This window comes from Synchiropus splendidus, chromosome 11 (genome assembly GCF_027744825.2).
Source record: "Synchiropus splendidus isolate RoL2022-P1 chromosome 11, RoL_Sspl_1.0, whole genome shotgun sequence".
Taxonomy (NCBI): Eukaryota; Metazoa; Chordata; class Actinopteri; order Syngnathiformes; family Callionymidae; genus Synchiropus; species Synchiropus splendidus.
In genome coordinates, this window is record NC_071344.1 from 24,558,178 (window position 1) to 24,702,356 (window position 144,179).

The following is a 144,179-nucleotide window of genomic DNA, read 5'->3' on the forward strand; positions in this document are numbered from 1 at the left end:
TTTCGGAACGCCAAACATAAAAGTGTTGATAACTTTCGAAAAACACTTCAGAGAGCTTAGATTTGATGTGCACCTACTAGAAAGACCCTTTCTGCTATAGTGGGAGGTTAAAATTTCATGTTCTGAAGCTTTCCTGAAAAGTTATGGCACAATGCACAAAAACGCTTTTCAGCCTGAGATAAGGTGGGTTTCGGAACGCCAAACATAAAAGTGTTGATAACTTTTGAAAAACACTTCAGACAGTTTAGATTTGATGTGCAACTACTAGAAAGACCCTTTCTGCTATAGTGGGAGGTTAAAATTTCATGTTCTGAAGCTTCCCTGAAAAGTTATGGCACAATGCACAAAAACGCTTTTCAGCCTGAGATAAGGTGGGTTTCGGAACGCCAAACATAAAAGTGTTAATAACTTTGGAAAAACACTTCAGACAGTTTAGATTTGATGTGCAACTACTAGAAAGACCCTTTCTGCTATAGTGGGAGGTTAAAATTTCATGTTCTGAAGCTTCCCTGAAGAGTTATGGCACAATGCACAAAAACGCTTTTCAGCCTGAGATAAGGTGGGTTTCCGAACGCCAAACATAAAAGTGTTGATAACTTTCGAAAAACACTTCAGAGAGCTTAGATTTGATGTCCACCTATTAGAAAGACCCTTTCTGCTATAGTGGGAGGTTAAAATTTCATGTTCTGAAGCTTCCCTGAAAAGTTATGGCACAATGCGTAAAAACGCTTTTCAGCCTGAGATAAGGTGGGTTTCGGAACGCCAAACATAAAAGTGTTGATAACTTTTGAAAAACACTTCAGACAGCTTAGATTTGATGTGCAACTACTAGAAAGACCCTTTCTGCTGTAGTGGGAGGTTAAAATTTCATGTTCTGAAGCTTCCCTGAAAAGTTATGGCACAATGCACAAAAACGCTTTTCAGCCTGAGATAAGGTGGGTTTCGGAACGCCAAACATAAAAGTGTTAATAACTTTGGAAAAACACTTCAGACAGTTTAGATTTGATGTGCAACTACTAGAAAGACCCTTTCTGCTATAGTGGGAGGTTAAAATTTCATGTTCTGAAGCTTCCCTGAAAAGTTATGGCACAATGCGTAAAAACGCTTTTCAGCCTGAGATAAGGTGGGTTTCGGAACGCCAAACATAAAAGTGTTGATAACTTTGGAAAAACACTTCAGACAGTTTAGATTTGATGTGCAACTACTAGAAAGACCCTTTCTGCTATAGTGGGAGGTTAAAATTTCATGTTCTGAAGCTTCCCTGAAAAGTTATGGCACAATGCACAAAAACGCTTTTCAGCCTGAGATAAGGTGGGTTTCGGAACGCCAAACATAAAAGTGTTAATAACTTTGGAAAAACACTTCAGACAGTTTAGATTTGATGTGCAACTACTAGAAAGACCCTTTCTGCTATAGTGGGAGGTTAAAATTTCATGTTCTGAAGCCTTCCTGAAAAGTTATGGCACAATGCACAAAAACGCTTTTCAGCCTGAGATAAGGTGGGTTTCGGAACGCCAAACATAAAAGTGTTGATAACTTTTGAAAAACACTTCAGAGAGCTTAGATTTGATGTGCACCTACTAGAAAGACCCTTTCTGCTATAGTGGGAGGTTAAAATTTCATGTTCTGAAGCTTCCCTGAAAAGTTATGGCACAATGCGTAAAAACGCTTTTCAGCCTGAGATAAGGTGGGTTTCGGAACGCCAAACATAAAAGTGTTGATAACTTTTGAAAAACACTTCAGACAGCTTAGATTTGATGTGCAACTACTAGAAAGACCCTTTCTGCTATAGTGGGAGCTTAAAATTTCATGTTCTGAAGCTTCCCTGAAAAGTTATGGCACAATGCACAAAAACGCTTTTCAGCCTGAGATAAGGTGGGTTTCGGAACGCCAAACATAAAAGTGTTGATAACTTTCGAAAAACACTTCAGACAGCTTAGATTTGATGTGCACCTACGAGAAAGACCCTTTCTGCTATAGTGGGAGGTTAAAATTTCATGTTCTGAAGCTTCCCTGAAAAGTTATGGCACAATGCGTAAAAACGCTTTTCAGCCTGAGATAAGGTGGGTTTCGGAACGCCAAACATAAAAGTGTAGATAACTTTGGAAAAACACTTCAGACAGTTTAGATTTGATGTGCAACTACTAGAAAGACCCTTTCTGCTATAGTGGGAGGTTAAAATTTCATGTTCTGAAGCTTCCCTGAAAAGTTATGGCACAATGCACAAAAACGCTTTTCAGCCTGAGATAAGGTGGGTTTCGGAACGCCAAACATAAAAGTGTTAATAACTTTGGAAAAACACTTCAGACAGTTTAGATTTGATGTGCAACTACTAGAAAGACCCTTTCTGCTATAGTGGGAGGTTAAAATTTCATGTTCTGAAGCTTCCCTGAAAAGTTATGGCACAATGCACAAAAACGCTTTTCAGCCTGAGATAAGGTGGGTTTCGGAACGCCAAACATAAAAGTGTTGATAACTTTCGAAAAACACTTCAGAGAGCTTAGATTTGATGTGCACCTACTAGAAAGACCCTTTCTGCTATAGTGGGAGGTTAAAATTTCATGTTCTGAAGCTTCCCTGAAAAGTTATGGCACAATGCGTAAAAACGCTTTTCAGCCTGAGATAAGGTGGGTTTCGGAACGCCAAACATAAAAGTGTTGATAACTTTGGAAAAACACTTCAGACAGTTTAGATTTGATGTGCAACTACTAGAAAGACCCTTTCTGCTATAGTGGGAGGTTAAAATTTCATGTTCTGAAGCTTTCCTGAAAAGTTATGGCACAATGCACAAAAACGCTTTTCAGCCTGAGATAAGGTGGGTTTCGGAACGCCAAACATAAAAGTGTTGATAACTTTTGAAAAACACTTCAGACAGCTTAGATTTGATGTGCAACTACTAGAAAGACCCTTTCTGCTATAGTGGGAGGTTAAAATTTCATGTTCTGAAGCTTCCCTGAAAAGTTATGGCACAATGCACAAAAACGCTTTTCAGCCTGAGATAAGGTGGGTTTCGGAACGCCAAACATAAAAGTGTTGATAACTTTCGAAAAACACTTCAGACAGCTTAGATTTGATGTGCACCTACTAGAAAGACCCTTTCTGCTATAGTGGGAGGTTAAAATTTCATGTTCTGAAGCTTCCCTGAAAAGTTATGGCACAATGCGTAAAAACGCTTTTCAGCCTGAGATAAGGTGGGTTTCGGAACGCCAAACATAAAAGTGTTGATAACTTTGGAAAAACACTTCAGACAGTTTAGATTTGATGTGCAACTACTAGAAAGACCCTTTCTGCTATAGTGGGAGGTTAAAATTTCATGTTCTGAAGCTTCCCTGAAAAGTTATGGCACAATGCTCAAAAACGCTTTTCAGCCTGAGATAAGGTGGGTTTCGGAACGCCAAACATAAAAGTGTTAATAACTTTGGAAAAACACTTCAGACAGTTTAGATTTGATGTGCAACTACTAGAAAGACCCTTTCTGCTATAGTGGGAGGTTAAAATTTCATGTTCTGAAGCTTCCCTGAAAAGTTATGGCACAATGCACAAAAACGCTTTTCAGCCTGAGATAAGGTGGGTTTCGGAACGCCAAACATAAAAGTGTTAATAACTTTGGAAAAACACTTCAGACAGTTTAAATTTGATGTGCAACTACTAGAAAGACCCTTTCTGCTATAGTGGGACGTTAAAATTTCATGTTCTGAAGCTTCCCTGAAAAGTTATGGCACAATGCACAAAAACGCTTTTCAGCCTGAGATAAGGTGGGTTTCGGAACGCCAAACATAAAAGTGTTGATAACTTTGGAAAAACACTTCAGACAGTTTAGATTTGATGTGCACCTACTAGAAAGACCCTTTCTGCTATAGTGGGAGGTTAAAATTTCATGTTCTGAAGCTTCCCTGAAAAGTTATGGCACAATGCGTAAAAACGCTTTTCAGCCTGAGATAAGGTGGGTTTCGGAACGCCAAACATAAAAGTGTTGATAACTTTGGAAAAACACTTCAGACAGTTTAGATTTGATGTGCAACTACTAGAAAGACCTTTTCTGCTATAGTGGGAGGTTAAAATTTCATGTTCTGAAGCTTTCCTGAAAAGTTATGGCACAATGCACAAAAACGCCTTTCAGCCTGAGATAAGGTGGGTTTCGGAACGCCAAACATAAAAGTGTTGATAACTTTTGAAAAACACTTCAGACAGCTTAGATTTGATGTGCAACTACTAGAAAGACCCTTTCTGCTATAGTGGGAGATTAAAATTTCATGTTCTGAAGCTTCCCTGAAAAGTTATGGCACAATGCACAAAAAAGCTTTTCAGCCTGAGATAAGGTGGGTTTCGGAACGCCAAACATAAAAGTGTTGATAACTTTGGAAAAACACTTCAGACAATTTAGATTTGATGTGCAACTACTAGAAAGACCCTTTCTGCTATAGTGGGAGGTTAAAATTTCATGTTCTGAAGCTTCCCTGAAAAGTTATGGCACAATGCACAAAAACGCTTTTCAGCCTGAGATAAGGTGGGTTTCGGAACGCCAAACATACAAGTGTTAATAACTTTGGAAAAACACTTCAGACAGTTTAGATTTGATGTGCAACTACTAGAAAGACCCTTTCTGCTATAGTGGGAGGTTAAAATTTCATGTTCTGAAGCTTCCCTGAAAAGTTATGGCACAATGCACAAAAACGCTTTTCAGCCTGAGATAAGGTGGGTTTCGGAACGCCAAACATAAAAGTGTTGATAACTTTCGAAAAACACTTCAGAGAGCTTAGATTTGATGTGCACCTACTAGAAAGACCCTTTCTGCTATAGTGGGAGGTTAAAATTTCATGTTCTGAAGCTTCCCTGAAAAGTTATGGCACAACGCGTAAAAACGCTTTTCAGCCTGAGATAAGGTGGGTTTCGGAACGCCAAACATAAAAGTGTTGATAACTTTGGAAAAACACTTCAGACAGTTTAGATTTGATGAGCAACTACTAGAAAGACCCTTTCTGCTATAGTGGGAGGTTAAAATTTCATGTTCTGAAGCTTTCCTGAAAAGTTATGGCACAATGCACAAAAACGCTTTTCAGCCTGAGATAAGGTGGGTTTCGGAACGCCAAACATAAAAGTGTTGATAACTTTCGAAAAACACTTCAGACAGCTTAGATTTGATGTGCAACTACTAGAAAGACCCTTTCTGCTATAGTGGGAGGTTAAAATTTCATGTTCTGAAGCTTCCCTGAAAAGTTATGGCACAATGCGTAAAAACGCTTTTCAGCCTGAGATAAGGTGGGTTTCGGAACGCCAAACATAAAAGTGTTGATAACTTTCGAAAAACACTTCAGACAGCTTAGATTTGATGTGCACCTACTAGAAAGACCCTTTCTGCTATAGTGGGAGGTTAAAATTTCATGTTCTGAAGCTTCCCTGAAAAGTTATGGCACAATGCACAAAAACGCTTTTCAGCCTGAGATAAGGTGGGTTTCGGAACGCCAAACATAAAAGTGTTAATAACTTTGGAAAAACACTTCAGACAGCTTAGATTTGATGTGCAACTACTAGAAAGACCCTTTCTGCTATAGTGTGAGGTTAAAATTTCATGTTCTGAAGCTTCCCTGAAAAGTTATGGCACAATGCACAAAAACGCTTTTCAGCCGGAGATAAGGTGGGTTTCGGAACGTCAAACATAAAAGTGTTAATAACTTTGGAAAAACACTTCAGACAGTTTAGATTTGATGTGCAACTACTAGAAAGACCCTTTCTGCTATAGTGGGAGGTTAAAATTTCATGTTCTGAAGCTTTCCTGAAAAGTTATGGCACAATGCACAAAAACGCTTTTCAGCCTGAGATAAGGTGGGTTTCGGAACGCCAAACATAAAAGTGTTGATAACTTTCGAAAAACACTTCAGAGAGCTTAGATTTGATGTGCACCTACTAGAAAGACCCTTTCTGCTATAGTGGGAGGTTAAAATTTCATGTTCTGAAGGTTCGCTGAAAAGTTATGGCACAATGCGCAAAAACGCTTTTCAGCCTGAGATAAGGTGGGTTTCGGAACGCCAAACATAAAAGTGTTGATAACTTGGGAAAAACACTTCAGACAGTTTAGATTTGATGTGCAACTACTAGAAAGACCCTTTCTGCTATAGTGGGAGGTTAAAATTTCATGTTCTGAAGCTTTCCTGAAAAGTTATGGCACAATGCACAAAAACGCTTTTCAGCCTGAGATAAGGTGGTTTTCGGAACGCCAAACATAAAAGTGTTGATAACTTTTGAAAAACACTTCAGACAGTTTAGATTTGATGTGCAACTACTAGAAAGACCCTTTCTGCTATAGTGGGAGGTTAAAATTTCATGTTCTGAAGCTTCCCTGAAAAGTTATGGCACAATGCACAAAAACGCTTTTCAGCCTGAGATAAGGTGGGTTTCGGAACGCCAAACATAAAAGTGTTGATAACTTTGGAAAAACTCTTCAGACAGTTTAGATTTGATGTGCAACTACTAGAAAGACCCTTTCTGCTATAGTGGGAGGTTAAAATTTCATGTTCTGAAGCTTCCCTGAAAAGTTATGGCACAATGCACAAAAACGCTTTTCAGCCTGAGATAAGGTGGGTTTCGGAACGCCAAACATAAAAGTGTTAATAACTTTGGAAAAACACTTCAGACAGTTTAGATTTGATGTGCAACTACTAGAAAGACCCTTTCTGCTATAGTGGGAGGTTAAAATTTCATGTTCTGAAGCTTCCCTGAAAAGTTATGGCACAATGCACAAAAACGCTTTTCAGCCTGAGATAAGGTGGGTTTCGGAACGCCAAACATAAAAGTGTTGATAACTTTGGAAAAACACTTCAGACAGTTTAGATTTGATGAGCAACTACTAGAAAGACCCTTTCTGCTATAGTGGGAGGTTAAAATTTCATGTTCTGAAGCTTTCCTGAAAAGTTATGGCACAATGCACAAAAACGCTTTTCAGCCTGAGATAAGGTGGGTTTCGGAACGCCAAACATAAAAGTGTTGATAACTTTCGAAAAACACTTCAGACAGCTTAGATTTGATGTGCAACTACTAGAAAGACCCTTTCTGCTATAGTGGGAGGTTAAAATTTCATGTTCTGAAGCTTCCCTGAAAAGTTATGGCACAATGCGTAAAAACGCTTTTCAGCCTGAGATAAGGTGGGTTTCGGAACGCCAAACATAAAAGTGTTGATAACTTTCGAAAAACACTTCAGACAGCTTAGATTTGATGTGCACCTACTAGAAAGACCCTTTCTGCTATAGTGGGAGGTTAAAATTTCATGTTCTGAAGCTTCCCTGAAAAGTTATGGCACAATGCACAAAAACGCTTTTCAGCCTGAGATAAGGTGGGTTTCGGAACGCCAAACATAAAAGTGTTAATAACTTTGGAAAAACACTTCAGACAGTTTAGATTTGATGTGCAACTACTAGAAAGACCCTTTCTGCTATAGTGGGAGGTTAAAATTTCATGTTCTGAAGCTTCCCTGAAAAGTTATGGCACAATGCACAAAAACGCTTTTCAGCCGGAGATAAGGTGGGTTTCGGAACGTCAAACATAAAAGTGTTAATAACTTTGGAAAAACACTTCAGACAGTTTAGATTTGATGTGCAACTACTAGAAAGACCCTTTCTGCTATAGTGGGAGGTTAAAATTTCATGTTCTGAAGCTTTCCTGAAAAGTTATGGCACAATGCACAAAAACGCTTTTCAGCCTGAGATAAGGTGGGTTTCGGAACGCCAAACATAAAAGTGTTGATAACTTTCGAAAAACACTTCAGAGAGCTTAGATTTGATGTGCACCTACTAGAAAGACCCTTTCTGCTATAGTGGGAGGTTAAAATTTCATGTTCTGAAGGTTCGCTGAAAAGTTATGGCACAATGCGCAAAAACGCTTTTCAGCCTGAGATAAGGTGGGTTTCGGAACGCCAAACATAAAAGTGTTGATAACTTGGGAAAAACACTTCAGACAGTTTAGATTTGATGTGCAACTACTAGAAAGACCCTTTCTGCTATAGTGGGAGGTTAAAATTTCATGTTCTGAAGCTTTCCTGAAAAGTTATGGCACAATGCACAAAAACGCTTTTCAGCCTGAGATAAGGTGGTTTTCGGAACGCCAAACATAAAAGTGTTGATAACTTTTGAAAAACACTTCAGACAGTTTAGATTTGATGTGCAACTACTAGAAAGACCCTTTCTGCTATAGTGGGAGGTTAAAATTTCATGTTCTGAAGCTTCCCTGAAAAGTTATGGCACAATGCACAAAAACGCTTTTCAGCCTGAGATAAGGTGGGTTTCGGAACGCCAAACATAAAAGTGTTGATAACTTTGGAAAAACTCTTCAGACAGTTTAGATTTGATGTGCAACTACTAGAAAGACCCTTTCTGCTATAGTGGGAGGTTAAAATTTCATGTTCTGAAGCTTCCCTGAAAAGTTATGGCACAATGCACAAAAACGCTTTTCAGCCTGAGATAAGGTGGGTTTCGGAACGCCAAACATAAAAGTGTTAATAACTTTGGAAAAACACTTCAGACAGTTTAGATTTGATGTGCAACTACTAGAAAGACCCTTTCTGCTATAGTGGGAGGTTAAAATTTCATGTTCTGAAGCTTCCCTGAAAAGTTATGGCACAATGCACAAAAACGCTTTTCAGCCTGAGATAAGGTGGGTTTCGGAACGCCAAACATAAAAGTGTTGATAACTTTCGAAAAACACTTCAGAGAGCTTAGATTTGATGTGCACCTACTAGAAAGACCCTTTCTGCTATAGTGGGAGGTTAAAATTTCATGTTCTGAAGCTTCCCTGAAAAGTTATGGCACAATGCGTAAAAACGCTTTTCAGCCTGAGATAAGGTGGGTTTCGGAACGCCAAACATAAAAGTGTTGATAACTTTGGAAAAACACTTCAGACAGTTTAGATTTGATGTGCAACTACTAGAAAGACCCTTTCTGCTATAGTGGGAGGTTAAAATTTCATGTTCTGAAGCTTTCCTGAAAAGTTATGGCACAATGCACAAAAACGCTTTTCAGCCTGAGATAAGGCGGGTTTCGGAACGCCAAACATAAAAGTGTTGATAACTTTTGAAAAACACTTCAGACAGCTTAGATTTGATGTGCAACTACTAGAAAGACCCTTTCTGCTATAGTGGGAGGTTAAAATTTCATGTTCTGAAGCTTCCCTGAAAAGTTATGGCACAATGCACAAAAACGCTTTTCAGCCTGAGATAAGGTGGGTTTCGGAACGCCAAACATAAAAGTGTTGATAACTTTCGAAAAACACTTCAGACAGCTTAGATTTGATGTGCACCTACTAGAAAGACCCTTTCTGCTATAGTGGGAGGTTAAAATTTCATGTTCTGAAGCTTCCCTGAAAAGTTATGGCACAATGCGTAAAAACGCTTTTCAGCCTGAGATAAGGTGGGTTTCGGAACGCCAAACATAAAAGTGTTGATAACTTTGGAAAAACACTTCAGACAGTTTAGATTTGATGTGCAACTACTAGAAAGACCCTTTCTGCTATAGTGGGAGGTTAAAATTTCATGTTCTGAAGCTTCCCTGAAAAGTTATGGCACAATGCACAAAAACGCTTTTCAGCCTGAGATAAGGTGGGTTTCGGAACGCCAAACATAAAAGTGTTAATAACTTTGGAAAAACACTTCAGACAGTTTAGATTTGATGTGCAACTACTAGAAAGACCCTTTCTGCTATAGTGGGAGGTTAAAATTTCATGTTCTGAAGCTTCCCTGAAAAGTTATGGCACAATGCACAAAAACGCTTTTCAGCCTGAGATAAGGTGGGTTTCGGAACGCCAAACATAAAAGTGTTAATAACTTTGGAAAAACACTTCAGACAGTTTAGATTTGATGTGCAACTACTAGAAAGACCCTTTCTGCTATAGTGGGACGTTAAAATTTCATGTTCTGAAGCTTCCCTGAAAAGTTATGGCACAATGCACAAAAACGCTTTTCAGCCTGAGATAAGGCGGGTTTCGGAACGCCAAACACAAAAGTGTTAATAACTTTGGAAAAACACTTCAGACAGTTTAGATTTGATGTGCAACTACTAGAAAGACCCTTTCTGCTATAGTGGGAGGTTAAAATTTCATGTTCTGAAGCTTCCCTGAAAAGTTATGGCACAATGCACAAAAACGCTTTTCAGCCTGAGATAAGGTGGGTTTCGGAACGCCAAACATAAAAGTGTTAATAACTTTGGAAAAACACTTCAGACAGTTTAGATTTGATGTGCAACTACTAGAAAGACCCTTTCTGCTATAGTGGTAGGTTAAAATTTCATGTTCTGAAGCTTCCCTGAAAAGTTATGGCACAATGCACAAAAACGCTTTTCAGCCTGAGATAAGGTGGGTTTCGGAACGCCAAACATAAAAGTGTTAATAACTTTGGAAAAACACTTCAGACAGTTTAGATTTGATGTGCAACTACTAGAAAGACCCTTTCTGCTATAGTGGGAGGTTAAAATTTCATGTTCTGAAGCTTCCCTGAAAAGTTATGGCACAATGCACAAAAACGCTTTTCAGCCTGAGATAAGGTGGGTTTCGGAACGCCAAACATAAAAGTGTTGATAACTTTCGAAAAACACTTCAGAGAGCTTAGATTTGATGTGCACCTACTAGAAAGACCCTTTCTGCTATAGTGGGAGGTTAAAATTTCATGTTCTGAAGCTTTCCTAAAAAGTTATGGCACAATGCACAAAAACGCTTTTCAGCCTGAGATAAGGTGGGTTTCGGAACGTCAAACATAAAAGTGTTGATAACTTTTGAAAAACACTTCAGACAGCTTAGATTTGATGTGCAACTACTAGAAAGACCCTTTCTGCTATAGTGGGAGGTTAAAATTTCATGTTCTGAAGCTTCCCTGAAAAGTTATGGCACAATGCACAAAAACGCTTTTCAGCCTGAGATAAGGTGGGTTTCGGAACGCCAAACATAAAACTGTTGATAACTTTCGAAAAACACTTCAGACAGCTGAGATTTGATGTGCACCTACTAGAAAGACCCTTTCTGCTATAGTGGGAGGTTAAAATTTCATGTTCTGAAGCTTCCCTGAAAAGTTATGGCACAATGCGTAAAAACGCTTTTCAGCCTGAGATAAGGTGGGTTTCGGAACGCCAAACATAAAAGTGTAGATAACTTTGGAAAAACACTTCAGACAGTTTAGATTTGATGTGCAACTACTAGAAAGACCCTTTCTGCTATAGTGGGAGGTTAAAATTTCATGTTCTGAAGCTTCCCTGAAAAGTTATGGCACAATGCACAAAAACGCTTTTCAGCCTGAGATAAGGTGGGTTTCGGAACGCCAAACATAAAAGTGTTGATAACTTTGGAAAAACACTTCAGACAGTTTTGATGTGATGTGCAACTACTAGAAAGACCCTTTCTGCTATAGTGGGAGGTTAAAATGTCATGTTCTGAAGCGTCCCTGAAAAGTTATGGCACAATGCGTAAAAACGCTTTTCAGCCTGAGATAAGGTGGGTTTCGGAACGCCAAACATAAAAGTGTTGATAACTTTCGAAAAACACTTCAGACAGTTTAGATTTGATGTGCAACTACTAGAAAGACCCTTTCTGCTATAGTGGGAGGTTAAAATTTCATGTTCTGAAGCTTCCCTGAAAAGTTATGGCACAATGCACAAAAACGCTTTTCAGCCTGAGATAAGGTGGGTTTCGGAACGCCAAACATAAAAGTGTTAATAACTTTGGAAAAACACTTCAGACAGTTTAGATTTGATGTGCAACTACTAGAAAGACCCTTTCTGCTATAGTGGGAGGTTAAAATTTCATGTTCTGAAGCTTCCCTGAAAAGTTATGGCACAATGCACAAAAACGCTTTTCAGCCTGAGATAAGGTGGGTTTCGGAACGCCAAACATAAAAGTGTTGATAACTTTGGAAAAACACTTCAGACAGTTTAGATTTGATGTGCAACTACTAGAAAGACCCTTTCTGCTATAGTGGGAGGTTAAAATGTCATGTTCTGAAGCGTCCCTGAAAAGTTATGGCACAATGCGTAAAAACGCTTTTCAGCCTGAGATAAGGTGGGTTTCGGAACGCCAAACATAAAAGTGTTGATAACTTTCGAAAAACACTTCAGACAGTTTAGATTTGATGTGCAACTACTAGAAAGACCCTTTCTGCTATAGTGGGAGGTTAAAATTTCATGTTCTGAAGCTTCCCTGAAAAGTTATGGCACAATGCACAAAAACGCTTTTCAGCCTGAGATAAGGTGGGTTTCGGAACGCCAAACATAAAAGTGTTGATAACTTTGGAAAAACACTTCAGACAGCTTAGATTTGATGTGCAACTACTAGAAAGACCCTTTCTGCTATAGTGGGAGGTTAAAATTTCATGTTCTGAAGCTTCCCTGAAAAGTTATGGCACAATGCACAAAAACGCTTTTCAGCCTGAGATAAGGTGGGTTTCGGAACGCCAAACATAAAAGTGTTGATAACTTTCGAAAAACACTTCAGACAGCTTAGATTTGATGTGCACCTACTAGAAAGACCCTTTCTGCTATAGTGGGAGGTTAAAATTTCATGTTCTGAAGCTTCCCTGAAAAGTTATGGCACAATGCGTAAAAACGCTTTTCAGCCTGAGATAAGGTGGGTTTCGGAACGCCAAACATAAAAGTGTTGATAACTTTGGAAAAACACTTCAGACAGTTTAGATTTGATGTGCAACTACTAGAAAGACCCTTTCTGCTATAGTGGGAGGTTAAAATTTCATGTTCTGAAGCTTCCCTGAAAAGTTATGGCACAATGCACAAAAACGCTTTTCAGCCTGAGATAAGGTGGGTTTCGGAACGCCAAACATAAAAGTGTTAATAACTTTGGAAAAACACTTCAGACAGTTTAGATTTGATGTGCAACTACTAGAAAGACCCTTTCTGCTATAGTGGGAGGTTAAAATTTCATGTTCTGAAGCTTCCCTGAAAAGTTATGGCACAATGCACAAAAACGCTTTTCAGCCTGAGATAAGGTGGGTTTCGGAACGCCAAACATAAAAGTGTTAATAACTTTGGAAAAACACTTCAGACAGTTTAGATTTGATGTGCAACTACTAGAAAGACCCTTTCTGCTATAGTGGGACGTTAAAATTTCATGTTCTGAAGCTTCCCTGAAAAGTTATGGCACAATGCACAAAAACGCTTTTCAGCCTGAGATAAGGCGGGTTTCGGAACGCCAAACACAAAAGTGTTAATAACTTTGGAAAAACACTTCAGACAGTTTAGATTTGATGTGCAACTACTAGAAAGACCCTTTCTGCTATAGTGGGAGGTTAAAATTTCATGTTCTGAAGCTTCCCTGAAAAGTTATGGCACAATGCACAAAAACGCTTTTCAGCCTGAGATAAGGTGGGTTTCGGAACGCCAAACATAAAAGTGTTAATAACTTTGGAAAAACACTTCAGACAGTTTAGATTTGATGTGCAACTACTAGAAAGACCCTTTCTGCTATAGTGGGAGGTTAAAATTTCATGTTCTGAAGCTTCCCTGAAAAGTTATGGCACAATGCACAAAAACGCTTTTCAGCCTGAGATAAGGTGGGTTTCGGAACGCCAAACATAAAAGTGTTGATAACTTTCGAAAAACACTTCAGAGAGCTTAGATTTGATGTGCACCTACTAGAAAGACCCTTTCTGCTATAGTGGGAGGTTAAAATTTCATGTTCTGAAGCTTTCCTAAAAAGTTATGGCACAATGCACAAAAACGCTTTTCAGCCTGAGATAAGGTGGGTTTCGGAACGTCAAACATAAAAGTGTTGATAACTTTTGAAAAACACTTCAGACAGCTTAGATTTGATGTGCAACTACTAGAAAGACCCTTTCTGCTATAGTGGGAGGTTAAAATTTCATGTTCTGAAGCTTCCCTGAAAAGTTATGGCACAATGCACAAAAACGCTTTTCAGCCTGAGATAAGGTGGGTTTCGGAACGCCAAACATAAAACTGTTGATAACTTTCGAAAAACACTTCAGACAGCTTAGATTTGATGTGCACCTACTAGAAAGACCCTTTCTGCTATAGTGGGAGGTTAAAATTTCATGTTCTGAAGCTTCCCTGAAAAGTTATGGCACAATGCGTAAAAACGCTTTTCAGCCTGAGATAAGGTGGGTTTCGGAACGCCAAACATAAAAGTGTAGATAACTTTGGAAAAACACTTCAGACAGTTTAGATTTGATGTGCAACTACTAGAAAGACCCTTTCTGCTATAGTGGGAGGTTAAAATTTCATGTTCTGAAGCTTCCCTGAAAAGTTATGGCACAATGCACAAAAACGCTTTTCAGCCTGAGATAAGGTGGGTTTCGGAACGCCAAACATAAAAGTGTTGATAACTTTGGAAAAACACTTCAGACAGTTTTGATGTGATGTGCAACTACTAGAAAGACCCTTTCTGCTATAGTGGGAGGTTAAAATGTCATGTTCTGAAGCGTCCCTGAAAAGTTATGGCACAATGCGTAAAAACGCTTTTCAGCCTGAGATAAGGTGGGTTTCGGAACGCCAAACATAAAAGTGTTGATAACTTTCGAAAAACACTTCAGACAGTTTAGATTTGATGTGCAACTACTAGAAAGACCCTTTCTGCTATAGTGGGAGGTTAAAATTTCATGTTCTGAAGCTTCCCTGAAAAGTTATGGCACAATGCACAAAAACGCTTTTCAGCCTGAGATAAGGTGGGTTTCGGAACGCCAAACATAAAAGTGTTAATAACTTTGGAAAAACACTTCAGACAGTTTAGATTTGATGTGCAACTACTAGAAAGACCCTTTCTGCTATAGTGGGAGGTTAAAATTTCATGTTCTGAAGCTTCCCTGAAAAGTTATGGCACAATGCACAAAAACGCTTTTCAGCCTGAGATAAGGTGGGTTTCGGAACGCCAAACATAAAAGTGTTGATAACTTTGGAAAAACACTTCAGACAGTTTAGATTTGATGTGCAACTACTAGAAAGACCCTTTCTGCTATAGTGGGAGGTTAAAATGTCATGTTCTGAAGCGTCCCTGAAAAGTTATGGCACAATGCGTAAAAACGCTTTTCAGCCTGAGATAAGGTGGGTTTCGGAACGCCAAACATAAAAGTGTTGATAACTTTCGAAAAACACTTCAGACAGTTTAGATTTGATGTGCAACTACTAGAAAGACCCTTTCTGCTATAGTGGGAGGTTAAAATTTCATGTTCTGAAGCTTCCCTGAAAAGTTATGGCACAATGCACAAAAACGCTTTTCAGCCTGAGATAAGGTGGGTTTCGGAACGCCAAACATAAAAGTGTTGATAACTTTGGAAAAACACTTCAGACAGCTTAGATTTGATGTGCAACTACTAGAAAGACCCTTTCTGCTATAGTGGGAGGTTAAAATTTCATGTTCTGAAGCTTCCCTGAAAAGTTATGGCACAATGCACAAAAACGCTTTTCAGCCTGAGATAAGGTGGGTTTCGGAACGCCAAACATAAAAGTGTTAATAACTTTGGAAAAACACTTCAGACAGTTTAGATTTGATGTGCAACTACTAGAAAGACCTTTTCTGCTATAGTGGGAGGTTAAAATTTCATGTTCTGAAGCTTTCCTGAAAAGTTATGGCACAATGCACAAAAACGCTTTTCAGCCTGAGATAAGGTGGGTTTCGGAACGCCAAACATAAAAGTGTTGATAACTTTCGAAAAACACTTCAGAGAGCTTAGATTTGATGTGCACCTACTAGAAAGACCCTTTCTGCTATAGTGGGAGGTTAAAATTTCATGTTCTGAAGCTTCCCTGAAAAGTTATGGCACAATGCGTAAAAACGCTTTTCAGCCTGAGATAAGGTGGGTTTCGGAACGCCAAACATAAAAGTGTTGATAACTTTGGAAAAACACTTCAGACAGTTTAGATTTGATGTGCAACTACTAGAAAGACCCTTTCTGCTATAGTGGGAGGTTAAAATTTCATGTTCTGAAACTTTCCTGAAAAGTTATGGCACAATGCACAAAAACGCTTTTCAGCCTGAGATAAGGTGGGTTTCGGAACGCCAAACATTAAAGTGTTGATAACTTTTGAAAAACACTTCAGACAGCTTAGATTTGATGTGCAACTACTAGAAAGACCCTTTCTGCTATAGTGGGAGGTTAAAATTTCATGTTCTGAAGCTTCCCTGAAAAGTTATGGCACAATGCACAAAAACGCTTTTCAGCCTGAGATAAGGTGGGTTTCGGAACGCCAAACATAAAAGTGTTGATAACTTTCGAGAAACACTTCAGACAGCTTAGATTTGATGTGAACTACTAGAAAGACCCTTTCTGCTATAGTGGGAGGTTAAAATTTCATGTTCTGAAGCTTCCCTGAAAAGTTATGGCACAATGCACAAAAACGCTTTTCAGCCTGAGATAAGGTGGGTTTCGGAACGCCAAACATAAAAGTGTTGATAACTTTTGAAAAACACTTCAGACAGCTTAGATTTGATGTGCAACTACTAGAAAGACCCTTTCTGCTATAGTGGGAGGTTAAAATTTCATGTTCTGAAGCTTCCCTGAAAAGTTATGGCACAATGCACAAAAACGCTATTCAGCCTGAGATAAGGTGGGTTTCGGAACGCCAAACATAAAAGTGTTGATAACTTTCGAAAAACACTTCAGAGAGCTTAGATTTGATGTGCACCTACTAGAAAGACCCTTTCTGCTATAGTGGGAGGTTAAAATTTCATGTTCTGAAGCTTCCCTGAAAAGTTATGGCACAATGCGTAAAAACGCTTTTCAGCCTGAGATAAGGTGGGTTTCGGAACGCCAAACATAAAAGTGTTGATAACTTTGGAAAAACACTTCAGACAGTTTAGATTTGATGTGCAACTACTAGAAAGACCCTTTCTGCTATAGTGGGAGGTTAAAATTTCATGTTCTGAAGCTTTCCTGAAAAGTTATGGCACAATGCACAAAAACGCTTTTCAGCCTGAGATAAGGTGGGTTTCGGAACGCCAAACATAAAATTGTTGATAACTTTTGAAAAACACTTCAGACAGCTTAGATTTGATGTGCAACTACTAGAAAGACCCTTTCTGCTATAGTGGGAGGTTAAAATTTCATGTTCTGAAGCTTCCCTGAAAAGTTATGGCACAATGCACAAAAACGCTTTTCAGCCTGAGATAAGGTGGGTTTCGGAACGCCAAACATAAAAGTGTTGATAACTTTCGAAAAACACTTCAGACAGCTTAGATTTGATGTGCACCTACTAGAAAGACCCTTTCTGCTATAGTGGGAGGTTAAAATTTCATGTTCTGAAGCTTCCCTGAAAAGTTATGGCACAATGCGTAAAAACGCTTTTCAGCCTGAGATAAGGTGGGTTTCGGAACGCCAAACATAAAAGTGTTGATAACTTTCGAAAAACACTTCAGACAGTTTAGATTTGATGTGCAACTACTAGAAAGACCCTTTCTGCTATAGTGGGAGGTTAAAATTTCATGTTCTGAAGCTTCCCTGAAAAGTTATGGCACAATGCACAAAAACGCTTTTCAGCCTGAGATAAGGTGGGTTTCGGAACGCCAAACATAAAAGTGTTAATAACTTTGGAAAAACACTTCAGACAGTTTAGATTTGATGTGCAACTACTAGAAAGACCCTTTCTGCTATAGTGGGAGGTTAAAATTTCATGTTCTGAAGCTTCCCTGAAAAGTTATGGCACAATGCACAAAAACGCTTTTCAGCCTGAGATAAGGTGGGTTTCGGAACGCCAAACATAAAAGTGTTGATAACTTTCGAAAAACACTTCAGACAGTTTAGATTTGATGTGCAACTACTAGAAAGACCCTTTCTGCTATAGTGGGAGGTTAAAATTTCATGTTCTGAAGCTTCCCTGAAAAGTTATGGCACAATGCACAAAAACGCTTTTCAGCCTGAGATAAGGTGGGTTTCGGAACGCCAAACATAAAAGTGTTGATAACTTTGGAAAAACACTTCAGACAGCTTAGATTTGATGTGCAACTACTAGAAAGACCCTTTCTGCTATAGTGGGAGGTTAAAATTTCATGTTCTGAAGCTTCCCTGAAAAGTTATGGCACAATGCACAAAAACGCTTTTCAGCCTGAGATAAGGTGGGTTTCGGAACGCCAAACATAAAAGTGTTGATAACTTTCGAAAAACACTTCAGAGAGCTTAGATTTGATGTGCACCTACTAGAAAGACCCTTTCTGCTATAGTGGGAGGTTAAAATTTCATGTTCTGAAGCTTCCCTGAAAAGTTATGGCACAATGCGTAAAAACTCTTTTCAGCCTGAGATAAGGTGGGTTTCGGAACGCCAAACATAAAAGTGTTGATAACTTTGGAAAAACACTTCAGACCGTTTAGATTTGATGTGCAACTGCTAGAAAGACCCTTTCTGCTATAGTGGGAGGTTAAAATTTCATGTTCTGAAGCTTTCCTGAAAAGTTATGGCACAATGCACAAAAACGCCTTTCAGCCTGAGATAAGGTGGGTTTCGGAACGCCAAACATAAAAGTGTTGATAACTTTTGAAAAACACTTCAGACAGCTTAGATTTTATGTGCAACTACTAGAAAGACCCTTTCTGCTATAGTGGGAGGTTAAAATTTCATGTTCTGAAGCTTCCCTGAAAAGTTATGGCACAATGCACAAAAACGCTTTTCAGCCTGAGATAAGGTGGGTTTCGGAACGCCAAACATAAAAGTGTTGATAACTTTGGAAAAACACTTCAGACAATTTAGATTTGATGTGCAACTACTAGAAATACCCTTTCTGCTATAGTGGGAGGTTAAAATTTCATGTTCTGAAGCTTCCCTGAAAAGTTATGGCACAATGCACAAAAACGCTTTTCAGCCTGAGATAAGGTGGGTTTCGGAACGCCAAACATAAAAGTGTTAATAACTTTGGAAAAACACTTCAGACAGTTTAGATTTGATGTGCAACTACTAGAAAGACCCTTTCTGCTATAGTGGGAGGTTAAAATTTCATGTTCTGAAGCTTCCCTGAAAAGTTATGGCACAATGCACAAAAACGCTTTTCAGCCTGAGATAAGGTGGGTTTCGGAACGCCAAACATAAAAGTGTTGATAACTTTCGAAAAACACTTCAGACAGCTTAGATTTGATGTGCACCTACTAGAAAGACCCTTTCTGCTATAGTGGGAGGTTAAAATTTCATGTTCTGAAGCTTCCCTGAAAAGTTATGGCACAATGCGTAAAAACGCTTTTCAGCCTGAGATAAGGTGGGTTTCGGAACGCCAAACATAAAAGTGTTGATAACTTTGGAAAAACACTTCAGACAGTTTAGATTTGATGTGCAACTACTAGAAAGACCCTTTCTGCTATAGTGGGAGGTTAAAATTTCATGTTCTGAAGCTTCCCTGAAAAGTTATGGCACAATGCACAAAAACGCTTTTCAGCCTGAGATAAGGTGGGTTTCGGAACGCCAAACACAAAAGTGTTAATAACTTTGGAAAAACACTTCAGACAGTTTAGATTTGATGTGCAACTACTAGAAAGACCCTTTCTGCTATAGTGGGAGGTTAAAATTTCATGTTCTGAAGCTTCCCTGAAAAGTTATGGCACAATGCACAAAAACGCTTTTCAGCCTGAGATAAGGTGGGTTTCGGAACGCCAAACATAAAAGAGTTAATAACTTTGGAAAAACACTTCAGACAGTTTAGATTTGATGTGCAACTACTAGAAAGACCCTTTCTGCTATAGTGGGAGGTTAAAATTTCATGTTCTGAAGCTTCCCTGAAAAGTTATGGCACAATGCACAAAAACGCTTTTCAGCCTGAGATAAGGTGGGTTTCGGAACGCCAAACATGAAAGTGTTGATAACTTTGGAAAAACACTTCAGACAGCTTAGATTTGATGTGCAACTACTAGAAAGACCCTTTCTGCTATAGTGGGAGGTTAAAATTTCATGTTCTGAAGCTTCCCTGAAAAGTTATGGCACAATGCACAAAAACGCTTTTCAGCCTGAGATAAGGTGGGTTTCGGAACGCCAAACATAAAAGTGTTAATAACTTTGGAAAAACACTTCAGACAGTTTAGATTTGATGTGCAACTACTAGAAAGACCCTTTCTGCTATAGTGGGAGGTTAAAATTTCATGTTCTGAACCTTTCCTGAAAAGTTATGGCACAATGCACAAAAACGCTTTTCAGCCTGAGATAAGGTGGGTTTCGGAACGCCAAACATAAAAGTGTTGATAACTTTCGAAAAACACTTCAGAGAGCTTAGATTTGATGTGCACCTACTAGAAAGACCCTTTCTGCTATAGTGGGAGGTTAAAATTTCATGTTCTGAAGCTTCCCTGAAAAGTTATGGCACAATGCGTAAAAACGCTTTTCAGCCTGAGATAAGGTGGGTTTCGGAACGCCAAACATAAAAGTGTTGATAACTTTGGAAAAACACTTCAGACAGTTTAGATTTGATGTGCAACTACTAGAAAGACCCTTTCTGCTATAGTGGGAGGTTAAAATTTCATGTTCTGAAGCTTTCCTGAAAAGTTATGGCACAATGCACAAAAACGCTTTTCAGCCTGAGATAAGGTGGGTTTCGGAACGCCAAACATAAAAGTGTTGATAACTTTTGAAAAACACTTCAGACAGCTTAGATTTGATGTGCAACTACTAGAAAGACCCTTTCTGCTATAGTGGGAGGTTAAAATTTCATGTTCTGAAGCTTCCCTGAAAAGTTATGGCACAATGCACAAAAACGCTTTTCAGCCTGAGATAAGGTGGGTTTCGGAACGCCAAACATAAAAGTGTTGATAACTTTCGAAAAACACTTCAGAGAGCTTAGATTTGATGTGCACCTACTAGAAAGACCCTTTCTGCTATAGTGGGAGGTTAAAATTTCATGTTCTGAAGCTTCCCTGAAAAGTTATGGCACAATGCGTAAAAACGCTTTTCAGCCTGAGATAAGGTGGGTTTCGGAACGCCAAACATAAAAGTGTTGATAACTTTGGAAAAACACTTCAGACAGTTTAGATTTGATGTGCAACTACTAGAAAGACCCTTTCTGCTATAGTGGGAGGTTAAAATTTCATGTTCTGAAGCTTTCCTGAAAAGTTATGGCACAATGCACAAAAACGCTTTTCAGCCTGAGATAAGGTGGGTTTCGGAACGCCAAACATAAAATTGTTGATAACTTTTGAAAAACACTTCAGACAGCTTAGATTTGATGTGCAACTACAAGAAAGACCCTTTCTGCTATAGTGGGAGGTTAAAATTTCATGTTCTGAAGCTTCCCTGAAAAGTTATGGCACAATGCACAAAAACGCTTTTCAGCCTGAGATAAGGTGGGTTTCGGAACGCCAAACATAAAAGTGTTGATAACTTTCGAAAAACACTTCAGACAGTTTAGATTTGATGTGCAACTACTAGAAAGACCCTTTCTGCTATAGTGGGAGGTTAAAATTTCATGTTCTGAAGCTTCCCTGAAAAGTTATGGCACAATGCACAAAAACGCTTTTCAGCCTGAGATAAGGTGGGTTTCGGAACGCCAAACATAAAAGTGTTAATAACTTTGGAAAAACACTTCAGACAGTTTAGATTTGATGTGCAACTACTAGAAAGACCCTTTCTGCTATAGTGGGAGGTTAAAATTTCATGTTCTGAAGCTTCCCTGAAAAGTTATGGCACAATGCACAAAAACGCTTTTCAGCCTGAGATAAGGTGGGTTTCGGAACGCCAAACATAAAAGTGTTAATAACTTTGGAAAAACACTTCAGACAGTTTAGATTTGATGTGCAACTACTAGAAAGACCCTTTCTGCTATAGTGGGAGGTTAAAATATCATGTTCTGAAGCTTTCCTGAAAAGTTATGGCACAATGCACAAAAACGCTTTTCAGCCTGAGATAAGGTGGGTTTCGGAACGCCAAACATAAAAGTGTTGATAACTTTCGAAAAACACTTCAGAGAGCTTAGATTTGATGTGCACCTACTAGAAAGACCCTTTCTGCTATAGTGGGAGGTTAAAATTTCATGTTCTGAAGCTTCCCTGAAAAGTTATGGCACAATGCGTAAAAACGCTTTTCAGCCTGAGATAAGGTGGGTTTCGGAACGCCAAACATAAAAGTGTTGATAACTTTGGAAAAACACTTCAGACAGTTTAGATTTGATGTGCAACTACTAGAAAGACCCTTTCTGCTATAGTGGGAGGTTAAAATTTCATGTTCTGAAGCTTTCCTGAAAAGTTATGGCACAATGCACAAAAACGCTTTTCAGCCTGAGATAAGGTGGGTTTCGGAACGCCAAACATAAAAGTGTTGATAACTTTCGAAAAACACTTCAGAGAGCTTAGATTTGATGTGCACCTACTAGAAAGACCCTTTCTGCTATAGTGGGAGGTTAAAATTTCATGTTCTGAAGCTTCCCTGAAAAGTTATGGCACAATGCGTAAAAACGCTTTTCAGCCTGAGATAAGGTGGGTTTCGGAACGCCAAACATAAAAGTGTTGATAACTTTGGAAAAACACTTCAGACAGTTTAGATTTGATGTGCAACTACTAGAAAGACCCTTTCTGCTATAGTGGGAGGTTAAAATTTCATGTTCTGAAGCTTTCCTGAAAAGTTATGGCACAATGCACAAAAACGCTTTTCAGCCTGAGATAAGGTGGGTTTCGGAACGCCAAACATAAAATTGTTGATAACTTTTGAAAAACACTTCAGACAGCTTAGATTTGATGTGCAACTACTAGAAAGACCCTTTCTGCTATAGTGGGAGGTTAAAATTTCATGTTCTGAAGCTTCCCTGAAAAGTTATGGCACAATGCACAAAAACGCTTTTCAGCCTGAGATAAGGTGGGTTTCGGAACGCCAAACATAAAAGTGTTGATAACTTTCGAAAAACACTTCAGACAGCTTAGATTTGATGTGCACCTACTAGAAAGACCCTTTCTGCTATAGTGGGAGGTTAAAATTTCATGTTCTGAAGCTTCCCTGAAAAGTTATGGCACAATGCGTAAAAACGCTTTTCAGCCTGAGATAAGGTGGGTTTCGGAACGCCAAACATAAAAGTGTTGATAACTTTCGAAAAACACTTCAGACAGTTTAGATTTGATGTGCAACTACTAGAAAGACCCTTTCTGCTATAGTGGGAGGTTAAAATTTCATGTTCTGAAGCTTCCCTGAAAAGTTATGGCACAATGCACAAAAACGCTTTTCAGCCTGAGATAAGGTGGGTTTCGGAACGCCAAACATAAAAGTGTTAATAACTTTGGAAAAACACTTCAGACAGTTTAGATTTGATGTGCAACTACTAGAAAGACCCTTTCTGCTATAGTGGGAGGTTAAAATTTCATGTTCTGAAGCTTCCCTGAAAAGTTATGGCACAATGCACAAAAACGCTTTTCAGCCTGAGATAAGGTGGGTTTCGGAACGCCAAACATAAAAGTGTTGATAACTTTCGAAAAACACTTCAGACAGTTTAGATTTGATGTGCAACTACTAGAAAGACCCTTTCTGCTATAGTGGGAGGTTAAAATTTCATGTTCTGAAGCTTCCCTGAAAAGTTATGGCACAATGCACAAAAACGCTTTTCAGCCTGAGATAAGGTGGGTTTCGGAACGCCAAACATAAAAGTGTTGATAACTTTGGAAAAACACTTCAGACAGCTTAGATTTGATGTGCAACTACTAGAAAGACCCTTTCTGCTATAGTGGGAGGTTAAAATTTCATGTTCTGAAGCTTCCCTGAAAAGTTATGGCACAATGCACAAAAACGCTTTTCAGCCTGAGATAAGGTGGGTTTCGGAACGCCAAACATAAAAGTGTTAATAACTTTGGAAAAACACTTCAGACAGTTTAGATTTGATGTGCAACTACTAGAAAGACCTTTTCTGCTATAGTGGGAGGTTAAAATTTCATGTTCTGAAGCTTTCCTGAAAAGTTATGGCACAATGCACAAAAACGCTTTTCAGCCTGAGATAAGGTGGGTTTCGGAACGCCAAACATAAAAGTGTTGATAACTTTCGAAAAACACTTCAGAGAGCTTACATTTGATGTGCACCTACTAGAAAGACCCTTTCTGCTATAGTGGGAGGTTAAAATTTCATGTTCTGAAGCTTCCCTGAAAAGTTATGGCACAATGCGTAAAAACGCTTTTCAGCCTGAGATAAGGTGGGTTTCGGAACGCCAAACATAAAAGTGTTGATAACTTTGGAAAAACACTTCAGACAGTTTAGATTTGATGTGCAACTACTAGAAAGACCCTTTCTGCTATAGTGGGAGGTTAAAATTTCATGTTCTGAAGCTTTCCTGAAAAGTTATGGCACAATGCACAAAAACGCTTTTCAGCCTGAGATAAGGTGGGTTTCGGAACGCCAAACATTAAAGTGTTGATAACTTTTGAAAAACACTTCAGACAGCTTAGATTTGATGTGCAACTACTAGAAAGACCCTTTCTGCTATAGTGGGAGGTTAAAATTTCATGTTCTGAAGCTTCCCTGAAAAGTTATGGCACAATGCACAAAAACGCTTTTCAGCCTGAGATAAGGTGGGTTTCGGAACGCCAAACATAAAAGTGTTGATAACTTTCGAGAAACACTTCAGACAGCTTAGATTTGATGTGAACTACTAGAAAGACCCTTTCTGCTATAGTGGGAGGTTAAAATTTCATGTTCTGAAGCTTCCCTGAAAAGTTATGGCACAATGCACAAAAACGCTTTTCAGCCTGAGATAAGGTGGGTTTCGGAACGCCAAACATAAAAGTGTTGATAACTTTCGAAAAACACTTCAGACAGCTTAGATTTGATGTGCACCTACTAGAAAGACCCTTTCTGCTATAGTGGGAGGTTAAAATTTCATGTTCTGAAGCTTCCCTGAAAAGTTATGGCACAATGCGTAAAAACGCTTTTCAGCCTGAGATAAGGTGGGTTTCGGAACGCCAAACATAAAAGTGTTGATAACTTTGGAAAAACACTTCAGACAGTTTAGATTTGATGTGCAACTACTAGAAAGACCCTTTCTGCTATAGTGGGAGGTTAAAATTTCATGTTCTGAAGCTTCCCTGAAAAGTTATGGCACAATGCACAAAAACGCTTTTCAGCCTGAGATAAGGTGGGTTTCGGAACGCCAAACATAAAAGTGTTAATAACTTTGGAAAAACACTTCAGACAGTTTAGATTTGATGTGCAACTACTAGAAAGACCCTTTCTGCTATAGTGGGAGGTTAAAATTTCATGTTCTGAAGCTTCCCTGAAAAGTTATGGCACAATGCACAAAAACGCTTTTCAGCCTGAGATAAGGTGGGTTTCGGAACGCCAAACATAAAAGTGTTGATAACTTTCGAAAAACACTTCAGAGAGCTTAGATTTGATGTGCACCTACTAGAAAGACCCTTTCTGCTATAGTGGGAGGTTAAAATTTCATGTTCTGAAGCTTCCCTGAAAAGTTATGGCACAATGCGTAAAAACGCTTTTCAGCCTGAGATAAGGTGGGTTTCGGAACGCCAAACATAAAAGTGTTGATAACTTTGGAAAAACACTTCAGACAGTTTAGATTTGATGTGCAACTACTAGAAAGACCCTTTCTGCTATAGTGGGAGGTTAAAATTTCATGTTCTGAAGCTTTCCTGAAAAGTTATGGCACAATGCACAAAAACGCTTTTCAGCCTGAGATAAGGTGGGTTTCGGAACGCCAAACATAAAAGTGTTGATAACTTTCGAAAAACACTTCAGAGAGCTTAGATTTGATGTGCACCTACTAGAAAGACCCTTTCTGCTATAGTGGGAGGTTAAAATTTCATGTTCTGAAGCTTCCCTGAAAAGTTATGGCACAATGCGTAAAAACGCTTTTCAGCCTGAGATAAGGTGGGTTTCGGAACGCCAAACATAAAAGTGTTGATAACTTTGGAAAAACACTTCAGACAGTTTAGATTTGATGTGCAACTACTAGAAAGACCCTTTCTGCTATAGTGGGAGGTTAAAATTTCATGTTCTGAAGCTTCCCTGAAAAGTTATGGCACAATGCACAAAAACGCTTTTCAGCCTGAGATAAGGTGGGTTTCGGAACGCCAAACATAAAAGTGTTGATAACTTTGGAAAAACACTTCAGACAGCTTAGATTTGATGTGCAACTACTAGAAAGACCCTTTCTGCTATAGTGGGAGGTTAAAATTTCATGTTCTGAAGCTTCCCTGAAAAGTTATGGCACAATGCACAAAAACGCTTTTCAGCCTGAGATAAGGTGGGTTTCGGAACGCCAAACATAAAAGTGTTAATAACTTTGGAAAAACACTTCAGACAGTTTAGATTTGATGTGCAACTACTAGAAAGACCTTTTCTGCTATAGTGGGAGGTTAAAATTTCATGTTCTGAAGCTTTCCTGAAAAGTTATGGCACAATGCACAAAAACGCTTTTCAGCCTGAGATAAGGTGGGTTTCGGAACGCCAAACATAAAAGTGTTGATAACTTTCGAAAAACACTTCAGAGAGCTTACATTTGATGTGCACCTACTAGAAAGACCCTTTCTGCTATAGTGGGAGGTTAAAATTTCATGTTCTGAAGCTTCCCTGAAAAGTTATGGCACAATGCGTAAAAACGCTTTTCAGCCTGAGATAAGGTGGGTTTCGGAACGCCAAACATAAAAGTGTTGATAACTTTGGAAAAACACTTCAGACAGTTTAGATTTGATGTGCAACTACTAGAAAGACCCTTTCTGCTATAGTGGGAGGTTAAAATTTCATGTTCTGAAGCTTTCCTGAAAAGTTATGGCACAATGCACAAAAACGCTTTTCAGCCTGAGATAAGGTGGGTTTCGGAACGCCAAACATTAAATTGTTGATAACTTTTGAAAAACACTTCAGACAGCTTAGATTTGATGTGCAACTACTAGAAAGACCCTTTCTGCTATAGTGGGAGGTTAAAATTTCATGTTCTGAAGCTTCCCTGAAAAGTTATGGCACAATGCACAAAAACGCTTTTCAGCCTGAGATAAGGTGGGTTTCGGAACGCCAAACATAAAAGTGTTGATAACTTTCGAGAAACACTTCAGACAGCTTAGATTTGATGTGAACTACTAGAAAGACCCTTTCTGCTATAGTGGGAGGTTAAAATTTCATGTTCTGAAGCTTCCCTGAAAAGTTATGGCACAATGCACAAAAACGCTTTTCAGCCTGAGAGAAGGTGGGTTTCGGAACGCCAAACATAAAAGTGTTGATAACTTTCGAAAAACACTTCAGACAGCTTAGATTTGATGTGCACCTACTAGAAAGACCCTTTCTGCTATAGTGGGAGGTTAAAATTTCATGTTCTGAAGCTTCCCTGAAAAGTTATGGCACAATGCGTAAAAACGCTTTTCAGCCTGAGATAAGGTGGGTTTCGGAACGCCAAACATAAAAGTGTTGATAACTTTGGAAAAACACTTCAGACAGTTTAGATTTGATGTGCAACTACTAGAAAGACCCTTTCTGCTATAGTGGGAGGTTAAAATTTCATGTTCTGAAGCTTCCCTGAAAAGTTATGGCACAATGCACAAAAACGCTTTTCAGCCTGAGATAAGGTGGGTTTCGGAACGCCAAACATAAAAGTGTTAATAACTTTGGAAAAACACTTCAGACAGTTTAGATTTGATGTGCAACTACTAGAAAGACCCTTTCTGCTATAGTGGGAGGTTAAAATTTCATGTTCTGAAGCTTCCCTGAAAAGTTATGGCACAATGCACAAAAACGCTTTTCAGCCTGAGATAAGGTGGGTTTCGGAACGCCAAACATAAAAGTGTTGATAACTTTCGAAAAACACTTCAGAGAGCTTAGATTTGATGTGCACCTACTAGAAAGACCCTTTCTGCTATAGTGGGAGGTTAAAATTTCATGTTCTGAAGCTTCCCTGAAAAGTTATGGCACAATGCGTAAAAACGCTTTTCAGCCTGAGATAAGGTGGGTTTCGGAACGCCAAACATAAAAGTGTTGATAACTTTGGAAAAACACTTCAGACAGTTTAGATTTGATGTGCAACTACTAGAAAGACCCTTTCTGCTATAGTGGGAGGTTAAAATTTCATGTTCTGAAGCTTTCCTGAAAAGTTATGGCACAATGCACAAAAACGCTTTTCAGCCTGAGATAAGGTGGGTTTCGGAACGCCAAACATAAAAGTGTTGATAACTTTCGAAAAACACTTCAGAGAGCTTAGATTTGATGTGCACCTACTAGAAAGACCCTTTCTGCTATAGTGGGAGGTTAAAATTTCATGTTCTGAAGCTTCCCTGAAAAGTTATGGCACAATGCGTAAAAACGCTTTTCAGCCTGAGATAAGGTGGGTTTCGGAACGCCAAACATAAAAGTGTTGATAACTTTGGAAAAACACTTCAGACAGTTTAGATTTGATGTGCAACTACTAGAAAGACCCTTTCTGCTATAGTGGGAGGTTAAAATTTCATGTTCTGAAGCTTTCCTGAAAAGTTATGGCACAATGCACAAAAACGCTTTTCAGCCTGAGATAAGGTGGGTTTCGGAACGCCAAACATAAAATTGTTGATAACTTTTGAAAAACACTTCAGACAGCTTAGATTTGATGTGCAACTACTAGAAAGACCCTTTCTGCTATAGTGGGAGGTTAAAATTTCATGTTCTGAAGCTTCCCTGAAAAGTTATGGCACAATGCACAAAAACGCTTTTCAGCCTGAGATAAGGTGGGTTTCGGAACGCCAAACATAAAAGTGTTGATAACTTTCGAAAAACACTTCAGACAGCTTAGATTTGATGTGCACCTACTAGAAAGACCCTTTCTGCTATAGTGGGAGGTTAAAATTTCATGTTCTGAAGCTTCCCTGAAAAGTTATGGCACAATGCGTAAAAACGCTTTTCAGCCTGAGATAAGGTGGGTTTCGGAACGCCAAACATAAAAGTGTTGATAACTTTGGAAAAACACTTCAGACAGTTTAGATTTGATGTGCAACTACTAGAAAGACCCTTTCTGCTATAGTGGGAGGTTAAAATTTCATGTTCTGAAGCTTTCCTGAAAAGTTATGGCACAATGCACAAAAACGCTTTTCAGCCTGAGATAAGGTGGGTTTCGGAACGCCAAACATAAAAGTGTTGATAACTTTGGAAAAACACTTCAGACAGTTTAGATTTGATGTGCAACTACTAGAAAGACCCTTTCTGCTATAGTGGGAGGTTAAAATTTCATGTTCTGAAGCTTTCCTGAAAAGTTATGGCACAATGCACAAAAACGCTTTTCAGCCTGAGATAAGGTGGGTTTCGGAACGCCAAACATAAAAGTGTTGATAACTTTTGAAAAACACTTCAGACAGCTTAGATTTGATGTGCAACTACTAGAAAGACCCTTTCTGCTATAGTGGGAGGTTAAAATTTCATGTTCTGAAGCTTCCCTGAAAAGTTATGGCACAATGCACAAAAACGCTTTTCAGCCTGAGATAAGGTGGGTTTCGGAACGCCAAACATAAAAGTGTTGATAACTTTCGAAAAACACTTCAGAGAGCTTAGATTTGATGTGCACCTACTAGAAAGACCCTTTCTGCTATAGTGGGAGGTTAAAATTTCATGTTCTGAAGCTTCCCTGAAAAGTTATGGCACAATGCGTAAAAACGCTTTTCAGCCTGAGATAAGGTGGGTTTCGGAACGCCAAACATAAAAGTGTTGATAACTTTGGAAAAACACTTCAGACAGTTTAGATTTGATGTGCAACTACTAGAAAGACCCTTTCTGCTATAGTGGGAGGTTAAAATTTCATGTTCTGAAGCTTTCCTGAAAAGTTATGGCACAATGCACAAAAACGCTTTTCAGCCTGAGATAAGGTGGGTTTCGGAACGCCAAACATAAAATTGTTGATAACTTTTGAAAAACACTTCAGACAGCTTAGATTTGATGTGCAACTACTAGAAAGACCCTTTCTGCTATAGTGGGAGGTTAAAATTTCATGTTCTGAAGCTACCCTGAAAAGTTATGGCACAATGCACAAAAACGCTTTTCAGCCTGAGATAAGGTGGGTTTCGGAACGCCAAACATAAAAGTGTTGATAACTTTCGAAAAACACTTCAGACAGCTTAGATTTGATGTGCACCTACTAGAAAGACCCTTTCTGCTATAGTGGGAGGTTAAAATTTCATGTTCTGAAGCTTCCCTGAAAAGTTATGGCACAATGCGTAAAAACGCTTTTCAGCCTGAGATAAGGTGGGTTTCTGAACGCCAAACATAAAAGTGTTGATAACTTTCGAAAAACACTTCAGACAGTTTAGATTTGATGTGCAACTACTAGAAAGACCCTTTCTGCTATAGTGGGAGGTTAAAATTTCATGTTCTGAAGCTTCCCTGAAAAGTGATGGCACAATGCACAAAAACGCTTTTCAGCCTGAGATAAGGTGGGTTTCGGAACGCCAAACATAAAAGTGTTAATAACTTTGGAAAAACACTTCAGAGAGCTTAGATTTGATGTGCACCTACTAGAAAGACCCTTTCTGCTATAGTGGGAGGTTAAAATTTCATGTTCTGAAGCTTCCCTGAAAAGTTATGGCACAATGCGTAAAAACGCTTTTCAGCCTGAGATAAGGTGGGTTTCGGAACGCCAAACATAAAAGTGTTGATAACTTTGGAAAAACACTTCAGACAGTTTAGATTTGATGTGCAACTACTAGAAAGACCCTTTCTGCTATAGTGGGAGGTTAAAATTTCATGTTCTGAAGCTTTCCTGAAAAGTTATGGCACAATGCACAAAAACGCTTTTCAGCCTGAGATAAGGTGGGTTTCGGAACGCCAAACATAAAAGTGTTGATAACTTTTGAAAAACACTTCAGACAGCTTAGATTTGATGTGCAACGACTAGAAAGACCCTTTCTGCTATAGTGGGAGGTTAAAATTTCATGTTCTGAAGCTTCCCTGAAAAGTTATGGCACAATGCACAAAAACGCCTTTCAGCCTGAGATAAGGTGGGTTTCGGAACGCCAAACATAAAAGTGTTGATAACTTTCGAAAAACACTTCAGACAGTTTAGATTTGATGTGCAACTACTAGAAAGACCCTTTCTGCTATAGTGGGAGGTTAAAATTTCATGTTCTGAAGCTTTCCTGAAAAGTTATGGCACAATGCACAAAAACGCTTTTCAGCCTGAGATAAGGTGGGTTTCGGAACGCCAAACATAAAAGTGTTGATAACTTTGGAAAAACACTTCAGACAGCTTAGATTTGATGTGCAACTACTAGAAAGACCCTTTCTGCTATAGTGGGAGGTTAAAATTTCATGTTCTGAAGCTTCCCTGAAAAGTTATGGCACAATGCACAAAAACGCTTTTCAGCCTGAGATAAGGTGGGTTTCGGAACGCCAAACATAAAAGTGTTAATAACTTTGGAAAAACACTTCAGACAGTTTAGATTTGATGTGCAACTACTAGAAAGACCTTTTCTGCTATAGTGGGAGGTTAAAATTTCATGTTCTGAAGCTTTCCTGAAAAGTTATGGCACAATGCACAAAAACGCTTTTCAGCCTGAGATAAGGTGGGTTTCGGAACGCCAAACATAAAAGTGTTGATAACTTTCGAAAAACACTTCAGAGAGCTTAGATTTGATGTGCACCTACTAGAAAGACCCTTTCTGCTATAGTGGGAGGTTAAAATTTCATGTTCTGAAGCTTCCCTGAAAAGTTATGGCACAATGCGTAAAAACGCTTTTCAGCCTGAGATAAGGTGGGTTTCGGAACGCCAAACATAAAAGTGTTGATAACTTTGGAAAAACACTTCAGACAGTTTAGATTTGATGTGCAACTACTAGAAAGACCCTTTCTGCTATAGTGGGAGGTTAAAATTTCATGTTCTGAAGCTTTCCTGAAAAGTTATGGCACAATGCACAAAAACGCTTTTCAGCCTGAGATAAGGTGGGTTTCGGAACGCCAAACATTAAAGTGTTGATAACTTTTGAAAAACACTTCAGACAGCTTAGATTTGATGTGCAACTACTAGAAAGACCCTTTCTGCTATAGTGGGAGGTTAAAATTTCATGTTCTGAAGCTTCCCTGAAAAGTTATGGCACAATGCACAAAAACGCTTTTCAGCCTGAGATAAGGTGGGTTTCGGAACGCCAAACATAAAAGTGTTGATAACTTTCGAGAAACACTTCAGACAGCTTAGATTTGATGTGAACTACTAGAAAGACCCTTTCTGCTATAGTGGGAGGTTAAAATTTCATGTTCTGAAGCTTCCCTGAAAAGTTATGGCACAATGCACAAAAACGCTTTTCAGCCTGAGATAAGGTGGGTTTCGGAACGCCAAACATAAAAGTGTTGATAACTTTCGAAAAACACTTCAGACAGCCTAGATTTGATGTGCACCTACTAGAAAGACCGTTTCTGCTATAGTGGGAGGTTAAAATTTCATGTTCTGAAGCTTCCCTGAAAAGTTATGGCACAATGCGTAAAAACGCTTTTCAGCCTGAGATAAGGTGGGTTTCGGAACGCCAAACATAAAAGTGTTGATAACTTTGGAAAAACACTTCAGACAGTTTAGATTTGATGTGCAACTACTAGAAAGACCCTTTCTGCTATAGTGGGAGGTTAAAATTTCATGTTCTGAAGCTTCCCTGAAAAGTTATGGCACAATGCACAAAAACGCTTTTCAGCCTGAGATAAGGTGGGTTTCGGAACGCCAAACATAAAAGTGTTAATAACTTTGGAAAAACACTTCAGACAGTTTAGATTTGATGTGCAACTACTAGAAAGACCCTTTCTGCTATAGTGGGAGGTTAAAATTTCATGTTCTGAAGCTTCCCTGAAAAGTTATGGCACAATGCACAAAAACGCCTTTCAGCCTGAGATAAGGTGGGTTTCGGAACGCCAAACATAAAAGTGTTGATAACTTTCGAAAAACACTTCAGACAGCTTAGATTTGATGTGCAACTACTAGAAAGACCCTTTCTGCTATAGTGGGAGGTTAAAATTTCATGTTCTGAAGCTTCCCTGAAAAGTTATGGCACAATGCGTAAAAACGCTTTTCAGCCTGAGATAAGGTGGGTTTCGGAACGCCAAACATAAAAGTGTAGATAACTTTGGAAAAACACTTCAGACAGTTTAGATTTGATGTGCAACTACTAGAAAGACCCTTTCTGCTATAGTGGGAGGTTAAAATTTCATGTTCTGAAGCTTCCCTGAAAAGTTATGGCACAATGCACAAAAACGCTTTTCAGCCTGAGATAAGGTGGGTTTCGGAACGCCAAACATAAAAGTGTTGATAACTTTGGAAAAACACTTCAGACAGTTTAGATTTGATGTGCAACTACTAGAAAGACCCTTTCTGCTATAGTGGGAGGTTAAAATTTCATGTTCTGAAGCTTCCCTGAAAAGTTATGGCACAATGCGTAAAAACGCTTTTCAGCCTGAGATAAGGTGGGTTTCGGAACGCCAAACATAAAAGTGTTGATAACTTTGGAAAAACACTTCAGACAGTTTAGATTTGATGTGCAACTACTAGAAAGACCCTTTCTGCTATAGTGGGAGGTTAAAATTTCATGTTCTGAAGCTTTCCTGAAAAGTTATGGCACAATGCACAAAAACGCTTTTCAGCCTGAGATAAGGTGGGTTTCGGAACGCCAAACATAAAAGTGTTGATAACTTTGGAAAAACACTTCAGACAGCTTAGATTTGATGTGCAACTACTAGAAAGACCCTTTCTGCTATAGTGGGAGGTTAAAATTTCATGTTCTGAAGCTTCCCTGAAAAGTTATGGCACAATGCACAAAAACGCTTTTCAGCCTGAGATAAGGTGGGTTTCGGAACGCCAAACATAAAAGTGTTAATAACTTTGGAAAAACACTTCAGACAGTTTAGATTTGATGTGCAACTACTAGAAAGACCTTTTCTGCTATAGTGGGAGGTTAAAATTTCATGTTCTGAAGCTTTCCTGAAAAGTTATGGCACAATGCACAAAAACGCTTTTCAGCCTGAGATAAGGTGGGTTTCGGAACGCCAAACATAAAAGTGTTGATAACTTTCGAAAAACACTTCAGAGAGCTTAGATTTGATGTGCACCTACTAGAAAGACCCTTTCTGCTATAGTGGGAGGTTAAAATTTCATGTTCTGAAGCTTCCCTGAAAAGTTATGGCACAATGCGTAAAAACGCTTTTCAGCCTGAGATAAGGTGGGTTTCGGAACGCCAAACATAAAAGTGTTGATAACTTTGGAAAAACACTTCAGACAGTTTAGATTTGATGTGCAACTACTAGAAAGACCCTTTCTGCTATAGTGGGAGGTTAAAATTTCATGTTCTGAAGCTTTCCTGAAAAGTTATGGCACAATGCACAAAAACGCTTTTCAGCCTGAGATAAGGTGGGTTTCGGAACGCCAAACATTAAAGTGTTGATAACTTTTGAAAAACACTTCAGACAGCTTAGATTTGATGTGCAACTACTAGAAAGACCCTTTCTGCTATAGTGGGAGGTTAAAATTTCATGTTCTGAAGCTTCCCTGAAAAGTTATGGCACAATGCACAAAAACGCTTTTCAGCCTGAGATAAGGTGGGTTTCGGAACGCCAAACATAAAAGTGTTGATAACTTTCGAGAAACACTTCAGACAGCTTAGATTTGATGTGAACTACTAGAAAGACCCTTTCTGCTATAGTGGGAGGTTAAAATTTCATGTTCTGAAGCTTCCCTGAAAAGTTATGGCACAATGCACAAAAACGCTTTTCAGCCTGAGATAAGGTGGGTTTCGGAACGCCAAACATAAAAGTGTTGATAACTTTCGAAAAACACTTCAGACAGCCTAGATTTGATGTGCACCTACTAGAAAGACCGTTTCTGCTATAGTGGGAGGTTAAAATTTCATGTTCTGAAGCTTCCCTGAAAAGTTATGGCACAATGCGTAAAAACGCTTTTCAGCCTGAGATAAGGTGGGTTTCGGAACGCCAAACATAAAAGTGTTGATAACTTTGGAAAAACACTTCAGACAGTTTAGATTTGATGTGCAACTACTAGAAAGACCCTTTCTGCTATAGTGGGAGGTTAAAATTTCATGTTCTGAAGCTTCCCTGAAAAGTTATGGCACAATGCACAAAAACGCTTTTCAGCCTGAGATAAGGTGGGTTTCGGAACGCCAAACATAAAAGTGTTAATAACTTTGGAAAAACACTTCAGACAGTTTAGATTTGATGTGCAACTACTAGAAAGACCCTTTCTGCTATAGTGGGAGGTTAAAATTTCATGTTCTGAAGCTTCCCTGAAAAGTTATGGCACAATGCACAAAAACGCTTTTCAGCCTGAGATAAGGTGGGTTTCGGAACGCCAAACATAAAAGTGTTAATAACTTTGGAAAAACACTTCAGACAGTTTAGATTTGATGTGCAACTACTAGAAAGACCCTTTCTGCTATAGTGGGAGGTTAAAATTTCATGTTCTGAAGCTTCCCTGAAAAGTTATGGCACAATGCACAAAAACGCTTTTCAGCCTGAGATAAGGTGGGTTTCGGAACGCCAAACATGAAAGTGTTGATAACTTTGGAAAAACACTTCAGACAGCTTAGATTTGATGTGCAACTACTAGAAAGACCCTTTCTGCTATAGTGGGAGGTTAAAATTTCATGTTCTGAAGCTTCCCTGAAAAGTTATGGCACAATGAACAAAAACGCTTTTCAGCCTGAGATAAGGTGGGTTTCGGAACGCCAAACATAAAAGTGTTAATAACTTTGGAAAAACACTTCAGACAGTTTAGATTTGATGTGCAACTACTAGAAAGACCCTTTCTGCTATAGTGGGAGGTTAAAATTTCATGTTCTGAACCTTTCCTGAAAAGTTATGGCACAATGCACAAAAACGCTTTTCAGCCTGAGATAACGTGGGTTTCGGAACGCCAAACATAAAAGTGTTGATAACTTTCGAAAAACACTTCAGAGAGCTTAGATTTGATGTGCACCTACTAGAAAGACCCTTTCTGCTATAGTGGGAGGTTAAAATTTCATGTTCTGAAGCTTCCCTGAAAAGTTATGGCACAATGCGTAAAAACGCTTTTCAGCCTGAGATAAGGTGGGTTTCGGAACGCCAAACATAAAAGTGTTGATAACTTTGGAAAAACACTTCAGACAGTTTAGATTTGATGTGCAACTACTAGAAAGACCCTTTCTGCTATAGTGGGAGGTTAAAATTTCATGTTCTGAAGCTTTCCTGAAAAGTTATGGCACAATGCACAAAAACGCTTTTCAGCCTGAGATAAGGTGGGTTTCGGAACGCCAAACATAAAAGTGTTGATAACTTTTGAAAAACACTTCAGACAGCTTAGATTTGATGTGCAACTACTAGAAAGACCCTTTCTGCTATAGTGGGAGGTTAAAATTTCATGTTCTGAAGCTTTCCTGAAAAGTTATGGCACAATGCACAAAAACGCTTTTCAGCCTGAGATAAGGTGGGTTTCGGAACGCCAAACATAAAAGTGTTGATAACTTTCGAAAAACACTTCAGAGAGCTTAGATTTGATGTGCACCTACTAGAAAGACCCTTTCTGCTATAGTGGGAGGTTAAAATTTCATGTTCTGAAGCTTCCCTGAAAAGTTATGGCACAATGCGTAAAAACGCTTTTCAGCCTGAGATAAGGTGGGTTTCGGAACGCCAAACATAAAAGTGTTGATAACTTTGGAAAAACACTTCAGACAGTTTAGATTTGATGTGCAACTACTAGAAAGACCCTTTCTGCTATAGTGGGAGGTTAAAATTTCATGTTCTGAAGCTTTCCTGAAAAGTTATGGCACAATGCACAAAAACGCTTTTCAGCCTGAGATAAGGTGGGTTTCGGAACGCCAAACATAAAATTGTTGATAACTTTTGAAAAACACTTCAGACAGCTTAGATTTGATGTGCAACTACTAGAAAGACCCTTTCTGCTATAGTGGGAGGTTAAAATTTCATGTTCTGAAGCTTCCCTGAAAAGTTATGGCACAATGCACAAAAACGCTTTTCAGCCTGAGATAAGGTGGGTTTCGGAACGCCAAACATAAAAGTGTTGATAACTTTCGAAAAACACTTCAGACAGCTTAGATTTGATGTGCACCTACTAGAAAGACCCTTTCTGCTATAGTGGGAGGTTAAAATTTCATGTTCTGAAGCTTCCCTGAAAAGTTATGGCACAATGCGTAAAAACGCTTTTCAGCCTGAGATAAGGTGGGTTTCGGAACGCCAAACATAAAAGTGTTGATAACTTTCGAAAAACACTTCAGACAGTTTAGATTTGATGTGCAACTACTAGAAAGACCCTTTCTGCTATAGTGGGAGGTTAAAATTTCATGTTCTGAAGCTTCCCTGAAAAGTTATGGCACAATGCACAAAAACGCTTTTCAGCCTGAGATAAGGTGGGTTTCGGAACGCCAAACATAAAAGTGTTAATAACTTTGGAAAAACACTTCAGACAGTTTAGATTTGATGTGCAACTACTAGAAAGACCCTTTCTGCTATAGTGGGAGGTTAAAATTTCATGTTCTGAAGCTTCCCTGAAAAGTTATGGCACAATGCACAAAAACGCTTTTCAGCCTGAGATAAGGGGTTTCGGAACGCCAAACATAAAAGTGTTAATAACTTTGGAAAAACACTTCAGACAGTTTAGATTTGATGTGCAACTACTAGAAAGACCCTTTCTGCTATAGTGGGAGGTTAAAATTTCATGTTCTGAAGCTTTCCTGAAAAGTTATGGCACAATGCACAAAAACGCTTTTCAGCCTGAGATAAGGTGGGTTTCGGAACGCCAAACATAAAAGTGTTGATAACTTTCGAAAAACACTTCAGAGAGCTTAGATTTGATGTGCACCTACTAGAAGGACCCTTTCTGCTATAGTGGGAGGTTAAAATTTCATGTTCTGAAGCTTCCCTGAAAAGTTATGGCACAATGCGTAAAAACGCTTTTCAGCCTGAGATAAGGTGGGTTTCGGAACGCCAAACATAAAAGTGTTGATAACTTTGGAAAAACACTTCAGACAGTTTAGATTTGATGTGCAACTACTAGAAAGACCCTTTCTGCTATAGTGGGAGGTTAAAATTTCATGTTCTGAAGCTTTCCTGAAAAGTTATGGCACAATGCACAAAAACGCTTTTCAGCCTGAGATAAGGTGGGTTTCGGAACGCCAAACATAAAAGTGTTGATAACTTTTGAAAAACACTTCAGACAGCTTAGATTTGATGTGCAACTACTAGAAAGACCCTTTCTGCTATAGTGGGAGGTTAAAATTTCATGTTCTGAAGCTTCCCTGAAAAGTTATGGCACAATGCACAAAAACGCCTTTCAGCCTGAGATAAGGTGGGTTTCGGAACGCCAAACATAAAAGTGTTGATAACTTTCGAAAAACACTTCAGACAGCTTAGATTTGATGTGCACCTACTAGAAAGACCCTTTCTGCTATAGTGGGAGGTTAAAATTTCATGTTCTGAAGCTTCCCTGAAAAGTTATGGCACAATGCGTAAAAACGCTTTTCAGCCTGAGATAAGGTGGGTTTCGGAACGCCAAACATAAAAGTGTAGATAACTTTGGAAAAACACTTCAGACAGTTTAGATTTGATGTGCAACTACTAGAAAGACCCTTTCTGCTATAGTGGGAGGTTAAAATTTCATGTTCTGAAGCTTCCCTGAAAAGTTATGGCACAATGCGTAAAAACGCTTTTCAGCCTGAGATAAGGTGGGTTTCGGAACGCCAAACATAAAAGTGTTGATAACTTTGGAAAAACACTTCAGACAGTTTAGATTTGATGTGCAACTACTAGAAAGACCCTTTCTGCTATAGTGGGAGGTTAAAATTTCATGTTCTGAAGCTTTCCTGAAAAGTTATGGCACAATGCACAAAAACGCTTTTCAGCCTGAGATAAGGTGGGTTTCGGAACGCCAAACATAAAAGTGTTGATAACTTTGGAAAAACACTTCAGACAGCTTAGATTTGATGTGCAACTACTAGAAAGACCCTTTCTGCTATAGTGGGAGGTTAAAATTTCATGTTCTGAAGCTTCCCTGAAAAGTTATGGCACAATGCACAAAAACGCTTTTCAGCCTGAGATAAGGTGGGTTTCGGAACGCCAAACATAAAAGTGTTAATAACTTCGGAAAAACACTTCAGACAGTTTAGATTTGATGTGCAACTACTAGAAAGACCTTTTCTGCTATAGTGGGAGGTTAAAATTTCATGTTCTGAAGCTTTCCTGAAAAGTTATGGCACAATGCACAAAAACGCTTTTCAGCCTGAGATAAGGTGGGTTTCGGAACGCCAAACATTAAAGTGTTGATAACTTTTGAAAAACACTTCAGACAGCTTAGATTTGATGTGCAACTACTAGAAAGACCCTTTCTGCTATAGTGGGAGGTTAAAATTTCATGTTCTGAAGCTTCCCTGAAAAGTTATGGCACAATGCACAAAAACGCTTTTCAGCCTGAGATAAGGTGGGTTTCGGAACGCCAAACATAAAAGTGTTGATAACTTTCGAAAAACACTTCAGACAGCTTAGATTTGATGTGAACTACTAGAAAGACCCTTTCTGCTATAGTGGGAGGTTAAAATTTCATGTTCTGAAGCTTCCCTGAAAAGTTATGGCACAATGCACAAAAACGCTTTTCAGCCTGAGATAAGGTGGGTTTCGGAACGCCAAACATAAAAGTGTTAATAACTTTGGAAAAACACTTCAGACAGTTTAGATTTGATGTGCAACTACTAGAAAGACCCTTTCTGCTATAGTGGGAGGTTAAAATTTCATGTTCTGAAGCTTCCCTGAAAAGTTATGGCACAATGCACAAAAACGCTTTTCAGCCTGAGATAAGGTGGGTTTCGGAACGCCAAACATAAAAGTGTTAATAACTTTGGAAAAACACTTCAGACAGTTTAGATTTGATGTGCAACTACTAGAAAGACCCTTTCTGCTATAGTGGGAGGTTAAAATTTCATGTTCTGAAGCTTCCCTGAAAAGTTATGGCACAATGCACAAAAACGCTTTTCAGCCTGAGATAAGGTGGGTTTCGGAACGCCAAACATGAAAGTGTTGATAACTTTGGAAAAACACTTCAGACAGCTTAGATTTGATGTGCAACTACTAGAAAGACCCTTTCTGCTATAGTGGGAGGTTAAAATTTCATGTTCTGAAGCTTCCCTGAAAAGTTATGGCACAATGCACAAAAACGCTTTTCAGCCTGAGATAAGGTGGGTTTCGGAACGCCAAACATAAAAGTGTTAATAACTTTGGAAAAACACTTCAGACAGTTTAGATTTGATGTGCAACTACTAGAAAGACCCTTTCTGCTATAGTGGGAGGTTAAAATTTCATGTTCTGAACCTTTCCTGAAAAGTTATGGCACAATGCACAAAAACGCTTTTCAGCCTGAGATAAGGTGGGTTTCGGAACGCCAAACATAAAAGTGTTGATAACTTTCGAAAAACACTTCAGAGAGCTTAGATTTGATGTGCACCTACTAGAAAGACCCTTTCTGCTATAGTGGGAGGTTAAAATTTCATGTTCTGAAGCTTCCCTGAAAAGTTATGGCACAATGCGTAAAAACGCTTTTCAGCCTGAGATAAGGTGGGTTTCGGAACGCCAAACATAAAAGTGTTGATAACTTTGGAAAAACACTTCAGACAGTTTAGATTTGATGTGCAACTACTAGAAAGACCCTTTCTGCTATAGTGGGAGGTTAAAATTTCATGTTCTGAAGCTTTCCTGAAAAGTTATGGCACAATGCACAAAAACGCTTTTCAGCCTGAGATAAGGTGGGTTTCGGAACGCCAAACATAAAAGTGTTGATAACTTTTGAAAAACACTTCAGACAGCTTAGATTTGATGTGCAACTACTAGAAAGACCCTTTCTGCTATAGTGGGAGGTTAAAATTTCATGTTCTGAAGCTTCCCTGAAAAGTTATGGCACAATGCACAAAAACGCTTTTCAGCCTGAGATAAGGTGGGTTTCGGAACGCCAAACATAAAAGTGTTGATAACTTTCGAAAAACACTTCAGAGAGCTTAGATTTGATGTGCACCTACTAGAAAGACCCTTTCTGCTATAGTGGGAGGTTAAAATTTCATGTTCTGAAACTTCCCTGAAAAGTTATGGCACAATGCGTAAAAACGCTTTTCAGCCTGAGATAAGGTGGGTTTCGGAACGCCAAACATAAAAGTGTTGATAACTTTGGAAAAAAACTTCAGACAGTTTAGATTTGATGTGCAACTACTAGAAAGACCCTTTCTGCTATAGTGGGAGGTTAAAATTTCATGTTCTGAAGCTTTCCTGAAAAGTTATGGCACAATGCACAAAAACGCTTTTCAGCCTGAGATAAGGTGGGTTTCGGAACGCCAAACATAAAAGTGTTGATAACTTTTGAAAAACACTTCAGACAGCTTAGATTTGATGTGCAACTACTAGAAAGACCCTTTCTGCTATAGTGGGAGGTTAAAATTTCATGTTCTGAAGCTTCCCTGAAAAGTTATGGCACAATGCACAAAAACGCTTTTCAGCCTGAGATAAGGTGGGTTTCGGAACGCCAAACATAAAAGTGTTGATAACTTTCGAAAAACACTTCAGAGAGCTTAGATTTGATGTGCACCTACTAGAAAGACCCTTTCTGCTATAGTGGGAGGTTAAAATTTCATGTTCTGAAGCTTCCCTGAAAAGTTATGGCACAATGCGTAAAAACGCTTTTCAGCCTGAGATAAGGTGGGTTTCGGAACGCCAAACATAAAAGTGTTGATAACTTTGGAAAAACACTTCAGACAGTTTAGATTTGATGTGCAACTACTAGAAAGACCCTTTCTGCTATAGTGGGAGGTTAAAATTTCATGTTCTGAAGCTTCCCTGAAAAGTTATGGCACAATGCACAAAAACGCTTTTCAGCCTGAGATAAGGTGGGTTTCGGAACGCCAAACATAAAAGTGTTGATAACTTTCGAAAAACACTTCAGACAGCTTAGATTTGATGTGCACCTACTAGAAAGACCCTTTCTGCTATAGTGGGAGGTTAAAATTTCATGTTCTGAAGCTTCCCTGAAAAGTTATGGCACAATGCACAAAAACGCTTTTCAGCCTGAGATAAGGTGGGTTTCGGAACGCCAAACATAAAAGTGTTAATAACTTTGGAAAAACACTTCAGACAGTTTAGATTTGATGTGCAACTACTAGAAAGACCCTTTCTGCTATAGTGGGAGGTTAAAATTTCATGTTCTGAAGCTTTCCTGAAAAGTTATGGCACAATGCACAAAAACGCTTTTCAGCCTGAGATAAGGTGGGTTTCGGAACGCCAAACATAAAAGTGTTGATAACTTTCGAAAAACACTTCAGAGAGCTTAGATTTGATGTGCACCTACTAGAAGGACCCTTTCTGCTATAGTGGGAGGTTAAAATTTCATGTTCTGAAGCTTCCCTGAAAAGTTATGGCACAATGCGTAAAAACGCTTTTCAGCCTGAGATAAGGTGGGTTTCGGAACGCCAAACATAAAAGTGTTGATAACTTTGGAAAAACACTTCAGACAGTTTAGATTTGATGTGCAACTACTAGAAAGACCCTTTCTGCTATAGTGGGAGGTTAAAATTTCATGTTCTGAAGCTTTCCTGAAAAGTTATGGCACAATGCACAAAAACGCTTTTCAGCCTGAGATAAGGTGGGTTTCGGAACGCCAAACATAAAAGTGTTGATAACTTTTGAAAAACACTTCAGACAGCTTAGATTTGATGTGCAACTACTAGAAAGACCCTTTCTGCTATAGTGGGAGGTTAAAATTTCATGTTCTGAAGCTTCCCTGAAAAGTTATGGCACAATGCACAAAAACGCCTTTCAGCCTGAGATAAGGTGGGTTTCGGAACGCCAAACATAAAAGTGTTGATAACTTTCGAAAAACACTTCAGACAGCTTAGATTTGATGTGCACCTACTAGAAAGACCCTTTCTGCTATAGTGGGAGGTTAAAATTTCATGTTCTGAAGCTTCCCTGAAAAGTTATGGCACAATGCGTAAAAACGCTTTTCAGCCTGAGATAAGGTGGGTTTCGGAACGCCAAACATAAAAGTGTAGATAACTTTGGAAAAACACTTCAGACAGTTTAGATTTGATGTGCAACTACTAGAAAGACCCTTTCTGCTATAGTGGGAGGTTAAAATTTCATGTTCTGAAGCTTCCCTGAAAAGTTATGGCACAATGCACAAAAACGCTTTTCAGCCTGAGATAAGGTGGGTTTCGGAACGCCAAACATAAAAGTGTTGATAACTTTGGAAAAACACTTCAGACAGTTTAGATTTGATGTGCAACTACTAGAAAGACCCTTTCTGCTATAGTGGGAGGTTAAAATTTCATGTTCTGAAGCTTCCCTGAAAAGTTATGGCACAATGCGTAAAAACGCTTTTCAGCCTGAGATAAGGTGGGTTTCGGAACGCCAAACATAAAAGTGTTGATAACTTTGGAAAAACACTTCAGACAGTTTAGATTTGATGTGCAACTACTAGAAAGACCCTTTCTGCTATAGTGGGAGGTTAAAATTTCATGTTCTGAAGCTTTCCTGAAAAGTTATGGCACAATGCACAAAAACGCTTTTCAGCCTGAGATAAGGTGGGTTTCGGAACGCCAAACATAAAAGTGTTGATAACTTTGGAAAAACACTTCAGACAGCTTAGATTTGATGTGCAACTACTAGAAAGACCCTTTCTGCTATAGTGGGAGGTTAAAATTTCATGTTCTGAAGCTTCCCTGAAAAGTTATGGCACAATGCACAAAAACGCTTTTCAGCCTGAGATAAGGTGGGTTTCGGAACGCCAAACATAAAAGTGTTAATAACTTCGGAAAAACACTTCAGACAGTTTAGATTTGATGTGCAACTACTAGAAAGACCTTTTCTGCTATAGTGGGAGGTTAAAATTTCATGTTCTGAAGCTTTCCTGAAAAGTTATGGCACAATGCACAAAAACGCTTTTCAGCCTGAGATAAGGTGGGTTTCGGAACTCCAAACATAAAAGTGTTGATAACTTTCGAAAAACACTTCAGAGAGCTTAGATTTGATGTGCACCTACTAGAAAGACCCTTTATGCTATAGTGGGAGGTTAAAATTTCATGTTCTGAAGCTTCCCTGAAAAGTTATGGCACAATGCGTAAAAACGCTTTTCAGCCTGAGATAAGGTGGGTTTCGGAACGCCAAACATAAAAGTGTTGATAACTTTGGAAAAACACTTCAGACAGTTTAGATTTGATGTGCAACTACTAGAAAGACCCTTTCTGCTATAGTGGGAGGTTAAAATTTCATGTTCTGAAGCTTTCCTGAAAAGTTATGGCACAATGCACAAAAACGCTTTTCAGCCTGAGATAAGGTGGGTTTCGGAACGCCAAACATTAAAGTGTTGATAACTTTTGAAAAACACTTCAGACAGCTTAGATTTGATGTGCAACTACTAGAAAGACCCTTTCTGCTATAGTGGGAGGTTAAAATTTCATGTTCTGAAGCTTCCCTGAAAAGTTATGGCACAATGCACAAAAACGCTTTTCAGCCTGAGATAAGGTGGGTTTCGGAACGCCAAACATAAAAGTGTTGATAACTTTCGAAAAACACTTCAGACAGCTTAGATTTGATGTGAACTACTAGAAAGACCCTTTCTGCTATAGTGGGAGGTTAAAATTTCATGTTCTGAAGCTTCCCTGAAAAGTTATGGCACAATGCACAAAAACGCTTTTCAGCCTGAGATAAGGTGGGTTTCGGAACGCCAAACATAAAAGTGTTAATAACTTTGGAAAAACACTTCAGACAGTTTAGATTTGATGTGCAACTACTAGAAAGACCCTTTCTGCTATAGTGGGAGGTTAAAATTTCATGTTCTGAAGCTTCCCTGAAAAGTTATGGCACAATGCACAAAAACGCTTTTCAGCCTGAGATAAGGTGGGTTTCGGAACGCCAAACATAAAAGTGTTAATAACTTTGGAAAAACACTTCAGACAGTTTAGATTTGATGTGCAACTACTAGAAAGACCCTTTCTGCTATAGTGGGAGGTTAAAATTTCATGTTCTGAAGCTTCCCTGAAAAGTTATGGCACAATGCACAAAAACGCTTTTCAGCCTGAGATAAGGTGGGTTTCGGAACGCCAAACATGAAAGTGTTGATAACTTTGGAAAAACACTTCAGACAGCTTAGATTTGATGTGCAACTACTAGAAAGACCCTTTCTGCTATAGTGGGAGGTTAAAATTTCATGTTCTGAAGCTTCCCTGAAAAGTTATGGCACAATGCACAAAAACGCTTTTCAGCCTGAGATAAGGTGGGTTTCGGAACGCCAAACATAAAAGTGTTAATAACTTTGGAAAAACACTTCAGACAGTTTAGATTTGATGTGCAACTACTAGAAAGACCCTTTCTGCTATAGTGGGAGGTTAAAATTTCATGTTCTGAACCTTTCCTGAAAAGTTATGGCACAATGCACAAAAACGCTTTTCAGCCTGAGATAAGGTGGGTTTCGGAACGCCAAACATAAAAGTGTTGATAACTTTCGAAAAACACTTCAGAGAGCTTAGATTTGATGTGCACCTACTAGAAAGACCCTTTCTGTTATAGTGGGAGGTTAAAATTTCATGTTCTGAAGCTTCCCTGAAAAGTTATGGCACAATGCGTAAAAACGCTTTTCAGCCTGAGATAAGGTGGGTTTCGGAACGCCAAACATAAAAGTGTTGATAACTTTGGAAAAACACTTCAGACAGTTTAGATTTGATGTGCAACTACTAGAAAGACCCTTTCTGCTATAGTGGGAGGTTAAAATTTCATGTTCTGAAGCTTTCCTGAAAAGTTATGGCACAATGCACAAAAACGCTTTTCAGCCTGAGATAAGGTGGGTTTCGGAACGCCAAACATAAAAGTGTTGATAACTTTTGAAAAACACTTCAGACAGCTTAGATTTGATGTGCAACTACTAGAAAGACCCTTTCTGCTATAGTGGGAGGTTAAAATTTCATGTTCTGAAGCTTCCCTGAAAAGTTATGGCACAATGCACAAAAACGCTTTTCAGCCTGAGATAAGGTGGGTTTCGGAACGCCAAACATAAAAGTGTTGATAACTTTCGAAAAACACTTCAGAGAGCTTAGATTTGATGTGCACCTACTAGAAAGACCCTTTCTGCTATAGTGGGAGGTTAAAATTTCATGTTCTGAAACTTCCCTGAAAAGTTATGGCACAATGCGTAAAAACGCTTTTCAGCCTGAGATAAGGTGGGTTTCGGAACGCCAAACATAAAAGTGTTGATAACTTTGGAAAAAAACTTCAGACAGTTTAGATTTGATGTGCAACTACTAGAAAGACCCTTTCTGCTATAGTGGGAGGTTAAAATTTCATGTTCTGAAGCTTTCCTGAAAAGTTATGGCACAATGCACAAAAACGCTTTTCAGCCTGAGATAAGGTGGGTTTCGGAACGCCAAACATAAAAGTGTTGATAACTTTTGAAAAACACTTCAGACAGCTTAGATTTGATGTGCAACTACTAGAAAGACCCTTTCTGCTATAGTGGGAGGTTAAAATTTCATGTTCTGAAGCTTCCCTGAAAAGTTATGGCACAATGCACAAAAACGCTTTTCAGCCTGAGATAAGGTGGGTTTCGGAACGCCAAACATAAAAGTGTTGATAACTTTCGAAAAACACTTCAGAGAGCTTAGATTTGATGTGCACCTACTAGAAAGACCCTTTCTGCTATAGTGGGAGGTTAAAATTTCATGTTCTGAAGCTTCCCTGAAAAGTTATGGCACAATGCGTAAAAACGCTTTTCAGCCTGAGATAAGGTGGGTTTCGGAACGCCAAACATAAAAGTGTTGATAACTTTGGAAAAACACTTCAGACAGTTTAGATTTGATGTGCAACTACTAGAAAGACCCTTTCTGCTATAGTGGGAGGTTAAAATTTCATGTTCTGAAGCTTCCCTGAAAAGTTATGGCACAATGCACAAAAACGCTTTTCAGCCTGAGATAAGGTGGGTTTCGGAACGCCAAACATAAAAGTGTTGATAACTTTCGAAAAACACTTCAGACAGCTTAGATTTGATGTGCACCTACTAGAAAGACCCTTTCTGCTATAGTGGGAGGTTAAAATTTCATGTTCTGAAGCTTCCCTGAAAAGTTATGGCACAATGCACAAAAACGATTTTCAGCCTGAGATAAGGTGGGTTTCGGAACGCCAAACATAAAAGTGTTGATAACTTTCGAAAAACACTTCAGAGAGCTTAGATTTGATGTGCACCTACTAGAAAGACCCTTTCTGCTATAGTGGGAGGTTAAAATTTCATGTTCTGAAGCTTCCCTGAAAAGTTATGGCACAATGCGTAAAAACGCTTTTCAGCCTGAGATAAGGTGGGTTTCGGAACGCCAAACATAAAAGTGTTGATAACTTTGGAAAAACACTTCAGACAGTTTAGATTTGATGTGCAACTACTAGAAAGACCCTTTCTGCTATAGTGGGAGGTTAAAATTTCATGTTCTGAAGCTTTCCTGAAAAGTTATGGCACAATGCACAAAAACGCTTTTCAGCCTGAGATAAGGTGGGTTTCGGAACGCCAAACATAAAAGTGTTGATAACTTTTGAAAAACACTTCAGACAGCTTAGATTTGATGTGCAACTACTAGAAAGACCCTTTCTGCTATAGTGGGAGGTTAAAATTTCATGTTCTGAAGCTTCCCTGAAAAGTTATGGCACAATGCACAAAAACGCTTTTCAGCCTGAGATAAGGTGGGTTTCGGAACGCCAAACATAAAAGTGTTGATAACTTTCGAAAAACACTTCAGACAGCTTAGATTTGATGTGCACCTACTAGAAAGACCCTTTCTGCTATAGTGGGAGGTTAAAATTTCATGTTCTGAAGCTTTCCTGAAAAGTTATGGCACAATGCACAAAAACGCTTTTCAGCCTGAGATAAGGTGGGTTTCGGAACGCCAAACATAAAAGTGTTGGTAACTTTGGAAAAACACTTCAGACAGCTTAGATTTGATGTGCAACTACTAGAAAGACCCTTTCTGCTATAGTGGGAGGTTAAAATTTCATGTTCTGAAGCTTCCCTGAAAAGTTATGGCACAATGCACAAAAACGCTTTTCAGCCTGAGATAAGGTGGGTTTCGGAACGCCAAACATAAAAGTGTTGATAACTTTCGAAAAACACTTCAGACAGCTTAGATTTGATGTGCACCTACTAGAAAGACCCTTTCTGCTATAGTGGGAGGTTAAAATTTCATGTTCTGAAGCTTCCCTGAAAAGTTATGGCACAATGCGTAAAAACGCTTTTCAGCCTGAGATAAGGTGGGTTTCGGAACGCCAAACATAAAAGTGTTGATAACTTTGGAAAAACACTACAGACAGTTTAGATTTGATGTGCAACTACTAGAAAGACCCTTTCTGCTATAGTGGGAGGTTAAAATTTCATGTTCTGAAGCTTCCCTGAAAAGTTATGGCACAATGCACAAAAACGCTTTTCAGCCTGAGATAAGGTGGGTTTCGGAACGCCAAACATAAAAGTGTTAATAACTTTGGAAAAACACTTCAGACAGTTTAGATGTGATGTGCAACTACTAGAAAGACCCTTTCTGCTATAGTGGGAGGTTAAAATTTCATGTTCTGAAGCTTCCCTGAAAAGTTATGGCACAATGCACAAAAACGCTTTTCAGCCTGAGATAAGGTTCGTTTCGGAACGCCAAACATAAAAGTGTTAATAACTTTGGAAAAACACTTCAGACAGTTTAGATTTGATGTGCAACTACTAGAAAGACCCTTTCTGCTATAGTGGGAGGTTAAAATTTCATGTTCTGAAGCTTCCCTGAAAAGTTATGGCACAATGCACAAAAACGCTTTTCAGCCTGAGATAAGGTGGGTTTCGGAACGCCAAACATAAAAGTGTTGATAACTTTCGAAAAACACTTCAGACAGCTTAGATTTGATGTGCACCTACTAGAAAGACCCTTTCTGCTATAGTGGGAGGTTAAAATTTCATGTTCTGAAGCTTCCCTGAAAAGTTATGGCTCAATGCGTAAAAACGCTTTTCAGCCTGAGATAAGGTGGGTTTCGGAACGCCAAACATAAAAGTGTTGATAACTTTGGAAAAACACTTCAGACAGTTTAGATTTGATGTGCAACTACTAGAAAGACCCTTTCTGCTATAGTGGGAGGTTAAAATTTCATGTTCTGAAGCTTCCCTGAAAAGTTATGGCACAATGCACAAAAACGCTTTTCAGCCTGAGATAAGGTGGGTTTCGGAACGCCAAACATAAAAGTGTTGATAACTTTCGAAAAACACTTCAGACAGCTTAGATTTGATGTGCACCTACTAGAAAGACCCTTTCTGCTATAGTGGGAGGTTAAAATTTCATGTTCTGAAGCTTCCCTGAAAAGTTATGGCACAATGCACAAAAACGCTTTTCAGCCTGAGATAAGGTGGGTTTCGGAACGCCAAACATAAAAGTGTTGATAACTTTCGAAAAACACTTCAGACAGCTTAGATTTGATGTGCACCTACTAGAAAGACCCTTTCTGCTATAGCGGGAGGTTAAAATTTCATGTTCTGAAGCTTTCCTGAAAAGTTATGGCACAATGCACAAAAACGCTTTTCAGCCTGAGATAAGGTGGGTTTCGGAACGCCAAACATAAAAGTGTTGATAACTTTGGAAAAACACTTCAGACAGCTTAGATTTGATGTGCAACTACTAGAAAGACCCTTTCTGCTATAGTGGGAGGTTAAAATTGCATGTTCTGAAGCTTCCCTGAAAAGTTATGGCACAATGCACAAAAACGCTTTTCAGCCTGAGATAAGGTGGGTTTCGGAACGCCAAACATAAAAGTGTTGATAACTTTCGAAAAACACTTCAGACAGCTTAGATTTGATGTGCACCTACTAGAAAGACCCTTTCTGCTATAGTGGGAGGTTAAAATTTCATGTTCTGAAGCTTCCCTGAAAAGTTATGGCACAATGCGTAAAAACGCTTTTCAGCCTGAGATAAGTTGGGTTTCGGAACGCCAAACATAAAAGTGTTGATAACTTTGGAAAAACACTTCAGACAGTTTAGATTTGATGTGCAACTACTAGAAAGACCCTTTCTGCTATAGTGGGAGGTTAAAATTTCATGTTCTGAAGCTTCCCTGAAAAGTTATGGCACAATGCACAAAAACGCTTTTCAGCCTGAGATAAGGTGGGTTTCGGAACGCCAAACATAAAAGTGTTAATAACTTTTGAAAAACACTTCAGACAGTTTAGATTTGATGTGCAACTACTAGAAAGACCCTTTCTGCTATAGTGGGAGGTTAAAATTTCATGTTCTGAAGCTTCCCTGAAAAGTTATGGCACAATGCACAAAAACGCTTTTCAGCCTGAGATAAGGTGGGTTTCGGAACGCCAAACATAAAAGTGTTGATAACTTTCGAAAAACACTTCAGACAGCTTAGATTTGATGTGCACCTACTAGAAAGACCCTCTCTGCTATAGTGGGAGGTTAAAATTTCATGTTCTGAAGCTTCCCTGAAAAGTTATGGCACAATGCGTAAAAACGCTTTTCAGCCTGAGATAAGGTGGGTTTCGGAACGCCAAACATAAAAGTGTTGATAACTTTGGAAAAACACTTCAGACAGTTTAGATTTGATGTGCACCTACTAGAAAGACCCTTTCTGCTATAGTGGGAGGTTAAAATTTCATGTTCTGAAGCTTTCCTGAAAAGTTATGGCACAATGCACAAAAACGCTTTTCAGCCTGAGATAAGGTGGGTTTCGGAACGCCAAACATAAAAGTGTTGATAACTTTTGAAAAACACTTCAGACAGCTTAGATTTGATGTGCAACTACTAGAAAGACCCTTTCTGCTATAGTGGGAGGTTAAAATTTCATGTTCTGAAGCTTCCCTGAAAAGTTATGGCACAATGCACAAAAACGCTTTTCAGCCTGAGATAAGGTGGGTTTCGGAACGCCAAACATAAAAGTGTTGATAACTTTTGAAAAACACTTCAGACAGCTTAGATTTGATGTGCAACTACTAGAAAGACCCTTTCTGCTATAGTGGGAGGTTAAAATTTCATGTTCTGAAGCTTCCCTGAAAAGTTATGGCACAATGCACAAAAACGCTTTTCAGCCTGAGATAAGGTGGGTTTCGGAACGCCAAACATAAAAGTGTTGATAACTTTGGAAAAACACTTCAGACAGTTTAGATTTGATGTGCAACTACTAGAAAGACCCTTTCTGCTATAGTGGGAGGTTAAAATGTCATGTTCTGAAGCTTTCCTGAAAAGTTATGGCACAATGCACAAAAACGCTTTTCAGCCTGAGATAAGGTGGGTTTCGGAACGCCAAACATAAAAGTGTTGATAACTTTTGAAAAACACTTCAGACAGCTTAGATTTGATGTGCAACTACTAGAAAGACCCTTTCTGCTATAGTGGGAGGTTAAAATTTCATGTTCTGAAGCTTCCCTGAAAAGTTATGGCACAATGCACAAAAACGCTTTTCAGCCTGAGATAAGGTGGGTTTCGGAACGCCAAACATAAAAGTGTTGATAACTTTGGAAAAACACTTCAGACAGTTTAGATTTGATGTGCAACTACTAGAAAGACCCTTTCTGCTATAGTGGGAGGTTAAAATTTCATGTTCTGAAGCTTCCCTGAAAAGTTATGGCACAATGCACAAAAACGCTTTTCAGCCTGAGATAAGGTGGGTTTCGGAACGCCAAACATAAAAGTGTTGATAACTTTTGAAAAACACTTCAGACAGCTTAGATTTGATGTGCAACTACTAGAAAGACCCTTTCTGCTATAGTGGGAGGTTAAAATTTCATGTTCTGAAGCTTCCCTGAAAAGTTATGGCACAATGCGTAAACACGCTTTTCAGCCTGAGATAAGGTGGGTTTCGGAACGCCAAACATAAAAGTGTAGATAACTTTGGAAAAACACTTCAGACAGTTTAGATTTGATGTGCAACTACTAGAAAGACCCTTTCTGCTATAGTGGGAGGTTAAAATTTCATGTTCTGAAGCTTCCCTGAAAAGTTATGGCACAATGCACAAAAACGCTTTTCAGCCTGAGATAAGGTGGGTTTAGGAACGCCAAACATAAAAGTGTTAATAACTTTGGAAAAACACTTCAGACAGTTTAGATGTGATGTGCAACTACTAGAAAGACCCTTTCTGCTATAGTGGGAGGTTAAAATTTCATGTTCTGAAGCTTCCCTGAAAAGTTATGGCACAATGCACAAAAACGCTTTTCAGCCTGAGATAAGGTGGGTTTCGGAACGCCAAACATAAAAGTGTTAATAACTTTGGAAAAACACTTCAGACAGTTTAGATTTGATGTGCAACTACTAGAAAGACCCTTTCTGCTATAGTGGGAGGTTAAAATTTCATGTTCTGAAGCTTCCCTGAAAAGTTATGGCACAATGCACAAAAACGCTTTTCAGCCTGAGATAAGGTGGGTTTCGGAACGCCAAACATAAAAGTGTTGATAACTTTCGAAAAACACTTCAGACAGCTTAGATTTGATGTGCACCTACTAGAAAGACCCTTTCTGCTATAGTGGGAGGTTAAAATTTCATGTTCTGAAGCTTCCCTGAAAAGTTATGGCACAATGCACAAAAACGCTTTTCAGCCTGAGATAAGGTGGGTTTCGGAACGCCAAACATAAAAGTGTTGATAACTTTCGAAAAACACTTCAGACAGCTTAGATTTGATGTGCACCTACTAGAAAGACCCTTTCTGCTATAGTGGGAGGTTAAAATTTCATGTTCTGAAGCTTCCCTGAAAAGTTATGGCACAATGCACAAAAACGCTTTTCAGCCTCAGATAAGGTGGGTTTCGGAACGCCAAACATAAAAGTGTTGATAACTTTCGAAAAACACTTCAGACAGCTTAGATTTGATGTGCACCTACTAGAAAGACCCTTTCTGCTATAGCGGGAGGTTAAAATTTCATGTTCTGAAGCTTTCCTGAAAAGTTATGGCACAATGCACAAAAACGCTTTTCAGCCTGAGATAAGGTGGGTTTCGGAACGCCAAACATAAAAGTGTTGATAACTTTGGAAAAACACTTCAGACAGCTTAGATTTGATGTGCAACTACTAGAAAGACCCTTTCTGCTATAGTGGGAGGTTAAAATTGCATGTTCTGAAGCTTCCCTGAAAAGTTATGGCACAATGCACAAAAACGCTTTTCAGCCTGAGATAAGGTGGGTTTCGGAACGCCAAACATAAAAGTGTTGATAACTTTCGAAAAACACTTCAGACAGCTTAGATTTGATGTGCACCTACTAGAAAGACCCTTTCTGCTATAGTGGGAGGTTAAAATTTCATGTTCTGAAGCTTCCCTGAAAAGTTATGGCACAATGCGTAAAAACGCTTTTCAGCCTGAGATAAGTTGGGTTTCGGAACGCCAAACATAAAAGTGTTGATAACTTTGGAAAAACACTTCAGACAGTTTAGATTTGATGTGCAACTACTAGAAAGACCCTTTCTGCTATAGTGGGAGGTTAAAATTTCATGTTCTGAAGCTTCCCTGAAAAGTTATGGCACAATGCACAAAAACGCTTTTCAGCCTGAGATAAGGTGGGTTTCGGAACGCCAAACATAAAAGTGTTGATAACTTTGGAAAAACACTTCAGACAGTTTAGATTTGATGTGCAACTACTAGAAAGACCCTTTCTGCTATAGTGGGAGGTTAAAATTTCATGTTCTGAAGCTTTCCTGAAAAGTTATGGCACAATGCACAAAAACGCTTTTCAGCCTGAGATAAGGTGGGTTTCGGAACGCCAAACATAAAAGTGTTGATAACTTTTGAAAAACACTTCAGACAGCTTAGATTTGATGTGCAACTACTAGAAAGACCCTTTCTGCTATAGTGGGAGGTTAAAATTTCATGTTCTGAAGCTTCCCTGAAAAGTTATGGCACAATGCACAAAAACGCTTTTCAGCCTGAGATAAGGTGGGTTTCGGAACGCCAAACATAAAAGTGTTGATAACTTTGGAAAAACACTTCAGACAGTTTAGATTTGATGTGCAACTACTAGAAAGACCCTTTCTGCTATAGTGGGAGGTTAAAATTTCATGTTCTGAAGCTTCCCTGAAAAGTTATGGCACAATGCACAAAAACGCTTTTCAGCCTGAGATAAGGTGGGTTTCGGAACGCCAAACATAAAAGTGTTGATAACTTTTGAAAAACACTTCAGACAGCTTAGATTTGATGTGCAACTACTAGAAAGACCCTTTCTGCTATAGTGGGAGGTTAAAATTTCATGTTCTGAAGCTTCCCTGAAAAGTTATGGCACAATGCGTAAACACGCTTTTCAGCCTGAGATAAGGTGGGTTTCGGAACGCCAAACATAAAAGTGTAGATAACTTTGGAAAAACACTTCAGACAGTTTAGATTTGATGTGCAACTACTAGAAAGACCCTTTCTGCTATAGTGGGAGGTTAAAATTTCATGTTCTGAAGCTTCCCTGAAAAGTTATGGCACAATGCACAAAAACGCTTTTCAGCCTGAGATAAGGTGGGTTTCGGAACGCCAAACATAAAAGTGTTAATAACTTTGGAAAAACACTTCAGACAGCTTAGATTTGATGTGCACCTACTAGAAAGACCCTTTCTGCTATAGTGGGAGGTTAAAATTTCATGTTCTGAAGCTTCCCTGAAAAGTTATGGCTCAATGCGTAAAAACGCTTTTCAGCCTGAGATAAGGTGGGTTTCGGAACGCCAAACATAAAAGTGTTGATAACTTTGGAAAAACACTTCAGACAGTTTAGATTTGATGTGCAACTACTAGAAAGACCCTTTCTGCTATAGTGGGAGGTTAAAATTTCATGTTCTGAAGCTTCCCTGAAAAGTTATGGCACAATGCACAAAAACGCTTTTCAGCCTGAGATAAGGTGGGTTTCGGAACGCCAAACATAAAAGTGTTGATAACTTTCGAAAAACACTTCAGACAGCTTAGATTTGATGTGCACCTACTAGAAAGACCCTTTCTGCTATAGTGGGAGGTTAAAATTTCATGTTCTGAAGCTTCCCTGAAAAGTTATGGCACAATGCACAAAAACGCTTTTCAGCCTCAGATAAGGTGGGTTTCGGAACGCCAAACATAAAAGTGTTGATAACTTTCGAAAAACACTTCAGACAGCTTAGATTTGATGTGCACCTACTAGAAAGACCCTTTCTGCTATAGCGGGAGGTTAAAATTTCATGTTCTGAAGCTTTCCTGAAAAGTTATGGCACAATGCACAAAAACGCTTTTCAGCCTGAGATAAGGTGGGTTTCGGAACGCCAAACATAAAAGTGTTGATAACTTTGGAAAAACACTTCAGACAGCTTAGATTTGATGTGCAACTACTAGAAAGACCCTTTCTGCTATAGTGGGAGGTTAAAATTGCATGTTCTGAAGCTTCCCTGAAAAGTTATGGCACAATGCACAAAAACGCTTTTCAGCCTGAGATAAGGTGGGTTTCGGAACGCCAAACATAAAAGTGTTGATAACTTTTGAAAAACACTTCAGACAGCTTAGATTTGATGTGCAACTACTAGAAAGACCCTTTCTGCTATAGTGGGAGGTTAAAATTTCATGTTCTGAAGCTTCCCTGAAAAGTTATGGCACAATGCGTAAACACGCTTTTCAGCCTGAGATAAGGTGGGTTTCGGAACGCCAAACATAAAAGTGTAGATAACTTTGGAAAAACACTTCAGACAGTTTAGATTTGATGTGCAACTACTAGAAAGACCCTTTCTGCTATAGTGGGAGGTTAAAATTTCATGTTCTGAAGCTTCCCTGAAAAGTTATGGCACAATGCACAAAAACGCTTTTCAGCCTGAGATAAGGTGGGTTTAGGAACGCCAAACATAAAAGTGTTAATAACTTTGGAAAAACACTTCAGACAGTTTAGATGTGATGTGCAACTACTAGAAAGACCCTTTCTGCTATAGTGGGAGGTTAAAATTTCATGTTCTGAAGCTTCCCTGAAAAGTTATGGCACAATGCACAAAAACGCTTTTCAGCCTGAGATAAGGTGGGTTTCGGAACGCCAAACATAAAAGTGTTAATAACTTTGGAAAAACACTTCAGACAGTTTAGATTTGATGTGCAACTACTAGAAAGACCCTTTCTGCTATAGTGGGAGGTTAAAATTTCATGTTCTGAAGCTTCCCTGAAAAGTTATGGCACAATGCACAAAAACGCTTTTCAGCCTGAGATAAGGTGGGTTTCGGAACGCCAAACATAAAAGTGTTGATAACTTTCGAAAAACACTTCAGACAGCTTAGATTTGATGTGCACCTACTAGAAAGACCCTTTCTGCTATAGTGGGAGGTTAAAATTTCATGTTCTGAAGCTTCCCTGAAAAGTTATGGCTCAATGCGTAAAAACGCTTTTCAGCCTGAGATAAGGTGGGTTTCGGAACGCCAAACATAAAAGTGTTGATAACTTTGGAAAAACACTTCAGACAGTTTAGATTTGATGTGCAACTACTAGAAAGACCCTTTCTGCTATAGTGGGAGGTTAAAATTTCATGTTCTGAAGCTTCCCTGAAAAGTTATGGCACAATGCACAAAAACGCTTTTCAGCCTGAGATAAGGTGGGTTTCGGAACGCCAAACATAAAAGTGTTGATAACTTTCGAAAAACACTTCAGACAGCTTAGATTTGATGTGCACCTACTAGAAAGACCCTTTCTGCTATAGTGGGAGGTTAAAATTTCATGTTCTGAAGCTTCCCTGAAAAGTTATGGCACAATGCACAAAAACGCTTTTCAGCCTCAGATAAGGTGGGTTTCGGAACGCCAAACATAAAAGTGTTGATAACTTTCGAAAAACACTTCAGACAGCTTAGATTTGATGTGCACCTACTAGAAAGACCCTTTCTGCTATAGCGGGAGGTTAAAATTTCATGTTCTGAAGCTTTCCTGAAAAGTTATGGCACAATGCACAAAAACGCTTTTCAGCCTGAGATAAGGTGGGTTTCGGAACGCCAAACATAAAAGTGTTGATAACTTTGGAAAAACACTTCAGACAGCTTAGATTTGATGTGCAACTACTAGAAAGACCCTTTCTGCTATAGTGGGAGGTTAAAATTGCATGTTCTGAAGCTTCCCTGAAAAGTTATGGCACAATGCACAAAAACGCTTTTCAGCCTGAGATAAGGTGGGTTTCGGAACGCCAAACATAAAAGTGTTGATAACTTTCGAAAAACACTTCAGACAGCTTAGATTTGATGTGCACCTACTAGAAAGACCCTTTCTGCTATAGTGGGAGGTTAAAATTTCATGTTCTGAAGCTTCCCTGAAAAGTTATGGCACAATGCGTAAAAACGCTTTTCAGCCTGAGATAAGTTGGGTTTCGGAACGCCAAACATAAAAGTGTTGATAACTTTGGAAAAACACTTCAGACAGTTTAGATTTGATGTGCAACTACTAGAAAGACCCTTTCTGCTATAGTGGGAGGTTAAAATTTCATGTTCTGAAGCTTTCCTGAAAAGTTATGGCACAATGCACAAAAACGCTTTTCAGCCTGAGATAAGGTGGGTTTCGGAACGCCAAACATAAAAGTGTTGATAACTTTGGAAAAACACTTCAGACAGTTTAGATTTGATGTGCAACTACTAGAAAGACCCTTTCTGCTATAGTGGGAGGTTAAAATTTCATGTTCTGAACCTTTCCTGAAAAGTTATGGCACAATGCACAAAAACGCTTTTCAGCCTGAGATAAGGTGGGTTTCGGAACGCCAAACATAAAAGTGTTGATAACTTTTGAAAAACACTTCAGACAGCTTAGATTTGATGTGCAACTACTAGAAAGACCCTTTCTGCTATAGTGGGAGGTTAAAATTTCATGTTCTGAAGCTTCCCTGAAAAGTTATGGCACAATGCACAAAAACGCTTTTCAGCCTGAGATAAGGTGGGTTTCGGAACGCCAAACATAAAAGTGTTGATAACTTTGGAAAAACACTTCAGACAGTTTAGATTTGATGTGCAACTACTAGAAAGACCCTTTCTGCTTTAGTGGGAGGTTAAAATTTCATGTTCTGAAGCTTCCCTGAAAAGTTATGGCACAATGCACAAAAACGCTTTTCAGTCTGAGATAAGGTGGGTTTCGGAACGCCAAACATAAAAGTGTTAATAACTTTTGGAAAAACACTTCAGACAGTTTAGATTTGATGTGCAACTACTAGAAAGACCCTTTCTGCTATAGTGGGAGGTTAAAATTTCATGTTCTGAAGCTTCCCTGAAAAGTTATGGCACAATGCACAAAAACGCTTTTCAGCCTGAGATAAGGTGGGTTTCGGAACGCCAAACATAAAAGTGTTGATAACTTTCGAAAAACACTTCAGACAGTTTAGATTTGATGTGCAACTACTAGAAAGACCCTTTCTGCTATAGTGGGAGGTTAAAATTTCATGTTCTGAAGCTTTCCTGAAAAGTTATGGCACAATGCACAAAAACGCCTTTCAGCCTGAGATAAGGTGGGTTTCGGAACGCCAAACATAAAAGTGTTGATAACTTTTGAAAAACACTTCAGACAGCTTAGATTTGATGTGCAACTACTAGAAAGACCCTTTCTGCCATAGTGGGAGATTAAAATTTCATGTTCTGAAGCTTCCCTGAAAAGTTATGGCACAATGCACAAAAACGCTTTTCAGCCTGAGATAAGGTGGGTTTCGGAACGCCAAACATAAAAGTGTTGATACCTTTGGAAAAACACTTCAGACAATTTAGATTTGATGTGCAACTACTAGAAAGACCCTTTCTGCTATAGTGGGAGGTTAAAATTTCATGTTCTGAAGCTTCCCTGAAAAGTTATGGCACAATGCACAAAAACGCTTTTCAGCCTGAGATAAGGTGGGTTTCGGAACGCCAAACATAAAAGTGTTAATAACTTTGGAAAAACACTTCAGACAGTTTAGATTTGATGTGCAACTACTAGAAAGACCCTTTCTGCTATAGTGGGAGGTTAAAATTTCATGTTCTGAAGCTTCCCTGAAAAGTTATGGCACAATGCACAAAAACGCTTTTCAGCCTGAGATAAGGTGGGTTTCGGAACGCCAAACATAAAAGTGTTGATAACTTTGGAAAAACACTTCAGACAGTTTAGATTTGATGTGCAACTACTAGAAAGACCCTTTCTGCTTTAGTGGGAGGTTAAAATTTCATGTTCTGAAGCTTCCCTGAAAAGTTATGGCACAATGCACAAAAACGCTTTTCAGCCTGAGATAAGGTGGGTTTCGGAACGCCAAACATAAAAGTGTTAATAACTTTTGGAAAAACACTTCAGACAGTTTAGATTTGATGTGCAACTACTAGAAAGACCCTTTCTGCTATAGTGGGAGGTTAAAATTTCATGTTCTGAAGCTTCCCTGAAAAGTTATGGCACAATGCACAAAAACGCTTTTCAGCCTGAGATAAGGTGGGTTTCGGAACGCCAAACATAAAAGTGTTGATAACTTTCGAAAAACACTTCAGACAGTTTAGATTTGATGTGCAACTACTAGAAAGACCCTTTCTGCTATAGTGGGAGGTTAAAATTTCATGTTCTGAAGCTTTCCTGAAAAGTTATGGCACAATGCACAAAAACGCCTTTCAGCCTGAGATAAGGTGGGTTTCGGAACGCCAAACATAAAAGTGTTGATAACTTTTGAAAAACACTTCAGACAGCTTAGATTTGATGTGCAACTACTAGAAAGACCCTTTCTGCCATAGTGGGAGATTAAAATTTCATGTTCTGAAGCTTCCCTGAAAAGTTATGGCACAATGCACAAAAACGCTTTTCAGCCTGAGATAAGGTGGGTTTCGGAACGCCAAACATAAAAGTGTTGATACCTTTGGAAAAACACTTCAGACAATTTAGATTTGATGTGCAACTACTAGAAAGACCCTTTCTGCTATAGTGGGAGGTTAAAATTTCATGTTCTGAAGCTTCCCTGAAAAGTTATGGCACAATGCACAAAAACGCTTTTCAGCCTGAGATAAGGTGGGTTTCGGAACGCCAAACATAAAAGTGTTGATAACTTTGGAAAAACACTTCAGACAGTTTAGATTTGATGTGCAACTACTAGAAAGACCCTTTCTGCTATAGTGGGAGGTTAAAATTTCATGTTCTGAAGCTTCCCTGAAAAGTTATGGCACAATGCACAAAAACGCTTTTCAGCCTGAGATAAGGTGGGTTTCGGAACGCCAAACATAAAAGTGTTAATAACTTTGGAAAAACACTTCAGACAGTTTAGATTTGATGTGCAACTACTAGAAAGACCCTTTCTGCTATAGTGGGAGGTTAAAATTTCATGTTCTGAAGCTTTCCTGAAAAGTTATGGCACAATGCACAAAAACGCTTTTCAGCCTGAGATAAGGTGGGTTTCGGAACGCCAAACATAAAAGTGTTAATAACTTTGGAAAAACACTTCAGACAGTTTAGATTTGATGTGCAACTACTAGAAAGACCCTTTCTGCTATCGTGGGAGGTTAAAATTTCATGTTCTGAAGCTTTCCTGAAAAGTTATGGCACAATGCACAAAAACGCTTTTCAGCCTGAGATAAGGTGGGTTTCGGAACGCCAAACATAAAAGTGTTGATAACTTTCGAAAAACACTTCAGAGAGCTTAGATTTGATGTGCACCTACTAGAAAGACCCTTTCTGCTATAGTGGGAGGTTAAAATTTCATGTTCTGAAGCTTCCCTGAAAAGTTATGGCACAATGCGTAAAAACGCTTTTCAGCCTGAGATAAGGTGGGTTTCGGAACGCCAAACATAAAAGTGTTGATAACTTTGGAAAAACACTTCAGACAGCTTAGATTTGATGTGCACCTACTAGAAAGACCCTTTCTGCTATAGTGGGAGGTTAAAATTTCATGTTCTGAAGCTTCCCTGAAAAGTTATGGCACAATGCGTAAAAACGCTTTTCAGCCTGAGATAAGGTGGGTTTCGGAACGCCAAACATAAAAGTGTTGATAACTTTGGAAAAACACTTCAGACAGTTTAGATTTGATGTGCAACTACTAGAAAGACCCTTTCTGCTATAGTGGGAGGTTAAAATTTCATGTTCTGAAGCTTTCCTGAAAAGTTATGGCACAATGCACAAAAACGCTTTTCAGCCTGAGATAAGGTGGGTTTCGGAACGCCAAACATAAAAGTGTTGATAACTTTTGAAAAACACTTCAGACAGCTTAGATTTGATGTGCAACTACTAGAAAGACCCTTTCTGCTATAGTGGGAGGTTAAAATTTCATGTTCTGAAGCTTCCCTGAAAAGTTATGGCACAATGCACAAAAACGCTTTTCAGCCTGAGATAAGGTGGGTTTCGGAACGCCAAACATAAAAGTGTTGATAACTTTGGAAAAACACTTCAGACAGTTTAGATTTGATGTGCAACTACTAGAAAGACCCTTTCTGCTATAGTGGGAGGTTAAAATTTCATGTTCTGAAGCTTTCCTGAAAAGTTATGGCACAATGCACAAAAACGCTTTTCAGCCTGAGATAAGGTGGGTTTCGGAACGCCAAACATAAAAGTGTTGATAACTTTTGAAAAACACTTCAGACAGCTTAGATTTGATGTGCAACTACTAGAAAGACCCTTTCTGCTATAGTGGGAGGTTAAAATTTCATGTTCTGAAGCTTCCCTGAAAAGTTATGGCACAATGCACAAAAACGCTTTTCAGCCTGAGATAAGGTGGGTTTCGGAACGCCAAACATAAAAGTGTTGATAACTTTGGAAAAACACTTCAGACAGTTTAGATTTGATGTGCAACTACTAGAAAGACCCTTTCTGCTATAGTGGGAGGTTAAAATTTCATGTTCTGAAGCTTCCCTGAAAAGTTATGGCACAATGCACAAAAACGCTTTTCAGCCTGAGATAAGGTGGGTTTCGGAACGCCAAACATAAAAGTGTTAATAACTTTGGAAAAACACTTCAGACAGTTTAGATTTGATGTGCAACTACTAGAAAGACCCTTTCTGCTATAGTGGGAGGTTAAAATTTCATGTTCTGAAGCTTTCCTGAAAAGTTATGGCACAATGCACAAAAACGCTTTTCAGCCTGAGATAAGGTGGGTTTCGGAACGCCAAACATAAAAGTGTTGATAACTTTCGAAAAACACTTCAGAGAGCTTAGATTTGATGTGCACCTACTAGAAAGACCCTTTCTGCTATAGTGGGAGGTTAAAATTTCATGTTCTGAAGCTTCCCTGAAAAGTTATGGCACAATGCGTAAAAACGCTTTTCAGCCTGAGATAAGGTGGGTTTCGGAACGCCAAACATAAAAGTGTTGATAACTTTGGAAAAACACTTCAGACAGTTTAGATTTGATGTGCAACTACTAGAAAGACCCTTTCTGCTATAGTGGGAGGTTAAAATTTCATGTTCTGAAGCTTTCCTGAAAAGTTATGGCACAATGCACAAAAACGCTTTTCAGCCTGAGATAAGGTGGGTTTCGGAACGCCAAACATAAAAGTGTTGATAACCTTCGAAAAACACTTCAGAGAGCTTAGATTTGATGTGCACCTACTAGAAAGACCCTTTCTGCTATAGTGGGAGGTTAAAATTTCATGTTCTGAAGCTTCCCTGAAAAGTTATGGCACAATGCGTAAAAACGCTTTTCAGCCTGAGATAAGGTGGGTTTCGGAACGCCAAACATAAAAGTGTTGATAACTTTGGAAAAACACTTCAGACAGTTTAGATTTGATGTGCAACTACTAGAAAGACCCTTTCTGCTATAGTGGGAGGTTAAAATTTCATGTTCTGAAGCTTTCCTGAAAAGTTATGGCACAATGCACAAAAACGCTTTTCAGCCTGAGATAAGGTGGGTTTCGGAACGCCAAACATAAAAGTGTTGATAACTTTTGAAAAACACTTCAGACAGCTTAGATTTGATGTGCAACTACTAGAAAGACCCTTTCTGCTATAGTGGGAGGTTAAAATTTCATGTTCTGAAGCTTCCCTGAAAAGTTATGGCACAATGCACAAAAACGCTTTTCAGCCTGAGATAAGGTGGGTTTCGGAACGCCAAACATAAAAGTATTGATAACTTTCGAAAAACACTTCAGACAGCTTAGATTTGATGTGCACCTACTAGAAAGACCCTTTCTGCTATAGTGGGAGGTTAAAATTTCATGTTCTGAAGCTTCCCTGAAAAGTTATGGCACAATGCGTAAAAACGCTTTTCAGCCTGAGATAAGGTGGGTTTCGGAACGCCAAACATAAAAGTGTTGATAACTTTCGAAAAACACTTCAGACAGTTTAGATTTGATGTGCAACTACTAGAAAGACCCTTTCTGCTATAGTGGGAGGTTAAAATTTCATGTTCTGAAGCTTCCCTGAAAAGTTATGGCACAATGCACAAAAACGCTTTTCAGCCTGAGATAAGGTGGGTTTCGGAACGCCAAACATAAAAGTGTTAATAACTTTGGAAAAACACTTCAGACAGTTTAGATTTGATGTGCAACTACTAGAAAGACCCTTTCTGCTATAGTGGGAGGTTAAAATTTCATGTTCTGAAGCTTCCCTGATAAGTTATGGCACAATGCACAAAAACGCTTTTCAGCCTGAGATAAGGTGGGTTTCGGAACGCCAAACATAAAAGTGTTAATAACTTTGGAAAAACACTTCAGACAGTTTAGATTTGATGTGCAACTACTAGAAAGACCCTTTCTGCTATAGTGGGAGGTTAAAATTTCATGTTCTGAAGCTTTCCTGAAAAGTTATGGCACAATGCACAAAAACGCTTTTCAGCCTGAGATAAGGTGGGTTTCGGAACGCCAAACATAAAAGTGTTGATAACATTCGAAAAACACTTCAGAGAGCTTAGATTTGATGTGCACCTACTAGAAAGACCCTTTCTGCTATAGTGGGAGGTTAAAATTTCATGTTCTGAAGCTTCCCTGAAAAGTTATGGCACAATGCGTAAAAACGCTTTTCAGCCTGAGATAAGGTGGGTTTCGGAACGCCAAACATAAAAGTGTTGATAACTTTGGAAAAACACTTCAGACAGTTTAGATTTGATGTGCAACTACTAGAAAGACCCTTTCTGCTATAGTGGGAGGTTAAAATTTCGTGTTCTGAAGCTTTCCTGAAAAGTTATGGCACAATGCACAAAAACGCTTTTCAGCCTGAGATAAGGTGGGTTTCGGAACGCCAAACATAAAAGTGTTGATAACTTTTGAAAAACACTTCAGACAACTTAGATTTGATGTGCAACTACTAGAAAGACCCTTTCTGCTATAGTGGGAGGTTAAAATTTCATGTTCTGAAGCTTCCCTGAAAAGTTATGGCACAATGCACAAAAACGCTTTTCAGCCTGAGATAAGGTGGGTTTCGGAACGCCAAACATAAAAGTGTTGATAACTTTCGAAAAACACTTCAGACAGCTTAGATTTGATGTGCACCTACTAGAAAGACCCTTTCTGCTATAGTGGGAGGTTAAAATTTCATGTTCTGAAGCTTTCCTGAAAAGTTATGGCACAATGCACAAAAACGCTTTTCAGCCTGAGATAAGGTGGGTTTCGGAACGCCAAACATAAAAGTGTTGATAACTTTGGAAAAACACTTCAGACAGCTTAGATTTGATGTGCAACTACTAGAAAGACCCTTTCTGCTATAGTGGGAGGTTAAAATTGCATGTTCTGAAGCTTCCCTGAAAAGTTATGGCACAATGCACAAAAACGCTTTTCAGCCTGAGATAAGGTGGGTTTCGGAACGCCAAACATAAAAGTGTTGATAACTTTCGAAAAACACTTCAGACAGCTTAGATTTGATGTGCACCTAATAGAAAGACCCTTTCTGCTATAGTGGGAGGTTAAAATTTCATGTTCTGAAGCTTCCCTGAAAAGTTATGGCACAATGCGTAAAAACGCTTTTCAGCCTGAGATAAGGTGGGTTTCGGAACTCCAAACATAAAAGTGTTGATAACTTTGGAAAAACACTTCAGACAGTTTAGATTTGATGTGCAACTACTAGAAAGACCCTTTCTGCTATAGTGGGAGGTTATAATTTCATGTTCTGAAGCTTCCCTGAAAAGTTATGGCACAATGCACAAAAACGCTTTTCAGCCTGAGATAAGGTGGGTTTCGGAACGCCAAACATAAAAGTGTTAATAACTTTGGAAAAACACTTCAGACAGTTTAGATTTGATGTGCAACTACTAGAAAGACCCTTTCTGCTATAGTGGGAGGTTAAAATTTCATGTTCTGAAGCTTCCCTGAAAAGTTATGGCACAATGCACAAAAACGCTTTTCAGCCTGAGATAAGGTGGGTTTCGGAACGCCAAACATAAAAGTGTTAATAACTTTGGAAAAACACTTCAGACAGTTTAGATTTGATGTGCAACTACTAGAAAGACCCTTTCTGCTATAGTGGGAGGTTAAAATTTCATGTTCTGAAGCTTCCCTGAAAAGTTATGGCACAATGCACAAAAACGCTTTTCAGCCTGAGATAAGGTGGGTTTCGGAACGCCAAACATAAAAGTGTTGATAACTTTCGAAAAACACTTCAGACAGCTTAGATTTGATGTGCACCTACTAGAAAGACCCTTTCAGCTATAGTGGGAGGTTAAAATTTCATGTTCTGAAGCTTCCCTGAAAAGTTATGGCACAATGCGTAAAAACGCTTTTCAGCCTGAGATAAGGTGGGTTTCGGAACGCCAAACATAAAAGTGTTGATAACTTTGGAAAAACACTTCAGACAGTTTAGATTTCATGTGCAACTACTAGAAAGACCCTTTCTGCTATAGTGGGAGGTTAAAATTTCATGTTCTGAAGCTTCCCTGAAAAGTTATGGCACAATGCACAAAAACGCTTTTCAGCCTGAGATAAGGTGGGTTTCGGAACGCCAAACATAAAAGTGTTGATAACTTTCGAAAAACACTTCAGAGAGCTTAGATTTGATGTGCACCTACTAGAAAGACCCTTTCTGCTATAGTGGGAGGTTAAAATTTCATGTTCTAATGCTTCCCTGAAAAGTTATGGCACAATGCATAAAAACGCTTTTCAGCCTGAGATAAGGTGGGTTTCGGAACGCCAAACATAAAAGTGTTGATAACTTTGGAAAAACACTTCAGACAGTTTAGATTTGATGTGCAACTACTAGAAAGACCCTTTCTGCTATAGTGGGAGGTTAAAATTTCATGTTCTAATGCTTCCCTGAAAAGTTATGGCAAAATTGCGTAAAAAAGCTTTTCAGCCTGAGATAAGGTGGGTTTCGGAACGCCAAACATAAAAGTGTTGATAACTTTGGAAAAACACTTCAGACAGTTTAGATTTGATGTGCAACTACTTGAAAGACCCTTTCTGCTATAGTGGGAGGTTAAAATTTCATGTTCTGAAGCTTTCCTGAAAAGTTATGGCACAATGCACAAAAACGCTTTTCAGCCTGAGATAAGGTGGGTTTCGGAACGCCACACATAAAAGTGTTGATAACTTTGGAAAAACACTTCAGACAGCTTAGATTTGATGTGCAACTACTAGAAAGACCCTTTCTGCTATAGTGGGAGGTTAAAATTTCATGTTCTGAAGCTTCCCTGAAAAGTTATGGCACAATGCACAAAAACGCTTTTCAGCCTGAGATAAGGTGGGTTTCGGAACGCCAAACATAAAAGTGTTAATAACTTTGGAAAAACACTTCAGACAGTTTAGATTTGATGTGCAACTACTAGAAAGACCCTTTCTGCTATAGTGGGAGGTTAAAATTTCATGTTCTGAAGCTTCCCTGAAAAGTTATGGCACAATGCGTAAAAACGCTTTTCAGCCTGAGATAAGGTGGGTTTCGGAACGCCAAACATAAAAGTGTTGATAACTTTGGAAAAACACTTCAGACAGTTTAGATTTGATGTGCAACTACTAGAAAGACCCCTTCTGCTATAGTGGGAGGTTAAAATTTCATGTTCTGAAGCTTCCCTGAAAAGTTATGGCACAATGCACAAAAACGCTTTTCAGCCTGAGATAAGGTGGGTTTCGGAACGCCAAACATAAAAGTGTTAATAACTTTGGAAAAACACTTCAGACAGTTTAGATTTGATGTGCAACTACTAGAAAGACCCTTTCTGCTATAGTGGGAGGTTAAAATTTCATGTTCTGAAGCTTTCCTGAAAAGTTATGGCACAATGCACAAAAACGCATTTCAGCCTGAGATAAGGTGGGTTTCGGAACGCCAAACATAAAAGTGTTGATAACTTTCGAAAAACACTTCAGAGAGCGTAGATTTGATGTGCACCTACTAGAAAGACCCTTTCTGCTATAGTGGGAGGTTAAAATTTCATGTTCTGAAGCTTCCCTGAAAAGTTATGGCACAATGCGTAAAAACGCTTTTCAGCCTGAGATAAGGTGGGTTTCGGAACGCCAAACATAAAAGTGTTGATAACTTTGGAAAAACACTTCAGACAGTTTAGATTTGATGTGCAACTACTAGAAAGACCCTTTCTGCTATACTGGGAGGTTAAAATTTCATGTTCTGAAGCTTTCCTGAAAAGTTATGGCACAATGCACAAAAACGCTTTTCAGCCTGAGATAAGGTGGGTTTCGGAACGCCAAACATAAAAGTGTTGATAACTTTCGAAAAACACTTCAGAGAGCTTAGATTTGATGTGCAACTACTAGAAAGACCCTTTCTGCTATAGTGGGAGGTTAAAATTTCATGTTCTGAAGCTTTCCTGAAAAGTTATGGCACAATGCACAAAAACGCTTTTCAGCCTGAGATAAGGTGGGTTTCGGAACGCCAAACATAAAAGTGTTGATAACTTTCGAAAAACACTTCAGAGAGCTTAGATTTGATGTGCACCTACTAGAAAGACCCTTTCTGCTATAGTGGGAGGTTAAAATTTCATGTTCTGAAGCTTCCCTGAAAAGTTATGGCACAATGCGTAAAAACGCTTTTCAGCCTGAGATAAGGTGGGTTTCGGAACGCCAAACATAAAAGTGTTGATAACTTTGGAAAAACACTTCAGACAGTTTAGATTTGATGTGCAACTACTAGAAAGACCCTTTCTGCTATAGTGGGAGGTTAAAATTTCATGTTCTGAAGCTTTCCTGAAAAGTTATGGCACAATGCACAAAAACGCTTTTCAGCCTGAGATAAGGTGGGTTTCGGAACGCCAAACATAAAAGTGTTGATAACTTTGGAAAAACACTTCAGACAGTTTAGATTTTATGTGCAACTACTAGAAAGACCCTTTCTGCTATAGTGGGAGGTTAAAATTTCATGTTCTGAAGCTTCCCTGAAAAGTTATGGCACAATGCACAAAAACGCTTTTCAGCCTGAGATAAGGTGGGTTTCGGAACGCCAAACATAAAAGTGTTAATAACTTTGGAAAAACACTTCAGACAGTTTAGATTTGATATGCAACTACGAGAAAGACCCTTTCTGCTATAGTGGGAGGTTAAAATTTCATGTTCTGAAGCTTCCCTGAAAAGTTATGGCACAATGCACAAAAACGCTTTTCAGCCTGAGATAAGGTGGGTTTCGGAACGCCAAACATAAAAGTGTTGATAACTTTCGAAAAACACTTCAGAGAGTTTAGATTTGATGTGCACCTACTAGAAAGACCCTTTCTGCTATAGTGGGAGGTTAAAATTTCATGTTCTGAAGCTTTCCTGAAAAGTTATGGCACAATGCACAAAAACGCTTTTCAGCCTGAGATAAGGTGGGTTTCGGAACGCCAAACATAAAAGTGTTGATAACTTTTGAAAAACACTTCAGACAGCTTAGATTTGATGTGCAACTACTAGAAAGACCCTTTCTGCTATAGTGGGAGGTTAAAATTTCATGTTCTGAAGCTTCCCTGAAAAGTTATGGCACAATGCACAAAAACGCTTTTCAGCCTGAGATAAGGTGGGTTTCGGAACGCCAAACATAAAAGTGTTGATAACTTTTGAAAAACACTTCAGACAGCTTAGATTTGATGTGCAACTACTAGAAAGACCCTTTCTGCTATAGTGGGAGGTTAAAATTTCATGTTCTGAAGCTTCCCTGAAAAGTTATGGCACAATGCACAAAAACGCTTTTCAGCCTGAGATAAGGTGGGTTTCGGAACGCCAAACATAAAAGTGTTGATAACTTTGGAAAAACACTTCAGACAGTTTAGATTTGATGTGCAACTACTAGAAAGACCCTTTCTGCTATAGTGGGAGGTTAAAATTTCATGTTCTGAAGCTTCCCTGAAAAGTTATGGCACAATGCACAAAAACGCTTTTCAGCCTGAGATAAGGTGGGTTTCGGAACGCCAAACATAAAAGTGTTAATAACTTTGGAAAAACACTTCAGACAGTTTAGATTTGATGTGCAACTACTAGAAAAACCCTTTCTGCTATAGTGGGAGGTAAAAATTTCATGTTCTGAAGCTTCCCTGAAAAGTTATGGCACAATGCACAAAAACGCTTTTCAGCCTGAGATAAGGTGGGTTTCGGAACGCCAAACATAAAAGTGTTGATAACTTTGGAAAAACACTTCAGAGAGCTTAGATTTGATGTCCACCTACTAGAAAGACCCTTTCTGCTATAGTGGGAGGTTAAAATTTCATGTTCTGAAGCTTCCCTGAAAAGTTATGGCACAATGCGTAAAAACGCTTTTCAGCCTGAGATAAGGTGGGTTTCGGAACGCCAAACATAAAAGTGTTGATAACTTTTGAAAAACACTTCAGACAGCTTAGATTTGATGTGCAACTACTAGAAAGACCCTTTCTGCTATAGTGGGAGGTTAAAATTTCATGTTCTGAAGCTTCCCTGAAAAGTTATGGCACAATGCACAAAAACGCTTTTCAGCCTGAGATAAGGTGGGTTTCGGAACGCCAAACATAAAAGTGTTAATAACTTTGGAAAAACACTTCAGACAGTTTAGATTTGATGTGCAACTACTAGAAAGACCCTTTCTGCTATAGTGGGAGGTTAAAATTTCATGTTCTGAAGCTTCCCTGAAAAGTTATGGCACAATGCGTAAAAACGCTTTTCAGCCTGAGATAAGGTGGGTTTCGGAACGCCAAACATAAAAGTGTTGATAACTTTGGAAAAACACTTCAGACAGTTTAGATTTGATGTGCAACTACTAGAAAGACCCTTTCTGCTATAGTGGGAGGTTAAAATTTCATGTTCTGAAGCTTCCCTGAAAAGTTATGGCACAATGCACAAAAACGCTTTTCAGCCTGAGATAAGGTGGGTTTCGGAACGCCAAACATAAAAGTGTTAATAACTTTGGAAAAACACTTCAGACAGTTTAGATTTGATGTGCAACTACTAGAAAGACCCTTTCTGCTATAGTGGGAGGTTAAAATTTCATGTTCTGAAGCTTTCCTGAAAAGTTATGGCACAATGCACAAAAACGCTTTTCAGCCTGAGATAAGGTGGGTTTCGGAACGCCAAACATAAAAGTGTTGATAACTTTCGAAAAACACTTCAGAGAGCTTAGATTTGATGTGCACCTACTAGAAAGACCCTTTCTGCTATAGTGGGAGGTTAAAATTTCATGTTCTGAAGCTTCCCTGAAAAGTTATGGCACAATGCGTAAAAACGCTTTTCAGCCTGAGATAAGGTGGGTTTCGGAACGCCAAACATAAAAGTGTTGATAACTTTTGAAAAACACTTCAGACAGCTTAGATTTGATGTGCACCTACTAGAAAGACCCATTCTGCTATAGTGGGAGGTTAAAATTTCATGTTCTGAAGCTTCCCTGAAAAGTTATGGCACAATGCACAAAAACGCTTTTCAGCCTGAGATAAGGTGGGTTTCGGAACGCCAAACATAAAAGTGTTGATAACTTTGGAAAAACACTTCAGACAGTTTAGATTTGATGTGCAACTACTAGAAAGACCCTTTCTGCTATAGTGGGAGGTTAAAATTTCATGTTCTGAAGCTTCCCTGAAAAGTTATGGCACAATGCACAAAAACGCTTTTCAGCCTGAGATAAGGTGGGTTTCGGAACGCCAAACATAAAAGTGTTAATAACTTTGGAAAAACAGTTCAGACAGTTTAGATTTGATGTGCAACTACTAGAAAGACCCTTTCTGCTATAGTGGGAGGTTAAAATTTCATGTTCTGAAGCTTCCCTGAAAAGTTATGGCACAATGCACAAAACGCTTTTCAGCCTGAGATAAGGTGGGTTTCGGAACGCCAAACATAAAAGTGTTGATAACTTTCGAAAAACACTTCAGAGAGCTTAGATTTGATGTGCACCTACTAGAAAGACCCTTTCTGCTATAGTGGGAGGTTAAAATTTCATGTTCTGAAGCTTCCCTGAAAAGTTATGGCACAATGCGTAAAAACGCTTTTCAGCCTGAGATAAGGTGGGTTTCGGAACGCCAAACATAAAAGTGTTGATAACTTTGGAAAAACACTTCAGACAGTTTAGATTTGATGTGCAACTACTAGAAAGACCCTTTCTGCTATAGTGGGAGGTTAAAATTTCATGTTCTGAAGCTTTCCTGAAAAGTTATGGCACAATGCACAAAAACGCTTTTCAGCCTGAGATAAGGTGGGTTTCGGAACGCCAAACATAAAAGTGTTGATAACTTTTGAAAAACACTTCAGAGAGCTTAGATTTGATGTGCACCTACTAGAAAGACCCTTTCTGCTATAGTGGGAGGTTAAAATTTCATGTTCTGAAGCTTCCCTGAAAAGTTATGGCACAATGCGTAAAAACGCTTTTCAGCCTGAGATAAGGTGGGTTTCGGAACGCCAAACATAGAAGTGTTGATAACTTTTGAAAAACACTTCAGACAGCTTAGATTTGATGTGCAACTACTAGAAAGACCCTTTCTGCTATAGTGGGAGGTTAAAATTTCATGTTCTGAAGCTTTCCTGAAAAGTTATGGCACAATGCACAAAAACGCTTTTCAGCCTGAGATAAGGTGGGTTTCGGAACGCCAAACATAAAAGTGTTGATAACTTTCGAAAAACACTTCAGACAGTTTAGATTTGATGTGCAACTACTAGAAAGACCCTTTCTGCTATAGTGGGAGGTTAAAATTTCATGTTCTGAAGCTTTCCTGAAACGTTATGGCACAATGCACAAAAACGCTTTTCAGCCTGAGATAAGGTGGGTTTCGGAACGCCAAACATAAAAGTGTTGATAACTTTTGAAAAACACTTCAGACAGCTTAGATTTGATGTGCAACTACTAGAAAGACCCTTTCTGCTATAGTGGGAGGTTAAAATTTCATGTTCTGAAGCTTCCCTGAAAAGTTATGGCACAATGCACAAAAACGCTTTTCAGCCTGAGATAAGGTGGGTTTCGGAACGCCAAACATAAAAGTGTTAATAACTTTGGAAAAACACTTCAGACAGTTTAGATTTGATGTGCAACTACTAGAAAGACCCTTTCTGCTATAGTGGGAGGTTAAAATTTCATGTTCTGAAGCTTCCCTGAAAAGTTATGGCACAATGCACAAAAACGCTTTTCAGCCTGAGATAAGGTGGGTTTCGGAACGCCAAACATAAAAGTGTTGATAACTTTCGAAAAACACTTCAGAGAGCTTAGATTTGATGTGCACCTACTAGAAAGACCCTTTCTGCTATAGTGGGAGGTTAAAATTTCATGTTCTGAAGCTTTCCTGAAAAGTTATGGCACAATGCACAAAAACGCTTTTCAGCCTGAGATAAGGTGGGTTTCGGAACGCCAAACATAAAAGTGTTGATAACTTTTGAAAAACACTTCAGACAGCTTAGATTTGATGTGCAACTACTAGAAAGACCCTTTCTGCTATAGTGGGAGGTTAAAATTTCATGTTCTGAAGCTTCCCTGAAAAGTTATGGCACAATGCACAAAAACGCTTTTCAGCCTGAGATAAGGTGGGTTTCGGAACGCCAAACATAAAATTGTTGATAACTTTGGAAAAACACTTCAGACAGTTTAGATTTGATGTCCACCTACTAGAAAGACCCTTTCTGCTATAGTGGGAGGTTAAAATTTCATGTTCTGAAGCTTCCCTGAAAAGTTATGGCACAATGCGTAAAAACGCTTTTCAGCCTGAGATAAGGTGGGTTTCGGAACGCCAAACATAAAAGTGTTGATAACTTTTGAAAAACACTTCAGACAGCTTAGATTTGATGTGCAACTACTAGAAAGACCCTTTCTGCTATAGTGGGAGGTTAAAATTTCATGTTCTGAAGCTTCCCTGAAAAGTTATGGCACAATGCACAAAAACGCTTTTCAGCCTGAGATAAGGTGGGTTTCGGAACGCCAAACATAAAAGTGTTAATAACTTTGGAAAAACACTTCAGACAGTTTAGATTTGATGTGCAACTACTAGAAAGACCCTTTCTGCTATAGTGGGAGGTTAAAATTTCATGTTCTGAAGCTTCCCTGAAAAGTTATGGCACAATGCGTAAAAACGCTTTTCAGCCTGAGATAAGGTGGGTTTCGGAACGCCAAACATAAAAGTGTTGATAACTTTGGAAAAACACTTCAGACAGTTTAGATTTGATGTGCAACTACTAGAAAGACCCTTTCTGCTATAGTGGGAGGTTAAAATTTCATGTTCTGAAGCTTTCCTGAAAAGTTATGGCACAATGCACAAAAACGATTTTCAGCCTGAGATAAGGTGGGTTTCGGAACGCCAAACATAAAAGTGTTGATAACTTTCGAAAAACACTTCAGAGAGCTTAGATTTGATGTGCACCTACTAGAAAGACCCTTTCTGCTATAGTGGGAGGTTAAAATTTCATGTTCTGAAGCTTCCCTGAAAAGTTATGGCACAATGCGTAAAAACGCTTTTCAGCCTGAGATAAGGTGGGTTTCGGAACGCCAAACATAAAAGTGTTGATAACTTTTGAAAAACACTTCAGACAGCTTAGATTTGATGTGCACCTACTAGAAAGACCCATTCTGCTATAGTGGGAGGTTAAAATTTCATGTTCTGAAGCTTCCCTGAAAAGTTATGGCACAATGCACAAAAACGCTTTTCAGCCTGAGATAAGGTGGGTTTCGGAACGCCAAACATAAAAGTGTTGATAACTTTGGAAAAACACTTCAGACAGTTTAGATTTGATGTGCAACTACTAGAAAGACCCTTTCTGCTATAGTGGGAGGTTAAAATTTCATGTTCTGAAGCTTCCCTGAAAAGTTATGGCACAATTCACAAAAACGCTTTTCAGCCTGAGATAAGGTGGGTTTCGGAACGCCAAACATAAAAGTGTTGATAACTTTCGAAAAACACTTCAGAGAGCTTAGATTTGATGTGCACCTACTAGAAAGACCCTTTCTGCTATAGTGGGAGGTTAAAATTTCATGTTCTGAAGCTTCCCTGAAAAGTTATGGCACAATGCACAAAAACGCTTTTCAGCCTGAGATAAGGTGGGTTTCGGAACGCCAAACATAAAAGTGTTAATAACTTTGGAAAAACACTTCAGACAGTTTAGATTTGATGTGCAACTACTAGAAAGACCCTTTCTGCTATAGTGGGAGGTTAAAATTTCATGTTCTGAAGCTTCCCTGAAAAGTTATGGCACAATTCACAAAAACGCTTTTCAGCCTGAGATAAGGTGGGTTTCGGAACGCCAAACATAAAAGTGTTGATAACTTTCGAAAAACACTTCAGAGAGCTTAGATTTGATGTGCACCTACTAGAAAGACCCTTTCTGCTATAGTGGGAGGTTAAAATTTCATGTTCTGAAGCTTCCCTGAAAAGTTATGGCACAATTCACAAAAACGCTTTTCAGCCTGAGATAAGGTGGGTTTCGGAACGCCAAACATAAAAGTGTTGATAACTTTCGAAAAACACTTCAGAGAGCTTAGATTTGATGTGCACCTACTAGAAAGACCCTTTCTGCTATAGTGGGAGGTTAAAATTTCATGTTCTGAAGCTTCCCTGAAAAGTTATGGCACAAAGCGTAAAAACGCTTTTCAGCCTGAGATAAGGTGGGTTTCGGAACGCCAAACATAAAAGTGTTGATAACTTTGGAAAAACACTTCAGACAGTTTAGATTTGATGTGCAACTACTAGAAAGACCCTTTCTGCTATAGTGGGAGGTTAAAATTTCATGTTCTGAAGCTTTCCTGAAAAGTTATGGCACAATGCACAAAAACGCTTTTCAGCCTGAGATAAGGCGGGTTTCGGAACGCCAAACATAAAAGTGTTGATAACTTTTGAAAAACACTTCAGACAGCTTAGATTTGATGTGCAACTACTAGAAAGACCCTTTCTGCTATAGTGGGAGGTTAAAATTTCATGTTCTGAAGCTTTCCTGAAAAGTTATGGCACAATGCACAAAAACGCTTTTCAGCCTGAGATAAGGTGGGTTTCGGAACGCCAAACATAAAAGTGTTGATAACTTTCGAAAAACACTTCAAAGAGCTTAGATTTGATGTGCACCTACTAGAAAGACCCTTTCTGCTATAGTGGGAGGTTAAAATTTCATGTTCTGAAGCTTCCCTGAAAAGTTATGGCACAATGCGTAAAAACGCTTTTCAGCCTGAGATAAGGTGGGTTTCGGAACGCCAAACATAAAAGTGTTGATAACTTTGGAAAAACACTTCAGACAGTTTAGATTTGATGTGCAACTACTAGAAAGACCCTTTCTGCTATAGTGGGAGGTTAAAATTTCATGTTCTGAAGCTTTCCTGAAAAGTTATGGCACAATGCACAAAAACGCTTTTCAGCCTGAGATAAGGTGGGTTTCGGAACGCCAAACATAAAAGTGTTGATAACTTTTGAAAAACACTTCAGACAGCTTAGATTTGATGTGCAACTACTAGAAAGACCCTTTCTGCTATAGTGGGAGGTTAAAATTTCATGTTCTGAAGCTTCCCTGAAAAGTTATGGCACAATGCACAAAAACGCTTTTCAGCCTGAGATAAGGTGGGTTTCGGAACGCCAAACATAAAAGTGTTGATAACTTTCGAAAAACACTTCAGAGAGCTTAGATTTGATGTGCACCTACTAGAAAGACCCTTTCTGCTATAGTGGGAGGTTAAAATTTCATGTTCTGAAGCTTTCCTGAAAAGTTATGGCACAATGCACAAAAACGCTTTTCAGCCTGAGATAAGGTGGGTTTCGGAACGCCAAACATAAAAGTGTTGATAACTTTTGAAAAACACTTCAGACAGCTTTGATTTGATGTGCAACTACTAGAAAGACCCTTTCTGCTATAGTGGGAGGTTAAAATTTCATGTTCTGAAGCTTCCCTGAAAAGTTATGGCACAATGCACAAAAACGCTTTTCAGCCTGAGATAAGGCGGGTTTCGGAACGCCAAACATAAAAGTGTTGATAACTTTTGAAAAACACTTCAGACAGCTTAGATTTGATGTGCAACTACTAGAAAGACCCTTTCTGCTATAGTGGGAGGTTAAAATTTCATGTTCTGAAGCTTTCCTGAAAAGTTATGGCACAATGCACAAAAACGCTTTTCAGCCTGAGATAAGGTGGGTTTCGGAACGCCAAACATAAAAGTGTTGATAACTTTCGAAAAACACTTCAAAGAGCTTAGATTTGATGTGCACCTACTAGAAAGACCCTTTCTGCTATAGTGGGAGGTTAAAATTTCATGTTCTGAAGCTTCCCTGAAAAGTTATGGCACAATGCGTAAAAACGCTTTTCAGCCTGAGATAAGGTGGGTTTCGGAACGCCAAACATAAAAGTGTTGATAACTTTGGAAAAACACTTCAGACAGTTTAGATTTGATGTGCAACTACTAGAAAGACCCTTTCTGCTATAGTGGGAGGTTAAAATTTCATGTTCTGAAGCTTTCCTGAAAAGTTATGGCACAATGCACAAAAACGCTTTTCAGCCTGAGATAAGGTGGGTTTCGGAACGCCAAACATAAAAGTGTTGATAACTTTTGAAAAACACTTCAGACAGCTTAGATTTGATGTGCAACTACTAGAAAGACCCTTTCTGCTATAGTGGGAGGTTAAAATTTCATGTTCTGAAGCTTCCCTGAAAAGTTATGGCACAATGCACAAAAACGCTTTTCAGCCTGAGATAAGGTGGGTTTCGGAACGCCAAACATAAAAGTGTTGATAACTTTCGAAAAACACTTCAGAGAGCTTAGATTTGATGTGCACCTACTAGAAAGACCCTTTCTGCTATAGTGGGAGGTTAAAATTTCATGTTCTGAAGCTTTCCTGAAAAGTTATGGCACAATGCACAAAAACGCTTTTCAGCCTGAGATAAGGTGGGTTTCGGAACGCCAAACATAAAAGTGTTGATAACTTTTGAAAAACACTTCAGACAGCTTTGATTTGATGTGCAACTACTAGAAAGACCCTTTCTGCTATAGTGGGAGGTTAAAATTTCATGTTCTGAAGCTTCCCTGAAAAGTTATGGCACAATGCACAAAAACGCTTTTCAGCCTGAGATAAGGTGGGTTTCGGAACGCCAAACATAAAATTGTTGATAACTTTGGAAAAACACTTCAGACAGTTTAGATTTGATGTGCAACTACTAGAAAGACCCTTTCTGCTATAGTGGGAGGTTAAAATTTCATGTTCTGAAGCTTTCCTGAAAAGTTATGGCACAATGCACAAAAACGCTTTTCAGCCTGAGATAAGGTGGGTTTCGGAACGCCAAACATAAAAGTGTTGATAACTTTTGAAAAACACTTCAGACAGCTTAGATTTGATGTGCAACTACTAGAAAGACCCTTTCTGCTATAGTGGGAGGTTAAAATTTCATGTTCTGAAGCTTCCCTGAAAAGTTATGGCACAATGCACAAAAACGCTTTTCAGCCTGAGATAAGGTGGGTTTCGGAACGCCAAACATAAAAGTGTTGATAACTTTGGAAAAACACTTCAGACAGTTTAGATTTGATGTGCAACTACTAGAAAGACCCTTTCTGCTATAGTGGGAGGTGAAAATTTCATGTTCTGAAGCTTCCCTGAAAAGTTATGGCACAATGCACAAAAACGCTTTTCAGCCTGAGATAAGGTGGGTTTCGGAACGCCAAACATAAAAGTGTTAATAACTTTGGAAAAACACTTCAGACAGTTTAGATTTGATGTGCAACTACTAGAAAGACCCTTTCTGCTATAGTGGGAGGTTAAAATTTTATGTTCTGAAGCTTCCCTGAAAAGTTATGGCACAATGCACAAAAACGCTTTTCAGCCTGAGATAAGGTGGGTTTCGGAACGCCAAACATAAAAGTGTTGATAACTTTCGAAAAACACTTGAGAGCTTAGATTTGATGTGCACCTACTAGAAAGACCCTTTCTGCTATAGTGGGAGGTTAAAATTTCATGTTCTGAAGCTTCCCTGAAAAGTTATGGCACAATGCGTAAAAACGCTTTTCAGCCTGAGATAAGGTGGGTTTCGGAACGCCAAACATAAAAGTGTTGATAACTTTTGAAAAACACTTCAGACAGCTTAGATTTGATGTGCAACTACTAGAAAGACCCTTTCTGCTATAGTGGGAGGTTAAAATTTCATGTTCTGAAGCTTCCCTGAAAAGTTATGGCACAATGCACAAAAACGCTTTTCAGCCTGAGATAAGGTGGGTTTCGGAACGCCAAACATAAAAGTGTTGATAACTTTGGAAAAACACTTCAGACAGTTTAGATTTGGTGTGCAACTACTAGAAAGACCCTTTCTGCTATAGTGGGAGGTTAAAATTTCATGTTCTGAAGCTTCCCTGAAAAGTTATGGCACAATGCACAAAAACGCTTTTCAGCCTGAGATAAGGTGGGTTTCGGAACGCCAAACATAAAAGTGTTAATAACTTTGGAAAAACACTTCAGACAGTTTAGATTTGATGTGCAACTACTAGAAAGACCCTTTCTGCTATAGTGGGAGGTTAAAATTTCATGTTCTGAAGCTTCCCTGAAAAGTTATGGCACAATGCACAAAAACGCTTTTCAGCCTGAGATAAGGTGGGTTTCGGAACGCCAAACATAAAAGTGTTGATAACTTTCGAAAAACACTTCAGAGAGCTTAGATTTGATGTGCACCTACTAGAAAGACCCTTTCTGCTATAGTGGGAGGTTAAAATTTCATGTTCTGAAGCTTCCCTGAAAAGTTATGGCACAATGCGTAAAAACGCTTTTCAGCCTGAGATAAGGTGGGTTTCGGAACGCCAAACATAAAAGTGTTGATAACTTTGGAAAAACACTTCAGTTTAGATTTGATGTGCAACTACTAGAAAGACCCTTTCTGCTATAGTGGGAGGTTAAAATTTCATGTTCTGAAGCTTTCCTGAAAAGTTATGGCACAATGCACAAAAACGCTTTTCAGCCTGAGATAAGGTGGGTTTCGGAACGCCAAACATAAAAGTGTTGATAACTTTTGAAAAACACTTCAGACAGCTTAGATTTGATGTGCAACTACTAGAAAGACCCTTTCTGCCATAGTGGGAGGTTAAAATTTCATGTTCTGAAGCTTCCCTGAAAAGTTATGGCACAATGCACAAAAACGCTTTTCAGCCTGAGATAAGGTGGGTTTCGGAACGCCAAACGTAAAAGTGTTGATAACTTTCGAAAAACACTTCAGAGAGCTTAGATTTGATGTGCACCTACTAGAAAGACCCTTTCTGCTATAGTGGGAGGTTAAAATTTCATGTTCTGAAGCTTCCCTGAAAAGTTATGGCACAATGCGTAAAAACGCTTTTCAGCCTGAGATAAGGTGGGTTTCGGAACGCCAAACATAAAAGTGTTGATAACTTTGGAAAAACACTTCAGACAGTTTAGATTTGATGTGCAACTACTAGAAAGACCCTTTCTGCTATAGTGGGAGGTTAAAATTTCATGTTCTGAAGCTTTCCTGAAAAGTTATGGCACAATGCACAAAAACGCTTTTCAACCTGAGATAAGGTGGGTTTCGGAACGCCAAACATAAAAGTGTTGATAACTTTTGAAAAACACTTCAGACAGCTTAGATTTGATGTGCAACTACTAGAAAGACCCTTTCTGCTATAGTGGGAGGTTAAAATTTCATGTTCTGAAGCTTCCCTGAAAAGTTATGGCACAATGCACAAAAACGCTTTTCAGCCTGAGATAAGGTGGGTTTCGGAACGCCAAACATAAAAGTGTTGATAACTTTTGAAAAACACTTCAGACAGCTTAGATTTGATGTGCAACTACTAGAAAGACCCTTTCTGCTATAGTGGGAGGTTAAAATTTCATGTTCTGAAGCTTCCCTGAAAAGTTATGGCACAATGCACAAAAACGCTTTTCAGCCTGAGATAAGGTGGGTTTCGGAACGCCAAACATAAAAGTGTTGATAACTTTTGAAAAACACTTCAGACAGCTTAGATTTGATGTGCAACTACTAGAAAGACCCTTTCTGCTATAGTGGGAGGTTAAAATTTCATGTTCTGAAGCTTTCCTGAAAAGTTATGGCACAATGCACAAAAACGCTTTTCAGCCTGAGATAAGGTGGGTTTCGGAACGCCAAACATAAAAGTGTTGATAACTTTCGAAAAACACTTCAGAGAGCTTAGATTTGATGTGCACCTACTAGAAAGACCCTTTCTGCTATAGTGGGAGGTTAAAATTTCATGTTCTGAAGCTTCCCTGAAAAGTTATGGCACAATGCGTAAAAACGCTTTTCAGCCTGAGATAAGGTGGGTTTCGGAACGCCAAACATAAAAGTGTTGATAACTTTGGAAAAACACTTCAGACAGTTTAGATTTGATGTGCAACTACTAGAAAGACCCTTTCTGCTATAGTGGGAGGTTAAAATTTCATGTTCTGAAGCTTTCCTGAAACGTTGTGGCACAATGCACAAAAACGCTTTTCAGCCTGAGATAAGGTGGGTTTCGGAACGCCAAACATAAAAGTGTTGATAACTTTTGAAAAACACTTCAGACAGCTTAGATTTGATGTGCAACTACTAGAAAGACCCTTTCTGCTATAGTGGGAGGTTAAAATTTCATGTTCTGAAGCTTCCCTGAAAAGTTATGGCACAATGCACAAAAACGCTTTTCAGCCTGAGATAAGGTGGGTTTCGGAACGCCAAACATAAAAGTGTTAATAACTTTGGAAAAACACTTCAGACAGTTTAGATTTGATGTGCAACTACTAGAAAGACCCTTTCTGCTATAGTGGGAGGTTAAAATTTCATGTTCTGAAGCTTCCCTGAAAAGTTATGGCACAATGCACAAAAACGCTTTTCAGCCTGAGATAAGGTGGGTTTCGGAACGCCAAACATAAAAGTGTTGATAACTTTCGAAAAACACTTCAGAGAGCTTAGATTTGATGTGCACCTACTAGAAAGACCCTTTCTGCTATAGTGGGAGGTTAAAATTTCATGTTCTGAAGCTTTCCTGAAAAGTTATGGCACAATGCACAAAAACGCTTTTCAGCCTGAGATAAGGTGGGTTTCGGAACGCCAAACATAAAAGTGTTGATAACTTTTGAAAAACACTTCAGACAGCTTAGATTTGATGTGCAACTACTAGAAAGACCCTTTCTGCTATAGTGGGAGGTTAAAATTTCATGTTCTGAAGCTTCCCTGAAAAGTTATGGCACAATGCACAAAAACGCTTTTCAGCCTGAGATAAGGTGGGTTTCGGAACGCCAAACATAAAATTGTTGATAACTTTGGAAAAACACTTCAGACAGTTTAGATTTGATGTCCACCTACTAGAAAGACCCTTACTGCTATAGTGGGAGGTTAAAATTTCATGTTCTGAAGCTTCCCTGAAAAGTTATGGCACAATGCGTAAAAACGCTTTTCAGCCTGAGATAAGGTGGGTTTCGGAACGCCAAACATAAAAGTGTTGATAACTTTTGAAAAACACTTCAGACAGCTTAGATTTGATGTGCAACTACTAGAAAGACCCTTTCTGCTATAGTGGGAGGTTAAAATTTCATGTTCTGAAGCTTCCCTGAAAAGTTATGGCACAATGCACAAAAACGCTTTTCAGCCTGAGATAAGGTGGGTTTCGGAACGCCAAACATAAAAGTGTTAATAACTTTGGAAAAACACTTCAGACAGTTTAGATTTGATGTGCAACTACTAGAAAGACCCTTTCTGCTATAGTGGGAGGTTAAAATTTCATGTTCTGAAGCTTCCCTGAAAAGTTATGGCACAATGCGTAAAAACGCTTTTCAGCCTGAGATAAGGTGGGTTTCGGAACGCCAAACATAAAAGTGTTGATAACTTTGGAAAAACACTTCAGACAGTTTAGATTTGATGTGCAACTACTAGAAAGACCCTTTCTGCTATAGTGGGAGGTTAAAATTTCATGTTCTGAAGCTTCCCTGAAAAGTTATGGCACAATGCACAAAAACGCTTTTCAGCCTGAGATAAGGTGGGTTTCGGAACGCCAAACATAAAAGTGTTAATAACTTTGGAAAAACACTTCAGACAGTTTAGATTTGATGTGCAACTACTAGAAAGACCCTTTCTGCTATAGTGGGAGGTTAAAATTTCATGTTCTGAAGCTTTCCTGAAAAGTTATGGCACAATGCACAAAAACGCTTTTCAGCCTGAGATAAGGTGGGTTTCGGAACGCCAAACATAAAAGTGTTGATAACTTTCGAAAAACACTTCAGAGAGCTTAGATTTGATGTGCACCTACTAGAAAGACCCTTTCTGCTATAGTGGGAGGTTAAAATTTCATGTTCTGAAGCTTCCCTGAAAAGTTATGGCACAATGCGTAAAAACGCTTTTCAGCCTGAGATAAGGTGGGTTTCGGAACGCCAAACATAAAAGTGTTGATAACTTTTGAAAAACACTTCAGACAGCTTAGATTTGATGTGCACCTACTAGAAAGACCCATTCTGCTATAGTGGGAGGTTAAAATTTCATGTTCTGAAGCTTCCCTGAAAAGTTATGGCACAATGCACAAAAACGCTTTTCAGCCTGAGATAAGGTGGGTTTCGGAACGCCAAACATAAAAGTGTTGATAACTTTGGAAAAACACTTCAGACAGTTTAGATTTGATGTGCAACTACTAGAAAGACCCTTTCTGCTATAGTGGGAGGTTAAAATTTCATGTTCTGAAGCTTCCCTGAAAAGTTATGGCACAATGCACAAAAACGCTTTTCAGCCTGAGATAAGGTGGGTTTCGGAACGCCAAACATAAAAGTGTTAATAACTTTGGAAAAACACTTCAGACAGTTTAGATTTGATGTGCAACTACTAGAAAGACCCTTTCTGCTATAGTGGGAGGTTAAAATTTCATGTTCTGAAGCTTCCCTGAAAAGTTATGGCACAATGCACAAAAACGCTTTTCAGCCTGAGATAAGGTGGGTTTCGGAACGCCAAACATAAAAGTGTTGATAACTTTCGAAAAACACTTCAGAGAGCTTAGATTTGATGTGCACCTACTAGAAAGACCCTTTCTGCTATAGTGGGAGGTTAAAATTTCATGTTCTGAAGCTTCCCTGAAAAGTTATGGCACAATGCGTAAAAACGCTTTTCAGCCTGAGATAAGGTGGGTTTCGGAACGCCAAACATAAAAGTGTTGATAACTTTGGAAAAACACTTCAGACAGTTTAGATTTGATGTGCAACTACTAGAAAGACCCTTTCTGCTATAGTGGGAGGTTAAAATTTCATGTTCTGAAGCTTTCCTGAAAAGTTATGGCACAATGCACAAAAACGCTTTTCAGCCTGAGATAAGGTGGGTTTCGGAACGCCAAACATAAAAGTGTTGATAACTTTTGAAAAACACTTCAGACAGCTTAGATTTGATGTGCAACTACTAGAAAGACCCTTTCTGCTATAGTGGGAGGTTAAAATTTCATGTTCTGAAGCTTTCCTGAAAAGTTATGGCACAATGCACAAAAACGCTTTTCAGCCTGAGATAAGGTGGGTTTCGGAACGCCAAACATAAAAGTGTTGATAACTTTCGAAAAACACTTCAAAGAGCTTAGATTTGATGTGCACCTACTAGAAAGACCCTTTCTGCTATAGTGGGAGGTTAAAATTTCATGTTCTGAAGCTTCCCTGAAAAGTTATGGCACAATGCGTAAAAACGCTTTTCAGCCAGAGATAAGGTGGGTTTCGGAACGCCAAACATAAAAGTGTTGATAACTTTGGAAAAACACTTCAGACAGTTTAGATTTGATGTGCAACTACTAGAAAGACCCTTTCTGCTATAGTGGGAGGTTAAAATTTCATGTTCTGAAGCTTTCCTGAAAAGTTATGGCACAATGCACAAAAACGCTTTTCAGCCTGAGATAAGGTGGGTTTCGGAACGCCAAACATAAAAGTGTTGATAACTTTTGAAAAACACTTCAGACAGCTTAGATTTGATGTGCAACTACTAGAAAGACCCTTTCTGCTATAGTGGGAGGTTAAAATTTCATGTTCTGAAGCTTCCCTGAAAAGTTATGGCACAATGCACAAAAACGCTTTTCAGCCTGAGATAAGGTGGGTTTCGGAACGCCAAACATAAAAGTGTTGATAACTTTCGAAAAACACTTCAGAGAGCTTAGATTTGATGTGCACCTACTAGAAAGACCCTTTCTGCTATAGTGGGAGGTTAAAATTTCATGTTCTGAAGCTTTCCTGAAAAGTTATGGCACAATGCACAAAAACGCTTTTCAGCCTGAGATAAGGTGGGTTTCGGAACGCCAAACATAAAAGTGTTGATAACTTTTGAAAAACACTTCAGACAGCTTAGATTTGATGTGCAACTACTAGAAAGACCCTTTCTGCTATAGTGGGAGGTTAAAATTTCATGTTCTGAAGCTTCCCTGAAAAGTTATGGCACAATGCACAAAAACGCTTTTCAGCCTGAGATAAGGTGGGTTTCGGAACGCCAAACATAAAATTGTTGATAACTTTGGAAAAACACTTCAGACAGTTTAGATTTGATGTGCAACTACTAGAAAGACCCTTTCTGCTATAGTGGGAGGTTAAAATTTCATGTTCTGAAGCTTTCCTGAAAAGTTATGGCACAATGCACAAAAACGCTTTTCAGCCTGAGATAAGGTGGGTTTCGGAACGCCAAACATAAAAGTGTTGATAACTTTTGAAAAACACTTCAGACAGCTTAGATTTGATGTGCAACTACTAGAAAGACCCTTTCTGCTATAGTGGGAGGTTAAAATTTCATGTTCTGAAGCTTCCCTGAAAAGTTATGGCACAATGCACAAAAACGCTTTTCAGCCTGAGATAAGGTGGGTTTCGGAACGCCAAACATAAAAGTGTTGATAACTTTGGAAAAACACTTCAGACAGTTTAGATTTGATGTGCAACAACTAGAAAGACCCTTTCTGCTATAGTGGGAGGTGAAAATTTCATGTTCTGAAGCTTCCCTGAAAAGTTATGGCACAATGCACAAAAACGCTTTTCAGCCTGAGATAAGGTGGGTTTCGGAACGCCAAACATAAAAGTGTTAATAACTTTGGAAAAACACTTCAGACAGTTTAGATTTGATGTGCAACTACTAGAAAGACCCTTTCTGCTATAGTGGGAGGTTAAAATTTTATGTTCTGAAGCTTCCCTGAAAAGTTATGGCACAATGCACAAAAACGCTTTTCAGCCTGAGATAAGGTGGGTTTCGGAACGCCAAACATAAAAGTGTTGATAACTTTCGAAAAACACTTGAGAGCTTAGATTTGATGTGCACCTACTAGAAAGACCCTTTCTGCTATAGTGGGAGGTTAAAATTTCATGTTCTGAAGCTTCCCTGAAAAGTTATGGCACAATGCGTAAAAACGCTTTTCAGCCTGAGATAAGGTGGGTTTCGGAACGCCAAACATAAAAGTGTTGATAACTTTTGAAAAACACTTCAGACAGCTTAGATTTGATGTGCAACTACTAGAAAGACCCTTTCTGCTATAGTGGGAGGTTAAAATTTCACGTTCTGAAGCTTCCCTGAAAAGTTATGGCACAATGCACAAAAACGCTTTTCAGCCTGAGATAAGGTGGGTTTCGGAACGCCAAACATAAAAGTGTTGATAACTTTGGAAAAACACTTCAGACAGTTTAGATTTGGTGTGCAACTACTAGAAAGACCCTTTCTGCTATAGTGGGAGGTTAAAATTTCATGTTCTGAAGCTTCCCTGAAAAGTTATGGCACAATGCACAAAAACGCTTTTCAGCCTGAGATAAGGTGGGTTTCGGAACGCCAAACATAAAAGTGTTAATAACTTTGGAAAAACACTTCAGACAGTTTAGATTTGATGTGCAACTACTAGAAAGACCCCTTCTGCTCTAGTGGGAGGTTAAAATTTCATGTTCTGAAGCTTCCCTGAAAAGTTATGGCACAATGCACAAAAACGCTTTTCAGCCTGAGATAAGGTGGGTTTCGGAACGCCAAACATAAAAGTGTTGATAACTTTCGAAAAACACTTCAGAGAGCTTAGATTTGATGTGCACCTACTAGAAAGACCCTTTCTGCTATAGTGGGAGGTTAAAATTTCATGTTCTGAAGCTTCCCTGAAAAGTTATGGCACAATGCGTAAAAACGCTTTTCAGCCTGAGATAAGGTGGGTTTCGGAACGCCAAACATAAAAGTGTTGATAACTTTGGAAAAACACTTCAGTTTAGATTTGATGTGCAACTACTAGAAAGACCCTTTCTGCTATAGTGGGAGGTTAAAATTTCATGTTCTGAAGCTTTCCTGAAAAGTTATGGCACAATGCACAAAAACGCTTTTCAGCCTGAGATAAGGTGGGTTTCGGAACGCCAAACATAAAAGTGTTGATAACTTTTGAAAAACACTTCAGACAGCTTAGATTTGATGTGCAACTACTAGAAAGACCCTTTCTGCCATAGTGGGAGGTTAAAATTTCATGTTCTGAAGCTTTCCTGAAAAGTTATGGCACAATGCACAAAAACGCTTTTCAGCCTGAGATAAGGTGGGTTTCGGAACGCCAAACGTAAAAGTGTTGATAACTTTCGAAAAACACTTCAGAGAGCTTAGATTTGATGTGCACCTACTAGAAAGACCCTTTCTGCTATAGTGGGAGGTTAAAATTTCATGTTCTGAAGCTTCCCTGAAAAGTTATGGCACAATGCGTAAAAACGCTTTTCAGCCTGAGATAAGGTGGGTTTCGGAACGCCAAACATAAAAGTGTTGATAACTTTGGAAAAACACTTCAGACAGTTTAGATTTGATGTGCAACTACTAGAAAGACCCTTTCTGCTATAGTGGGAGGTTAAAATTTCATGTTCTGAAGCTTTCCTGAAAAGTTATGGCACAATGCACAAAAACGCTTTTCAACCTGAGATAAGGTGGGTTTCGGAACGCCAAACATAAAAGTGTTGATAACTTTTGAAAAACACTTCAGACAGCTTAGATTTGATGTGCAACTACTAGAAAGACCCTTTCTGCTATAGTGGGAGGTTAAAATTTCATGTTCTGAAGCTTCCCTGAAAAGTTATGGCACAATGCACAAAAACGCTTTTCAGCCTGAGATAAGGTGGGTTTCGGAACGCCAAACATAAAAGTGTTAATAACTTTGGAAAAACACTTCAGACAGTTTAGATTTGATGTGCAACTACTAGAAAGACCCTTTCTGCTATAGTGGGAGGTTAAAATTTCATGTTCTGAAGCTTCCCTGAAAAGTTTTGGCACAATGCACAAAAACGCTTTTCAGCCTGAGATAAGGTGGGTTTCGGAACGCCAAACATAAAAGTGTTGATAACTTTCGAAAAACACTTCAGAGAGCTTAGATTTGATGTGCACCTACTAGAAAGACCCTTTCTGCTATAGTGGGAGGTTAAAATTTCATGTTCTGAAGCTTTCCTGAAAAGTTATGGCACAATGCACAAAAACGCTTTTCAGCCTGAGATAAGGTGGGTTTCGGAACGCCAAACATAAAAGTGTTGATAACTTTTGAAAAACACTTCAGACAGCTTAGATTTGATGTGCAACTACTAGAAAGACCCTTTCTGCTATAGTGGGAGGTTAAAATTTCATGTTCTGAAGCTTCCCTGAAAAGTTATGGCACAATGCACAAAAACGCTTTTCAGCCTGAGATAAGGTGGGTTTCCGAACGCCAAACATAAAATTGTTGATAACTTTGGAAAAACACTTCAGACAGTTTAGATTTGATGTGCAACTACTAGAAAGACCCTTTCTGCTATAGTGGGAGGTTAAAATTTCATGTTCTGAAGCTTTCCTGAAAAGTTATGGCACAATGCACAAAAACGCTTTTCAGCCTGAGATAAGGTGGGTTTCGGAACGCCAAACATAAAAGTGTTGATAACTTTTGAAAAACACTTTAGACAGCTTAGATTTGATGTGCAACTACTAGAAAGACCCTTTCTGCTATAGTGGGAGGTTAAAATTTCATGTTCTGAAGCTTCCCTGAAAAGTTATGGCACAATGCACAAAAACGCTTTTCAACCTGAGATAAGGTGGGTTTCGGAACGCCAAACATAAAAGTGTTGATAACTTTCGAAAAACACTTCAGAGAGCTTAGATTTGATGTGCACCTACTAGAAAGACCCTTTCTGCTATAGTGGGAGGTTAAAATTTCATGTTCTGAAGCTTCCCTGAAAAGTTATGGCACAATGCGTAAAAACGCTTTTCAGCCTGAGATAAGGTGGGTTTCGGAACGCCAAACATAAAAGTGTTGATAACTTTGGAAAAACACTTCAGACAGTTTAGATTTGATGTGCAACTACTAGAAAGACCCTTTCTGCAAAAGTGGGAGGTTAAAATTTCATGTTCTGAAGCTTTCCTGAAAAGTTATGGCACAATGCACAAAAACGCTTTTCAGCCTGAGATAAGGTGGGTTTCGGAACGCCAAACATAAAAGTGTTGATAACTTTTGAAAAACACTTCAGACAGCTTAGATTTGATGTGCAACTACTAGAAAGACCCTTTCTGCTATAGTGGGAGGTTAAAATTTCATGTTCTGAAGCTTCCCTGAAAAGTTATGGCACAATGCACAAAAACGCTTTTCAGCCTGAGATAAGGTGGGTTTCGGAACGCCAAACATAAAAGTGTTGATAACTTTGGAAAAACACTTCAGACAGTTTAGATTTGATGTGCAACTACTAGAAAGACCCTTTCTGCTATAGTGGGAGGTTAAAATTTCATGTTCTGAAGCTTCCCTGAAAAGTTATGGCACAATGCGTAAAAACGCTTTTCAGCCTGAGATAAGGTGGGTTTCGGAACGCCAAACATAAAAGTGTTGATAACTTTGGAAAAACACTTCAGACAGTTTAGATTTGATGTGCAACTACTAGAAAGACCCTTTCTGCTATAGTGGGAGGTTAAAATTTCATGTTCTGAAGCTTTCCTGAAAAGTTATGGCACAATGCACAAAAACGCTTTTCAGCCTGAGATAAGGTGGGTTTCGGAACGCCAAACATAAAAGTGTTGATAACTTTTGAAAAACACTTCAGACAGCTTAGATTTGATGTGCAACAACTAGAAAGACCCTTTCTGCTATAGTGGGAGGTTAAAATTTCATGTTCTGAAGCTTTCCTGAAAAGTTATGGCACAATGCACAAAAACGCTTTTCAGCCTGAGATAAGGTGGGTTTCGGAACGCCAAACATAAAAGTGTTGATAACTTTCGAAAAACACTTCAGAGAGCTTTGATTTGATGTGCACCTACTAGAAAGACCCTTTCTGCTATAGTGGGAGGTTAAAATTTCATGTTCTGAAGCTTCCCAGAAAAGTTATGGCACAATGCGTAAAAACGCTTTTCAGCCTGAGATAAGGTGGGTTTCGGAACGCCAAACATAAAAGTGTTAATAACTTTGGAAAAACACTTCAGACAGTTTAGATTTGATGTGCAACTACTAGAAAGACCCTTTCTGCTATAGTGGGAGGTTAAAATTTCATGTTCTGAAGCTTCCCTGAAAAGTTATGGCACAATGCGTAAAAACGCTTGTGAGCCTGAGATAAGGTGGGTTTCGGAACGCCAAACATAAAAGTGTTGATAACTTTTGAAAAACACTTCAGACAGCTTAGATTTGATGTGCAACTACTAGAAAGACCCTTTCTGCTATAGTGGGAGGTTAAAATTTCATGTTCTGAAGCTTTCCTGAAAAGTTATGGCACAATGCACAAAAACGCTTTTCAGCCTGAGATAAGGTGGGTTTCGGAACGCCAAACATAAAAGTGTTGATAACTTTCGAAAAACACTTCAGAGAGCTTACATTTGATGTGCACCTACTAGAAAGACCCTTTCTGCTATAGTGGGAGGTTAAAATTTCATGTTCTGAAGCTTCCCTGAAAAGTTATGGCACAATGCGTAAAAACGCTTTTCAGCCTGAGATAAGGTGGGTTTCGGAACGCCAAACATAAAAGTGTTGATAACTTTGGAAAAACACTTCAGACAGTTTAGATTTGATGTGCAACTACTAGAAAGACCCTTTCTGCTATAGTGGGAGGTTAAAATTTCATGTTCTGAAGCTTTCCTGAAAAGTTATGGCACAATGCACAAAAACGCTTTTCAACCTGAGATAAGGTGGGTTTCGGAACGCCAAACATAAAAGTGTTGATAACTTTTGAAAAACACTTCAGACAGCTTAGATTTGATGTGCAACTACTAGAAAGACCCTTTCTGCTATAGTGGGAGGTTAAAATTTCATGTTCTGAAGCTTCCCTGAAAAGTTATGGCACAATGCACAAAAACGCTTTTCAGCCTGAGATAAGGTGGGTTTCGGAACGCCAAACATAAAAGTGTTAATAACTTTGGAAAAACACTTCAGACAGTTTAGATTTGATGTGCAACTACTAGAAAGACCCTTTCTGCTATAGTGGGAGGTTAAAATTTCATGTTCTGAAGCTTCCCTGAAAAGTTTTGGCACAATGCACAAAAACGCTTTTCAGCCTGAGATAAGGTGGGTTTCGGAACGCCAAACATAAAAGTGTTGATAACTTTCGAAAAACACTTCAGAGAGCTTAGATTTGATGTGCACCTACTAGAAAGACCCTTTCTGCTATAGTGGGAGGTTAAAATTTCATGTTCTGAAGCTTTCCTGAAAAGTTATGGCACAATGCACAAAAACGCTTTTCAGCCTGAGATAAGGTGGGTTTCGGAACGCCAAACATAAAAGTGTTGATAACTTTTGAAAAACACTTCAGACAGCTTAGATTTGATGTGCAACTACTAGAAAGACCCTTTCTGCTATAGTGGGAGGTTAAAATTTCATGTTCTGAAGCTTTCCTGAATAGTTATGGCACAATGCACAAAAACGCTTTTCAGCCTGAGATAAGGTGGGTTTCGGAACGCCAAACATAAAAGTGTTGATAACTTTCGAAAAACACTTCAGAGAGCTTAGATTTGATGTGCACCTACTAGAAAGACCCTTTCTGCTATAGTGGGAGGTTAAAATTTCATGTTCTGAAGCTTCCCTGAAAAGTTATGGCACAATGCGTAAAAACGCTTTTCAGCCTGAGATAAGGTGGGTTTCGGAACGCCAAACATAAAAGTGTTGATAACTTTGGAAAAACACTTCAGACAGTTTAGATTTGATGTGCAACTACTAGAAAGACCCTTTCTGCTATAGTGGGAGGTTAAAATTTCATGTTCTGAAGCTTTCCTGAAAAGTTATGGCACAATGCACAAAAACGCTTTTCAACCTGAGATAAGGTGGGTTTCGGAACGCCAAACATAAAAGTGTTGATAACTTTTGAAAAACACTTCAGACAGCTTAGATTTGATGTGCAACTACTAGAAAGACCCTTTCTGCTATAGTGGGAGATTAAAATTTCATGTTCTGAAGCTTCCCTGAAAAGTTATGGCACAATGCACAAAAACGCTTTTCAGCCTGAGATAAGGTGGGTTTCGGAACGCCAAACATAAAAGTGTTAATAACTTTGGAAAAACACTTCAGACAGTTTAGATTTGATGTGCAACTACTAGAAAGACCCTTTCTGCTATAGTGGGAGGTTAAAATTTCATGTTCTGAAGCTTCCCTGAAAAGTTTTGGCACAATGCACAAAAACGCTTTTCAGCCTGAGATAAGGTGGGTTTCGGAACGCCAAACATAAAAGTGTTGATAACTTTCGAAAAACACTTCAGAGAGCTTAGATTTGATGTGCACCTACTAGAAAGACCCTTTCTGCTATAGTGGGAGGTTAAAATTTCATGTTCTGAAGCTTTCCTGAAAAGTTATGGCACAATGCACAAAAACGCTTTTCAGCCTGAGATAAGGTGGGTTTCGGAACGCCAAACATAAAAGTGTTGATAACTTTTGAAAAACACTTCAGACAGCTTAGATTTGATGAGCAACTACTAGAAAGACCCTTTCTGCTATAGTGGGAGGTTAAAATTTCATGTTCTGAAGCTTCCCTGAAAAGTTATGGCACAATGCACAAAAACGCTTTTCAGCCTGAGATAAGGTGGGTTTCGGAACGCCAAACATAAAATTGTTGATAACTTTGGAAAAACACTTCAGACAGTTTAGATTTGATGTGCAACTACTAGAAAGACCCTTTCTGCTATAGTGGGAGGTTAAAATTTCATGTTCTGAAGCTTTCCTGAAAAGTTATGGCACAATGCACAAAAACGCTTTTCAGCCTGAGATAAGGTGGGTTTCGGAACGCCAAACATAAAAGTGTTGATAACTTTTGAAAAACACTTCAGACAGCTTAGATTTGATGTGCAACTACTAGAAAGAACTTTTCTGCTATAGTGGGAGGTTAAAATTTCATGTTCTGAAGCTTCCCTGAAAAGTTATGGCACAATGCACAAAAACGTTTTTCAGCCTGAGATAAGGTGGGTTTCGGAACGCCAAACATAAAAGTGTTGATAACTTTCGAAAAACACTTCAGAGAGCTTAGATTTGATGTCCACCTACTAGAAAGACCCTTTCTGCTATAGTGGGAGGTTAAAATTTCATGTTCTGAAGCTTCCCTGAAAAGTTATGGCACAATGCGTAAAAACGCTTTTCAGCCTGAGATAAGGTGGGTTTCGGAACGCCAAACATAAAAGTGTTGATAACTTTGGAAAAACACTTCAGACAGTTTAGATTTGATGTGCAACTACTAGAAAGACCCTTTCTGCTATAGTGGGAGGTTAAAATTTCATGTTCTGAAGCTTTCCTGAAAAGTTATGGCACAATGCACAAAAACGCTTTTCAACCTGAGATAAGGTGGGTTTCGGAACGCCAAACATAAAAGTGTTGATAACTTTTGAAAAACACTTCAGACAGCTTAGATTTGATGTGCAACTACTAGAAAGACCCTTTCTGCTATAGTGGGAGGTTAAAATTTCATGTTCTGAAGCTTCCCTGAAAAGTTATGGCACAATGCACAAAAACGCTTTTCAGCCTGAGATAAGGTGGGTTTCGGAACGCCAAACATAAAAGTGTTAATAACTTTGGAAAAACACTTCAGACAGTTTAGATTTGATGTGCAACTACTAGAAAGACCCTTTCTGCTATAGTGGGAGGTTAAAATTTCATGTTCTGAAGCTTCCCTGAAAAGTTTTGGCACAATGCACAAAAACGCTTTTCAGCCTGAGATAAGGTGGGTTTCGGAACGCCAAACATAAAAGTGTTGATAACTTTCGAAAAACACTTCAGAGAGCTTAGATTTGATGTGCACCTACTAGAAAGACCCTTTCTGCTATAGTGGGAGGTTAAAATTTCATGTTCTGAAGCTTTCCTGAAAAGTTATGGCACAATGCACAAAAACGCTTTTCAGCCTGAGATAAGGTGGGTTTCGGAACGCCAAACATAAAAGTGTTGATAACTTTTGAAAAACACTTCAGACAGCTTAGATTTGATGTGCAACTACTAGAAAGACCCTTTCTGCTATAGTGGGAGGTTAAAATTTCATGTTCTGAAGCTTTCCTGAAAAGTTATGGCACAATGCACAAAAACGCTTTTCAGCCTGAGATAAGGTGGGTTTCGGAACGCCAAACATAAAAGTGTTGATAACTTTCGAAAAACACTTCAGAGAGCTTAGATTTGATGTGCACCTACTAGAAAGACCCTTTCTGCTATAGTGGGAGGTTAAAATTTCATGTTCTGAAGCTTCCCTGAAAAGTTATGGCACAATGCGTAAAAACGCTTTTCAGCCTGAGATAAGGTGGGTTTCGGAACGCCAAACATAAAAGTGTTGATAACTTTGGAAAAACACTTCAGACAGTTTAGATTTGATGTGCAACTACTAGAAAGACCCTTTCTGCTATAGTGGGAGGTTAAAATTTCATGTTCTGAAGCTTCCCTGTAAAGTTATGGCACAATGCACAAAAACGCTTTTCAGCCTGAGATAAGGTGGGTTTCGGAACGCCAAACATAAAAGTGTTAATAACTTTGGAAAAACACTTCAGACAGTTTAGATTTGATGTGCAACTACTAGAAAGACCCTTTCTGCTATAGTGGGAGGTTAAAATTTCATGTTCTGAAGCTTCCCTGAAAAGTTTTGGCACAATGCACAAAAACGCTTTTCAGCCTGAGATAAGGTGGGTTTCGGAACGCCAAACATAAAAGTGTTGATAACTTTCGAAAAACACTTCAGAGAGCTTAGATTTGATGTGCACCTACTAGAAAGACCCTTTCTGCTATAGTGGGAGGTTAAAATTTCATGTTCTGAAGCTTTCCTGAAAAGTTATGGCACAATGCACAAAAACGCTTTTCAGCCTGAGATAAGGTGGGTTTCGGAACGCCAAACATAAAAGTGTTGATAACTTTTGAAAAACACTTCAGACAGCTTAGATTTGATGTGCAACTACTAGAAAGACCCTTTCTGCTATAGTGGGAGGTTAAAATTTCATGTTCTGAAGCTTTCCTGAAAAGTTATGGCACAATGCACAAAAACGCTTTTCAGCCTGAGATAAGGTGGGTTTCGGAACGCCAAACATAAAAGTGTTGATAACTTTTGAAAAACACTTCAGACAGCTTAGATTTGATGTGCAACTACTAGAAAGGCCCTTTCTGCTATAGTGGGAGGTTAAAATTTCATGTTCTGAAGCTTCCCTGAAAAGTTATGGCACAATGCACAAAAACGTTTTTCAGCCTGAGATAAGGTGGGTTTCGGAACGCCAAACATAAAAGTGTTGATAACTTTCGAAAAACACTTCAGACAGTTTAGATTTGATGTGCAACTACTAGAAAGACCCTTTCTGCTATAGTGGGAGGTGAAAATTTCATGTTCTGAAGCTTCCCTGAAAAGTTATGGCACAATGCACAAAAACGCTTTTCAGCCTGAGATAAGGTGGGTTTCGGAACGCCAAACATAAAAGTGTTAATAACTTTGGAAAAACACTTCAGACAGTTTAGATTTGATGTGCAACTACTAGAAAGACCCTTTCTGCTATAGTGGGAGGTTAAAATTTCATGTTCTGAAGCTTCCCTGAAAAGTTATGGCACAATGCACAAAAACGCTTTTCAGCCTGAGATAAGGTGGGTTTCGGAACGCCAAACATAAAAGTGTTGATAACTTTCGAAAAACACTTCAGAGAGCTTAGATTTGATGTCCACCTACTAGAAAGACCCTTTCTGCTATAGTGGGAGGTTAAAATTTCATGTTCTGAAGCTTCCCTGAAAAGTTATGGCACAATGCGTAAAAACGCTTTTCAGACTGAGATAAGGTGGGTTTCGGAACGCCAAACATAAAAGTGTTGATAACTTTGGAAAAACACTTCAGACAGTTTAGATTTGATGTGCAACTACTAGAAAGACCCTTTCTGCTATAGTGGGAGGTTAAAATTTCATGTTCTGAAGCTTTCCTGAAAAGTTATGGCACAATGCACAAAAACGCTTTTCAGCCTGAGATAAGGTGGGTTTCGGAACGCCAAACATAAAAGTGTTGATAACTTTTGAAAAACACTTCAGACAGCTTAGATTTGATGTGCAACTACTAGAAAGACCCTTTCTGCTGTAGTGGGAGGTTAAAATTTCATGTTCTGAAGCTTCCCTGAAAAGTTATGGCACAATGCACAAAAACGCTTTTCAGCCTGAGATAAGGTGGGTTTCGGAACGCCAAACATAAAAGTGTTGATAACTTTCGAAAAACACTTCAGAGAGCTTAGATTTGATGTGCACCTACTAGAAAGACCCTTTCTGCTATAGTGGGAGGTTAAAATTTCATGTTCTGAAGCTTCCCTGAAAAGTTATGGCACAATGCGTAAAAACGCTTTTCAGCCTGAGATAAGGTGGGTTTCGGAACGCCAAACATAAAAGTGTTGATAACTTTGGAAAAACACTTCAGACAGTTTAGATTTGATGTGCAACTACTAGAAAGACCCTTTCTGCTATAGTGGGAGGTTAAAATTTCATGTTCTGAAGCTTTCCTGAAAAGTTATGGCACAATGCACAAAAACGCTTTTCAGCCTGAGATAAGGTGGGTTTCGGAACGCCAAACATAAAAGTGTTGATAACTTTTGAAAAACACTTCAGACAGCTTAGATTTGATGTGCAACTACTAGAAAGACCCTTTCTGCTATAGTGGGAGGTTAAAATTTCATGTTCTGAAGCTTCCCTGAAAAGTTATGGCACAATGCACAAAAACGCTTTTCAGCCTGAGATAAGGTGGGTTTCGGAACGCCAAACATAAAAGTGTTGATAACTTTGGAAAAACACTTCAGACAGCTTAGATTTGATGTGCAACTACTAGAAAGACCCTTTCTGCTATAGTGGGAGGTTAAAATTTCATGTTCTGAAGCTTCCCTGAAAAGTTATGGCACAATGCGTAAAAACGCTTTTCAGCCTGAGATAAGGTGGGTTTCGGAACGCCAAACATAAAAGTGTAGATAACTTTGGAAAAACACTTCAGACAGTTTAGATTTGATGTGCAACTACTAGAAAGACCCTTTCTGCTATAGTGGGAGGTTAAAATTTCATGTTCTGAAGCTTCCCTGAAAAGTTATGGCACAATGCACAAAAACGCTTTTCAGCCTGAGATAAGGTGGGTTTCGGAACGCCAAACATAAAAGTGTTGATAACTTTGGAAAAACACTTCAGACAGTTTAGATTTGATGTGCAACTACTAGAAAGACCCTTTCTGCTATAGTGGGAGGTTAAAATTTCATGTTCTGAAGCTTCCCTGAAAAGTTATGGCACAATGCACAAAAACGCTTTTCAGCCTGAGATAAGGTGGGTTTCGGAACGCCAAACATAAAAGTGTTAATAACTTTGGAAAAACACTTCAGACAGTTTAGATTTGATGTGCAACTACTAGAAAGACCCTTTCTGCTATAGTGGGAGGTTAAAATTTCATGTTCTGAAGCTTTCCTGAAAAGTTATGGCACAATGCACAAAAACGCTTTTCAGCCTGAGATAAGGTGGGTTTCGGAACGCCAAACATAAAAGTGTTAATAACTTTGGAAAAACACTTCAGACAGTTTAGATTTGATGTGCAACTACTAGAAAGACGCTTTCTGCTATAGTGGGAGGTTAAATTTTCATGTTCTGAAGCTTTCCTGAAAAGTTATGGCACAATGCACAAAAACGCTTTTCAGCCTGAGATAAGGTGGGTTTCGGAACGCCAAACATAAAAGTGTTGATAACTTTCGAAAAACACTTCAGAGAGCTTAGATTTGATGTGCACCTACTAGAAAGACCCTTTCTGCTATAGTGGGAGGTTAAAATTTCATGTTCTGAAGCTTCCCTGAAAAGTTATGGCACAATGCGTAAAAACGCTTTTCAGCCTGAGATAAGGTGGGTTTCGGAACGCCAAACATAAAAGTGTTGATAACTTTGGAAAAACACTTCAGACAGTTTAGATTTGATGTGCAAGTACTAGAAAGACCCTTTCTGCTATAGTGGGAGGTTAAAATTTCATGTTCTGAAGCTTCCCTGAAAAGTTATGGCACAATGCACAAAAACGCTTTTCAGCCTGAGATAAGGTGGGTTTCGGAACGCCAAACATAAAAGTGTTAATAACTTTGGAAAAACACTTCAGACAGTTTAGATTTGATGTGCAACTACTAGAAAGACCCTTTCTGCTATAGTGGGAGGTTAAAATTTCATGTTCTGAAGCTTTCCTGAAAAGTTATGGCACAATGCACAAAAACGCTTTTCAGCCTGAGATAAGGTGGGTTTCGGAACGCCAAACATAAAAGTGTTGATAACTTTTGAAAAACACTTCAGACAGCTTAGATTTGATGTGCAACTACTAGAAAGACCCTTTCTGCTATAGTGGGAGGTTAAAATTTCATGTTCTGAAGCTTCCCTGAAAAGTTATGGCACAATGCGTAAAAACGCTTTTCAGCCTGAGATGAGGTGGGTTTCGGAACGCCAAACATAAAAGTGTAGATAACTTTGGAAAAACACTTCAGACAGCTTAGATTTGATGTGCAACTACTAGAAAGACCCTTTCTGCTATAGTGGGAGGTTAAAATTTCATGTTCTGAAGCTTTCCTGAAAAGTTATGGCACAATGCACAAAAACGCTTTTCAGCCTGAGATAAGGTGGGTTTCGGAACGCCAAACATAAAAGTGTTGATAACTTTTGAAAAACACTTCAGACAGCTTAGATTTGATGTGCAACTACTAGAAAGACCCTTTCTGCTATAGTGGGAGGTTAAAATTTCATGTTCTGAAGCTTCCCTGAAAAGTTATGGCACAATGCACAAAAACGCTTTTCAGCCTGAGATAAGGTGGGTTTCGGAACGCCAAACATAAAAGTGTTGATAACTTTGGAAAAACACTTCAGACAGCTTAGATTTGATGTGCAACTACTAGAAAGACCCTTTCTGCTATAGTGGGAGGTTAAAATTTCATGTTCTGAAGCTTCCCTGAAAAGTTATGGCACAATGCGTAAAAACGCTTTTCAGCCTGAGATAAGGTGGGTTTCGGAACGCCAAACATAAAAGTGTAGATAACTTTGGAAAAACACTTCAGACAGTTTAGATTTGATGTGCAACTACTAGAAAGACCCTTTCTGCTATAGTGGGAGGTTAAAATTTCATGTTCTGAAGCTTCCCTGAAAAGTTATGGCACAATGCACAAAAACGCTTTTCAGCCTGAGATAAGGTGGGTTTCGGAACGCCAAACATAAAAGTGTTGATAACTTTGGAAAAACACTTCAGACAGTTTAGATTTGATGTGCAACTACTAGAAAGACCCTTTCTGCTATAGTGGGAGGTTAAAATTTCATGTTCTGAAGCTTCCCTGAAAAGTTATGGCACAATGCACAAAAACGCTTTTCAGCCTGAGATAAGGTGGGTTTCGGAACGCCAAACATAAAAGTGTTAATAACTTTGGAAAAACACTTCAGACAGTTTAGATTTGATGTGCAACTACTAGAAAGACCCTTTCTGCTATAGTGGGAGGTTAAAATTTCATGTTCTGAAGCTTCCCTGAAAAGTTATGGCACAATGCACAAAAACGCTTTTCAGCCTGAGATAAGGTGGGTTTCGGAACGCCAAACATAAAAGTGTTAATAACTTTGGAAAAACACTTCAGACAGTTTAGATTTGATGTGCAACTACTAGAAAGACGCTTTCTGCTATAGTGGGAGGTTAAAATTTCATGTTCTGAAGCTTTCCTGAAAAGTTATGGCACAATGCACAAAAACGCTTTTCAGCCTGAGATAAGGTGGGTTTCGGAACGCCAAACATAAAAGTGTTGATAACTTTCGAAAAACACTTCAGAGAGCTTAGATTTGATGTGCACCTACTAGAAAGACCCTTTCTGCTATTGTGGGAGGTTAAAATTTCATGTTCTGAAGCTTCCCTGAAAAGTTATGGCACAATGCGTAAAAACGCTTTTCAGCCTGAGATAAGGTGGGTTTCGGAACGCCAAACATAAAAGTGTTGATAACTTTGGAAAAACACTTCAGACAGTTTAGATTTGATGTGCAACTACTAGAAAGACCCTTTCTGCTATAGTGGGAGGTTAAAATTTCATGTTCTGAAGCTTTCCTGAAAAGTTATGGCACAATGCACAAAAACGCTTTTCAGCCTGAGATAAGGTGGGTTTCGGAACGCCAAACATAAAAGTGTTGATAACTTTTGAAAAACACTTCAGACAGCTTAGATTTGATGTGCAACTACTAGAAAGACCCTTTCTGCTATAGTGGGAGGTTAAAATTTCATGTTCTGAAGCTTCCCTGAAAAGTTATGGCACAATGCGTAAAAACGCTTTTCAGCCTGAGATAAGGTGGGTTTCGGAACGCCAAACATAAAAGTGTTGATAACTTTGGAAAAACACTTCAGACAGTTTAGATTTGATGTGCAACTACTAGAAAGACCCTTTCTGCTATAGTGGGAGGTTAAAATTTCATGTTCTGAAGCTTCCCTGAAAAGTTATGGCACAATGCACAAAAACGCTTTTCAGCCTGAGATAAGGTGGGTTTCGGAACGCCAAACATAAAAGTGTTGATAACTTTCGAAAAACACTTCAGAGAGCTTAGATTTGATGTGCACCTACTAGAAAGACCCTTTCTGCTATAGTGGGAGGTTAAAATTTCATGTTCTGAAGCTTCCCTGAAAAGTTATGGCACAATGCGTAAAAACGCTTTTCAGCCTGAGATAAGGTGGGTTTCGGAACGCCAAACATAAAAGTGTTGATAACTTTGGAAAAACACTTCAGACAGTTTAGATTTGATGAGCAACTACTAGAAAGACCCTTTCTGCTATAGTGGGAGGTTAAAATTTCATGTTCTGAAGCTTCCCTGAAAAGTTATGGCACAATGCACAAAAACGCTTTTCAGCCTGAGATAAGGTGGGTTTCGGAACGCCAAACATAAAAGTGTAGATAACTTTGGAAAAACACTTCAGACAGTTTAGATTTGATGTGCAACTACTAGAAAGACCCTTTCTGCTATAGTGGGAGGTTAAAATTTCATGTTCTGAAGCTTCCCTGAAAAGTTATGGCACAATGCACAAAAACGCTTTTCAGCCTGAGATAAGGTGGGTTTCGGAACGCCAAACATAAAAGTGTTGATAACTTTTGAAAGACACTTCAGACAGCTTAGATTTGATGTGCAACTACTAGAAAGACCCTTTCTGCTATAGTGGGAGGTTAAAATTTCATGTTCTGAAGCTTCCCTGAAAAGTTATGGCACAATGCACAAAAACGCTTTTCAGCCTGAGATAAGGTGGGTTTCGGAACGCCAAACATAAAAGTGTTGATAACTTTGGAAAAACACTTCAGACAGTTTAGATTTGATGTGCAACTACTAGAAAGACCCTTTCTGCTATAGTGGGAGGTTAAAATTTCATGTTCTGAAGCTTCCCTGAAAAGTTATGGCACAATGCACAAAAACGCTTTTCAGCCTGAGATAAGGTGGGTTTCGGAACGCCAAACATAAAAGTGTTGATAACTTTTGAAAAACACTTCAGACAGCTTAGATTTGATGTGCAACTACTAGAAAGACCCTTTCTGCTATAGTGGGAGGTTAAAATTTCATGTTCTGAAGCTTCCCTGAAAAGTTATGGCACAATGCACAAAAACGCTTTTCACCCTGAGATAAGGTGGGTTTCGGAACGCCAAACATAAAAGTGTTGATAACTTTGGAAAAACACTTCAGACAGTTTAGATTTGATGTGCAACTACTAGAAAGACCCTTTCTGCTATAGTGGGAGGTTAAAATTTCATGTTCTGAAGCTTCCCTGAAAAGTTATGGCACAATGCACAAAAACGCTTTTCAGCCTGAGATAAGGTGGGTTTCGGAACGCCAAACATAAAAGTGTTAATAACTTTGGAAAAACACTTCAGACAGTTTAGATTTGATGTGCAACTACTAGAAAGACCCTTTCTGCTATAGTGGGAGGTTAAAATTTCATGTTCTGAAGCTTCCCTGAAAAGTTATGGCACAATGCACAAAAACGCTTTTCAGCCTGAGATAAGGTGGGTTTCGGAACGCCAAACATAAACGTGTTGATAACTTTCGAAAAACACTTCAGAGAGCTTAGATTTGATGTGCACCTACTAGAAAGACCCTTTCTGCTATAGTGGGAGGTTAAAATTTCATGTTCTGAAGCTTCCCTGAAAAGTTATGGCACAATGCGTAAAAACGCTTTTCAGCCTGAGATAAGGTGGGTTTCGGAACGCCAAACATAAAAGTGTTGATAACTTTGGAAAAACACTTCAGACAGTTTAGATTTGATGTGCAACTACTAGAAAAACCCTTTCTGCTATAGTGGGAGGTTAAAATTTCATGTTCTGAAGCTTTCCTGAAAAGTTATGGCACAATGCACAAAAACGCTTTTCAGCCTGAGATAAGGTGGGTTTCGGAACGCCAAACATAAAAGTGTTGATAACTTTGGAAAAACACTTCAGACAGTTTAGATTTGATGTGCAACTACTAGAAAGACCCTTTCTGCTATAGTGGGAGGTTAAAATTTCATGTTCTGAAGCTTCCCTGAAAAGTTATGGCACAATGCACAAAAACGCTTTTCAGCCTGAGATAAGGTGGGTTTCGGAACGCCAAACATAAAAGTGTTAATAACTTTGGAAAAACACTTCAGACAGTTTAGATTTGATGTGCAACTACTAGAAAGACCCTTTCTGCTATAGTGGGAGGTTAAAATTTCATGTTCTGAAGCTTCCCTGAAAAGTTATGGCACAATGCACAAAAACGCTTTTCAGCCTGAGATAAGGTGGGTTTCGGAACGCCAAACATAAACGTGTTGATAACTTTCGAAAAACACTTCAGAGAGCTTAGATTTGATGTGCACCTACTAGAAAGACCCTTTCTGCTATAGTGGGAGGTTAAAATTTCATGTTCTGAAGCTTCCCTGAAAAGTTATGGCACAATGCGTAAAAACGCTTTTCAGCCTGAGATAAGGTGGGTTTCGGAACGCCAAACATAAAAGTGTTGATAACTTTGGAAAAACACTTCAGACAGTTTAGATTTGATGTGCAACTACTAGAAAGACCCTTTCTGCTATAGTGGGAGGTTAAAATTTCATGTTCTGAAGCTTTGCTGAAAAGTTATGGCACAATGCACAAAAACGCTTTTCAGCCTGAGATAAGGTGGGTTTCGGAACGCCAAACATAAAAGTGTTGATAACTTTGGAAAAACACTTCAGAGAGCTTAGATTTGATGTGCAACTACTAGAAAGACCCTTTCTGCTATAGTGGGAGGTTAAAATTTCATGTTCTGAAGCTTCCCTGAAAAGTTATGGCACATTGCACAAAAACGCTTTTCAGCCTGAGATAAGATGGGTTTCGGAACGCCAAACATAAAAGTGTTGATAACTTTCGAAAAACACTTCAGACAGCTTAGATTTGATGTGCACCTACTAGAAAGACCCTTTCTGCTATAGTGGGAGGTTAAAATTTCATGTTCTGAAGCTTCCCTGAAAAGTTATGGCACAATGCGTAAAAACGCTTTTCAGCCTGAGATAAGGTGGGTTTCGGAACGCCAAACATAAAAGTGTTGATAACTTTCGAAAAACACTTCAGACAGTTTAGATTTGATGTGCTACTACTAGAAAGACCCTTTCTGCTATAGTGGGAGGTTAAAATTTCATGTTCTGAAGCTTCCCTGAAAAGTTATGGCACAATGCGTAAAAACGCTTTTCAGCCTGAGATAAGGTGGGTTTCGGAACGCCAAACATAAAAGTGTTGATAACTTTCGAAAAACACTTCAGAGAGCTTAGATTTGATGTCCACCTACTAGAAAGACCCTTTCTGCTATAGTGGGAGGTTAAAATTTCATGTTCTGAAGCTTCCCTGAAAAGTTATGGCACAATGCGTAAAAACGCTTTTCAGCCTGAGATAAGGTGGGTTTCGGAACGCCAAACATAAAAGTGTTGATAACTTTGGAAAAACACTTCAGACAGTTTAGATTTGATGTGCAACTACTAGAAAGACCCTTTCTGCTATAGTGGGAGGTTAAAATTTCATGTTCTGAAGCTTCCCTGAAAAGTTATGGCACAATGCACAAAAACGCTTTTCAGCCTGAGATAAGGTGGGTTTCGGAACGCCAAACATAAAAGTGTTGATAACTTTTGAAAGACACTTCAGACAGCTTAGATTTGATGTGCAACTACTAGAAAGACCCTTTCTGCTATAGTGGGAGGTTAAAATTTCATGTTCTGAAGCTTCCCTGAAAAGTTATGGCACAATGCACAAAAACGCTTTTCAGCCTGAGATAAGGTGGGTTTCGGAACGCCAAACATAAAAGTGTTGATAACTTTGGAAAAACACTTCAGACAGTTTAGATTTGATGTGCAACTACTAGAAAGACCCTTTCTGCTATAGTGGGAGGTTAAAATTTCATGTTCTGAAGCTTCCCTGAAAAGTTATGGCACAATGCACAAAAACGCTTTTCAGCCTGAGATAAGGTGGGTTTCGGAACGCCAAACATAAAAGTGTTGATAACTTTTGAAAAACACTTCAGACAGCTTAGATTTGATGTGCAACTACTAGAAAGACCCTTTCTGCTATAGTGGGAGGTTAAAATTTCATGTTCTGAAGCTTCCCTGAAAAGTTATGGCACAATGCACAAAAACGCTTTTCACCCTGAGATAAGGTGGGTTTCGGAACGCCAAACATAAAAGTGTTGATAACTTTGGAAAAACACTTCAGACAGTTTAGATTTGATGTGCAACTACTAGAAAGACCCTTTCTGCTATAGTGGGAGGTTAAAATTTCATGTTCTGAAGCTTCCCTGAAAAGTTATGGCACAATGCACAAAAACGCTTTTCAGCCTGAGATAAGGTGGGTTTCGGAACGCCAAACATAAAAGTGTTAATAACTTTGGAAAAACACTTCAGACAGTTTAGATTTGATGTGCAACTACTAGAAAGACCCTTTCTGCTATAGTGGGAGGTTAAAATTTCATGTTCTGAAGCTTCCCTGAAAAGTTATGGCACAATGCACAAAAACGCTTTTCAGCCTGAGATAAGGTGGGTTTCGGAACGCCAAACATAAACGTGTTGATAACTTTCGAAAAACACTTCAGAGAGCTTAGATTTGATGTGCACCTACTAGAAAGACCCTTTCTGCTATAGTGGGAGGTTAAAATTTCATGTTCTGAAGCTTTGCTGAAAAGTTATGGCACAATGCACAAAAACGCTTTTCAGCCTGAGATAAGGTGGGTTTCGGAACGCCAAACATAAAAGTGTTGATAACTTTGGAAAAACACTTCAGAGAGCTTAGATTTGATGTGCAACTACTAGAAAGACCCTTTCTGCTATAGTGGGAGGTTAAAATTTCATGTTCTGAAGCTTCCCTGAAAAGTTATGGCACATTGCACAAAAACGCTTTTCAGCCTGAGATAAGATGGGTTTCGGAACGCCAAACATAAAAGTGTTGATAACTTTCGAAAAACACTTCAGACAGCTTAGATTTGATGTGCACCTACTAGAAAGACCCTTTCTGCTATAGTGGGAGGTTAAAATTTCATGTTCTGAAGCTTCCCTGAAAAGTTATGGCACAATGCGTAAAAACGCTTTTCAGCCTGAGATAAGGTGGGTTTCGGAACGCCAAACATAAAAGTGTTGATAACTTTCGAAAAACACTTCAGACAGTTTAGATTTGATGTGCAACTACTAGAAAGACCCTTTCTGCTATAGTGGGAGGTTAAAATTTCATGTTCTGAAGCTTCCCTGAAAAGTTATGGCACAATGCACAAAAACGCTTTTCAGCCTGAGATAAGGTGGGTTTCGGAACGCCAAACATAAAAGTGTTAATAACTTTGGAAAAACACTTCAGACAGTTTAGATTTGATGTGCAACTACTAGAAAGACCCTTTCTGCTATAGTGGGAGGTTAAAATTTCATGTTCTGAAGCTTCCCTGAAAAGTTATGGCACAATGCACAAAAACGCTTTTCAGCCTGAGATAAGGTGGGTTTCGGAACGCCAAACATAAACGTGTTGATAACTTTCGAAAAACACTTCAGAGAGCTTAGATTTGATGTGCACCTACTAGAAAGACCCTTTCTGCTATAGTGGGAGGTTAAAATTTCATGTTCTGAAGCTTCCCTGAAAAGTTATGGCACAATGCGTAAAAACGCTTTTCAGCCTGAGATAAGGTGGGTTTCGGAACGCCAAACATAAAAGTGTTGATAACTTTGGAAAAACACTTCAGACAGTTTAGATTTGATGTGCAACTACTAGAAAGACCCTTTCTGCTATAGTGGGAGGTTAAAATTTCATGTTCTGAAGCTTTCCTGAAAAGTTATGGCACAATGCACAAAAACGCTTTTCAGCCTGAGATAAGGTGGGTTTCGGAACGCCAAACATAAAAGTGTTGATAACTTTGGAAAAACACTTCAGACAGTTTAGATTTGATGTGCAACTACTAGAAAGACCCTTTCTGCTATAGTGGGAGGTTAAAATTTCATGTTCTGAAGCTTCCCTGAAAAGTTATGGCACAATGCACAAAAACGCTTTTCAGCCTGAGATAAGGTGGGTTTCGGAACGCCAAACATAAAAGTGTTAATAACTTTGGAAAAACACTTCAGACAGTTTAGATTTGATGTGCAACTACTAGAAAGACCCTTTCTGCTATAGTGGGAGGTTAAAATTTCATGTTCTGAAGCTTCCCTGAAAAGTTATGGCACAATGCACAAAAACGCTTTTCAGCCTGAGATAAGGTGGGTTTCGGAACGCCAAACATAAACGTGTTGATAACTTTCGAAAAACACTTCAGAGAGCTTAGATTTGATGTGCACCTACTAGAAAGACCCTTTCTGCTATAGTGGGAGGTTAAAATTTCATGTTCTGAAGCTTCCCTGAAAAGTTATGGCACAATGCGTAAAAACGCTTTTCAGCCTGAGATAAGGTGGGTTTCGGAACGCCAAACATAAAAGTGTTGATAACTTTGGAAAAACACTTCAGACAGTTTAGATTTGATGTGCAACTACTAGAAAGACCCTTTCTGCTATAGTGGGAGGTTAAAATTTCATGTTCTGAAGCTTTGCTGAAAAGTTATGGCACAATGCACAAAAACGCTTTTCAGCCTGAGATAAGGTGGGTTTCGGAACGCCAAACATAAAAGTGTTGATAACTTTGGAAAAACACTTCAGAGAGCTTAGATTTGATGTGCAACTACTAGAAAGACCCTTTCTGCTATAGTGGGAGGTTAAAATTTCATGTTCTGAAGCTTCCCTGAAAAGTTATGGCACATTGCACAAAAACGCTTTTCAGCCTGAGATAAGATGGGTTTCGGAACGCCAAACATAAAAGTGTTGATAACTTTCGAAAAACACTTCAGACAGCTTAGATTTGATGTGCACCTACTAGAAAGACCCTTTCTGCTATAGTGGGAGGTTAAAATTTCATGTTCTGAAGCTTCCCTGAAAAGTTATGGCACAATGCGTAAAAACGCTTTTCAGCCTGAGATAAGGTGGGTTTCGGAACGCCAAACATAAAAGTGTTGATAACTTTCGAAAAACACTTCAGACAGTTTAGATTTGATGTGCTACTACTAGAAAGACCCTTTCTGCTATAGTGGGAGGTTAAAATTTCATGTTCTGAAGCTTCCCTGAAAAGTTATGGCACAATGCGTAAAAACGCTTTTCAGCCTGAGATAAGGTGGGTTTCGGAACGCCAAACATAAAAGTGTTGATAACTTTCGAAAAACACTTCAGAGAGCTTAGATTTGATGTCCACCTACTAGAAAGACCCTTTCTGCTATAGTGGGAGGTTAAAATTTCATGTTCTGAAGCTTCCCTGAAAAGTTATGGCACAATGCGTAAAAACGCTTTTCAGCCTGAGATAAGGTGGGTTTCGGAACGCCAAACATAAAAGTGTTGATAACTTTGGAAAAACACTTCAGACAGTTTAGATTTGATGTGCAACTACTAGAAAGACCCTTTCTGCTATAGTGGGAGGTTAAAATTTCATGTTCTGAAGCTTCCCTGAAAAGTTATGGCACAATGCACAAAAACGCTTTTCAGCCTGAGATAAGGTGGGTTTCGGAACGCCAAACATAAAAGTGTTGATAACTTTTGAAAGACACTTCAGACAGCTTAGATTTGATGTGCAACTACTAGAAAGACCCTTTCTGCTATAGTGGGAGGTTAAAATTTCATGTTCTGAAGCTTCCCTGAAAAGTTATGGCACAATGCACAAAAACGCTTTTCAGCCTGAGATAAGGTGGGTTTCGGAACGCCAAACATAAAAGTGTTGATAACTTTGGAAAAACACTTCAGACAGTTTAGATTTGATGTGCAACTACTAGAAAGACCCTTTCTGCTATAGTGGGAGGTTAAAATTTCATGTTCTGAAGCTTCCCTGAAAAGTTATGGCACAATGCACAAAAACGCTTTTCAGCCTGAGATAAGGTGGGTTTCGGAACGCCAAACATAAAAGTGTTGATAACTTTTGAAAAACACTTCAGACAGCTTAGATTTGATGTGCAACTACTAGAAAGACCCTTTCTGCTATAGTGGGAGGTTAAAATTTCATGTTCTGAAGCTTCCCTGAAAAGTTATGGCACAATGCACAAAAACGCTTTTCACCCTGAGATAAGGTGGGTTTCGGAACGCCAAACATAAAAGTGTTGATAACTTTGGAAAAACACTTCAGACAGTTTAGATTTGATGTGCAACTACTAGAAAGACCCTTTCTGCTATAGTGGGAGGTTAAAATTTCATGTTCTGAAGCTTCCCTGAAAAGTTATGGCACAATGCACAAAAACGCTTTTCAGCCTGAGATAAGGTGGGTTTCGGAACGCCAAACATAAAAGTGTTAATAACTTTGGAAAAACACTTCAGACAGTTTAGATTTGATGTGCAACTACTAGAAAGACCCTTTCTGCTATAGTGGGAGGTTAAAATTTCATGTTCTGAAGCTTCCCTGAAAAGTTATGGCACAATGCACAAAAACGCTTTTCAGCCTGAGATAAGGTGGGTTTCGGAACGCCAAACATAAACGTGTTGATAACTTTCGAAAAACACTTCAGAGAGCTTAGATTTGATGTGCACCTACTAGAAAGACCCTTTCTGCTATAGTGGGAGGTTAAAATTTCATGTTCTGAAGCTTTGCTGAAAAGTTATGGCACAATGCACAAAAACGCTTTTCAGCCTGAGATAAGGTGGGTTTCGGAACGCCAAACATAAAAGTGTTGATAACTTTGGAAAAACACTTCAGAGAGCTTAGATTTGATGTGCAACTACTAGAAAGACCCTTTCTGCTATAGTGGGAGGTTAAAATTTCATGTTCTGAAGCTTCCCTGAAAAGTTATGGCACATTGCACAAAAACGCTTTTCAGCCTGAGATAAGATGGGTTTCGGAACGCCAAACATAAAAGTGTTGATAACTTTCGAAAAACACTTCAGACAGCTTAGATTTGATGTGCACCTACTAGAAAGACCCTTTCTGCTATAGTGGGAGGTTAAAATTTCATGTTCTGAAGCTTCCCTGAAAAGTTATGGCACAATGCGTAAAAACGCTTTTCAGCCTGAGATAAGGTGGGTTTCGGAACGCCAAACATAAAAGTGTTGATAACTTTCGAAAAACACTTCAGACAGTTTAGATTTGATGTGCAACTACTAGAAAGACCCTTTCTGCTATAGTGGGAGGTTAAAATTTCATGTTCTGAAGCTTCCCTGAAAAGTTATGGCACAATGCGTAAAAACGCTTTTCAGCCTGAGATAAGGTGGGTTTCGGAACGCCAAACATAAAAGTGTTGATAACTTTGGAAAAACACTTCAGACAGTTTAGATTTGATGTGCAACTACTAGAAAGACCCTTTCTGCTATAGTGGGACGTTAAAATTTCATGTTCTGAAGCTTTCCTGAAAAGTTATGGCACAATGCACAAAAACGCTTTTCAGCCTGAGATAAGGTGGGTTTCGGAACGCCAAACATAAAAGTGTTGATAACTTTTGAAAAACACTTCAGACAGCTTAGATTTGATGTGCAACTACTAGAAAGACCCTTTCTGCTATAGTGGGAGGTTAAAATGTCATGTTCTGAAGCTTCCCTGAAAAGTTATGGCACAATGCACAAAAACGCTTTTCAGCCTGAGATAAGGTGGGTTTCAGAACGCCAAACATAAAAGTGTTGATAACTTTGGAAAAACACTTCAGACAGTTTAGATTTGATGTGCAACTACTAGAAAGACCCTTTCTGCTATAGTGGGAGGTTAAAATTTCATGTTCTGAAGCTTTCCTGAAAAGTTATGGCACAATGCACAAAAACGCTTTTCAGCCTGAGATAAGGTGGGTTTCGGAACGCCAAACATAAAAGTGTTGATAACTTTGGAAAAACACTTCAGACAGTTTAGATTTCATGTGCAACTACTAGAAAGACACTTTCTGCTATAGTGGGAGGTTAAAATTTCATGTTCTGAAGCTTTCCTGAAAAGTTATGGCACAATGCACAAAAACGCTTTTCAGCCTGAGATAAGGTGGGTTTCGGAACGCCAAACATAAAAGTGTTGATAACTTTCGAAAAACACTTCAGAGAGCTTAGATTTGATGTGCACCTACTAGAAAGACCCTTTCTGCTATAGTGGGAGGTTAAAATTTCATGTTCTGAAGCATTCCTGAAAAGTTATGGCACAATGCACAAAAACGCTTTTCAGCCTGAGATAAGGTGGGTTTCGGAACGCCAAACATAAAAGTGTTGATAACTTTTGAAAAACACTTCAGACAGCTTAGATTTGATGTGCAACTACTAGAAAGACCCTTTCTGCTATAGTAGGAGGTTAAAATTTCATGTTCTGAAGCTTCCCTGAAAAGTTATGGCACAATGCACAAAAACGCTTTTCAGCCTGAGATAAGGTGGGTTTCGGAACGCCAAACATAAAAGTGTTGATAACTTTCGAAAAACACTTCAGACAGCTTAGATTTGATGTGCACCTACTAGAAAGACCCTTTCTGCTATAGTGGGAGGTTAAAATTTCATGTGCTGAAGCTTCCCTGAAAAGTTATGGCACAATGCGTAAAAACGCTTTTCAGCCTGAGATAAGGTGGGTTTCGGAACGCCAAACATAAAAGTGTTGATAACTTTGGAAAAACACTTCAGACAGTTTAGATTTGATGTGCAACTACTAGAAAGACCCTTTCTGCTATAGTGGGAGGTTAAAATTTCATGTTCTGAAGCTTCCCTGAAAAGTTATGGCACAATGCACAAAAACGCTTTTCAGCCTGAGATAAGGTGGGTTTCGGAACGTCAAACATAAAAGTGTTAATAACTTTGGAAAAACACTTCAGACAATTTAGATTTGATGTGCAACTACTACAAAGACCCTTTCTCCTATAGTGGGAGGTTAAAATTTCATGTTCTGAAGCTTTCCTGAAAAGTTATGGCACAATGCACAAAAACGCTTTTCAGCCTGAGATAAGGTGGGTTTCGGAACGCCAAACATAAAAGTGTTGATAACTTTCGAAAAACACTTCAGAGAGCTTAGATTTGATGTGCACCTACTAGAAAGACCCTTTCTGCTATAGTGGGAGGTTAAAATTTCATGTTCTGAAGCTTCCCTGAAAAGTTATGGCACAATGCACAAAAACGTTTTTCAGCCTGAGATAAGGTGGGTTTCGGAACGCCAAACATAAAAGTGTTGATAACTTTCGAAAAACACTTCAGACAGTTTAGATTTGATGTGCAACTACTAGAAAGACCCTTTCTGCTATAGTGGGAGGTGAAAATTTCATGTTCTGAAGCTTCCCTGAAAAGTTATGGCACAATGCACAAAAACGCTTTTCAGCCTGAGATAAGGTGGGTTTCGGAACGCCAAACATAAAAGTGTTAATAACTTTGGAAAAACACTTCAGACAGTTTAGATTTGATGTGCAACTACTAGAAAGACCCTTTCTGCTATAGTGGGAGGTTAAAATTTCATGTTCTGAAGCTTCCCTGAAAAGTTATGGCACAATGCACAAAAACGCTTTTCAGCCTGAGATAAGGTGGGTTTCGGAACGCCAAACATAAAAGTGTTGATAACTTTCGAAAAACACTTCAGAGAGCTTAGATTTGATGTCCACCTACTAGAAAGACCCTTTCTGCTATAGTGGGAGGTTAAAATTTCATGTTCTGAAGCTTCCCTGAAAAGTTATGGCACAATGCGTAAAAACGCTTTTCAGCCTGAGATAAGGTGGGTTTCGGAACGCCAAACATAAAAGTGTTGATAACTTTGGAAAAACACTTCAGACAGTTTAGATTTGATGTGCAACTACTAGAAAGACCCTTTCTGCTATAGTGGGAGGTTAAAATTTCATGTTCTGAAGCTTCCCTGAAAAGTTATGGCACAATGCACAAAAACGCTTTTCAGCCTGAGATAAGGTGGGTTTCGGAACGCCAAACATAAAAGTGTTGATAACTTTTGAAAGACACTTCAGACAGCTTAGATTTGATGTGCAACTACTAGAAAGACCCTTTCTGCTATAGTGGGAGGTTAAAATTTCATGTTCTGAAGCTTCCCTGAAAAGTTATGGCACAATGCACAAAAACGCTTTTCAGCCTGAGATAAGGTGGGTTTCGGAACGCCAAACATAAAAGTGTTGATAACTTTGGAAAAACACTTCAGACAGTTTAGATTTGATGTGCAACTACTAGAAAGACCCTTTCTGCTATAGTGGGAGGTTAAAATTTCATGTTCTGAAGCTTCCCTGAAAAGTTATGGCACAATGCACAAAAACGCTTTTCAGCCTGAGATAAGGTGGGTTTCGGAACGCCAAACATAAAAGTGTTGATAACTTTTGAAAAACACTTCAGACAGCTTAGATTTGATGTGCAACTACTAGAAAGACCCTTTCTGCTATAGTGGGAGGTTAAAATTTCATGTTCTGAAGCTTCCCTGAAAAGTTATGGCACAATGCACAAAAACGCTTTTCACCCTGAGATAAGGTGGGTTTCGGAACGCCAAACATAAAAGTGTTGATAACTTTGGAAAAACACTTCAGACAGTTTAGATTTGATGTGCAACTACTAGAAAGACCCTTTCTGCTATAGTGGGAGGTTAAAATTTCATGTTCTGAAGCTTCCCTGAAAAGTTATGGCACAATGCACAAAAACGCTTTTCAGCCTGAGATAAGGTGGGTTTCGGAACGCCAAACATAAAAGTGTTAATAACTTTGGAAAAACACTTCAGACAGTTTAGATTTGATGTGCAACTACTAGAAAGACCCTTTCTGCTATAGTGGGAGGTTAAAATTTCATGTTCTGAAGCTTCCCTGAAAAGTTATGGCACAATGCACAAAAACGCTTTTCAGCCTGAGATAAGGTGGGTTTCGGAACGCCAAACATAAACGTGTTGATAACTTTCGAAAAACACTTCAGAGAGCTTAGATTTGATGTGCACCTATTAGAAAGACCCTTTCTGCTATAGTGGGAGGTTAAAATTTCATGTTCTGAAGCTTTGCTGAAAAGTTATGGCACAATGCACAAAAACGCTTTTCAGCCTGAGATAAGGTGGGTTTCGGAACGCCAAACATAAAAGTGTTGATAACTTTGGAAAAACACTTCAGAGAGCTTAGATTTGATGTGCAACTACTAGAAAGACCCTTTCTGCTATAGTGGGAGGTTAAAATTTCATGTTCTGAAGCTTCCCTGAAAAGTTATGGCACATTGCACAAAAACGCTTTTCAGCCTGAGATAAGATGGGTTTCGGAACGCCAAACATAAAAGTGTTGATAACTTTCGAAAAACACTTCAGACAGCTTAGATTTGATGTGCACCTACTAGAAAGACCCTTTCTGCTATAGTGGGAGGTTAAAATTTCATGTTCTGAAGCTTCCCTGAAAAGTTATGGCACAATGCGTAAAAACGCTTTTCAGCCTGAGATAAGGTGGGTTTCGGAACGCCAAACATAAAAGTGTTGATAACTTTCGAAAAACACTTCAGACAGTTTAGATTTGATGTGCAACTACTAGAAAGACCCTTTCTGCTATAGTGGGAGGTTAAAATTTCATGTTCTGAAGCTTCCCTGAAAAGTTATGGCACAATGCGTAAAAACGCTTTTCAGCCTGAGATAAGGTGGGTTTCGGAACGCCAAACATAAAAGTGTTGATAACTTTGGAAAAACACTTCAGACAGTTTAGATTTGATGTGCAACTACTAGAAAGACCCTTTCTGCTATAGTGGGACGTTAAAATTTCATGTTCTGAAGCTTCCCTGAAAAGTTATGGCACAATGCACAAAAACGCTTTTCAGCCTGAGATAAGGTGGGTTTCGGAACGCCAAACATAAAAGTGTTGATAACTTTGGAAAAACACTTCAGACAGTTTAGATTTGATGTGCAACTACTAGAAAGACCCTTTCTGCTATAGTGGGAGGTTAAAATTTCATGTTCTGAAGCTTCCCTGAAAAGTTATGGCACAATGCACAAAAACGCTTTTCAGCCTGAGATAAGGTGGGTTTCGGAACGCCAAACATAAAAGTGTTAATAACTTTGGAAAAACACTTCAGACAGTTTAGATTTGATGTGCAACTACTAGAAAGACCCTTTCTGCTATAGTGGGAGGTTAAAATTTCATGTTCTGAAGCTTCCCTGAAAAGTTATGGCACAATGCACAAAAACGCTTTTCAGCCTGAGATAAGGTGGGTTTCGGAACGCCAAACATAAAAGTGTTAATAACTTTGGAAAAACACTTCAGACAGTTTAGATTTGATGTGCAACTACTAGAAAGACGCTTTCTGCTATAGTGGGAGGTTAAAATTTCATGTTCTGAAGCTTTCCTGAAAAGTTATGGCACAATGCACAAAAACGCTTTTCAGCCTGAGATAAGGTGGGTTTCGGAACGCCAAACATAAAAGTGTTGATAACTTTCGAAAAACACTTCAGAGAGCTTAGATTTGATGTGCAACTACTAGAAAGACCCTTTCTGCTATTGTGGGAGGTTAAAATTTCATGTTCTGAAGCTTCCCTGAAAAGTTATGGCACAATGCGTAAAAACGCTTTTCAGCCTGAGATAAGGTGGGTTTCGGAACGCCAAACATAAAAGTGTTGATAACTTTGGAAAAACACTTCAGACAGTTTAGATTTGATGTGCAACTACTAGAAAGACCCTTTCTGCTATAGTGGGAGGTTAAAATTTCATGTTCTGAAGCTTTCCTGAAAAGTTATGGCACAATGCACAAAAACGCTTTTCAGCCTGAGATAAGGTGGGTTTCGGAACGCCAAACATAAAAGTGTTGATAACTTTTGAAAAACACTTCAGACAGCTTAGATTTGATGTGCAACTACTAGAAAGACCCTTTCTGCTATAGTGGGAGGTTAAAATTTCATGTTCTGAAGCTTCCCTGAAAAGTTATGGCACAATGCGTAAAAACGCTTTTCAGCCTGAGATGAGGTGGGTTTCGGAACGCCAAACATAAAAGTGTAGATAACTTTGGAAAAACACTTCAGACAGTTTAGATTTGATGTGCAACTACTAGAAAGACCCTTTCTGCTATAGTGGGAGGTTAAAATTTCATGTTCTGAAGCTTTCCTGAAAAGTTATGGCACAATGCACAAAAACGCTTTTCAGCCTGAGATAAGGTGGGTTTCGGAACGCCAAACATAAAAGTGTTGATAACTTTTGAAAAACACTTCAGACAGCTTAGATTTGATGTGCAACTACTAGAAAGACCCTTTCTGCTATAGTGGGAGGTTAAAATTTCATGTTCTGAAGCTTCCCTGAAAAGTTATGGCACAATGCACAAAAACGCTTTTCAGCCTGAGATAAGGTGGGTTTCGGAACGCCAAACATAAAAGTGTTGATAACTTTGGAAAAACACTTCAGACAGTTTAGATTTGATGTGCAACTACTAGAAAGACCCTTTCTGCTATAGTGGGAGGTTAAAATTTCATGTTCTGAAGCTTCCCTGAAAAGTTATGGCACAATGCACAAAAACGCTTTTCAGCCTGAGATAAGGTGGGTTTCGGAACGCCAAACATAAAAGTGTTGATAACTTTCGAAAAACACTTCAGAGAGCTTAGATTTGATGTGCACCTACTAGAAAGACCCTTTCTGCTATAGTGGGAGGTTAAAATTTCATGTTCTGAAGCTTCCCTGAAAAGTTATGGCACAATGCGTAAAAACGCTTTTCAGCCTGAGATAAGGTGGGTTTCGGAACGCCAAACATAAAAGTGTTGATAACTTTGGAAAAACACTTCAGACAGTTTAGATTTGATGAGCAACTACTAGAAAGACCCTTTCTGCTATAGTGGGAGGTTAAAATTTCATGTTCTGAAGCTTCCCTGAAAAGTTATGGCACAATGCACAAAAACGCTTTTCAGCCTGAGATAAGGTGGGTTTCGGAACGCCAAACATAAAAGTGTAGATAACTTTGGAAAAACACTTCAGACAGTTTAGATTTGATGTGCAACTACTAGAAAGACCCTTTCTGCTATAGTGGGAGGTTAAAATTTCATGTTCTGAAGCTTCCCTGAAAAGTTATGGCACAATGCACAAAAACGCTTTTCAGCCTGAGATAAGGTGGGTTTCGGAACGCCAAACATAAAAGTGTTGATAACTTTTGAAAGACACTTCAGACAGCTTAGATTTGATGTGCAACTACTAGAAAGACCCTTTCTGCTATAGTGGGAGGTTAAAATTTCATGTTCTGAAGCTTCCCTGAAAAGTTATGGCACAATGCACAAAAACGCTTTTCAGCCTGAGATAAGGTGGGTTTCGGAACGCCAAACATAAAAGTGTTGATAACTTTGGAAAAACACTTCAGACAGTTTAGATTTGATGTGCAACTACTAGAAAGACCCTTTCTGCTATAGTGGGAGGTTAAAATTTCATGTTCTGAAGCTTCCCTGAAAAGTTATGGCACAATGCACAAAAACGCTTTTCAGCCTGAGATAAGGTGGGTTTCGGAACGCCAAACATAAAAGTGTTGATAACTTTTGAAAAACACTTCAGACAGCTTAGATTTGATGTGCAACTACTAGAAAGACCCTTTCTGCTATAGTGGGAGGTTAAAATTTCATGTTCTGAAGCTTCCCTGAAAAGTTATGGCACAATGCACAAAAACGCTTTTCACCCTGAGATAAGGTGGGTTTCGGAACGCCAAACATAAAAGTGTTGATAACTTTGGAAAAACACTTCAGACAGTTTAGATTTGATGTGCAACTACTAGAAAGACCCTTTCTGCTATAGTGGGAGGTTAAAATTTCATGTTCTGAAGCTTCCCTGAAAAGTTATGGCACAATGCACAAAAACGCTTTTCAGCCTGAGATAAGGTGGGTTTCGGAACGCCAAACATAAAAGTGTTAATAACTTTGGAAAAACACTTCAGACAGTTTAGATTTGATGTGCAACTACTAGAAAGACCCTTTCTGCTATAGTGGGAGGTTAAAATTTCATGTTCTGAAGCTTCCCTGAAAAGTTATGGCACAATGCACAAAAACGCTTTTCAGCCTGAGATAAGGTGGGTTTCGGAACGCCAAACATAAACGTGTTGATAACTTTCGAAAAACACTTCAGAGAGCTTAGATTTGATGTGCACCTACTAGAAAGACCCTTTCTGCTATAGTGGGAGGTTAAAATTTCATGTTCTGAAGCTTCCCTGAAAAGTTATGGCACAATGCGTAAAAACGCTTTTCAGCCTGAGATAAGGTGGGTTTCGGAACGCCAAACATAAAAGTGTTGATAACTTTGGAAAAACACTTCAGACAGTTTAGATTTGATGTGCAACTACTAGAAAGACCCTTTCTGCTATAGTAGGAGGTTAAAATTTCATGTTCTGAAGCTTTCCTGAAAAGTTATGGCACAATGCACAAAAACGCTTTTCAGCCTGAGATAAGGTGGGTTTCGGAACGCCAAACATAAAAGTGTTGATAACTTTGGAAAAACACTTCAGACAGTTTAGATTTGATGTGCAACTACTAGAAAGACCCTTTCTGCTATAGTGGGAGGTTAAAATTTCATGTTCTGAAGCTTCCCTGAAAAGTTATGGCACAATGCACAAAAACGCTTTTCAGCCTGAGATAAGGTGGGTTTCGGAACGCCAAACATAAACGTGTTGATAACTTTGGAAAAACACTTCAGACAGTTTAGATTTGATGTGCAACTACTAGAAAGACCCTTTCTGCTATAGTGGGAGGTTAAAATTTCATGTTCTGAAGCTTTCCTGAAAAGTTATGGCACAATGCACAAAAACGCTTTTCAGCCTGAGATAAGGTGGGTTTCGGAACGCCAAACATAAAAGTGTTGATAACTTTTGAAAAACACTTCAGACAGCTTAGATTTGATGTGCAACTACTAGAAAGACCCTTTCTGCTATAGTGGGAGGTTAAAATTTCATGTTCTGAAGCTTCCCTGAAAAGTTATGGCACAATGCACAAAAACGCTTTTCAGCCTGAGATAAGGTGGGTTTCGGAACGTCAAACATAAAAGTGTTAATAACTTTGGAAAAACACTTCAGACAGTTTAGATTTGATGTGCAACTACTAGAAAGACCCTTTCTCCTATAGTGGGAGGTTAAAATTTCATGTTCTGAAGCTTTCCTGAAAAGTTATGGCACAATGCACAAAAACGCTTTTCAGCCTGAGATAAGGTGGGTTTCGGAACGCCAAACATAAAAGTGTTGATAACTTTCGAAAAACACTTCAGAGAGCTTAGATTTGATGTGCACCTACTAGAAAGACCCTTTCTGCTATAGTGGGAGGTTAAAATTTCATGTTCTGAAGCTTCCCTGAAAAGTTATGGCACAATGCGTAAAAACGCTTTTCAGCCTGAGATAAGGTGGGTTTCGGAACGCCAAACATAAAAGTGTTGATAACTTTGGAAAAACACTTCAGACAGTTTAGATTTGATGTGCAACTACTAGAAAGACCCTTTCTGCTATAGTGGGAGGTTAAAATTTCATGTTCTGAAGCTTTGCTGAAAAGTTATGGCACAATGCACAAAAACGCTTTTCAGCCTGAGATAAGGTGGGTTTCGGAACGGCAAACATAAAAGTGTTGATAACTTTGGAAAAACACTTCAGAGAGCTTAGATTTGATGTGCAACTACTAGAAAGACCCTTTCTGCTATAGTGGGAGGTTAAAATTTCATGTTCTGAAGCTTCCCTGAAAAGTTATGGCACATTGCACAAAAACGCTTTTCAGCCTGAGATAAGATGGGTTTCGGAACGCCAAACATAAAAGTGTTGATAACTTTCGAAAAACACTTCAGACAGCTTAGATTTGATGTGCACCTACTAGAAAGACCCTTTCTGCTATAGTGGGAGGTTAAAATTTCATGTTCTGAAGCTTCCCTGAAAAGTTATGGCACAATGCGTAAAAACGCTTTTCAGCCTGAGATAAGGTGGGTTTCGGAACGCCAAACATAAAAGTGTTGATAACTTTGGAAAAACACTTCAGACAGTTTAGATTTGATGTGCAACTACTAGAAAGACCCTTTCTGCTATAGTGGGAGGTTAAAATTTCATGTTCTGAAGCTTCCCTGAAAAGTTATGGCACAATGCGTAAAAACGCTTTTCAGCCTGAGATAAGGTGGGTTTCGGAACGCCAAACATAAAAGTGTTGATAACTTTGGAAAAACACTTCAGACAGTTTAGATTTGATGTGCAACTACTAGAAAGACCCTTTCTGCTATAGTGGGAGGTTAAAATTTCATGTTCTGAAGCTTCCCTGAAAAGTTATGGCACAATGCACAAAAACGCTTTTCAGCCTGAGATAAGGTGGGTTTCGGAACGCCAAACATAAACGTGTTGATAACTTTCGAAAAACACTTCAGAGAGCTTAGATTTGATGTGCACCTACTAGAAAGACCCTTTCTGCTATAGTGGGAGGTTAAAATTTCATGTTCTGAAGCTTCCCTGAAAAGTTATGGCACAATGCGTAAAAACGCTTTTCAGCCTGAGATAAGGTGGGTTTCGGAACGCCAAACATAAAAGTGTTGATAACTTTGGAAAAACACTTCAGACAGTTTAGATTTGATGTGCAACTACTAGAAAGACCCTTTCTGCTATAGTGGGAGGTTAAAATTTCATGTTCTGAAGCTTTCCTGAAAAGTTATGGCACAATGCACAAAAACGCTTTTCAGCCTGAGATAAGGTGGGTTTCGGAACGCCAAACATAAAAGTGTTGATAACTTTGGAAAAACACTTCAGACAGTTTAGATTTGATGTGCAACTACTAGAAAGACCCTTTCTGCTATAGTGGGACGTTAAAATTTCATGTTCTGAAGCTTTCCTGAAAAGTTATGGCACAATGCACAAAAACGCTTTTCAGCCTGAGATAAGGTGGGTTTCGGAACGCCAAACATAAAAGTGTTGATAACTTTTGAAAAACACTTCAGACAGCTTAGATTTGATGTGCAACTACTAGAAAGACCCTTTCTGCTATAGTGGGAGGTTAAAATGTCATGTTCTGAAGCTTCCCTGAAAAGTTATGGCACAATGCACAAAAACGCTTTTCAGCCTGAGATAAGGTGGGTTTCAGAACGCCAAACATAAAAGTGTTGATAACTTTGGAAAAACACTTCAGACAGTTTAGATTTGATGTGCAACTACTAGAAAGACCCTTTCTGCTATAGTGGGAGGTTAAAATTTCATGTTCTGAAGCTTTCCTGAAAAGTTATGGCACAATGCACAAAAACGCTTTTCAGCCTGAGATAAGGTGGGTTTCGGAACGCCAAACATAAAAGTGTTGATAACTTTGGAAAAACACTTCAGACAGTTTAGATTTGATGTGCAACTACTAGAAAGACACTTTCTGCTATAGTGGGAGGTTAAAATTTCATGTTCTGAAGCTTTCCTGAAAAGTTATGGCACAATGCACAAAAACGCTTTTCAGCCTGAGATAAGGTGGGTTTCGGAACGCCAAACATAAAAGTGTTGATAACTTTCGAAAAACACTTCAGAGAGCTTAGATTTGATGTGCACCTACTAGAAAGACCCTTTCTGCTATAGTGGGAGGTTAAAATTTCATGTTCTGAAGCATTCCTGAAAAGTTATGGCACAATGCACAAAAACGCTTTTCAGCCTGAGATAAGGTGGGTTTCGGAACGCCAAACATAAAAGTGTTGATAACTTTTGAAAAACACTTCAGACAGCTTAGATTTGATGTGCAACTACTAGAAAGACCCTTTCTGCTATAGTAGGAGGTTAAAATTTCATGTTCTGAAGCTTCCCTGAAAAGTTATGGCACAATGCACAAAAACGCTTTTCAGCCTGAGATAAGGTGGGTTTCGGAACGCCAAACATAAAAGTGTTGATAACTTTCGAAAAACACTTCAGACAGCTTAGATTTGATGTGCACCTACTAGAAAGACCCTTTCTGCTATAGTGGGAGGTTAAAATTTCATGTGCTGAAGCTTCCCTGAAAAGTTATGGCACAATGCGTAAAAACGCTTTTCAGCCTGAGATAAGGTGGGTTTCGGAACGCCAAACATAAAAGTGTTGATAACTTTGGAAAAACACTTCAGACAGTTTAGATTTGATGTGCAACTACTAGAAAGACCCTTTCTGCTATAGTGGGAGGTTAAAATTTCATGTTCTGAAGCTTCCCTGAAAAGTTATGGCACAATGCACAAAAACGCTTTTCAGCCTGAGATAAGGTGGGTTTCGGAACGTCAAACATAAAAGTGTTAATAACTTTGGAAAAACACTTCAGACAATTTAGATTTGATGTGCAACTACTACAAAGACCCTTTCTCCTATAGTGGGAGGTTAAAATTTCATGTTCTGAAGCTTTCCTGAAAAGTTATGGCACAATGCACAAAAACGCTTTTCAGCCTGAGATAAGGTGGGTTTCGGAACGCCAAACATAAAAGTGTTGATAACTTTCGAAAAACACTTCAGAGAGCTTAGATTTGATGTGCACCTACTAGAAAGACCCTTTCTGCTATAGTGGGAGGTTAAAATTTCATGTTCTGAAGCTTCCCTGAAAAGTTATGGCACAATGCGTAAAAACGCTTTTCAGCCTGAGATAAGGTGGGTTTCGGAACGCCAAACATAAAAGTGTTGATAACTTTTGAAAAACACTTCAGACAGCTTAGATTTGATGTGCAACTACTAGAAAGACCCTTTCTGCTATAGTGGGAGGTTAAAATTTCATGTTCTGAAGCTTCCCTGAAAAGTTATGGCACAATGCACAAAAACGCTTTTCAGCCTGAGATAAGATGGGTTTCGGAACGCCAAACATAAAAGTGTTGATAACTTTCGAAAAACACTTCAGACAGCTTAGATTTGATGTGCACCTACTAGAAAGACCCTTTCTGCTATAGTGGGAGGTTAAAATTTCATGTTCTGAAGCTTCCCTGAAAAGTTATGGCACAATGCGTAAAAACGCTTTTCAGCCTGAGATAAGGTGGGTTTCGGAACGCCAAACATAAAAGTGTTGATAACTTTCGAAAAACACTTCAGACAGTTTAGATTTGATGTGCAACTACTAGAAAGACCCTTTCTGCTATAGTGGGAGGTTAAAATTTCATGTTCTGAAGCTTCCCTGAAAAGTTATGGCACAATGCGTAAAAACGCTTTTCAGCCTGAGATAAGGTGGGTTTCGGAACGCCAAACATAAAAGTGTTGATAACTTTGGAAAAACACTTCAGACAGTTTAGATTTGATGTGCAACTACTAGAAAGACCCTTTCTGCTATAGTGGGAGGTTAAAATTTCATGTTCTGAAGCTTCCCTGAAAAGTTATGGCACAATGCACAAAAACGCTTTTCAGCCTGAGATAAGGTGGGTTTCGGAACGCCAAACATAAAAGTGTTGATAACTTTCGAAAAACACTTCAGAGAGCTTAGATTTGATGTGCACCTACTAGAAAGACCCTTTCTGCTATAGTGGGAGGTTAAAATTTCATGTTCTGAAGCTTCCCTGAAAAGTTATGGCACAATCCGTAAAAACGCTTTTCAGCCTGAGATAAGGTGGGTTTCGGAACGCCAAACATAAAAGTGTTGATAACTTTGGAAAAACACTTCAGACAGTTTAGATTTGATGTGCAACTACTAGAAAGACCCTTTCTGCTATAGTGGGAGGTTAAAATTTCATGTTCTGAAGCTTTCCTGAAAAGTTATGGCACAATGCACAAAAACGCTTTTCAGCCTGAGATAAGGTGGGTTTCGGAACGCCAAACATAAAAGTGTTGATAACTTTTGAAAAACACTTCAGACAGCTTAGATTTGATGTGCAACTACTAGAAAGACCCTTTCTGCTATAGTGGGAGGTTAAAATTTCATGTTCTGAAGCTTCCCTGAAAAGTTATGGCACAATGCACAAAAACGCTTTTCAGCCTGAGATAAGGTGGGTTTCGGAACGCCAAACATAAAAGTGTTGATAACTTTCGAAAAACACTTCAGACAGCTTAGATTTGATGTGCACCTACTAGAAAGACACTTTCTGCTATAGTGGGAGGTTAAAATTTCATGTTCTGAAGCTTTCCTGAAAAGTTATGGCACAATGCACAAAAACGCTTTTCAGCCTGAGATAAGGTGGGTTTCGGAACGCCAAACATAAAAGTGTTGATAACTTTCGAAAAACACTTTAGAGAGCTTAGATTTGATGTGCACCTACTAGAAAGACCCTTTCTGCTATAGTGGGAGGTTAAAATTTCATGTTCTGAAGCATTCCTGAAAAGTTATGGCACAATGCACAAAAACGCTTTTCAGCCTGAGATAAGGTGGGTTTCGGAACGCCAAACATAAAAGTGTTGATAACTTTTGAAAAACACTTCAGACAGCTTAGATTTGATGTGCAACTACTAGAAAGACCCTTTCTGCTATAGTGGGAGGTTAAAATTTCATGTTCTGAAGCTTCCCTGAAAAGTTATGGCACAATGCACAAAAACGCTTTTCAGCCTGAGATAAGGTGGGTTTCGGAACGCCAAACATAAAAGTGTTGATAACTTTCGAAAAACACTTCAGACAGCTTAGATTTGATGTGCACCTACTAGAAAGACCCTTTCTGCTATAGTGGGAGGTTAAAATTTCATGTGCTGAAGCTTCCCTGAAAAGTTATGGCACAATGCGTAAAAACGCTTTTCAGCCTGAGATAAGGTGGGTTTCGGAACGCCAAACATAAAAGTGTTGATAACTTTGGAAAAACACTTCAGACAGTTTAGATTTGATGTGCAACTACTAGAAAGACCCTTTCTGCTATAGTGGGAGGTTAAAATTTCATGTTCTGAAGCTTCCCTGAAAAGTTATGGCACAATGCACAAAAACGCTTTTCAGCCTGAGATAAGGTGGGTTTCGGAACGTCAAACATAAAAGTGTTAATAACTTTGGAAAAACACTTCAGACAGTTTAGATTTGATGTGCAACTACTAGAAAGACCCTTTCTCCTATAGTGGGAGGTTAAAATTTCATGTTCTGAAGCTTTCCTGAAAAGTTATGGCACAATGCACAAAAACGCTTTTCAGCCTGAGATAAGGTGGGTTTCGGAACGCCAAACATAAAAGTGTTGATAACTTTCGAAAAACACTTCAGAGAGCTTAGATTTGATGTGCACCTACTAGAAAGACCCTTTCTGCTATAGTGGGAGGTTAAAATTTCATGTTCTGAAGCTTCCCTGAAAAGTTATGGCACAATGCGTAAAAACGCTTTTCAGCCTGAGATAAGGTGGGTTTCGGAACGCCAAACATAAAAGTGTTGATAACTTTGGAAAAACACTTCAGACAGTTTAGATTTGATGTGCAACTACTAGAAAGACCCTTTCTGCTATAGTGGGAGGTTAAAATTTCATGTTCTGAAGCTTTGCTGAAAAGTTATGGCACAATGCACAAAAACGCTTTTCAGCCTGAGATAAGGTGGGTTTCGGAACGCCAAACATAAAAGTGTTGATAACTTTGGAAAAACACTTCAGACAGCTTAGATTTGATGTGCACCTACTAGAAAGACCCTTTCTGCTATAGTGGGAGGTTAAAATTTCATGTTCTGAAGCTTCCCTGAAAAGTTATGGCACAATGCGTAAAAACGCTTTTCAGCCTGAGATAAGGTGGGTTTCGGAACGCCAAACATAAAAGTGTTGATAACTTTCGAAAAACACTTCAGACAGTTTAGATTTGATGTGCAACTACTAGAAAGACCCTTTCTGCTATAGTGGGAGGTTAAAATTTCATGTTCTGAAGCTTCCCTGAAAAGTTATGGCACAATGCGTAAAAACGCTTTTCAGCCTGAGATAAGGTGGGTTTCGGAACGCCAAACATAAAAGTGTTGATAACTTTGGAAAAACACTTCAGACAGTTTAGATTTGATGTGCAACTACTAGAAAGACCCTTTCTGCTATAGTGGGAGGTTAAAATTTCATGTTCTGAAGCTTCCCTGAAAAGTTATGGCACAATGCACAAAAACGCTTTTCAGCCTGAGATAAGGTGGGTTTCGGAACGCCAAACATAAAAGTGTTAATAACTTTGGAAAAACACTTCAGACAGTTTAGATTTGATGTGCAACTACTAGAAAGACCCTTTCTGCTATAGTGGGAGGTTAAAATTTCATGTTCTGAAGCTTCCCTGAAAAGTTATGGCACAATGCACAAAAACGCTTTTCAGCCTGAGATAAGGTGGGTTTCGGAACGCCAAACATAAAAGTGTTAATAACTTTGGAAAAACACTTCAGACAGTTTAGATTTGATGTGCACCTACTAGAAAGACACTTTCTGCTATAGTGGGAGGTTAAAATTTCATGTTCTGAAGCTTTCCTGAAAAGTTATGGCACAATGCACAAAAACGCTTTTCAGCCTGAGATAAGGTGGGTTTCGGAACGCCAAACATAAAAGTGTTGATAACTTTCGAAAAACACTTTAGAGAGCTTAGATTTGATGTGCACCTACTAGAAAGACCCTTTCTGCTATAGTGGGAGGTTAAAATTTCATGTTCTGAAGCATTCCTGAAAAGTTATGGCACAATGCACAAAAACGCTTTTCAGCCTGAGATAAGGTGGGTTTCGGAACGCCAAACATAAAAGTGTTGATAACTTTTGAAAAACACTTCAGACAGCTTAGATTTGATGTGCAACTACTAGAAAGACCCTTTCTGCTATAGTGGGAGGTTAAAATTTCATGTTCTGAAGCTTCCCTGAAAAGTTATGGCACAATGCACAAAAACGCTTTTCAGCCTGAGATAAGGTGGGTTTCGGAACGCCAAACATAAAAGTGTTGATAACTTTCGAAAAACACTTCAGACAGCTTAGATTTGATGTGCACCTACTAGAAAGACCCTTTCTGCTATAGTGGGAGGTTAAAATTTCATATGCTGAAGCTTCCCTGAAAAGTTATGGCACAATGCGTAAAAACGCTTTTCAGCCTGAGATAAGGTGGGTTTCGGAACGCCAAACATAAAAGTGTTGATAACTTTGGAAAAACACTTCAGACAGTTTAGATTTGATGTGCAACTACTAGAAAGACCCTTTCTGCTATAGTGGGAGGTTAAAATTTCATGTTCTGAAGCTTCCCTGAAAAGTTATGGCACAATGCACAAAAACGCTTTTCAGCCTGAGATAAGGTGGGTTTCGGAACGTCAAACATAAAAGTGTTAATAACTTTGGAAAAACACTTCAGACAGTTTAGATTTGATGTGCAACTACTAGAAAGACCCTTTCTCCTATAGTGGGAGGTTAAAATTTCATGTTCTGAAGCTTTCCTGAAAAGTTATGGCACAATGCACAAAAACGCTTTTCAGCCTGAGATAAGGTGGGTTTCGGAACGCCAAACATAAAAGTGTTGATAACTTTCGAAAAACACTTCAGAGAGCTTAGATTTGATGTGCACCTACTAGAAAGACCCTTTCTGCTATAGTGGGAGGTTAAAATTTCATGTTCTGAAGCTTCCCTGAAAAGTTATGGCACAATGCGTAAAAACGCTTTTCAGCCTGAGATAAGGTGGGTTTCGGAACGCCAAACATAAAAGTGTTGATAACTTTGGAAAAACACTTCAGACAGTTTAGATTTGATGTGCAACTACTAGAAAGACCCTTTCTGCTATAGTGGGAGGTTAAAATTTCATGTTCTGAAGCTTTGCTGAAAAGTTATGGCACAATGCACAAAAACGCTTTTCAGCCTGAGATAAGGTGGGTTTCGGAACGCCAAACATAAAAGTGTTGATAACTTTGGAAAAACACTTCAGACAGCTTAGATTTGATGTGCACCTACTAGAAAGACCCTTTCTGATATAGTGGGAGGTTAAAATTTCATGTTCTGAAGCTTCCCTGAAAAGTTATGGCACAATGCGTAAAAACGCTTTTCAGCCTGAGATAAGGTGGGTTTCGGAACGCCAAACATAAAAGTGTTGATAACTTTCGAAAAACACTTCAGACAGTTTAGATTTGATGTGCAACTACTAGAAAGACCCTTTCTGCTATAGTGGGAGGTTAAAATTTCATGTTCTGAAGCTTCCCTGAAAAGTTATGGCACAATGCGTAAAAACGCTTTTCAGCCTGAGATAAGGTGGGTTTCGGAACGCCAAACATAAAAGTGTTGATAACTTTGGAAAAACACTTCAGACAGTTTAGATTTGATGTGCAACTACTAGAAAGACCCTTTCTGCTATAGTGGGAGGTTAAAATTTCATGTTCTGAAGCTTCCCTGAAAAGTTATGGCACAATGCACAAAAACGCTTTTCAGCCTGAGATAAGGTGGGTTTCGGAACGCCAAACATAAAAGTGTTAATAACTTTGGAAAAACACTTCAGACAGTTTAGATTTGATGTGCAACTACTAGAAAGACCCTTTCTGCTATAGTGGGAGGTTAAAATTTCATGTTCTGAAGCTTCCCTGAAAAGTTATGGCACAATGCACAAAAACGCTTTTCAGCCTGAGATAAGGTGGGTTTCGGAACGCCAAACATAAAAGTGTTAATAACTTTGGAAAAACACTTCAGACAGTTTAGATTTGATGTGCAACTACTAGAAAGACCCTTTCTGCTATAGTGGGAGGTTAAAATTTCATGTTCTGAAGCTTTCCTGAAAAGTTATGGCACAATGCACAAAAACGCTTTTCAGCCTGAGATAAGGTGGGTTTCGGAACGCCAAACATAAAAGTGTTGATAACTTTCGAAAAACACTTCAGAGAGCTTAGATTTGATGTGCACCTACTAGAAAGACCCTTTCTGCTATAGTGGGAGGTTAAAATTTCATGTTCTGAAGCTTCCCTGAAAAGTTATGGCACAATCCGTAAAAACGCTTTTCAGCCTGAGATAAGGTGGGTTTCGGAACGCCAAACATAAAAGTGTTGATAACTTTGGAAAAACACTTCAGACAGTTTAGATTTGATGTGCAACTACTAGAAATACCCTTTCTGCTATAGTGAGAGGTTAAAATTTCATGTTCTGAAGCTTTCCTGAAAAGTTATGGCACAATGCACAAAAACGCTTTTCAGCCTGAGATAAGGTGGGTTTCGGAACGCCAAACATAAAAGTGTTGATAACTTTTGAAAAACACTTCAGACAGCTTAGATTTGATGTGCAACTACTAGAAAGACCCTTTCTGCTATAGTGGGAGGTTAAAATTTCATGTTCTGAAGCTTCCCTGAAAAGTTATGGCACAATGCACAAAAACGCTTTTCAGCCTGAGATAAGGTGGGTTTCGGAACGCCAAACATAAAAGTGTTGATAACTTTCGAAAAACACTTCAGACAGCTTAGATTTGATGTGCACCTACTAGAAAGACCCTTTCTGCTATAGTGGGAGGTTAAAATTTCATGTTCTGAAGCTTCCCTGAAAAGTTATGGCACAATGCGTAAAAACGCTTTTCAGCCTGAGATAAGGTGGGTTTCGGAACGCCAAACATAAAAGTGTAGATAACTTTGGAAAAACACTTCAGACAGTTTAGATTTGATGTGCAACTACTAGAAAGACCCTTTCTGCTATAGTGGGAGGTTAAAATTTCATGTTCTGAAGCTTCCCTGAAAAGTTATGGCACAATGCGTAAAAACGCTTTTCAGCCTGAGATAAGGTGGGTTTCGGAACGCCAAACATAAAAGTGTTGATAACTTTGGAAAAACACTTCAGACAGTTTAGATTTGATGTGCAACTACTAGAAAGACCCTTTCTGCTATAGTGGGAGGTTAAAATTTCATGTTCTGAAGCTTCCCTGAAAAGTTATGGCACAATGCACAAAAACGCTTTTCAGCCTGAGATAAGGTGGGTTTCGGAACGCCAAACATAAAAGTGTTAATAACTTTGGAAAAACACTTCAGACAGTTTAGATTTGATGTGCACCTACTAGAAAGACCCTTTCTGCTATAGTGGGAGGTTAAAATTTCATGTTCTGAAGCTTCCCTGAAAAGTTATGGCACAATGCGTAAAAACGCTTTTCAGCCTGAGATAAGGTGGGTTTCGGAACGCCAAACATAAAAGTGTTGATAACTTTGGAAAAACACTTCAGACAGTTTAGATTTGATGTGCAACTACTAGAAAGACCCTTTCTGCTATAGTGGGAGGTTAAAATTTCATGTTCTGAAGCTTCCCTGAAAAGTTATGGCACAATGCACAAAAACGCTTTTCAGCCTGAGATAAGGTGGGTTTCGGAACGCCAAACATAAAAGTGTTAATAACTTTGGAAAAACACTTCAGACAGTTTAGATTTGATGTGCAACTACTAGAAAGACCCTTTCTGCTATAGTGGGAGGTTAAAATTTCATGTTCTGAAGCTTCCCTGAAAAGTTATGGCACAATGCACAAAAACGCTTTTCAGCCTGAGATAAGGTGGGTTTCGGAACGCCAAACATAAAAGTGTTAATAACTTTGGAAAAACACTTCAGACAGTTTAGATTTGATGTGCAACTACTAGAAAGACCCTTTCTGCTATAGTGGGAGGTTAAAATTTCATGTTCTGAAGCTTTCCTGAAAAGTTATGGCACAATGCACAAAAACGCTTTTCAGCCTGAGATAAGGTGGGTTTCGGAACGCCAAACATAAAAGTGTTGATAACTTTCGAAAAACACTTCAGAGAGCTTAGATTTGATGTGCACCTACTAGAAAGACCCTTTCTGCTATAGTGGGAGGTTAAAATTTCATGTTCTGAAGCTTCCCTGAAAAGTTATGGCACAATCCGTAAAAACGCTTTTCAGCCTGAGATAAGGTGGGTTTCGGAACGCCAAACATAAAAGTGTTGATAACTTTGGAAAAACACTTCAGACAGTTTAGATTTGATGTGCAACTACTAGAAATACCCTTTCTGCTATCGTGAGAGGTTAAAATTTCATGTTCTGAAGCTTCCCTGAAAAGTTATGGCACAATGCACAAAAACGCTTTTCAGCCTGAGATAAGGTGGGTTTCGGAACGCCAAACATAAAAGTGTTGATAACTTTTGAAAAACACTTCAGACAGCTTAGATTTGATGTGCAACTACTAGAAAGACCATTTCTGCTATAGTGGGAGGTTAAAATTTCATGTTCTGAAGCTTCCCTGAAAAGTTATGGCACAATGCACAAAAACGCTTTTCAGCCTGAGATAAGGTGGGTTTCGGAACGCCAAACATAAAAGTGTTGATAACTTTCGAAAAACACTTCAGACAGCTTAGATTTGATGTGCACCTACTAGAAAGACCCTTTCTGCTATAGTGGGAGGTTAAAATTTCATGTTCTGAAGCTTCCCTGAAAAGTTATGGCACAATGCGTAAAAACGCTTTTCAGCCTGAGATAAGGTGGGTTTCGGAACGCCAAACATAAAAGTGTAGATAACTTTGGAAAAACACTTCAGACAGTTTAGATTTGATGTGCAACTACTAGAAAGACCCTTTCTGCTATAGTGGGAGGTTAAAATTTCATGTTCTGAAGCTTCCCTGAAAAGTTATGGCACAATGCACAAAAACGCTTTTCAGCCTGAGATAAGGTGGGTTTCGGAACGCCAAACATAAAAGTGTTGATAACTTTTGAAAGACACTTCAGACAGCTTAGATTTGATGTGCAACTACTAGAAAGACCCTTTCTGCTATAGTGGGAGGTTAAAATTTCATGTTCTGAAGCTTCCCTGAAAAGTTATGGCACAATGCACAAAAACGCTTTTCAGCCTGAGATAAGGTGGGTTTCGGAACGCCAAACATAAAAGTGTTGATAACTTTGGAAAAACACTTCAGACAGTTTAGATTTGATGTGCAACTACTAGAAAGACCCTTTCTGCTATAGTGGGAGGTTAAAATTTCATGTTCTGAAGCTTCCCTGAAAAGTTATGGCACAATGCACAAAAACGCTTTTCAGCCTGAGATAAGGTGGGTTTCGGAACGCCAAACATAAAAGTGTTAATAACTTTGGAAAAACACTTCAGACAGTTTAGATTTGATGTGCAACTACTAGAAAGACCCTTTCTGCTATAGTGGGAGGTTAAAATTTCATGTTCTGAAGCTTCCCTGAAAAGTTATGGCACAATGCACAAAAACGCTTTTCAGCCTGAGATAAGGTGGGTTTCGTTACGCCAAACATAAAAGTGTTGATAACTTTCGAAAAACACTTCAGAGAGCTTAGATTTGATGTGCACCTACTATAAAGACCCTTTCTGCTATAGTGGGAGGTTAAAATTTCATGTTCTGAAGCTTCCCTGAAAAGTTATGGCACAATGCGTAAAAACGCTTTTCAGCCTGAGATAAGGTGGGTTTCGGAACGCCAAACATAAAAGTGTTGATAACTTTGGAAAAACACTTCAGACAGTTTAGATTTGATGTGCAACTACTAGAAAGACCCTTTCTGCTATAGTGGGAGGTTAAAATTTCATGTTCTGAAGCTTCCCTGAAAAGTTATGGCACAATGCGTAAAAACGCTTTTCAGCCTGAGATAAGGTGGGTTTCGGAACGCCAAACATAAAAGTGTAGATAACTTTGGAAAAACACTTCAGACAGTTTAGATTTGATGTGCAACTACTAGAAAGACCCTTTCTGCTATAGTGGGAGGTTAAAATTTCATGTTCTGAAGCTTTCCTGAAAAGTTATGGCACAATGCACAAAAACGCATTTCAGCCTGAGATAAGGTGGGTTTCGGAACGCCAAACATAAAAGTGTTGATAACTTTTGAAAAACACTTCAGACAGCTTAGATTTGATGTGCAACTACTAGAAAGACCCTTTCTGCTATAGTGGGAGGTTAAAATTTCATGTTCTGAAGCTTCCCTGAAAAGTTATGGCACAATGCACAAAAACGCTTTTCACCCTGAGATAAGGTGGGTTTCGGAACGCCAAACATAAAAGTGTTGATAACTTTGGAAAAACACTTCAGACAGTTTAGATTTGATGTGCAACTACTAGAAAGACCCTTTCTGCTATAGTGGGAGGTTAAAATTTCATGTTCTGAAGCTTCCCTGAAAAGTTATGGCACAATGCACAAAAACGCTTTTCAGCCTGAGATAAGGTGGGTTTCGGAACGCCAAACATAAAAGTGTTAATAACTTTGGAAAAACACTTCAGACAGTTTAGATTTGATGTGCAACTACTAGAAAGACCCTTTCTGCTATAGTGGGAGGTTAAAATTTCATGTTCTGAAGCTTCCCTGAAAAGTTATGGCACAATGCACAAAAACGCTTTTCAGCCTGAGATAAGGTGGGTTTCGGAACGCCAAACATAAACGTGTTGATAACTTTCGAAAAACACTTCAGAGAGCTTAGATTTGATGTGCACCTACTAGAAAGACCCTTTCTGCTATAGTGGGAGGTTAAAATTTCATGTTCTGAAGCTTCCCTGAAAAGTTATGGCACAATGCACAAAAACGCTTTTCAGCCTGAGATAAGGTGGTTTTCGGAACGCCAAACATAAAAGTGTTGATAACTTTGGAAAAACACTTCAGACAGTTTAGATTTGATGTGCAACTACTAGAAAGACACTTTCTGCTATAGTGGGAGGTTAAAATTTCATGTTCTGAAGCTTTCCTGAAAAGTTATGGCACAATGCACAAAAACGCTTTTCAGCCTGAGATAAGGTGGGTTTCGGAACGCCAAACATAAAAGTGTTGATAACTTTCGAAAAACACTTCAGAGAGCTTAGATTTGATGTGCACCTACTAGAAAGACCCTTTCTGCTATAGTGGGAGGTTAAAATTTCATGTTCTGAAGCATTCCTGAAAAGTTATGGCACAATGCACAAAAACGCTTTTCAGCCTGAGATAAGGTGGGTTTCGGAACGCCAAACATAAAAGTGTTGATAACTTTTGAAAAACACTTCAGACAGCTTAGATTTGATGTGCAACTACTAGAAAGACCCTTTCTGCTATAGTGGGAGGTTAAAATTTCATGTTCTGAAGCTTCCCTGAAAAGTTATGGCACAATGCACAAAAACGCTTTTCAGCCTGAGATAAGGTGGGTTTCGGAACGCCAAACATAAAAGTGTTGATAACTTTCGAAAAACACTTCAGACAGTTTAGATTTGATGTGCAACTACTAGAAAGACCCTTTCTGCTATAGTGGGAGGTTAAAATTTCATGTTCTGAAGCTTCCCTGAAAAGTTATGGCACAATGCACAAAAACGCTTTTCAGCCTGAGATAAGGTGGGTTTCGGAACGTCAAACATAAAAGTGTTAATAACTTTGGAAAAACACTTCAGACAATTTAGATTTGATGTGCAACTACTACAAAGACCCTTTCTCCTATAGTGGGAGGTTCAAATTTCATGTTCTGAAGCTTTCCTGAAAAGTTATGGCACAATGCACAAAAACGCTTTTCAGCCTGAGATAAGGTGGGTTTCGGAACGCCAAACATAAAAGTGTTGATAACTTTCGAAAAACACTTCAGAGAGCTTAGATTTGATGTGCACCTACTAGAAAGACCCTTTCTGCTATAGTGGGAGGTTAAAATTTCATGTTCTGAAGCTTCCCTGAAAAGTTATGGCACAATGCGTAAAAACGCTTTTCAGCCTGAGATAAGGTGGGTTTCGGAACGCCAAACATAAAAGTGTTGATAACTTTGGAAAAACACTTCAGACAGTTTAGATTTGATGTGCAACTACTAGAAAGACCCTTTCTGCTATAGTGGGAGGTTAAAATTTCATGTTCTGAAGCTTTCCTGAAAAGTTATGGCACAATGCACAAAAACGCTTTTCAGCCTGAGATAAGGTGGGTTTCGGAACGCCAAACATAAAAGTGTTGATAACTTTTGAAAAACACTTCAGACAGCTTAGATTTGATGTGCAACTACTAGAAAGACCCTTTCTGCTATAGTGGGAGGTTAAAATTTCATGTTCTGAAGCTTCCCTGAAAAGTTATGGCACAATGCACAAAAACGCTTTTCAGCCTGAGATAAGATGGGTTTCGGAACGCCAAACATAAAAGTGTTGATAACTTTCGAAAAACACTTCAGACAGCTTAGATTTGATGTGCACCTACTAGAAAGACCCTTTCTGCTATAGTGGGAGGTTAAAATTTCATGTTCTGAAGCTTCCCTGAAAAGTTATGGCACAATGCGTAAAAACGCTTTTCAGCCTGAGATAAGGTGGGTTTCGGAACGCCAAACATAAAAGTGTTGATAACTTTCGAAAAACACTTCAGACAGTTTAGATTTGATGTGCAACTACTAGAAAGACCCTTTCTGCTATAGTGGGAGGTTAAAATTTCATGTTCTGAAGCTTCCCTGAAAAGTTATGGCACAATGCGTAAAAACGCTTTTCAGCCTGAGATAAGGTGGGTTTCGGAACGCCAAACATAAAAGTGTTGATAACTTTGGAAAAACACTTCAGACAGTTTAGATTTGATGTGCAACTACTAGAAAGACCCTTTCTGCTATAGTGGGAGGTTAAAATTTCATGTTCTGAAGCTTCCCTGAAAAGTTATGGCACAATGCACAAAAACGCTTTTCAGCCTGAGATAAGGTGGGTTTCGGAACGCCAAACATAAAAGTGTTAATAACTTTGGAAAAACACTTCAGACAGTTTAGATTTGATGTGCAACTACGAGAAAGACCCTTTCTGCTATAGTGGGAGGTTAAAATTTCATGTTCTGAAGCTTTCCTGAAAAGTTATGGCACAATGCACAAAAACGCTTTTCAGCCTGAGATAAGGTGGGTTTCGGAACGCCAAACATAAAAGTGTTAATAACTTTCGAAAAACACTTCAGAGAGCTTAGATTTGATGTGCACCTACTAGAAAGACCCTTTCTGCTATAGTGGGAGGTTAAAATTTCATGTTCTGAAGCTTCCCTGAAAAGTTATGGCACAATCCGTAAAAACGCTTTTCAGCCTGAGATAAGGTGGGTTTCGGAACGCCAAACATAAAAGTGTTGATAACTTTGGAAAAACACTTCAGACAGTTTAGATTTGATGTGCAACTACTAGAAAGACCCTTTCTGCTATAGTGGGAGGTTAAAATTTCATGTTCTGAAGCTTTCCTGAAAAGTTATGGCACAATGCACAAAAACGCTTTTCAGCCTGAGATAAGGTGGGTTTCGGAACGCCAAACATAAAAGTGTTGATAACTTTTGAAAAACACTTCAGACAGCTTAGATTTGATGTGCAACTACTAGAAAGACCCTTTCTGCTATAGTGGGAGGTTAAAATTTCATGTTCTGAAGCTTCCCTGAAAAGTTATGGCACAATGCACAAAAACGCTTTTCAGCCTGAGATAAGGTGGGTTTCGGAACGCCAAACATAAAAGTGTTGATAACTTTCGAAAAACACTTCAGACAGCTTAGATTTGATGTGCACCTACTAGAAAGACCCTTTCTGCTATAGTGGGAGGTTAAAATTTCATGTTCTGAAGCTTCCCTGAAAAGTTATGGCACAATGCGTAAAAGCGCTTTTCAGCCTGAGATAAGGTGGGTTTCGGAACGCCAAACATAAAAGTGTAGATAACTTTGGAAAAACACTTCAGACAGTTTAGATTTGATGTGCAACTACTAGAAAGACCCTTTCTGCTATAGTGGGAGGTTAAAATTTCATGTTCTGAAGCTTCCCTGAAAAGTTATGGCACAATGCACAAAAACGCTTTTCAGCCTGAGATAAGGTGGGTTTCGGAACGCCAAACATAAAAGTGTTGATAACTTTGGAAAAACACTTCAGACAGTTTAGATTTGATGTGCAACTACTAGAAAGACCCTTTCTGCTATAGTGGGAGGTTAAAATTTCATGTTCTGAAGCTTCCCTGAAAAGTTATGGCACAATGCACAAAAACGCTTTTCAGCCTGAGATAAGGTGGGTTTCGGAACGCCAAACATAAAAGTGTTAATAACTTTGGAAAAACACTTCAGACAGTTTAGATTTGATGTGCAACTACTAGAAAGACCCTTTCTGCTATAGTGGGAGGTTAAAATTTCATGTTCTGAAGCTTTCCTGAAAAGTTATGGCACAATGCACAAAAACGCTTTTCAGCCTGAGATAAGGTGGGTTTCGGAACGCCAAACATAAAAGTGTTGATAACTTTTGAAAAACACTTCAGACAGCTTAGATTTGATGTGCAACTACTAGAAAGACCCTTTCTGCTATAGTGGGAGGTTAAAATTTCATGTTCTGAAGCTTCCCTGAAAAGTTATGGCACAATGCACAAAAACGCTTTTCAGCCTGAGATAAGGTGGGTTTCGGAACGCCAAACATAAAAGTGTTGATAACTTTGGAAAAACACTTCAGACAGCTTAGATTTGATGTGCAACTACTAGAAAGACCCTTTCTGCTATAGTGGGAGGTTAAAATTTCATGTTCTGAAGCTTCCCTGAAAAGTTATGGCACAATGCGTAAAAACGCTTTTCAGCCTGAGATAAGGTGGGTTTCGGAACGCCAAACATAAAAGTGTAGATAACTTTGGAAAAACACTTCAGACAGTTTAGATTTGATGTGCAACTACTAGAAAGACCCTTTCTGCTATAGTGGGAGGTTAAAATTTCATGTTCTGAAGCTTCCCTGAAAAGTTATGGCACAATGCACAAAAACGCTTTTCAGCCTGAGATAAGGTGGGTTTCGGAACGCCAAACATAAAAGTGTTGATAACTTTGGAAAAACACTTCAGACAGTTTAGATTTGATGTGCAACTACTAGAAAGACCCTTTCTGCTATAGTGGGAGGTTAAAATTTCATGTTCTGAAGCTTCCCTGAAAAGTTATGGCACAATGCACAAAAACGCTTTTCAGCCTGAGATAAGGTGGGTTTCGGAACGCCAAACATAAAAGTGTCAATAACTTTGGAAAAACACTTCAGACAGTTTAGATTTGATGTGCAACTACTAGAAAGACGCTTTCTGCTCTCGTGGGAGGTTAAAATTTCATGTTCTGAAGCTTTCCTGAAAAGTTATGGCACAATGCACAAATACGCTTTTCAGCCTGAGATAAGGTGGGTTTCGGAACGCCAAACATAAAAGTGTTGATAACTTTCGAAAAACACTTCAGAGAGCTTAGATTTGATGTGCACCTACTAGAAAGACCCTTTCTGCTATAGTGGGAGGTTAAAATTTCATGTTCTGAAGCTTCCCTGAAAAGTTATGGCACAATGCGTAAAAACGCTTTTCAGCCTGAGATAAGGTGGGTTTCGGAACGCCAAACATAAAAGTGTTGATAACTTTTGAAAAACACTTCAGACAGCTGAGATTTGATGTGCAACTACTAGAAAGACCCTTTCTGCTATAGTGGGAGGTTAAAATTTCATGTTCTGAAGCTTTCCTGAAAAGTTATGGCACAATGCACAAAAACGCTTTTCAGCCTGAGATAAGGTGGGTTTCGGAACGCCAAACATAAAAGTGTTGATAACTTTTGAAAAACACTTCAGACAGCTTAGATTTGATGTGCAACTACTAGAAAGACCCTTTCTGCTATAGTGGGAGGTTAAAATTTCATGTTCTGAAGCTTCCCTGAAAAGTTATGGCACAATGCGTAAAAACGCTTTTCAGCCTGAGATGAGGTGGGTTTCGGAACGCCAAACATAAAAGTGTAGATAACTTTGGAAAAACACTTCAGACAGTTTAGATTTGATGTGCAACTACTAGAAAGACCCTTTCTGCTATAGTGGGAGGTTAAAATTTCATGTTCTGAAGCTTTCCTGAAAAGTTATGGCACAATGCACAAAAACGCTTTTCAGCCTGAGATAAGGTGGGTTTCGGAACGCCAAACATAAAAGTGTTGATAACTTTTGAAAAACACTTCAGACAGCTTAGATTTGATGTGCAACTACTAGAAAGACCCTTTCTGCTATAGTGGGAGGTTAAAATTTCATGTTCTGAAGCTTCCCTGAAAAGTTATGGCACAATGCACAAAAACGCTTTTCAGCCTGAGATAAGGTGGGTTTCGGAACGCCAAACATAAAAGTGTTGATAACTTTCGAAAAACACTTCAGAGAGCTTAGATTTGATGTGCACCTACTAGAAAGACCCTTTCTGCTATAGTGGGAGGTTAAAATTTCATGTTCTGAAGCTTCCCTGAAAAGTTATGGCACAATGCGTAAAAACGCTTTTCAGCCTGAGATAAGGTGGGTTTCGGAACGCCAAACATAAAAGTGTTGATAACTTTGGAAAAACACCTCAGACAGTTTAGATTTGATGAGCAACTACCAGAAAGACCCTTTCTGCTATAGTGGAAGGTTAAAATTTCATGTTCTGAAGCTTCCCTGAAAAGTTATGGCACAATGCACAAAAACGCTTTTCAGCCTGAGATAAGGTGGGCTTCGGAACGCCATACATAAAAGTGTAGATAACTTTGGAAAAACACTTCAGACAGTTTAGATTTGATGTGCAACTACTAGAAAGACCCTTTCTGCTATAGTGGGAGGTTAAAATTTCATGTTCTGAAGCTTTCCTGAAAAGTTATGGCACAATGCACAAAAACGCTTTTCAGCCTGAGATAAGGTGGGTTTCGGAACGCCAAACATAAAAGTGTTGATAACTTTCGAAAAACACTTCAGAGAGCTTAGATTTGATGTGCACCTACTAGAAAGACCCTTTCTGCTATAGTGGGAGGTTAAAATTTCATGTTCTGAAGCTTCCCTGAAAAGTTATGGCACAATGCGTAAAAACGCTTTTCAGCCTGAGATAAGGTGGGTTTCGGAACGCCAAACATAAAAGTGTTGATAACTTTGGAAAAACACTTCAGGCAGTTTAGATTTGATGTGCAACTACTAGAAAGACCCTTTCTGCTATAGTGGGAGGTTAAAATTTCATGTTCTGAAGCTTCCCTGAAAAGTTATGGCACAATGCACAAAAACGCTTTTCAGCCTGAGATAAGGTGGGTTTCGGAACGCCAAACATAAAAGTGTTGATAACTTTTGAAAAACACTTCAGACAGCTTAGATTTGATGTGCAACTACTAGAAAGAGCCTTTCTGCTATAGTGGGAGGTTAAAATTTCATGTTCTGAAGCTTCCCTGAAAAGTTATGGCACAATGCGTAAAAACGCTTTTCAGCCTGAGATGAGGTGGGTTTCGGAACGCCAAACATAAAAGTGTAGATAACTTTGGAAAAACACTTCAGACAGTTTAGATTTGATGTGCAACTACTAGAAAGACCCTTTCTGCTATAGTGGGAGGTTAAAATTTCATGTTCTGAAGCTTTCCTGAAAAGTTATGGCACAATGCACAAAAACGCTTTTCAGCCTGAGATAAGGTGGGTTTCGGAACGCCAAACATAAAAGTGTTGATAACTTTTGAAAAACACTTCAGACAGCTTAGATTTGATGTGCAACTACTAGAAAGACCCTTTCTGCTATAGTGGGAGGTTAAAATTTCATGTTCTGAAGCTTCCCTGAAAAGTTATGGCACAATGCACAAAAACGCTTTTCAGCCTGAGATAAGGTGGGTTTCGGAACGCCAAACATAAAAGTGTTGATAACTTTCGAAAAACACTTCAGCGAGCTTAGATTTGATGTGCACCTACTAGAAAGACCCTTTCTGCTATAGTGGGAGGTTAAAATTTCATGTTCTGAAGCTTCCCTGAAAAGTTATGGCACAATGCGTAAAAACGCTTTTCAGCCTGAGATAAGGTGGGTTTCGGAACGCCAAACATAAAAGTGTTGATAACTTTGGAAAAACACTTCAGACAGTTTAGATTTGATGTGCAACTACTAGAAAGACCCTTTCTACTATAGTGGGAGGTTAAAATTTCATGTTCTGAAGCTTTCCTGAAAAGTTATGGCACAATGCACAAAAACACTTTTCAGCCTGAGATAAGGTGGGTTTCGGAACGCCAAACATAAAAGTGTTGATAACTTTCGAAAAACACTTCAGAGAGCTTAGATTTGATGTGCACCTACTAGAAAGACCCTTTCTGCTATAGTGGGAGGTTAAAATTTCATGTTCTGAAGCTTCCCTGAAAAGTTATGGCACAATGCGTAAAAACGCTTTTCAGCCTGAGATAAGGTGGGTTTCGGAACGCCAAACATAAAAGTGTTGATAACTTTGGAAAAACACTTCAGGCAGTTTAGATTTGATGTGCAACTACTAGAAAGACCCTTTCTGCTATAGTGGGAGGTTAAAATTTCATGTTCTGAAGCTTCCCTGAAAAGTTATGGCACAATGCACAAAAACGCTTTTCAGCCTGAGATAAGGTGGGTTTCGGAACGCCAAACATAAAAGTGTTGATAACTTTTGAAAAACACTTCAGACAGCTTAGATTTGATGTGCAACTACTAGAAAGAGCCTTTCTGCTATAGTGGGAGGTTAAAATTTCATGTTCTGAAGCTTCCCTGAAAAGTTATGGCACAATGCGTAAAAACGCTTTTCAGCCTGAGATGAGGTGGGTTTCGGAACGCCAAACATAAAAGTGTAGATAACTTTGGAAAAACACTTCAGACAGTTTAGATTTGATGTGCAACTACTAGAAAGACCCTTTCTGCTATAGTGGGAGGTTAAAATTTCATGTTCTGAAGCTTTCCTGAAAAGTTATGGCACAATGCACAAAAACGCTTTTCAGCCTGAGATAAGGTGGGTTTCGGAACGCCAAACATAAAAGTGTTGATAACTTTTGAAAAACACTTCAGACAGCTTAGATTTGATGTGCAACTACTAGAAAGACCCTTTCTGCTATAGTGGGAGGTTAAAATTTCATGTTCTGAAGCTTCCCTGAAAAGTTATGGCACAATGCACAAAAACGCTTTTCAGCCTGAGATAAGGTGGGTTTCGGAACGCCAAACATAAAAGTGTTGATAACTTTCGAAAAACACTTCAGCGAGCTTAGATTTGATGTGCACCTACTAGAAAGACCCTTTCTGCTATAGTGGGAGGTTAAAATTTCATGTTCTGAAGCTTCCCTGAAAAGTTATGGCACAATGCGTAAAAACGCTTTTCAGCCTGAGATAAGGTGGGTTTCGGAACGCCAAACATAAAAGTGTTGATAACTTTGGAAAAACACTTCAGACAGTTTAGATTTGATGAGCAACTACTAGAAAGACCCTTTCTGCTATAGTGGAAGGTTAAAATTTCATGTTCTGAAGCTTCCCTGAAAAGTTATGGCACAATGCACAAAAACGCTTTTCAGCCTGAGATAAGGTGGGTTTCGGAACGCCAAACATAAAAGTGTAGATAACTTTGGAAAAACACTTCAGACAGTTTAGATTTGATGTGCAACTACTGGAAAGACCCTTTCTGCTATAGTGGGAGGTTAAAATTTCATGTTCTGAAGCTTCCCTGAAAAGTTATGGCACAATGCACAAAAACGCTTTTCAGCCTGAGATAAGGTGGGTTTCGGAACGCCAAACATAAAAGTGTTAATAACTTTTGAAAAACACTTCAGACAGCTTAGATTTGATGTGCAACTACTAGAAAGACCCTTTCTGCTATAGTGGGAGGTTCAAATTTTGTGTTCTGAAGCTTCCCTGAAAAGTTATGGCACAATGCACAAAAACGCTTTTCAGCCTGAGATAAGGTGGGTTTCGGAACGCCAAACATAAAAGTGTTGATAACTTTCGAAAAACACTTCAGAGAGCTTAGATTTGATGTGCACCTACTATAAAGACCCTTTCTGCTATAGTGGGAAGTTAAAATTTCATGTTCTGAAGCTTCCCTGAAAAGTTATGGCACAATGCGTAAAAACGCTTTTCAGCCTGAGATAAGGTGGGTTTCGGAACGCCAAACATAAAAGTGTTGATAACTTTGGAAAAACACTTCAGACAGTTTAGATTTGATGTGCAACTACTAGAAAGACCCTTTCTGCTATAGTGGGAGGTTAAAATTTCATGTTCTGAAGCTTCCCTGAAAAGTTATGGCACAATGCGTAAAAACGCTTTTCAGCCTGAGATAAGGTGGGTTTCGGAACGCCAAACATAAAAGTGTAGATAACTTTGGAAAAACACTTCAGACAGTTTAGATTTGATGTGCAACTACTAGAAAGACCCTTTCTGCTATAGTGGGAGGTTAAAATTTCATGTTCTGAAGCTTTCCTGAAAAGTTATGGCACAATGCACAAAAACGCTTTTCAGCCTGAGATAAGGTGGGTTTCGGAACGCCAAACATAAAAGTGTTGATAACTTTTGAAAAACACTTCAGACAGCTTAGGTTTGATGTGCAACTACTAGAAAGACCCTTTCTGCTATAGTGGGAGGTTAAAATTTCATGTTCTGAAGCTTCCCTGAAAAGTTATGGCACAATGCACAAAAACGCTTTTCACCCTGAGATAAGGTGGGTTTCGGAACGCCAAACATAAAAGTGTTGATAACTTTGGAAAAACACTTCAGACAGTTTAGATTTGATGTGCAACTACTAGAAAGACCCTTTCTGCTATAGTGGGAGGTTAAAATTTCATGTTCTGAAGCTTCCCTGAAAAGTTATGGCACAATGCACAAAAACGCTTTTCAGCCTGAGATAAGGTGGGTTTCGGAACGCCAAACATAAAAGTGTTAATAACTTTGGAAAAACACTTCAGAGAGTTTAGATTTGATGTGCAACTACTAGAAAGACCCTTTCTGCTATAGTGGGAGGTTAAAATTTCATGTTCTGAAGCTTCCCTGAAAAGTTATGGCACAATGCACAAAAACGCTTTTCAGCCTGAGATAAGGTGGGTTTCGGAACGCCAAACATAAACGTGTTGATAACTTTCGAAAAACACTTCAGAGAGCTTAGATTTGATGTGCACCTACTAGAAAGACCCTTTCTGCTATAGTGGGAGGTTAAAATTTCATGTTCTGAAGCTTCCCTGAAAAGTTATGGCACAATGCGTAAAAACGCTTTTCAGCCTGAGATAAGGTGGGTTTCGGAACGCCAAACATAAAAGTGTTGATAACTTTGGAAAAACACTTCAGACAGTTTAGATTTGATGTGCAACTACTAGAAAGACCCTTTCTGCTATAGTGGGAGGTTAAAATTTCATGTTCTGAAGCTTTCCTGAAAAGTTATGGCACAATGCACAAAAACGCTTTTCAGCCTGAGATAAGGTGGGTTTCGGAACGCCAAACATAAAAGTGTTGATAACTTTTGAAAAACACTTCAGACAGCTGAGATTTGATGTGCAACTACTAGAAAGACCCTTTCTGCTATAGTGGGAGGTTAAAATTTCATGTTCTGAAGCTTCCCTGAAAAGTTATGGCACAATGCACAAAAACGCTTTTCAGCCTGAGATAAGGTGGGTTTCGGAACGCCAAATATAAAAGTGTTGATAACTTTCGAAAAACACTTCAGACAGCTTAGATTTGATGTGCACCTACTAGAAAGACCCTTTCTGCTATAGTGGGAGGTTAAAATTTCATGTTCTGAAGCTTCCCTGAAAAGTTATGGCACAATGCGTAAAAACGCTTTTCAGCCTGAGATAAGGTGGGTTTCGGAACGCCAAACATAAAAGTGTTGATAACTTTGGAAAAACACTTCAGACAGTTTAGATTTGATGTGCAACTACTAGAAAGACCCTTTCTGCTATAGTGGGAGGTTAAAATTTCATGTTCTGAAGCTTCCCTGAAAAGTTATGGCACAATGCACAAAAACGCTTTTCAGCCTGAGATAAGGTGGGTTTCGGAACGCCAAACATAAAAGTGTTAATAACTTTGGAAAAACACCTCAGACAGTTTAGATTTGATGTGCAACTACTAGAAAGACACTTTCTGCTATAGTGGGAGGTTAAAATTTCATGTTCTGAAGCTTTCCTGAAAAGTTATGGCACAATGCACAAAAACGATTTTCAGCCTGAGATAAGGTGGGTTTCGGAACGCCAAACATAAAAGTGTTGATAACTTTCGAAAAAAACTTCAGAGAGCTTAGATTTGATGTGCACCTACTAGAAAGACCCTTTCTGCTATAGTGGGAGGTTAAAATTTCATGTTCTGAAGCTTCCCTGAATAGTTATGGCACAATGCGTAAAAACGCTTTTCAGCCTGAGATAAGGTGGGTTTCGGAACGCCAAACATAAAAGTGTTGATAACTTTGGAAAAACACTTCAGACAGTTTAGATTTGATGTGCAACTACTAGAAAGACCCTTTCTGCTATAGTGGGAGGTTAAAATTTCATGTTCTGAAGCTTTCCTGAAAAGTTATGGCACAATGCACAAAAACGCTTTTCAGCCTGAGATAAGGTGGGTTTCGGAACGCCAAACATAAAAGTGTTGATAACTTTCGAAAAACACTTCAGAGAGCTTAGATTTGATGTGCACCTACTAGAAAGACCCTTTCTGCTATAGTGGGAGGTTAAAATTTCATGTTCTGTAGCTTCCCTGAAAAGTTATGGCACAATGCACAAAAACGCTTTTCAGCCTGAGATAAGGTGGGTTTCGGAACGCCAAACATAAAAGTGTTGATAACTTTCGAAAAACACTTTAGAGAGCTTAGATTTGATGTGCACCTACTAGAAAGACCCTTTCTGCTATAGTGGGAGGTTAAAATTTCATGTTCTGAAGCTTCCCTGAAAAGTTATGGGACAATGCGTAAAAACGCTTTTCAGCCTGAGATAAGGTGGGTTTCGGAACGCCAAACATAAAAGTGTTGATAACTTTGGAAAAACACTTCAGACAGTTTAGATTTGATGTGCAACTACTAGAAAGACACTTTCTGCTATTGTGGGAGGTTAAAATTTCATGTTCTGAAGCTTCCCTGAAAAGTTATGGCACAATGCACAAAAACGCTTTTCAGCCTGAGATAAGGTGGGTT